At 41.4% G+C, this 120,739-nt stretch overlaps 2 protein-coding genes and 1 long non-coding RNA gene across 6 annotated transcripts; all 3 read right to left on the reverse strand.

Annotated features, from left to right (window-relative positions):
* Window positions 1–15,812: 15,812 nt before the first annotated feature.
* On the reverse strand, window positions 15,813–18,054 carry LOC105356423. The gene is made up of 2 exons (XR_910581.3): window positions 17,820–18,054; window positions 15,813–17,583 (listed from the first exon to the last, which is right to left on the reverse strand). It is a non-coding gene; the product is annotated as an uncharacterized LOC105356423 (long non-coding RNA).
* Window positions 18,055–19,400: 1,346 nt separating this feature from the next.
* stim2 (stromal interaction molecule 2) lies at window positions 19,401–85,560 on the reverse strand. Its single transcript, XM_023966199.1, has 13 exons — window positions 85,176–85,560; window positions 84,487–84,652; window positions 49,597–49,727; window positions 32,803–32,914; window positions 31,485–31,596; window positions 30,686–30,801; window positions 30,419–30,596; window positions 28,316–28,493; window positions 28,064–28,225; window positions 27,152–27,252; window positions 25,455–25,693; window positions 24,633–24,816; window positions 19,401–20,044 (listed from the first exon to the last, which is right to left on the reverse strand). Exons 2-13 carry the CDS (start codon window positions 84,608–84,610, stop codon window positions 19,420–19,422), a joined length of 2,262 nt encoding a protein of 753 aa, XP_023821967.1. The 5' UTR covers window positions 84,611–84,652; window positions 85,176–85,560; the 3' UTR covers window positions 19,401–19,419.
* A 2,414-nt stretch (window positions 85,561–87,974) lies between these two features.
* tbc1d19 (TBC1 domain family member 19) lies at window positions 87,975–113,719 on the reverse strand. 4 transcript variants are annotated; one of them, XM_023966179.1, is made up of 21 exons: window positions 113,497–113,717; window positions 113,303–113,375; window positions 113,137–113,182; window positions 111,889–111,964; window positions 111,661–111,735; window positions 109,352–109,415; window positions 105,781–105,827; window positions 105,586–105,696; window positions 105,157–105,229; window positions 102,941–102,979; window positions 100,075–100,187; window positions 98,959–99,033; window positions 98,010–98,072; window positions 94,465–94,549; window positions 94,338–94,382; window positions 94,238–94,270; window positions 94,045–94,154; window positions 93,874–93,965; window positions 90,506–90,621; window positions 89,418–89,488; window positions 87,975–88,930 (listed from the first exon to the last, which is right to left on the reverse strand). In XM_023966179.1, exons 1-21 carry the CDS (start codon window positions 113,590–113,592, stop codon window positions 88,856–88,858), a joined length of 1,578 nt encoding a protein of 525 aa, XP_023821947.1. In that variant the 5' UTR covers window positions 113,593–113,717; the 3' UTR covers window positions 87,975–88,855. The 4 variants fall into 4 exon arrangements, with proteins under 4 accessions (XP_023821947.1, XP_023821949.1, XP_023821948.1 ...); XM_023966181.1 differs by lacking the exons at window positions 109,352–109,415; window positions 113,303–113,375 and having other exon boundaries at window positions 88,718–88,930; window positions 113,497–113,719; XM_023966180.1 differs by lacking the exons at window positions 113,137–113,182; window positions 113,303–113,375 and having other exon boundaries at window positions 88,718–88,930; window positions 113,497–113,718.
* Between the last annotated feature and the right edge of the window lie 7,020 nt (window positions 113,720–120,739).

Below are 120,739 nucleotides of genomic sequence, written 5' to 3' on the forward strand. Positions count from 1 at the left end.
ATATTCAAAGGTGATGCTCTGTCCCCACTGCTGTTCTGCATAGGTCTGAACCCCCTCAGCCAAATAATCAACAAGACTGGCTATGGATACCGACTCAGAAATGGGGATAACATCAGTCACCTCCTCTACATGGATGACATCAAGCTATATGCTAAGAGCGAGCATGACATTGACTCCCTGATCCACACCACCAGTATCTACTGTACTGACATTGGGATGCCATCCTGGTTCGAGAAATGTAGCCGGATGGTGACAAAGAGAGGCAAGGTAGTCCACACAGGAGGGGTCTCGCTCCCAGAAAGAACAATAGCAGACATGAGGACAGTTACAAGTACCTTGGAATTCCGCAGGCAAATAGCAACCTGGAGCAGGCAACAAGGAAAGCAATGAGACATTGTCGTCTCAAAAGTAGCTCACATGCCAAAAAAGTGTGGGCACCCCTGCCATACAGTATTACATGATTTCTCAAACGGAGAAGCTCCAACAAAAATGTGCAGATCATTAACATTGTAAAGGCTCTAAACTATCTCATTTTACAAAAATAAATATTCTGCTACTAGGTGGAGTTTGCGCCATAGTGTTACACTTTATTCCAGAAGATCTCAACAAAAACAGCACTTTAGACAACAAACGGTTACTTAAAAAAAAAAGTTTCCTTAAAATAGTTTGGAAAATACCTGCCTGTGAGTATATCAAGCTGTTCATTTAGTCTAGCTAGCAGACTTTGACTTCACTGCTGTTATTGTTACAATTACAGTGTAGATGTATTAGAGTATATTGGTAATGTTCCATGAATTTCAAATTGTATTTTGTAAACTGTCAAGCAGTTTGACAGTTGTACACCATGACTGTTTCAAAGCCTGATCTCGTCTAATCTCAGACACTTTAACATTGGGAGTTGGGTCATCTAGACCCACTAGACAGTGCTCTGAACCTTTTTTCTTCAATGATTTGTGATCTTCACTGGTGTCCATGGATTACATGAAATCTTTCAACCTTTATCCACCTTTGTCATGGTAGGGAGAACACGTCAATGTAAGGGTGAGATCATCTAAGATAGCACAAGGGTTAAGCCCTCTGAAACGTGAGCTCGAGCACCCACTTCCAATGAAAAGTCAGTGTAAATGCGCGTTCCTGGCTTTTACGTTCGAAGCTCTAACTTTCACGCATAGCTACGCTAGTTTTTACAACCTTTCTTGGGGCTCTACGCACAAAATACATGGCCAATTGAACATGTGTTGCAGCTACACCAGGTCGAACTTTGACCAATCAGGGGCAAATATTCAGCAGTGAAACTCACCAAACTCAGAGCGCAACTGGTCTATCTGGTGGACCCAGGTACGGCGACGAGTCTGACGATGTTTGTGTTTGTTTTTCAAATAAAGATACACCAGGGCCGCTCTCCTGACCTGTTGGTGATCCATATCCGCCATTGCAACGACGCTAGCAATGAATTGAACCATTCGGCCTGCTTCAACAGCCTATTTCAACAGTAGGTGGCAGACATGCACTAGTAAATTGTAGAAGAAGAAGAAGCCCCTCTCTGCTTATCCAGTGTGAACACCATCGCCTTGAACGCCCGTCAAATGCCTGGTGTGTACGTAGCTTTACACTTCCTGATAATCCCACATCCCACCAATGTTCTCAATCAATTCACTTTCTTTTGCTTTTCATGTCTTTTTTTTCCTAACATGCACTCTGGTATATTTCAATGTCAAAAATGCTCTGTATTAGGAGTTATAGCAATCAAACAAATGTAGCAGATTTAGTTTCCAAAAAATGATGGTCACAGCTGGTGCCAAAGATCGCAATATTTGGCAGAAAAATCTTGTATTTACTTTAACTTTGTTACCCTGAAGATTGTCTGAGGGATTTATGGTGGGCTTTTGTCTTTTGCCCCATCCTGCCATATTTAATGCTTGTGTTGGCACAGTTTGGTATTTCATATAAGTCCAATTCCTGGGTCTCTGGGTGCAGGGGTAAAAAAAAGTGAGTTCACCTTAAGGGCAGACACTGCTGCCCCCATCCCCCGTTCTTACAAGCCTTTATGAATCAGGCAGGTTGACGCTAATATATCCGTCCGGAGTGCACGTTTGAACTGAGAAGTGAAACGGGTGAAGGAGCACTGCTGCTGCCTGCTTGCATCAGCCGATGCGATCGCCGCCATCAGCTCCGCAGATCTGATTAAGCTCTTCTGGATCACATGAAATCAGACGGAGTGGAGTCGTTCGTGTCGAACGACGAGTCTCTGCTCTCTGTGAGGATTTTTGACTGTTCGTTTTCATTCATATATTCTATGATCTTCCCTTTTGCTTTGGGCCCAACTACTTAAACTCTCATGAAAGAAGGCACACAGCATTCAAATGTTATCACATTACTTTTAGCATAATCAAATAAACGAATCAGATCCGTGCTGAGGGCTCGTCAAGCTATTGTTCTGATATCCTCATTTATTTTGTTCTGAGACCAAAGAGATTCTTTCAGGATGTGTTAGGAAGTCACTAATGGATTTTTAGAGACTTTTGTGAAATGCTGCTGGACTGGGAAACTTTGAATAAGTTTCTTCAGCTTTAATCCTGGTTCCAGCCCTGTGACGGTTTGATTCAGATCATTTAGCCTCGGATAAGTACATATGTCATTCTGACAGAACTCAAATGACTAACACTCAAAGGGAAGCAGTACTTTAGAGGCAAAGCTTGACCAAATTCAATAGATTTCTTTTTCCAATAAGTTTAGTTTAGGATTGTGCTAACAACAAGTTACAGTTCAGAAATCTATTTATTTAGTTAAAACCACAGTTCAAACTGCCTTTATGGGTTGAGACTGCGGCAGAAAAATCACCAAATCTTCGGGCTACAAAGATGGCCTGCAGGAAATATTGAACAGACTGTTCAGCGTACATGCATAACTAAAATGTTCATGCACGTTCGTATTTTGTTGTTTATTTTAATTACAGGCAAGCTGCGGGTGAAAGGTCGTGGGGAACTATTAAACAACACGTAAGGGTGAAGTAGATGAGACACAGGCTTGTCAGACGGACATTGTATTCTTTTCAACCTCCCAAAATCCTGCGCAGCGACCCCGTTAGTGCTGTTCAAGAGATAAGTGCTTGCTCCTTGCTTGCGGCCTGGCTGTTATGCTATATGCTTACACTGGCCGGGTGTGGTGCGTTGAAAGGCCGATTTCCACTGGTTCGTCTGCGGTCCGTCTGTTACTCAGAATGTTTACATCACCTCCGTCATGTCTGCGTTCTGTGTCCGGCCCCCAACGCAAGTTTACACAGGAGTTAGTTCCTTTTACGCGTCAATCTCATCGCAAAAAGTCAGGAAACTGGAAACATGTCCATTTTTCAAAATAAAAAAATTCCTTTGTACTTTCAAAATAAAACGTAATTTCATATTTACGGTGACATTCTCTCGCGATGTCACACATTCACACCACGAATTCCCCAGGCATTCTCATTCTTATTGTTGTACTTGTCCTGCATACTTGTATATGTTCTGGACAATAAAGTGTTAAAAAAATGTGGATAACACCACTGTGAACAATAAAAGTTTAATTGTGGAGGTTCAAAAGTGTGTCATGACATAAAGCATGTGTTTTACAAGGACTCATAAAGGAGAGAGCACGGGGTTTGATCGATTAGGTCTTGGACGAGCAAAGAGAGTGGGACAAACAAACAACACAACACCACGGTAACAGGAAAAACCACTCCTCTGACTTCCAAAGAGGAGGGGACCGGAGACGCAACGGAGTCAATATAAATTAACCAACAGTTGTGAGACGGACTCCTCACAGAAAGCAATGGAGATGCACCGCAGACAGACCAGTGTAAATTCAGGGTGAGAACGCGCTTTGCACAGTTTCATGAATCCAGCAGGTGATGTTCTCACCACACAAGCAGGGAGCAGCAGGGAGGAGCCTCCTCTTCTTAAGTTTTTCTACGAGCGCATGTCCACCACCCACAGTGGGATGAGGCTGGACGTCAAAGTGGTGAAAATCCTGCAACTCTCGCTCCAGGCTTTTTCCTCCACAGCTCTGTTCTTGGCATCATATTAATCCAGCCGGGCACAAAACTCAATCATGCATTTCTCCTTCATGGTCATGTTTAGTTCAGCGTTGTTGCATTTTAGCAGCCAAGAGGTTCAACGGGTTGAACTTTCAGGGCGCGATCAAAACCTTGTGTACGTGGAACTCAGTTCAGTTTTCACAAGCTAAGGAGGAGTTTGTTTATCTGGGTGAGCACTGCTGATCTTGTCAATACACACTGCTGCTGTGTTTTTTTTTATTAGCCTTTTTTTTTTGTTATTTATGAAGGTTTTTTTTTTCGTATTTCCCCCTCTGCCTTCTCTGCTTGAATAAGAATGGCATGGTTAGGAAAAACATGAAAATACATCTTATGTCATTAAAGTCCTGCTCCGATCATCTTTTATCTACTGTTAAAGCATTCCCAGTAGTCTTTTACTTATGTTGTTTTTAGCCAAAATCCAAAAACCTGTATTGTTATCAAGGACATAGATTCTGCAGAGCGCCAATAGATCATCAGAAATTCTCCTACGAGTTGTGTGCGGAACTGTTGGTGCAGAGCAACCCAGCTCCCCTTCCCATCATCCATCTGTTAACACTCTCTCCTACTAGCTTACAGCCCCTCACACCCTCCAACCTAATATTAAAATGGTAACAAAACTGGCGAGCAATCCTGAAGCTATCCAACTGTACAGTTTGAGACAGACTCCAGCCGAGACGAGAAAACACAAAGACGTTCATGGATCTATTTGTCTACAAGTGGATTCATCCGAACGGAGTGAAGCAGGGAGTTTGTGACCCGTCACAAATGCGATCTTTTTCACAACAATTTGAATAAAAACATTCACAGAAATGGGATTTTGAAACGTGTTAAAAACCCCAAAGACACAACTTTCATCAGAGTGAGTCTTTTACGTTGTGGGAAAGGCTAAGACAAATCTTCTGTTTTTACCACTAAAGGTTCTTCATGACCTGTACCTGTACTCATACCAGTGGCAGAATTATTTTATATGCAGCCATTTTTGATGAAAAAAATTCAGTAACAGTTGTTTATATTCAAATTAGTTTCGCTATTTTACTGATTTCTATTTTTTTGCTTTATCTTTATTGTGATTTATTTTTTTGCATCAGGGTTTCAGAGGACAGACATTTTATCAGTGCTGTATGTTACAATGTATTGCACATTTGACAAGTAATAGATCTAGAATCTTGAATACTAAAGGCCCAAATGTGAGGTCTGCATGCTGCAAGACAACAGCTAAACAGATGTAGGGGTGAAGATCTGAAGGAAAGTCAGTTTTCTGGGTGAACCCCAGGCCTCCGGGGCCGGTGTGTCTGCATGTTTTTCCAGATATCTTTGCCTTTCTCGTGGCTGATTACCTGGATGTTTCCAGCCAATTAGCACATGCCAGAGCGGAGGGGGGGTTGGAAAACAAGCAGGAATGCAGCTCGGTGCCCGTAAGGTCCTTTGCTGATACCGTCTGAATTTGAAAGGCGCCCTTTTTTCTGCTGCCTTTTTTTGCTAAAATCCAGTTTTCCTGCGTTCATACCAATGTGCTCCAAGCAGAAATGATGCTGATCTGTGAATCTTTTCCTTCCCTCTTTTTGCTGTATAATATTAATTTAGCTCCTCAAACAATCCTCGTTTTGCCTGCCACCTTTCCTCCTTTCCCCTGTTTCCATCTTTTCTCTTTTCTTTCTTTCTTTCTTTCTTTTTTTGCAGATGAAAAAGGTAGCCCCTGTAGGTCACGGCACATTAACCACACTAACAAATCCATTACGCTGCACTGGGATGGGATTCAAACAAGAGAGGAAGGAGGGCTGAGTGATGGGATAAAGGAAGAGGCTGGATTTGGCAGCCTGAAGAAGGAGAGATGAAGCACCGAGGCAGGTTGGGTAAAAAAAAAAAGTCTCAGCGTTCCACATTCACTTTAACATATGTGTGCCTTTAAGCACTCTGTCTGTTCATTACTTTCTTCCAGCAGCACTCATTAAGGGAGATTCTGCCATTCTGTGGCATTGCATCACTTTCTGCTCCGGTATACAGCTCCTCTCTCTGAGCATTAGCGTCATTGTGGGTCCAATTACCTCACTGCAGTGCCGTTCAGGGGCCATAAATATCTGCAACGCGTCCCCAACCTGTTCATCTCCTGAGAGGAACCAGAGGAGGCAGAGCTGAGGGAAGGAGGAGGACAATGTGGGACACAATTGCTTAAAGAATGCACTTTTGAGTCTACTTTTCATGGAATGAGACCCCTCCCTGAGTATTCGCTGCAGGGGTTTAGTGTTGCTGCAACATTTATTATGTAATCCTGAGAAGAGGCACTTATGATTTATCCTGAAGGGAGCTTTGAACGATGGAAAGTTCGTCCTTCCACCCTTTTTCAGATACTAATGAATCCCTTTTGGGGGTCACAGGGGGTTGCTGGAGCCTATCCCACCTACTGTTGGGCAAAGGGGGGGTCGTCCGGAGCAGGTGACCAGTCTGTTGTAGGGCCACACACTCACATGCACACCTAGGGAACAATTCATAGATACCAATGAACCAATGAAGCATGTTTTTGGACTGTGGGAGGGGCCAAGAGAAAACCTGCACATGCATGAGGACAACAAAGAACCCAGCCGCGATTTAAACCAGGACCTTCTGAGGCGAGAGTGCTAACCACTACACTATCATGCAGCCCATCATCAAGAAGGTTCATTCATTTTACCCAAGAAGCTGATTAGAGCTCAGACTGCTCTACTGCTTGGAGTTCATCTCCACAGATGACCTTCTGAAGTCTGATCCACCTGAAAACAAGGCTCTCAGTTCACTTGGGAAAGAAGTCATCTAAAAAGCAGTCAAAAGCACAGAAGAACTTCAGTCTACCTGGTAAATGTGGAGCAGTGAGCGTGAAGAAAATTTTCCTCAGTATGTGTGTCATGGTCTGCCATGAGGTAATCTTCTGTTGATGTCTGCCGCCTATGATTAAAAAAACACTGTTTTTGATTTGAAATTTGATTTGAAATGGTTTATTTCAAGCAGTCAAAGAAGAAGAATACACAAAAACAGTACAATCATCAGTAATACATTCATACAATGACGGATCAAACTTAGGATAATTAGACATATTAATAAATATTGCTTGAAAGGGAGTGGAAGGAAGCGAATTTATATAGCCCCACCCCGTTATACTGTAACCATTTTATTACATGAATTACCCATTATCCAGTTCCAAGCTGTTATCAGACAGACTTAAGATTCCTAAAATATCAATAAAACACATGACAAATATGAATTACTTAAATTATTATGGATTAAATAACTTTTAGAAATCAACATGGCAAATGCAGATCATTTATCCAAAATATATGCAGATTATGTTACTTATAAAAACAGTCCGTACATCCCCACACCACATGTTGTTGATAAACACACACACACCGCCCCCCCCTTCGCTTTACCGGAGGCTGCTGTCCGGTCTCCCCGATGAATGGAGTGCGTCTGTAGCTGAAGAGCGGAATGTGGGATGTTTGTCTCTCAGAATTAGCTCCATGAGAGGAGTTAGCTTAGCGGCCACTTGCTCCATTACAGAATGCAGCTTGTAAATCATCAAGACTCTTTTTGACCCTTGTGCTATCCTAGGCACTTTAACATTGGGAGTTGGGTCATCTAGACCCACTAGACAGTGCACTGAACCTTTTTTCTTCAATGATTTGTGATCTTCACTGGTGTCCATGGATTACATGAAATCTTTCCACCTTTATCCACCTTTGTCATGGTAGGGAGAACACGTCAATGTAAGGGTGGGGTTAAGAAAGATGGAAGGGTTAAGGTCTTCGTAGTCATGGTTTTTCTTAGGGGCCATGGTCAGCTCTCTTTTTTGGGAGAAAATCAACTTTTAAGTCACTTGAAGATAGTTGCCTAGTCGCCGTGAGCCACACGCGTCCGTACTGTCTATGCTAAAATGTCACAACTTACCTGCACCGGCCCATTTGTGATCGACACTGACCTTTTCCTGCTCCACTGCTGATTGGATCTTGTATATCGAAGTCTTTTCAACACTTGACCCTGGTTTTTGGATCACTTCCACACTGAAAGTCCTGCACCTCCAAGTGGCCATAGAGGGTAACTGCACCTGTTCCACCGAAGGCCGTCTCTCTCTCAAGCAAGATCTTGATCATTCCTGTCTGGATCTGCTCCCGTTTGGTTTGTCCTCAAACCATCAAACCTGACAATGATAGAGCTCGAGGATTAGCACAATTAGCACAACTAGCTGGTTGTTCTGTAATAGTTTCTTTTGTTGATGCTAAAAAATAAGCATCGATCAGGCTCCTCCCACAAAAAAGACCAACCGTGTGGCATCTTCAGGTCATCCGATCTGCTGAGAGAAAAAAGGACATTCCTGCACATTCCCTTCCAGTGCAACCAAACTCTGCAGAGACTTCAGAATATTGTTTTTAACCCTTTACCACCTGAGATGTCACCAGTGGCACCTACTTAACACACACTCTTGGATGTAACGCAAGTCTATGATCACTACTGTTGAGTGTCTCATATCAGAGCTAAGCTGCTTTTCTCTGCCTCAGAATCCGATGGCATTACGTTAATTGTGTAAACGGTTGAGGATCTACAGTTGACGAAAGAACGGCAGCATTGCAGCTAATGCGCTGGTGTTATGGCGTTAAAAACCATCTTATTGGACAGCAATTTTCAACCGTCTTCTCTCTTGCAAAAAGAACTCAATTTCCTTCAGTAGCCACACGCCGCCTCTGCATTAGAGGCTAGATTTCAAATGGACACTCTTAAAGCTTCTAGTTATGGATGGCTTGGGTGACCTGGAGCCATGCCTTCACTTCTGCTTTGATAAACCTAAACTGCTGGGAGTTGCAGTCTGTTCACCTTTTCATCACTCTGCTTTCATGGGGTTAGGACCACATCAGATGGTTTCTCTCCAAACACATGCTCAGTCCTGAATGTGGTGCTTCTTGGAGCTCGTCATCCACCTCATTCCACTCTTTCTGGGCGTCTGCAGGTTCTTGAATCTTGTCCTTTTAATAATCAACTGAAGCTCACGGTCATATTTTTTGTTGCTGCATCTTCTCCCGACACATGTCGCCCAAACTTCCTGTTGATCCGCTCTGTGAACAGCCAACCTCCTTATCTATGAACCTTTGTTTCTCATCCATCACTATGGAGGGGATCATTGATAGTCTTCTGCCTTGTTTTCAAGTCTGAAGTCTTATCCAAATAGAACCAGACTGAACACATCTAATGACATCTGGGGAATCTATGTAGCTGCTTTCAGTTTCAAATTTTTAGAAATCCTTTTTCAATTCATGTAAAAATAAACAAATAGTTAAAAATCAATTAGTGTGCCCCGAATCTATATTTTCAATGAAAGTTACATTTTGAATAATATTATGGAAATGAATACACTTCCCTTTGATGTTTTAATTTTTTTTTTTTTTTAGAAAGGGTCTGTAGATATGAACAAAGTCTCTGCTGGTCTAGAATATTCTTCAAACATAAATAGCCTGAATTGCAAGGTTCAGAAGGTAAGATATGCAGGAGAACTGCAGACGTCATGACCAAAACTTAAGCAAACTAAGACTAAAAAATAAAAGGAATGAGCTGAAGTTCTCAAACAGAATCCTGTCATGTTGATACAATAAAAAACAAAGGATCTGAGATGAAGAAGATCAAGGATTATTATCAGAAACAGAAAAAGCTGAGAGATTAACCAAAAGACACAGAGCTTCACAGTTGTGACAAAACACATAAATAAATAGACCCGATTTCTGACTCTGAAAAAAAATGCTGCTGTCTACTGAGCGCGGAGAAGTTTCCACACCATTTTCTAAAGTCAACAGTATTCAGATTTCTCAAATGTGGAAAAAAGAAAGCCTGATGTAAACTGACAAAGATTAGTCAAAGAAGGAATGATGACAGCGAGCACATTTGAAAGTAAAAAGGATCGGGAGCAGTGTACTCACACCCCACAGATTCACTTCTGAACCAGCAAATTCTGGATGATGACATCCCACGCTTTGAAAAGTTAAGAAAGTTAAAAAAAAAAAAAGAGATTTTTTTTGACAAACCTAGAAAAATACAAATTAAAGTGCAGCAGCTGTGACGGTTAAAATCAGAACATCTAGAACAAGCTTCTGCAGGAGAATAACAAACAAGAACAGTATTGGGTTGTTAAGCATGCCGTGTGACATCATAAAACTCACCTGACAGAGGAAAAGGGTCAATGCTGTAAAAATAAAACATTTGTGTGCTTCGATTCATGTAAAATATTTAAAACAAAAGAAAAAAAAGGTGAGAAAATTGGGGGGAAAAGTACATTTGAATCATTTTCTAATAAAAATAGGCAGCAGATGGTTGTTTTTAACAGTTTTATGAAGGATATTATTTGAAAAAAGGTGTCATAAGTGAACTCTATGTAAGCAGTAGCATCTTATCTGAAAACGGTCAGAGTGAAAGTTGTGTTTTCCAGAGGATTTTCGGATTCCGTGTAGATTTTTCCCAACAAGGAGTGGCAGAGGCCACTTTTCCCCCTGATACTCTGCTGACACCATGTGGCGATCGCCGGCACTGCACCTTCACCGTTTGGGAGTTGCACTTGTTTGCCTGTTGCCGTCGCCCAAACAACATTCATCACCCGCAGACGTCTCGGCTCCTCTCCTGGTGCGGCAAATTGATGAACCATCACCGCAGGTTCCATCATGTTCACTTTATATTGATAAAACAGTCATGCGTCCTTTTCTTCTCTGCTTGACCATTTCTCTGCTCCTGAGACAAATGCGGGTGTCAGGAGGATAATCCTTCCCCACACCCACCCACACATGTGCAGGAAAGAAGATGAGAAAACAAGGAACGCCTCAAACTTGAAGTGGAAAATCTTTGACAAAAACAGGAAGTACCCGCTGGTTCCAAGATGTCAACATCCCAAACATCTGTTAAGAAATAAACAGCTGTATACTTGTCAGAAAAACCATACTTGTTCTGTTATGTTCTTTTATACCATGGTCCGGTTGAATACTCGATTCTGATTGGCTGCTGGGTATGCGTTAAAACCTGATAACCGCACGGTGAAAAAAGAAGTTCCAGTCGGCTAGCTTAAATGATTTGTATCACTGCGCCGGCTTCTGTAAAACAACCTTTTGCTTCATCATCTGGGCAAAAACAAGCGGTAAGCGATTAACTTTCCCTCTAAATTGATGCTTTATTCAACCCATCGGGACGATCAGCATATATATATCGCCGAATCTTGACTGCAGCGGTGGTGCTGCGCGACGCGGACTATATGTTACGTGATGCGGCGCATATAGTACGCTGTTTATGAGAAAAGTGATCCAAATCGAAAGAAAAACAAGAATTAAGGACTAAAACCTGGTTAATATGTATTGCTTTTGTAAGTGGCCATGGTATAAGCGGGTTAATGGCCTTCGAAGTGTGCAGTTACTACTTTTTAACGCACTTCGCGGAAGCAACCGTCCTCCGCTTCGCGTCGGACGGCGTGCGTTAAAAAGTAGTAACTGCACACTTCGTCGGCCATTAACCCTTACTTAACATATTCTTGATACTTCTTCGTTTTTGTCATGATTCCCTTTCTTTATGGCAAGTTATTCAGTTCTAAACTGACCAATCGGATGCCTCAAAAAAAGCATTTGGTCGAACGTTGATTGACAGATTTCGTGTAGCCCACTTTCAAATGGTAAAGGTGTGGTCTTCCAATAAGCTCATTCCTGATTGGCTGCCATAGAAATTATGACTTCAACCATCTCAGACTAATCTCTGCTTTCCGACTTTGTCTGGCTCCAACATGGCGACATTCACATGGCAAAAGAATGGCGACTGAATTGACTTCACTTAAGCAGTTTTCTACTGATGACATCACACTCCATGAAGGTTTTTCTGTTCCATCAGATTCTGAATTTTTTAAACCTTTAAATTTTCTTTCTAACTTCTTTTTTAAACCTTGGTTTTTAAACAGCACATTTTTATCCCCCACAATACTATTTTCTATCTTAAAGCTTTCTGTTTTTTATTTTCGAGACTCAACATTTCAATGGTACGACGGAGTATTAGGGCCACCAAAAAAAAAAAAAAAAAAGTAAAATTACGAGATTTTATCTCGTAAATTTAGGAGATAAAAACTCGTAAATTTAGGAGATAAAAACTCGTAAATTTAGGAGAAAAAAACTCGTAATTTTAGGAGATTACAGTGGAAGTGAGCATGCAGAGCAGCAGGTGAACGCCGTGCACCGACTAAACTTTGTTGAACAGGTGAGCTGAATATTTATTGATAACGTTCCAAATGTCTGGAAGGTCATTTGTTTGATTTACGATTCATTAAAGTTTTATTTATTGATGGTTGGTTTGCAGGATCTCTGCAGCCCGATGAAGCCGTCGTCGGTGTCCCTGCAGCTGTTTGCTTGAATCCTTTCTTCCTCCACCAAAGACAAGACTCTACGTCTGTGTGACGCTTCCGTCACACAAATGGAGGAGCACTTTTTTTTGGCATTTTCAACGTTCCAAAGCTAATATAAAACACTATTTTCATTCCTCTTTATTGTTTTATGCTGAAACGGGACATTTCATCTGCAGGAGGGGGCATTAGTAACACTGTTTACTACCGCATTGGTGTTGGGATGACAGGTTCATGACGTAATGAGACAAATGAACTTCAGGATATGTGAGTGAAAAGGAGAATAAAGGCTGCAGCGATTGTCTACACCCAAACGTGTCTCTGAGATCCTTATTTTACATATTAAACTCCGCTTTACTGACACTGAACCCCGGAAAGACTACTTCACGGAAAATAATCTGATTTTGAGTCGCCAAAAGGTTCAGAATCTCTTTGTTTTAAACCTATAATAATCCGGAAATGAAGCTTCACAAAAGGCTCCACATACTTCATCTTCAAGCTAGGTTCCGATAAACGGACAACTTCGGTGTTTTTTCCTTAATCTACGACTTTTTTCTCGTAAATTTATGAGATTTTAAGTCGTAAATTTATGAGATAAAAAGTCGTAAATTTACGAGTTTTTATCTCCTAAATTTATGAGATAAAATCTCGTAATTTTACTTTTTTTTTTTTTTGGTGGCTCTAATTTTTTTTTTTTTATTGGTGGCCCTAATACTCCGTCGTACAATGGCCCAGAAATCTGATGTAAAAAATTGAATGGAAAAACTTCTGCAGAAAAATAAAAAAAACACACCTGCAGCTGCAACAAACTACTTTCAGGTAAAACTTGTTTCAGACAAAAATTTAAAACAGTAATTTAAATGTTCATTATCCATTTGCTTCATTTTCAGTTTAATTCATAAATGGAAAAAAACACATTTGTTTTTCGTTTTTTGATATTTAAATTAAAAGACGAATAATACACAGATTTATACCACGGTCAGGGTGAATTCTGGATTCTGATTGGCTGCTGGGTGTGCATTAAAAAGTGATATGCCACAGGATAACCGCACGGTGAAAAAGAAGTTCCGGTCACCTAGCTTAAATGTTTTCATCACTGCGCCGGCTTCTGTAAAAAGAACTTTAGCTTCATCATTTTGACAAAGAGGTGAACTTTCTCTCTGAACTGATGCTTTATTCAACCCATCAGAAAGATCAGGATTTATATATCGCTTTATATCGCCGAATCTTGACAGCGGCGCGATGCAGACTATTTGTTACGTGGTGTGGCACAACAAATAGTCCGCTTTTTTTGAGAAAAGCGATCCAAATTGGAAAAAGAGCAAGAATTAAGGACTAAAAACTGGTTACTATTTATTTATTTTGTAAGTGACCATGGTATAAGTGGGTTAATGGCCTTCGAAGTTTGAAGATGAAGTGATTTTGTTTTATAAGCTTTGAATCGAAACAAAAAAGTTGGGTTGAACGCAGTCTCAATACAGACCAAACGCAAGGTTCTGGACTTGATCGGGACCGACAGACTTTTCCACTGTGAATACACCCATAACTAACAGACCACTGGGAATACTTTCACAGTACATCAAGACATGATTAAAATAGGTCTTTTAGGGGTTGGATTGGGGGGGAGGGGGGAAACCATCAAATGGTTCCAGAATGCAGCTGTGTCTGCAGCTCAGCGCTCTCTAAGGGGATTGGTCAAATGCTAAGAACAAGTTTCACACACCCAGGTTTGAGACACCTAATGGAACTTACCTGTATCCAAACCAAATGACAGCAGTGAAGCCATTGTTTCTTTTGAACGTGCCAATCTAATGAGAATATACGTATGGCTGCCATGAAGTGAAAGGGCGTAAAGACAACTGAGCAGGCGTATTCAGGAACTGAGTGAGTGAACCTTACAACTGTGCAGGCGCAATTCTAACCGAGCGACCCGCATTTTACAACCGCACGTCTGCAATCCTAACTGAGCCGTGATCCTGCGCGGTCACTTCCTCTTTGTGCCCTCACCAGGATTTACGTTCGGTGTGTTTGTCAATTGGGGGCGGAAACCTTTCTGGTTGATCTGATTGGCCGAAATTTACATGTCTTATCCGGCGAGGCAGTGGGGCGGGACTTTCATTTTTCAGAGCAGGGGGGCTGACAGGTGGCTCCAGAGCTGCATGCGGCTCTCTGCCTTCTATCATATTTTCTATATACAGTACTTTCACAACCATAAGGTGAAAGTCTTACATTTTCTCCCACATGTACGGATCGGCCCTAATGTGTTGTGTGACTTCGGTGAAGAGGACCTAGAAGAGAACAGCTTGAGGACGATACGGAGAGAGGTGAGGACGTGAAAGAAGACACCCCCCCATAGTACAAAGGTGCAGATATGTGCATAATGCTGAACAAAATCGCTTTAGAAACCCTGGAAACGCAAAGAGACGCGATTATGAAGCACAGTTTAAACTGCAAGCTATCAGCTACGCGGAGGAACACGGGAATCAAGCAGCTGCACTTCGGTTAAATTACATCTTCACAGATTCGGACTTCCTGCTTCAATAACTCTTCTGATAAAAAAATCAAATGTGTCAGCAAGTATCTCAATCCTTATGTATTAACACAGAGAGTGAACTACAAATGCATTTCTAAAGAAAAACATCATTTTTTTGCCTTTGGGGCTGCAAATCCTAATCTGTGAAGATTTTTCTAACTTTAACCTCAGCAGCCAGAGAATTTAAAATAAAGAATCCATGGTTTGCAAGTGAGGATGCTGGAAAACCAACTCCAACAAGAAAATAAGACGAAGCAGCAGCTGAGTTTCCGCGGAAACAAGGCGAGGTTGCCTGTGTTGGAAGATGGACTCGAGCGCAGCAACTTCCAGCAGATGACAATGAAAAGCTGTCCATCCTCTGCTCCTTTTGCTGAGAGGCAGCGCCGGCGCGTTACGCCACACTTTTGGACTGTAGGACTTAGGTTTGGACTGACGCGTCTGCCTGCACTGTTCTTTGGAGCCGCACGCCAACGAGATGGAATACGCCTGCTAAGTTGTCTTCACGCCCTTTCACTATATGGCAGCGATGAAACGCCATATACATGGCTGTACATGTTTCTGTACATGGGGGATGCATCAGGTACCAGTATATTGAGAAGCTGCTACTGTTTATTTAGGTTAACTAATCAGTAGTCCTGACCCCTGATGTCAATTTACAGATGGCCTCCTAAGGCATTTAGATCATAGATGTAATTACAAGAAGAATATCTGATTTTAAGCACCAGTTTGAAATAGTATTTAGAAAGTAAAGGCTTCTCAGTTCATAGCCAAACCTGATATAATAAAATAATATGAATCACATCATAAAGCAGCATAAAAGCCTCAGAAGACTGAAATATCTCAGATGTTTCTTTTTTATTAATTCATCTACTGTGTACAAATATTCACACACAAAATATTCTAAAAAAAAGAAAAAGAAAAAAAGTCCTAGTGTCTCGTAAACATTCGATTCTTCCTGGCTTACATTTCCTTCGTAGTGTGCTGCAACCTTCCTTCTATATGAACTTTAAGGGGAAAAAACATCAACAGACCACTAGTTGCTCAGTTCATCTCTTAAGCAGCAGTAGCTCCCCCTGCTGGCCAGCTATCACTCTGTCACATTCACTGAGCTGCAGCAGGGCTAGCCAGAGCAGCGACATGGGTGGGGGGGGGGGGGTTGCCCTGAAATCACAGTGTGAAGCTTTTGACATCAGAACGCTCAGTGCCAGGCCAAAGGCGAATGGCAAGATTGTATTGCGTGGGGTTGGCTTTGAGCTTAACGTGTGGTTTTAGCGGGGGGCGGGGTTGAGTTCCCAAGTAACTTTGGAACACGAGAACTTCTTGGCAAACAAAACCAGAAGCTTAAAAAAAAAATCCTGCAAATATCCGGCAATGACACATCTTTGCATTTGAACGTACAGAAACACCACACATGGAAGCGGCGCGGCAAAAGATAGCGCCTCTCCTGACATCACGTTTTGACAAGGGGGGGCGATTTTCAAAATAAAATCTGGTACCTGTAAATAGGTAAAAAGGCCAAACACGTTCTGCTTTTTTCTTACTGCCTATAGGAGCAGATCTTTAGTCAGCCAGCGACACAGCAGCTTGATAACATCCATAATGTGTGTGTGAGTTTGAAAATGTTTTCACTCGGAATTCTGTCCCCACTGTGTGAATGCAGCACCGATTCAGATTCATCAGATCAGGTCATGTGACCTTGGTTGTAACACTACTGTGTTCTAGAGCTGGTTAAGAATGAGTCTTTGTCAGATTTAAAAAGCATTTAGCAGATTTAAATCTGCCAGGTGATCCGGATCAAAGGTCCTAAAGGAGGAGGAGGAGGGGGTCAAACTGTTAAGACAAGGTAAGATCAAAGGGTTTGACGAAAGGCCATCCTTCCCTCTTTTTTAGGAAAACATCCTTTGATATCTGGGATGTAACAGATGGGCTTTTGATTCCAACACATCTGGCGTTCTCCAACACCTGGCATCAGGAAAAAATAATATATATCAAGTCGTGGTTTAGCTGAAGTTTGACATGTTGCTCAGTGTAGAATATTCCTCATGTCTTGAGCTGCTTCTGCGCGACTGACTGATTAGAAATTTGCGTTTTCGCAAGAGAGTTTCAACAGTTTCGCCAACTGACGATCCGTTTCATCAAATTTATCCCTAAAAATAAAAAATCCTCAACCAATTGGCTTCAGGATGTCCAGGTGGCCCTAGAATGAGCCCAGATCATTAAACCTCCGCCAATGTGCTCCACCGCTGGAGGGCTGTTTTTGGTCTAGATGTCACTTCGGCAATTTGCACTTTCAATTAAAAAGTCTGTTGCAGATTGACGGAAAGGTTTCCCCACAAGTCTTTCTCAGACTTCCATGCCGCAAAAGTTTTTACAAGAAAAAAGCTCAAATTGAATTTATTGAAGCACTTTAAAACTTTCGTTTTGAGGTCAAAACTTCAGCTTCATAGGTTGAAGTCGAGTGATAGTAAGGACCAAATGATTTTTTTGTTTTCAGAGAATATATATTTCTGGATGGATGTAGAGAACAAGAAGATGATTGTTTTCACTGCAGCTGCTCATCTTTACACCTTTTATTCCTTCGTGCATCGTGTGGTTCTTCACTACCCCCTATCCAAAAACACAAAACAAAAAAAAAGTAAGTAAGTAGTGCAACAAGCTTTCAGACATTTTTTTTCTCTCTGAAAAAAAAAAAGTCAAGTAACTGAGTTTAGAACTCTTCACAACAGGAGGATCCGAGGTTGTCCTCTTTTCTGGATATTTCCTTTAGCTAAATCTGGCAAAAGTAAAATGCTACACATTGTGTGCTTCCAGCCTGCCCCTCCCCCCTTTAATCACCCCTTCACCTTTTTTTGGTTCAAACTCAAAAATTAGGAGAAGATGGTGAACAGGTGTGAGCCTCCAGTCCTCCTTCCACCTGTGCAGAATCCTGTGGGGTCAAATCAGGGTCACCTTCAAGTGAATGAAAGATTGGACAGTTGAATAATAGACAATGTCAATTTAAAAAAAAAACAATAGAAAAATTGTACATTAAATATACAGTTTTTTCAATAAAAAACTGTATATTCGAAAAATATTTGTTTTTTTTTTTTTTTTTTGTTTTTTTAAATTAAAGAATAAAATTCTACGTTTGAAAAAATATATATTTCAAACTTATAGAAAATATTACAATTAAAAAAATAAAGGTGAAAATTTAGGAAAGATGTATATTTTAAACTTAAAAGAAATTTTTAACATTAAAAAATAAAATTGTATATTTGAAAAAAAATTGAATTTGAAAGAAATACTGAAAATTTTGAGAAATAAAATTGTAAATTTGAAAAAAATACATTTTAAACTTAAAAAACTTAAATTGTATATGTGAATAAGATGCAGTTTAAAATTGACAGAAATATACTAATTTTAATAATAAATATTTGTAATTTAAAAGTATTTTAAATAAAATAATTTGAAATACTATTTTAAGTATTTTAAGCTTTAAGTAGGTGTTAAAGATTTGAATAAAAATTTCTAAAAAAGAAATATTTTAAGTATTAAACAAATATTAAAAATCATAAAGAACATAAAAATAAAATTAAAAATAAAAATATTTTAAAATTAAAAAGAAATAATAATATTAAAAATAAATTGGTTAATTTGAAAAAATGTACATTTTAAACCTAAAAAAAACATTGCAAATTTGAATAAAAGAATCGTACGTTCAAAACCAAATTTGAAAAATAATGATAATTCGTAACAGCTGATGTTTTGTGTTTCTACTTTTGTAAAAGGTTTGCTGCTAAAATGACGTCACCGTAAACTTTTATCACCCGATGTCAATCATGTTCCAATGGCTAATGGGCTCCAAACTCCGCCCCCACGAAACAGTGATGACTGAAAACAAAAATCTGAAATGAAACTGTGAACTAAGGACTGAAAGCAAAGAATGAAATAAACTAAAAAGATTTTACAAAACCTTTTCTTTACTTGGTAACAATTTTAGATTTATAGCTTTTTTAAATGAAACTTTTAGCAATTTTTTAAATTTAAAATATATATTTTTTGAAATTTACATTTTAATTTGTTAACATTTCTTTTCAGTTTACAGTGTGCACCTTTTCATTTAAAACTGCTGTCAATTTTTCTTTTTTTCTTCTTCAAATTTACAGTCTGGTTTTTCATTCGCCTTGAGCTGATCTGGGTTTGACCCCCCAGGTTCCTCTTCGAGGCTGTGAGTGAACCGAGGAAAAAGGCATTTCTGAAAAAATAAGGCTACCAGCCTGAGAGCCGCTTAAAGGCCCCCAGACTGAGCTACATTCCATCACTGATGGCAAAGACGGAGACGTTTCATCTCCCGGGTTGGCGTCCACTTTTTCCTCATATCAGTGATAAAACTAACTCTTGCTGTCACTGACACACACGCACAGACACACGCGCGCACACGCATACTATCCCGCTCTACAACTTTTATTTTTTCTTCTTAAATAAGCTTTTGATTTTAGAGGAGGAGCGCTTGCTCTTCTCTCCATTGTCACTGGAGTCCTGGGAGGAGGTGCTCTGCAGCTTGTAATCTCTCCCGGCGCTCCGGCCCTCCGAGTCCAGCGAGGTCAGAGACGGGTAATGCCCCACGCTGGGCAGCATGCTCGCCGGCAGCTGGCTGTAGCTGTAGGATTTCTCCAGGATGCCGTTGTACATGCCCTTTCCTGTCTGATGGGCCGCGCCCCCCTGTGGCGGAGGCACTCTTTGGGACTCGGGCAGGACGCTGGTGAGGTCGGGCGAGCCCCTCCGTGCGAACGGATGGTGCTCCAGAGCCGGGGAGGGCGAGGTGGAGGGCGGGCTGGAAGGGGTGGTGGCCAGCGAGGTGGGCAAGGGCGGAGGGGTGGAGTCCCTGAGACTGCTGCTGCTGCTGCTGCTGGTGGTGTGGGCGGAAGCAGGGGGGTCGGCGCTCTGGCCGAACAGCAGCAGCTCCTCCAGGGAGATCTTGCGGTAGGGGGTTTCTGAGCTAGGGGTGCAGGGGGAGTGCAGCGGCTTACGGCCGCCCATCGACGAGTTCAGAGAGTCTGTATCGAAGCTGCTCTCCTTAACCAGCTCCCTGAGGAGGGGGGGAGAAAGGATTGATTACTTATTTTGTTGTAATTGAAGCATTCCATTTAGCATAAAATATCAGAGAGTTGACAGAAAAACATTAAAAAAAATGACTATTCTTAATCTTGTTTTTTATAATTCTTTGTGCATATATTGGTAGTTTTCTGATTATTTTTGGTTTTCTCACTCAAAGGGCAACTGGTCTAAACATACCCAAATCTTACGATTAGATATGCCAGATAAACTCCTAAAAATCAACCCTCCACCTTTCACTTCCACATTTAGCCCAAACCTGGAAAAATTTTATGCTGCAGTTCCCTAAATTACCACTGGGGGCTGGTTTCAAATAAGAGCAATTTTCTCCACAATGAGAAATAAACTTGATTTGCTTTCAAAATCTCAAGAATTTTTTTAGGGGTTTTTTTGTTTCCAAGATTAGTGTGTGTTAATTTTTTTAATTCACTGTTTAGATTTTATCTTAGCTTAAATTTGCAGATTATGAAACTATGTTCACATCCAGCCCACTTTGTGTGGTGAACCTGTCTAGTTTCAATTATAGAACAGACAGGTCCTTCTGTGCGTTTTGGGCATCATACGCAGCGTGACGCATCTGTTTGCATGTTCTCCCCATGCGTGTGTGGTTTTCCTTTCTACCACAGTTCAAAAACATGCTTCTTAGATTTATCGGTTAGTCCAAAGTCTCCCTTTGACGCACATCGGAAGAGAGATGGAAGTTGCGAATTAGATGCGTTTAGTATGAAAGCATTTCTGGAGCATAATTAAAAATTAAAGTCAATACCAGAAATGCTTTATCAGTTTCAAAATAAAGCTGCATCTGTTGAATCAAAATTAAAATGAAAACGAAATATACCAAAATGCTTTTTCTTTTTCTCCTTCAATACCACTCATTCTGTCACAAAATTAAAATAATATAGAAAATGATATTTGACATTTCATTTTCAAAAAGTTCTCTACGAAATGTTCTGCAAAATTCAGTTAGAAATATCTAATTTGACAATTGAAATGAATTAACCGAAATATTTTTTCTTTCCTCAATGTAACTTACGATGGAATATTAGGGCCACCAAAAAAAAAAAGTAAAATTACGAGTTTTTATCTCGTAAATTTAGGAGATAAAAACTCGTAAATTTATGAGAAACAAACTCGTAAATTTACGATATTAAGTGGAAGTGAGCATGCAGAGCAGCAAGTGAACGCCGCGCAACAACAGAGCAGACCGACTAAACTTAGTTGAACAGGTGAGCTGAATGAGCTTGAACGTTCCAAATATCTGGAAGCTCGTTTGTTTGATTAACAATTTATTAAAGTTTTATTTATTGATGGTTGGTTTGCAGGATCCCTGCAGCCCAATGAAGCCATCGGTGTCCCTGCAGCTTTCCACTTTAATCCTTTCTTCCTCCACCAAAAACAAGATCTCTGCGTTTGTGTGACGCTTCCGTCTTTTTTTTTTTTGGCATTTTGAACGTTCTAATGCTAATATAATAGACTATTTTCCTTCTCTTTGTTGTTTGATGATATAACGGGACGTTTACTTCCGCATTGGTGTTCGGATCTGATGACAGGTTCATGACGTAATGAGACAGATGAACTTCAGGGTTTGTGAATGAAAAGGAGAATAAAAGCTGCAGCGATCCTCTGCACCAAAACATGTCTCTGAACTCCTTATTTTACATATGAAAGTCCGCTTTACTGACACTGAACCTCGGAAAACCGCTACACTGACAATAGTCTGATTTTGAGTCGCCAAAGGTTCAGAATCTCTTTGTTTGAAACCTATAATAATCCGGAAATAAAGCTTCACAAAAGGCTACACATCTTTCATCTTCAAGCGATGCTCCGATGAACGGACAACTTCTGTGTTTTCTCTTTGTTAATCTATGACTTTTTTCTGTAAAAAATCGTAAATTTACGAGAAAAAAACTCGTAAATTTAATACGATAAAATGTCGTAATTTTGCTTTTTTTTTTTTTTTTGGTGGCCCTAAAACTCCGTCGTAGTAACTGCATCAATTGACTCAAAAATAAAATTACAAATCAATCCTCCAAAATGCCTTTTCATTTCTACTTAAAAACCGCTTCTTCTATGACATAGAAACAAGCAAAAATGCAAAGAGTGGATTGCATTTTCGTTTTTTTTTTACATCCAAGAGTGTCGCATTATTCAATTCCAGTTAGCATTTCCAGGTGGGAGGCGGGGCGATGACGTCAGTGTTCATTTGGTGTGGCAAATATGGCTAAGACACTGATATGTCTGTTATATTTCTTGTTTGGCTGTTGTAACAACTGAATTTCCCTCTGGAGATCAATAAAGTTCTATGGTATCTTATGCCTAGTAGGCAGGCTCGTAGCTTCCTGTTTGCGGCAGGGGCGGGTGCTTTGTTATGCAGCGCACTCCTGATTGTTTACACAGGACTGCGTAGCAGCATTTCCGCCTTCTGCAGTCCAGACCGCAGCTGGATGCACCGCCCGCTAACACAAAGCTAGTCCGAAGCCGCAACAGGACAGAAATGCTGCTACGCAGACCTGAGAAACCGTGTAAACAATCATGCGAATTTGTGTTTCCAGTGGTGTCCAGAAATAAAATAAAGGCTGATGTCATTCTCACATGTTTACATCCAAGATGCTCATTGCGGCATTGCCCGCACGGAATTTAAGAAGTTCATCCACAGCTAAATTTTGCTAGCACGTATTAGCCTAATGCTAACCCTTCTTGCGGATCTTTGCAGCCAGGAAAAACGCACTGGCTGCACGGACTTAAACATTATGAGTGAACCCTAACCCCCAACAATAATTATAACAATAATAAAAGCACATTAAGAAGATCGTCTCCTGCTGCGTCCCTCTGATTTTGCTGTTGGAGGACAGCTGCAGCCCCATCAACAGCTATAGCACAGAGTTCGCCATGCTAACCTTTTGCGGTTTGCTGGTAGGACCAACAAAGCACTGACATCATCGCCCCAGCCTCCCCTCTGAATGCAGTTACATTTTAATTGTCAAATTAGACATTTCTAATTGAATTTTGCTGCACATTTATCAGAGAACTTTTTGAAAATGAAATGTCAAATCACATTTGCTTTATCATTTTAATTAAGTGACAGAATGAGCAGTGTTGAAGAAGAAAAAGAAAAAGCAGTTTGCCAGATTACTTTTTTATTTGAATTATGAGTCAACAGATGCATTTTAACCCTTGTGCTATCTTAGATGACCCCACCCTTACTTTGACGTGTTCTCCCTACCATGACAAAGGTGGATAAAGGTGGAAAGATTTCATGGAATCCATGGACACCAGTGAAGATCACAAATCATTGAAGAAAAAAGGTTCAGAGCACTGTCTAGTGGGTCTAGATGACCCAACTCCCAATGTGTCAAGGGTTAAAATTGAAAAAGCATTTCTGGAATTGGCTTTTATTTTAAATTATGCTACAGAAATGCTTCCATAGTTTGGTGTGAACACAGCACACTAGTGTGTCATGAGAGACTGTCTAGTGTGCCATGGGAAATTATGAATTTTAATTGATCTAAAAACATTTACAATCACCAGAATATCAGCTCTACTTTCCTTAAAAAAGGCTCAGGTTTCATACAAAGTAGTTTACCCCAACAGCTTTGTGGAGCTATTCAGAAAAAAAGGCACCGGATCTCTCAGCGTCTTGTGTTTCTCATAAGGAAGGTGAGAAATACTTGACGGTAGCTCCTCCCACACGCAGCGGGAGCGTCAGGTTTCGAGCTGTGACATTGACGCGAGTTTGATGCATAAATCGCGTTCGATGAGAACGAACAAATGAAGCGTGTGGAGGGATCCGCGGCACGCTTCATATGTGCAGAACCGGGGCTAGATCCATGATCCAGATCCATTGTGTAGCTACAATATGAATATAATGTTGTTGCTTTTGTCTAAAAATGATCAAACATGCTGTGTTTATGTGTATAAATATATATAAATATATAGATATTTTTTTGGTTTAATAATTACAGTTGCTAAAAACTAAATTACCGTTTAGAAAAAAATTAATTTCACTTGGTTTTTGGGAGGTTATGAATTTGCATCTTAATAACGACTTTAATGATGTAAAAGCAACTACCTGGACAAATCTTTTAACAAAATTATTTTAAAAAATGTTTGTGCCTCAGCTATTCCAAAAATGCATGCGAGTTCGTGGAGAGACTGCAGATTAAAACAGACTATAGAGTTTCACATTTTCTTTATTTTTGGTTGTGCCATAGGAAGAGGAAAAAGTGTACCTATGCTCAAAAAAGGTTAAAAAACCCTGATTTAGACTATGCAATACAAAAAATGTAAAAGATTTGGAGGAAAATAAAGAACTTCAAAAAGGTCTGAAGAGACTCATTTGAACATTTTCTTAGGGAGTTTAGGAAAGTTAAACTACCAGTTTTACTGTACATTTGTTTCCATTCAAAATAGTTTTTTTCTAAATACCAGAATAAATGATTGTCTGATGTTTGTGTTTTTTTTTAAACCTAGGGTAAAATAGGTTAGAGTTCGACGAGAGCCTCCGGTGGCCTCGTTTGATTGGGACACGTGGGGTTCCGGTTAACCAACCGTCAGACACGTACCCCTTCCTATCCAGGCTGAACACGATGTGGTCGTCCTCTACTTCAGAGCGATAAGACAAAGAGGATCCGGCCATGGACAGCAGGTCTGGGTCTGGAGACATCAGGGAGGTCTGCGGGGAGCTCAGCAGGCTCCGGCGAGAGCGACAGAGGCTGCTGCTGCGCGCCAGCGGGGCCCGGATAGAGGCTGGGAAAACATTTTAATAAAAGGTTATGAACTAAACGTACCCTGCAGGTGGCAGTAGAGGGTCAAAACATGCCATCTTGAAAATGACTGTTTTTAAAAAAGCAACCAGCAGAGGGCGGAAGAGATCCCAGCTTTGAAATGAAGTAGAGGTTTCATCTCTTCAAAAAATAAAAAGAGGCTAGATATTTTATGCACCAATTTTGTTAAAGTTGAGTGGATTTTGCTTCGATGAAGGGCCTTTTCAGAAAAAGAAACATCTTTATTGAAAAAGTACGGGTTTAATAAAACTGGTCTTAAGTATGAAGACTCAAGAGTCAAATGTTGATTTTATATAAAAATAATGGAAAACCTAGTCAGACACACTGACTGTATATGAAACCTGGACTGAGTGTTCCAAACAGGAAGTACCCGCTGGCTCCAAGAAGACAAAATTCCAGAAATAATTTCTGCTTACTGATGATGTTCCAACATGAATAGCGACTGAATTGACCCCATTTCATTGGAGCAGGAAGTTCATTGTTTTTTCGTGAGTGACATCACACTCACTCGGTCCAGTTCTCATATACAGTTTGCGAGCCAAACAGAAGTTGAAGGTTTCAGCTGCAGATGCTTTTAAAAACTTCCCCTTCCGTACTCACAAGTGAACTGTGAGATAATCGGGGGCGTGTCTTCATCCAGGTCATCCACGCCCCCTGCGATGGGGTACGGGGGGACGGAAACCCGAGGCATGACCACCCAGCTGTGGTCGGAGTAGAGGCTGGCCGTCAGGCTGGGCAGGCCCGAGTTGTTGACGATGGGGAAGCCGCAGAGCTTCTCGATCTGCTGCCAGCGGTGGAGCCGCTCCCTCAAGCACGCCGTCACTTCTGACAGGGATTTTCTGCAAACGAAAGCAGGTGCACACCATCATGGCACTGATTCAGAACTGAACTCCAGCTGCGGATTTCAGGTTCTTCTCATTTTCATTGGATCACCAGGATTTTGGAACCCTTTCCCCAAAAGCCAAAGGGAACTCCTTTTTTTTTTTTTTTTTTTTTTTTTTTTTTAACTTGTCCTGTCCAACAGCTAGGCAGACAGATGAGAGCTGAGGGCCTCTTGTGTTGGACATATTTTACTTTAACAAGAGGGGTTATTAATCTTCAGACAAACCAAAGGTATGTCTGAATAAACCCCTTTTGTAATTGAGGCCAAACTTTATTAATTTCAAACATGTCTGAAAATCTTTGGTGTTGGACCGGACGGAAAAGGAAAGAGGGGAAGAAGAGAGAGGGACGTTAGAGAGAGGGGGGGTAGGGGGTGATAATAGGAGGGGAAGGGGGATAAGACCATGAAGCAGCATAAAGCAACAAGTTTACTGGTTGTTAATCATTATGGTAAGGTTCAAATGTAAAAAAAAACAACAAAAAAAAAAGGGCGGAGCCTGTCCACACACACACTCAAATGTTATAAACACACCTGTTAGTTGCAAAAATGTCCACCTGTCGACATGTACACAAAACAGATAGTGTTCACACGCATACTTATGCCTTAAAACCAACTAGTGTAAAATATTTCAGTCATTCAGTCTGTTGAGCTAACACCTGTGCTCAGGTGAGTGTTTATGTTCTTCTAAAATGGATGGTGGAACGTGAAAAGAAGGAGGGAGAGTGCCCAGCCATCCCCACCCCAAGACCCCCACCGCACCAGCAGCGGCAGCCGGATTCCCCCCAACGCCACACGGGAACCGGCAGGGAACAACCGCCGCCCGGGCGACCAAGCCCGCCACCCAGGCCAGGGCCAGCAGGGCCGCCGCAAGGCCCCCAGAGCCAGAGAGCAGGGAGGCACGGAGGGAAAGAGGGCGCCGCCCCAGCCCAACCAGGAGAGCAGCCCCCCCGCCGCGCCGGGAGAACCCAACGCAGGGCCCCACCGGAGAAGGACGCCCACAGCCCCAGACGAGCACCCCACCACCACCCAGGAGTTCCGGGCATCCCCCCGCCCCAACCCCAGGTACGGGCCAGGACCCCCCAAGGGAGACCCACTCCGCACTCCAGGCAGCCATCCGCCCGGCCCACAGTTGGTCCAGGGAGGAGCGAGGCAGGGGCCCGCCGCCCCCGCCCAGAAGGGGGGAACCCCGGGGAAAAAAGAGGGCCCACAAGGGGTGTTGTAAATATGGCCCGACCAGGCTCGGCCACAGTTGGAAATTTGGCGGGGCCCAGCACTCAGGAGCAAGGACCAGAACCCACCCCCCAGGGACACGAACACCCCCGGCTCAGATGTAATGTGAACCCCCCCACCGCGCGGAGAGAGCACCGCCGGGCCCAGGAAGCCAGCACCCCGGGGACACAAAGGGAACTCCTACTTTGCTTCAAGGATCTTGTGGTCCACCTCATCCAGCGATGAACTGTGGGCTACATGAAGAGTTCCGAACACGGATCCTCGCTTCTTTTTTATTTTCTCTGCCTGGAATAAAAAGAGAAATATGAGTAAAGTAAAAATCAACCCCATCTCTCTCTCTCTCTACTGTTTTCTCTTGTTTAAACTCTCAAAGTATGAACTTTTATAGAAAAATATTATAGAATGAAAACAAAATATAATCATGATAGATGCTTGTAGATTTGGAAAGCTGCATGCATTCTGTAGAGAAGACAAGGCACAGAGAAGATTGATTGACAAGTTCCACAGCCAATCACGACGCAGAACGCAGTGTTGAAAAGAAGCGTGAAAAACTGCACATAATGCAAAAAAACACAATACTGCAATAGGTAAGAAAAGAATGTCAGAGTGGCACTTCAGTTCTGTGTTGGATAATAGTTTATAGTCACCTTCTTTTACTATTTACTCCATATTCAGTCTGTTCGTTTCAATTTTTAAGCTTTTTTTTTTTAATCTACACTTTTTTCTACGCGTTTTCTGCAAGCTTCTACACTTTGAACTAGCACATCATCATATTTTAGAGGTAAAAATTTGTATTTTTTAAAGTGAAATTGGCTAAATCTTAGGTCATTTATATTTGCAGTCTTCAGATAGGAAACAAACATAACATTATTTTTATGCAAATTAATTTATTGGGAGTTCCTGCATTAAATAACACTTTTGAATGTTTTTTTTAAAACCTATTTAAAAAGAATGAACATAATTCTGTTTATAACTGAAAGCATACAAGAAACTAGAAGGCTAATTTAAGAAATAGATCCTTTCATGGCAGGTGTCTGAAAGGACCTGCAGCTTCCTGCCAGGCCTTCCGCTGAAGCTCCTGCGCGCAGAGCGTTACCTCGTCTTTAGCCACGCACAGCTGGAACTCGGCGCTCTGCTTTTTGATGTTGTAGTACTGAACCTCCACCTCGTGCGTGAGCTGCAGCCACTTCTGCAGAGCTTCCGGCACGGAGCGCTCCGACTGCATTTCCTTCTCGGCTTGCTTCAGAGCCTTTCGCACCTGCAGGCAAGAGACCAAACGTTACACCTGTCCCAAAGGAGGACGGACGATTTGCATGAAGACACAGCAGCGGGGTCAGAAGGTTGGTACCTGCACCAGCTCCTCCTCTGCGTACTTGAGCCGACTCAGCTCACACTCGGCGCCTTCTCTGAGGTCTCGGAGTCGGTGAGCCTCCTTTTTGGCTTCGTCGATCTCGTCCCTCATTTTCTGCTCCAGGTTCTCTTTCTCCACGGCAACCGTCCGATTCTCCTCCTGAGCTTTTTCCAGCCTGGGAGAGCACCGGAAGAGACATTTCAGGAGTTAAAATACAAACAAACTTCAACCTGAATTTGTTTAGCATCAAGTTTAACACGTCCTCAAACTCTCAGTGATCCAAACATTACACATTCAACATTTTTCATAATTTTATTTGACAAAAACCATCTTTTTGAACTTTAGTTATTATCATCGTTGTATCATGGGGCGGCCGTGGTTCCGCGGAAGGGCGGTCGACCTCTGATCGGAACGTTGCAGGTTTGGTGCCCACCTTGCCCAAGGACACTGAACCCATGGTGGACACTGGTGGAAGGTCGGCGCCAGAGTCACCATCAGTGGGTGAATGGGATTGTGACCGTAAAGCACTTTGGGCCTTCGAGGAAGGCAGAAAAGCGTTATACAAGTATACGCCATTTACCATTGTTGTAAAATATTCCTTCATTTAAACCCTAAACATAAAATCAAATATATGGATCATCTTTTGCTGTGCTGTTTGTACATTTTCCTTTACATTGGTATGACTTGGCTGTGCAAATTCATTTGTCTTTTTTGAGAGTTTTTAATGTAAAAATGTGTTCATTCTAAATCAAAAGTTAAGCTCAAAACAGTTGGATGGATGGAAATTTGACAAAAATCATGATTTGGAAATCTACAATGAAACCAAAAAAAATTAAAATGAAATCCAAAATTCAATTTAAAGATTTAATTTTCTTTTAAACTCAACTTTCCAATTTGTTGTGTACTTGTCAAAAATGTCGGAAATTTTCGAACAACATTTTTTCTTTAGAAATACAAGCTTAGTCTGATATTTGTGGCTGATTTACCAAAATAAAAGCTCCATGTGGGCATTCTGTTGCCCACTAAAATGAATATTCATTAAAATGCATCAACTTGTTTTGAATTTACATCCCTGTCGTCATGGATACTCCTTCATGTTCTGAATTTTCTTCCTTTGAAGGTCTGATAAATCACACAATAAGTAGGATTTATATTATTAGAAGAACAAATATGATGTTTTTGCCCAAATGGGACACGGTTTGTTTCTTCTGTCATTATTGGATCCTTATATCACTATTAAACAGTATAAAACTTTATTTTATTCATCACAATCATTCTGTGAAGAGACAAACACAGGCATAAACGTGCTTTTTTTTGGATCAAGAACAAAACAACAGCATTAAAAATTCTTCAAGACCCCCTCTGATGATGATTATGTTTTTGGTGTTTTTAACAAGTTCTTTAAAGTTATTTTCTGATCATGGGGAACATTTATGAGGAAAATTAAGCTTTGAATTAAATTTCTGAGAATTTTTTTTTATTCAAATCGTTGTTAATCAGCAGCAGATGAGAAATAATGCTGTTTGGGGAAAAAAATCATATTTAAACTGTCAAAGTGATCATGAGAGTCTTTGTTTTCCTCGCCTGAGCTGGAATCTGGCTCAAAACGGTACAGCTGGATATCTACAACATTGCTTTTTGTTGGATCGCTAATGCATGCAGGGGTGATTTGGGGGGTGTGGGGGCTGTAAGGGAGCAGGAGAGTTCTAAGTTACGGGTGACGGGAAAGGGGGGTTGGAGTTGCTCTACACCAACCGCCCCAACTACAACTCAGCGGTGAATTTCTAATGAACTCCTGCTGCTCTGCAGAAACTATGTCCTAGAAAACCACAGTTTTTATTTTTTAATTTAGGCTAAAAATGGCATCTTCATAATTAAAAGACCACTGGGTTTTAAAAATCAATGTCATCCTCATCATAAAGAGCAGAATTTCAGTCAAATTTAGAATTCTGACATAAAAATGCATCAATTTAGTCTTAAACATCATTAAAAATTAACAACCAACGGCTTCCCATCAGGTACGTTTGTAGTAGCTGATCAGTTCAAGGTTCAGACGGAACAAACTGATCCAAAGGGGAAGAACTTTAGTTCTTCTCTCACCGTCCCTGCAGCTCCATGAGGCTCTGCTCGGCGTTCTGCAGGCTCTCCAGATCCTTCATCATCCGGGAAATGTGCACTCGGCTGGATTTGTTCTGCATGTAGGCGAACCAGCAGCCCCCGACCCCGATCACTATGGAAACCATCAGGACAAAGTCCTTCATCCAGTTGTGCTGCGGTCCTACAGGAGGAACAAGAAGGGTTGGTAGTTTCAGTTTTGTTGATGGGAAAAAAAAAAGAAGGAAAAATGTAAGATGGATGTTGACTCACGTAGAGGAGGCCCAAAGAGAACGGCGTCCAGCGCTTTTAGATTTAACTTCTGCTTATGCCGTTGGTCTAATATCTTTAGCTGCATTGACATGAACGACGGTTCATTTGCCGCCATTCTGAAATGTAACCAACAAAGACAAGAAAGGAAGAAGCCTGAGCTCTCGCTTCTGCAAGTCATAAGCATGTTTGAGGCAAACAGAGGCTGAAATCAGAAGACCAGGTGGACATCAGGTGGTCCACAAAACCACACAAGTCTGGGAAAACTGCTCCCCCAGCCATGACATCACTTCATGAGTCAGCGCCCCTGAGCTCTGTGGCGCAATTTGAGCTCCCCCTGAAAAATGTGCCACCTCCCCCTGTTACAGTCTACTCATTCAGTACATGCAGTCTGCAGCAGCTCGGATTGCACATGTACCAGAGTTTTTTCAGTCACAACACGCCTTTAAATAACTGCTTCATCGTCACCGAGCTGCACTCTGGAATTCCAAACACAAAACTTAACGTGTAAAACATGAAAAATTAAATCCCATTTCGGCAGCTTCTAGAAGATCTTAGACACAAAAAAAACTTCCAGTTTTATTTGAGTTTTCTTGTGTTACCGCTTATAACCAGCAGAGGGCAGCAGTACACAGAAAGAAAATGTCGATTTTTTTTTTTTCATTTTTTTTTTTTTAACTGGATGTGACAGCAAAAGTCTATGGAGCCCTTAAATCCACATTGAAGGAAAAAAAAGTTTAACTGTTAATTAGCTGAAAATGCCCGGGACCCCAGGGTGGCTTTTCAAGCTCGAATCACCAACCGAGGCAACGTGTTTCCAGTGACCCGAAAGTCCCGGAAGTTCTTCTCGTACTGCGGTAGCTCCACCGACTCCCTCAGCCACTGTATGGCGTCGTCTGTGGTCCAGTTATGGACTAAAGAGAAAACGGAAAAAAAAGAGTAAAAAAAACAACAAGATGATACGCTTAAAAAAGATTCTTTACTATCACCATAAATATGGAACTTATTAAAAAAAACTGTCTAAAGTGGCGGAACAATCAACATTGTTTGGTGCAGTTTATTATTGAAAATATAAAAAATAAGGTAAAATCAGATTGAGAGAAGGCTACTCATACAAATCTCATTATTGCTACATTATTTGTGTTAGAAATGCTGCTTTTTTTAAGGGAAATATCATTGAATTTTACATCTTAATTTTATTGGGGAGTAAATCATTTCTCAATTGTTCCATGGTTGAAGAGTCTCAGCTCAGTATGTCCCTGCTTTCAGATTGTCTCAAATGACAACAAGCCCCATTTTTTTCAATAAATCAGATACATTCCCAAACCATCATACTGCTTCTGGCTGAGGATGTTCCTCTATTGCTGCAGTGCACAGCAGAGGGTTCTAAACATCTTCTCTAACCTTTAAAAATTAACACCTGCAAGCAGGAAGCAAGGGGACGACATTGAATTTCTGAGTCAGCGGCCACATTGGTCAGAAAGATCTACCAGCTAAACATATTTTTTACCTTCCATATTTAAAACAATCATGTTTAATACCTTCTAAATTTTTCTGAAGAAAAATGAAATGCATTAAAGTTATTTATAAATAGTATGAATACGGCCTCAACTAACTGTAAACTCAAATTCAAACATACTGAGAAAACAAGAACAGAGACTTCCCAATTCTGAATCCAGGTGATGGCATTTTATATGAAATCAGAACAAAAACACGGTATCATGCTTTGAATTATTGTTATCATAGATCAGGGATTAAAGCTGCAGCTCTCTCATGAGGGAAAGGGGCGGGAGCCTTCAGCACGTTTTTGGTGTAATGCTACAAAGACGCTGCTAAAACACAGTGGATTCAATTCTGTTATATTTATGAAATACTGTTTTTTAGGTGTTGGTTTTTAGAGGATTGAGAAGATGTGGAGAACCTTATACTGATTACTGCACAGATACAGCAACATCTGCAGGTGGAGGTAGTATGATGGTGTGGGACAGAAGCTACGTATTTGAAAGCAACTTTCAGCCCTTGAACTATCTTCAGATTCTGTACTTTTCAGAGTTTAATTCAGGAAGCCTCTAGCTGCAGCTACAAAGTTAGCGTAGCCACACGTAGCTTGGGTCTTTTACCTTCAGATGTCTTCCAGCCCTTCCAGAGCTCCTCCACCGTTATGTGCTGGTCTTCACGGTGCAGGTTGCTGTGCTTGTTCGTTTGCTGCTGCTTCATGTCTTCTATTATGAACTAAAATCAAAACGAACACACATGAGTTTGTTTTTTAATCTTATTCCCCTTTGACAAAAGCATTTCTGGGACTTTTCAGAGTTTTCCACCAACAATACGTTACTGTACTAGCTTAGTGTCTAATGGATGCATTCCTGTGAAACATCAGAAACCACCTAAAACATTTCAATTTTTTAGAACATGTGCATTAATAAACTTGAAATGTGGTTGATTCAGCAGGTCCTGGTATTTATCGTCTGTATTTTACTGAGTGCGTGTGTTGTATTGATTTTAACGATGATTGTTTGTGCTCCGTGTTCCGGCGACGAACGAAGTACCTAACAGAAAAAAAAGTTGATTTAATTTGATTTGATTTGATTTGATTCTATTTGATACAATATGATACAATATGATTCTGGCACAAACGTGTTGACAAACTGCTGCAGCTTTGTGTTTTAGTAAGCTTGTGTTTGTGTTGTTTTTGTGAGTCAGCCTTGCCTAAAAGTCTGGCTTCTGGTCCCATTTGCACACACACTGCTTTTTCTTCCTCTCTTTTCCTTTTAGGGTCTCTGGAAAGAGACTTATGGCAGAAGCACTACTTTCACATTTATTTGTGCGTTTGTGTGCGTGTATATGTGTGTGTGGGTGGGTGTGTGTGTGTGTGTGTGTGTGCACTGTCAGCTTTCAACCTGCCTGCCCTCCTTTGGTAGCTCAGAACTAAGTGCCCCTGCAGAGAAAGCCGAGGCAAAAAATAAATAAGACCCAGGGCAAGAACGTTCAGAACACCAGCAGCAAAACCAGCGATGATGGCGGACTACCAAACATCCTGATCCCGGAGCATCTTGGGTTCATGTGTTGGTCGGATTCAAGCCTAATTGCAGAGATTCATTTAAAATTTTTAGTATTGCTTTTTTTATTTTATTTTTTTATTACCAAAAGTCTTTGCTGAAAAGAGCTTTGGACAGCTGGCAAGAATACTTTGCTGCATTTTAAAGCATGTTTTTTTCAGAGCAAAGCTCCTTTGGACTAGCCACTAGTTTAGTTTCTTGGGTTAATGTGATCAAATTAAGACACACTGAGATTCATTCTGTTTTCTAATCACACAAAACACAGAAAAAAACATCAACAGCTTTAACACAGTGGTCCCCCAACCTTTTTTAGGCAGAGGACCGGTTTAATGTCAGACAAAAAAAAAAGAAAATCTGAAAATATTCGTCAATTTCTTTTGCAGATGACGAGGAGTCGGTGTAGGAACATTGTTGATTTGTAGAAGTCATTTCTGATTTGTAGAAATGCAATAAAAGAGACGTTACAGTGTTTTCTCCATAGAACACCATCATGACATTGAGAACCCAGTCAAAAAGATTTTTCATATTTTGTTTTTACTCAAATCCTGATTCATTGTGTATTTCATTTGAACACGGGAACATTGTCTGTTTGTGTCTTTTTTAGGTGTGACAACTATAACGTTCTCAAAGTCGCCATCAGTCTCTCTGTTTCCGGTCTTCCTCTTCTTCACTTGGTCAAAACTCAGCTGATCGTCTGTCAACTGGACTTAAAGAGGACTCGCAAAGCCTCCCTTCTTCACTGGCTGCCAGTCTCCTCAAAGTCAATTTAAAGACAAAGAATTCTGCTTTCAAACGTTGGAACCACTAACCATCTCGCATTGGCACAGTCAACTATCAAACAAGCTCCTTCTACAGGCACAGAGATCCCAGTACAAACATCTGGGGGATTTTTGCCCCTGCGGCAGTCACATGCAAGCACGGCGCCATCTTTATATAAAAAGCATTTTGCAGGGAAACTTTGATCAGGAAACACTTGATCGAATGCAGAGGCAGCACGATACACGGTGTTTTGGAAATTCTATATTACAGTTTATATTTGTACACTTGTGCTTGTTGTACACACTGATTTATTTAATTTTTTATTTCGTTAATTTTGCACTGAAATGGTGATTTTTCAATTTCATTGTACAATGAACAATGACAATAAAAAACAAATCTAATCTACTAACTAACCAGGAAGACGCCAGCTTAAGGGAAAAAAAGGTTTGGACTAGAATCAGCTATTGGCTAAACAGACATTTCTTTAAAGATTTCCAAAGTTTTCATCAGACCCTTTTCAACCAAGATCCAAGGACATAAGGACTTCCTTTCCTCGTGTCCGTGAGCTCCAGAAGAGCCGTAAATGCACGAAGGCAGTCTGTTGTTGAGAGGCTGTCTGAAACACATGTTTCCTGCATTATTGCTGCCCCAGGAGGGACAAGAAAAGTCAGGAGGCAATCCCTAAATATGTGTTTGGGTTAGGCAAAAATGGGAAAACCCTTTTGACATTGGAGATTTAGCTCCAGTGTTGATATTCTTTTGCAGCAAAGGAAATTAACGTGATTCCAAAAGCCGTCTTTGTCCGTGTCAGAATCAACAGATTCATGATGAATGCGTGAACGGTCAAAGAGTTATGTTGGGTCAAAGAGTGTGTCACTAGGTGTCGCCAGCAACATCTCCAGTGTTTGGAGTTAGGTAAACAACAGAAATTAGCCTTTAAATTCTGCTTAAATAAGGAAATTGACCAGATTTTGACTGGATTTGACGCGTCTTTCAGAGTCTCTCTTAGAAATCTTTGAGCCATCTCCAATTGCACTTTAATTTTAATTTCAAAAACTGACATATGGATGTAGTTCTGAAAGATGAATCATTGTGTATGCTGAATCAAAAGTTTTCCTTAGTCATCCAAAGTTCCTCTCTGTCCGTTTTCCTGCAGGAGGTGGGTCTGGCCCTCATGCGGGCCAGTCCATCGCTGGCGTCGCTGTGAAGCCTCGGCGCGGGAAGTCGCACAGAATGCGGTCTGACATTTTCCTCATGGAGTAACTGTGGAGCTCCCAGGAGAGCGTTTCACTTTGATGGATGGAGGCGTCTCCAAAATGTCTCTGCTGGAGTCCATTGGTGGTGCCTTCAAACACGTCCCATCATCAAGATCACTCATTATGACAGACGCTGAGCTTTTGCTCTTTCAGAAGACTAAAACAATCCTCCGTGTTCTTTAAATGTGGAGAAATCAGAATCAGAATTACTTTGCTGATCCCACACAAATTTGTTAAAAAAAAAAAACACACACACACATTCCATCAATATAAAACTAACTTTTATTTTGGAGGATCGGTACATTAGCCATTAATAATAATAAAAATTAAAAAAAAATCAGTGAAATAATTTGGTTTGTTCAGTGTTGGAAGCATGAGACAGAACCTGAGCTTTCCCTGCAGATCACCTATTATTCCCGAGAGAACAGGACTGCATCTGTGTGTTGAGTACGTCTACACAAAGCAGGATGTGGCACAGTCAGACACAAACTAAGACAGATACACACTTATGCGGCTGCAAACAATGGCACGTCTGTTCACAGCGGACTGAAAATGTAGACTCCAACCTTCATACTTTGGCCTTCAGGTCATCCCTGATCTCTGCAGCATCACTCAGTCTGTTCGCTCAGGAGGCATTTAATGACTTGGCAGATATTTCACCCCCCCTCCACCAAAAACACACAACTGTTTCAAGTTTCTCCATTTAGTTTTCAGGGATGTTCAGAACCTTTTCAAACTTTCGTTAGCTTTTAAGGAAATATATTTCTATGTGTCCCATCTTGAACTAAATCAATCAAATCTGGAGCAAAAACTGAACCATAAAGGCTGCAGATACTTTTTTTTTTTATTACTTCACATCACCATTACTGCAGATATGCTTCTGTGGGAGTCAAACTGTCCTCCCCGTCTCGCCTTGTTGGTACCAAGGAGTGATCACTTCTCTTCCTGAGCTTCCCGCCCACGTACCATATTCACTACAGGCTCTGCTTGATGCTCCCCGCTCCCACTCAAAAACCTAAAATTGACACAGGAGCATCTGCAACTGCTTCCTCCACCACCGTCAGCTTCGACCTCTGTGAACAAGCTTTGTTACGGGACGGCTTGATTGCATTCTGGTTATGCATCGATACCACACAGAAGTGTGACGAGAACACAAAGTTTTCAAAGATGAAGCAGCTCAGGTCCTCTGTGAACATTGAAATCATGAAGTGGATTGTTTTGCTCCATTCTCTGACAGCAGACCTGAGCAGAAAAGGACATTTGTACGTACATGTGATGACATTATTTCAATGGGATGGGGTTTTCAAGGGTACATGATGCTTCAGTCATAATTGAAGTGAAAATGTTCATGCAGGTTTTTTGTTTTTTATCTACTGGCATGCGGCAAAACACACAAAACTCACAAAGGTAAGGGTGAAGTAAGTGTGACGTTTTTACGGACTTTTCAGGTTTTTCACCTGAGCATTGCGCCAGGAACTGTAAGCTGCTAACGTCTGCACATTACTTGTGTGCTCCTTGCGATGCCGCCTGACTTTCAGAAATCAGGAAATTAGACAGAGTGTATGTGTTGACATCCTGTGCGGGCATTGCGTATCACACCCTGTGCAGTGCGCAAGGGGCCAGTACCTTCTAGTACCCTCTAGTACCTAGAGAGTGTGGCGTTAGCGCCATGAACGGGGCCATCACCTGTATGTTATATATGAGTGCAACTTACATTGGTGTTACAAATACTTCACGATAGACTTCGTACACACACGACAATCTTACGCTCCAGTTGATGACGTTCCGTAAGGTGGCTACACGCACCTCAAGATAAGTGCAAGACACACCTGCGCTCCTCTGACCCTGAATTACTTTACATTATCTCTACCCCCTTCCCCACATGGTTCCCAGATGAGTGGTTGGTCCGGCCACCCCCATGTCAGATAGTTCATCCCACTCTTTCCGCACAATCGAACTTTAGCAATCCTCCCCCATGTCCTCTCCTTCCACATTCAAAAATGCATGTATCATGTTAAGAACGATGTTATGTTTTTGTACGTCCAAAGTCTATTTTTTATCATCTATAGCAAAAATGGACACTGGTGATAACTGTGGTGTTAACGAGCGTTTTCCCATGGACACCCCACCTTAAATATAAACTAACATGTTGTGTAGGTTTATTTTAAAGGTGCAATCAAAGTTTTTAATTTGACACCTGGACCTGTTTCCCATTTCTCCACGAAATGAAAAAGTCAACGGACTAGAAATGGAGCTCCTGCGTAGAGCCGGCGTTGGGTTGCAGAAGGGCGGATGTGACACGTGCACATGACGGAGGCGAAACATTCAGATTGATTAATGAACAACGCAATAGAGAAACACTACAGACGACCAGTAGAAATCAGGCTTCAAGATGCGGTCGCATCTGTCTACGACCCTCCATGGGCAACCCAAAAACCCCACAGCACCCATACAGGTCAACGCCCCCCCCCCGATACACGTGCATGTGACTAAGGCTTTAGAAATCAACCTTCTTGAATCAGCCGTTGGACAAACTAGCATTGATTTAGTATGCAGTGTGCATAACCCACCCTTTGTCCTGATCCAGGGCAGTCTTTGTGGACTGGAAGACGCTTTTGTTGCTGTCGAGTTCTGTTACCATGGCTGGAGGTTTCAGTCTTCTTGTAATGACTTAAAGGGGCTGAACACTTCCCCTTTCATTTATTTTCCTTTTCTTGAACCCGTTCAAACCTTTAGTGTTTTTATATCACAGTGTTTATGTTTTTTGGACTCAGAAAACATGTTGCTGTAGAGATAACCTTCTGGTTGCTATTAGGTTTTTATAGTCAGCAAATTAAAAAATGGACTTTGTGAAATAGTCTTCATGGAAATATTGGTGCAACCATAAAACCTATTTTTTCCAAGCAGTTTAGCAAAGTAATCTATATTTAGTTCATTGTGTTAAATTAGAACCTGAACTGGATTGCGAATTTTCAAAATAAAACCAAATCAATTAGGCATTTTTGCAATAATGTCCAGCTATATGTAAATTATTGGAATGTCTTTTTTTTACATGTCCATTTTTGTTTATGCTTTTATTTACCATTTGTTCATAGTTCTTTTTTTCTCATCTAAATTGTCAAAAAGAGTGTATCTGTGTGTGTCTTCTCCTTCTTAACAGTCTCTCAGTGATTTTTTTTTCGCCAATTCTTTTTCCTGTCCCCTGTGGTACAACAAGACTCCATTTTCAAGAGCCACAAAACGTACAGGGGGGTCAAGAAAGTCTTTAGTCAGCAAACAAATGTACAAGTTCTTCCACTGAAAAAGATGAGAGGCCTGTAACTTTCATCATAGGTATACCTTAACTATGAGAGACAAAACGAGAAAAAAAACAGAAAATCTTCCTTCATCAAAGCCGGAAAGAAACCTCAGACAATTAACAACAGGCCTCCTCCACAAAACCTCGGACTGGCAGCTGCAGGTCAACCTAGAAAAACAGCTAAGGTTCCCTCAGCACATTGTAAGTACAAACCTCCACCCAGACATGATAGTAATCTCTGAGGTTTCAAAACATCTGATCATGCTGGAGCTTACGGTGCCCTGGGAAGAGCATATGGAGAAAGCAAATGAGGGGGAAACGCGCTACGTACCAGGAACTGGTTGAGGGGTGCAGGGAGAGAGGCTGGAAAACCTTCTGTGAGCCTGTAGAAGTTGGTTGTAGAGGCTTTGCGAGACGTTCGCTTGCAAAGTCCTCTGCTGATTAGGCATTGCAGAAAAGGGCCATTCAATCGGGGAGCGAAGCTGCAGAGAAGGCTACGAGGTGGCTGTGGATTAAGAGGGCTGATCCGTGGACTGCTACTGGGACGCAAGTCGGGGTCTGATCAACCCGGGGTGGGTCGCCTGGGTGAGGGTGTATTATGAAGTTGTGAGACCCGAAACACCCCATGATCTCAGGATACATCACTGAGGATGCCTCCCAGTGCATCCATGAGTATTTATTTTTCAATTATGGTGGAAAATAAGTATCTGGTCATCTACAATAAGCAAGATTTCTGTCTCCCACAGACCTGTAACTTTTTCTTTAAGATGATCCTCTGTCATCCACTCATTACCTGTATTAATTGCATCTGTTTGAAGTTGTTATCTATAGAAAAGACACCTGTCCACAACCTCAAACAGTCACACTCCAAACTCCACTATGGAAAAGACCAAAGAGCTGTCTAAGGACACCAGAAACCAAATTGTTGACCTGCACCAGGCTGGGAAGACTGAATCTGCAATAAGTAAGCAGCTTGATGTGAACAAAACAACTGTGGGAGCAAATATTAGGAAATGGAAAACATATAAGATCACTGATAATCTCCCTCCATCTGGTCTCACCCCGTGGGGTCAAAATGATCACAAGAACAGTGAGCAAAAACCCCAGAACCACATGGAGGGCCTAGTAAAAGACCTGCAGAGAGCTGGGACCAAAGTAACAAACCGTCAGTAACACATTACTACACCTATCAGGGACTCAAATCCTGCAGTAGCAGACGTGTCCCCCTGCTAAAGCCAGTACATGTGCAGGCCCTTCTAAAGTTTGATGGAGAGCATTTGGATGATCCAGAAGAGGATTGGGAGAATGTCCTATGGTCAGATGAAACCCAAATAGAACTTTTTGGTAAGAACTCTACTTATCTCTACTTATCGTGTTTGGAGGAGAAAGAATGCTGAGTTGCATTCAAAGAACACCATACCTACTGTAAAGCATGGGGGTGGAAACATCATGCTCTGGGGTTGTTTTTCAGCAAAGGGACCAGGACGACTGATTTTTTTATAGGAAAGAATGAGTAGAGCCAAGTATCATCAGATTTGGAGTGAAAACCTCCTTCCATCAGCGACGGCACTGAAGATGAAAGATGCCTGGGTCTTTGAGCGTGACAGCGATCCCAAACAAACTGCCTGGGTAATGAAGGAGTGGCTTCTTAAGAAGCATTTCAAGGACCAGGAGTGGCCTAGCCAGTCTCCAGATCTCAACCCTGTAGAAAATTTTTGGTGAGAGTCTGTGTTTCAGAGCGACAGCACCAAAACTTCACTGCTCTAGAGGAGATCTGCATGGAGGAATGGGCCAAAATACCAGCAACAGTTTGAGAAAACCTTGTGAAGACTTACAGAAAATGTTTGACTGCTGTCATTGCAAATAAAGGGTATATAACAAAATATTGAGTTGAACTTTTTTTATTGACCAAATATTTAATTTCCACCATTATTTACAAATATCTTGTTTAAAAATTAGACAATGTGATTTTCTAATTTTATTTTTCTCATTTTGTCTCATGTTTGAGGTATACCTATGATGAAAATTACAGGCTTCTCTGTCTTTTTTTTTATATGGGGAGCTTGCACAATCAGTGGCTGACTAAATACTTTTTTGCACCCCTGTAAGCTCAGGTTGATCAAAATTGTAAATGAAAACTTTCTTTATATAGTTCTCTCCAGAACATTCCCAGACACCTCCAAGAACCTTCTTTTTATAGATACACCATACCATAGATGCTCCGTGAGCCTCCTCCTGTTTCTTCTGTTCACCGGATTCTATATATCCTGTATATACAGTACACTCTTGCACAGATGCAGCTTCATTCTTCTCAGATAATACTCACGGCCTGTCAAAAACGAATAAAGCAGGGCAGTGCAGCAGCACAACCTCTGACACCGTTTGAGTTCCTACATTTAGGTGATGCAACTCGATCCCGTCGAACTTCGTCTTGGCGACCCTGCACCCCAAAGGCGAGTGGGTGCACCTGCCGTCCCCGTCGAGTGCACTCGGCAACCGATCCCCAAATCGTCATTCAAAACCCTTGAGAGTTATAAGGTGCCGTGTTAGGTTTAACTGGGTGAAATTCTTAATGAAGTTCTCAACAGTGGTCCAACTTCAGATGCTTTGGGAGTAAAAATAGCAATTACTTTGAAATAAGGGTAACTCAAAGAGGATCCAGTTTCAGATGTATATATTTAGGGTAAAGTGTCACGAACAACGACGAAGAGCGCATTTGAAGACTAAATATACTGTTTTTAAGCACCCCAAAGCAGAAATTCACACATTTAAATTTTTTAATTAATTTAAATCCACCAATTCTGAAAAATGGCATCTGGTTTACATTCCCAGAGTGTATTTGTGTTCATCTGTGTTACTCCAAACGTAAAAATCAAAACACTTATTTGGTGATGCATTCCGAGAACTCTACAAGTTACACTCTTTCTCCAATGCGACTGTCAGATGTTATTGTGTGAATTCAACCACCCTGACAGCGGCAATATGAGGAAAAGAAAACAAAACTCATGGTTAAAGATTTAGAAAACAAAACCCCCCAAAAAGTGGCTTAATAATTCAGAAGAATTGTTACTGTCAGATAGGGGTCAATTAGGCTTTAGGTCTTGGATAAAATAAAATAAAAAAGAGAAAAAGTTACAAGCATTTAACGTCTTCCTCTCTTCATGAGATGATGTTTACGGGTTTTCTGTTGCACAAGTGAAATGCTTTATGCACCACCTCTGGATAGAACCCCAGTTTCCAGTCTGAGTATCTTTGTAGAACACGGTAAGCTGTAAAGTTCTGCATTTAAACTGAGCTGAGTTGAAGCCTTTTAATGTAGAAACTTCCTAACATAAGAAAAAGATGGATTTTGGTGTTTTTAAGTTGGTCTTGAGAAGTGGCGGATGGGGGGGGGGGGGGGGACAGAAGACTTAAGTGGAAGGCCATTAAAAATAAAAGAATCAGAAAAACATATTTGATCATTATCATTATCATTGTTTATATTTCGTGTAAAAATCTTCGTGTAAAAATAATGCTTTTGTTATTTTTGCAATGCTTAAAGAAGCCTCGCGGTCCGCCGAAAGGCGAGCTACCGCCTGTCCCAGCCCCTGGCTCTCGGCGCCCCCTCGATGCTCTTAGCTGAGTGTCCCGCGGGGTCCGAAGCGTTTACTTTGAAAAAATTAGAGTGTTCAAAGCAGGCCCGGTCGCTTGAATACCGCAGCTAGGGGCTCTCGCCGCCCGCCGAGGCGGCTCGCGCTGGTCGCCGCGGAGGGGGCGCGGAGCGGCTGACACCGCCCCTGGCTCGCTGCCAGCGGCACGCGCGGGTCCCGCGCTCTGTGGTATGCCAGCTCTATTTTGCAGTAGAGACACTGCACCTTGTTCTCTTCTTTATTAAGTGTGTAATGATCCCACACCTTAGACAATTTCTGCCGTTTATTTATAGATCTATTCTCTGCCATCGCGCCAACTAAATTCAAAAGGTCCGTGTGACACAATCAAATCCCTGCGCCGCGCGTATAGTGCGCGTCATAGGAATTTAACGAGGCTTCGAGGCAGAGTTTTTGCCTCGAGGAATTTTTGTAATCGAGTAACTCGAGTAACTCGAGGAATCGTTTCAGCCCTAGAGTTATTATAGGTATGCTACAGGCGACAGGTCGTGGAGAACACTCTTACAGCGCAAGAGGGTAAGTAAAGGTGAAGTTGGTTGGAAGCAGAAGTGTTGTATGGACTTTTCATTGTTTTGACCTGACACCCACCCCACCTCAAATAATGTAGAAACCCATTAGTGCTGTTCATGTGATAAGTGCATGCTTTGTTTCGCCTGCAGACATCTGTATCTAGCCGTAAGGGCAGTTGTGACAAATGCTTTACTAACTAGCATGTGGTAGGGGGCACAATACAACAGCGTCATCCATAAATCATTAGAGCGTGCAACTTACATTAGCCTTACAAATGTATTTGTTCATACATTTTCGGCAACAGGTCGAAGCCCATTATTTGGGGAATTCAGTACTGTGTTGTACTTCACGGTACACCTATTGCACGCACAACATTCGTACGTCCCATTTTCAACAAACGTCAAGGGAAAGACACACCTGAGCTCCCCATAAGATAAGTCCTGAGGTTGACGACCCCCTACGGGATTGGACAACGCAAAAAACTCACACTCGCCCCGTTTAACCCCCGTACACAACATTTGAAAACCAACGTCTTGAGTGTATTTATAACACTGTTTTTATGAAATATTAGTTATTTTCACAGCTCATTTTCCTAGCCTTAAGCAAGACGACTCGATCTGAGGCACCCCGTCTCTCTCCTTGTGAGTGCCGCCCATTTCATGACGTCAACCTAGAACAGGCTTCTGCAGCGTGTCTGCATTTCGCCCACGAAAACAGAAAACATTCAGACTTTTGCATTTAAAAGGAATGGCGTATACTTGTATGGCGCTTTTCTTCCAACAAGGAACAAGCGCTTTTACAGTCACAGACCCATTCACCCAGTCACACACACATTCACACAAATTCACACACTGGTGGCGGCTCCGCTGCCAAACACAGGCGCCCGCCTACCACCAGAGGCAAGGTGGGGTTCAGTGTCTTGCCCAAGGACACTTCGACTCATGGGCGTGCAAGGCGGGAATCGAACCTGCAACCTTACGATCATGGTTCGATCGCCCTACCGCTGCACCATGGCCGCCCCTAAAGAGTTTTTGCCCAACAACGCTAGCTCCACTGAGAAAGTGGGTGTGTGTGTTAGCATGGGAGTTGTGCTGGCACCGCAGACTCTTCTTGGAAGGGGCTGGTCCTCACTTATCTACGTCACAATGTGAGAACCTGCTTGTTTCAGGGCTGGTGTTCAGAGCGCAGGTTTTTAGAGGAATGCTCAGAAATGGGTGAACGGAGCTAATTACCCCTTTGGGGTTTCTTTTTGTGAGGAATGAACATTATAATACGCTTAAAAGCTCAAAAAATAGATTTTGCATGATATAGGCCCTTCAAATGCAGGAGTGATAAATGCAGGAAGACGTTAACGGTCTATGGTTTGGGGATAGTGACAAATGGACAGCTGAAGGGATGAGATCCTGTCATTCAATGAAAGCTGACAAGACCTGACCTCACACTCGCTGCCCTAACTGCAAACTGTGTTCTTCCCTTTTGGGAAACTGAGACACATCCGGATAAAATTACAAGATAAAATCACAAAACTAAGATTGATTTGTATTTGCTGGTGTTTTGTCAAACTGTAATATTGTCCTTCTAACTAAATCAATATAACCATCCCAATAGAGAAATGAATGTAACCATAGTATTATTATTTTTTCAGGGTTCTTTGAATTTAGTTTTAGATGTGAAGTAGATTTGGATTTGGGACTGTGATCCAATAAATAGTGTTGACGATGGAGAAAACAGGGTCCAGTACATCTTCTGTGTTGCGCTGTTCTGTAGAGGTTGCAGGTTCCCATACAGGCGTCTTCATTCAACTGAGTCTAGCAAATTAAACACATAAAACTAAGGAGGGCCCTGCGGTCGACATACAAAATGTCTGAGGTTTGCCCCGCTTATGCCCTTGAGTTGCTCCACAAACCCAGTGATCCCGAATGGTAGTTTAGAATGTTTGAAAGACGGATGGATGAAACTGTAGAGGACAGAATGGGAAATATGTTTCTAGATTTTGTAATTCACCAGTACATTTTCTGGAAATGATTCTAAACTAAAATTCATTAACATTTTGAATCAGATCACTGCAAATTAATTTTAATTTAGAAAAACCAATTTGTCTCTGCTTTGGCAGGCAAAACAAACACAAATTGGATTTCAGGGTTAATTCTTACCATCTTTAAATAAACAGCCCTACAGTCTCATGTCCATAGATGGGAATCGTAATATTTTCCTATGGTAATCTCAGAGTAGCTAGGAACAACAGGAATGGACTTGAACTAAAGGTACATTAAAAAAAATAAAAATTAAAATTAAAAAAAATAGTGTAAATATATTATTTTAGAATTAGAATCAAAATAATTTAGTGGACAAAAATAGAAACATTATCAATAAAAAGGAAGCTCTTTGGTTGTTGCAAAGCTTTTCAAGAAAAATGAGTAAATGCTTCTGTTGACAGAAATTCCATTGCGCTCTTTAACTGAACCCCAGTTTAAAGACCGTCTTCATACAATGAGAAAGCAAAAACACAGCGATGAAGAAGAGGATGGTGGACTTCACTTAGAACCTTGTTAGAAGCTTGTTTGTGCTATAACCAAATGTTTTTGTTTTTTGTATTTCCATCCTTAGTATCATCTTCACATCCGGCTATATGATCTGTTACTCTATTTATTTCTCATGACTTTAACATAACATTAAAAACATTCATTAACTCATGAAAATGCTCTTTAGCTTATGAACTCAAACTTTTTTATTTTCTTTAATCTTTTTCTATTTTTGTTTTATTCATTCATCTTCTTTACCGTTTATTCCCTTTCGGGGTCACGGGGTTGCCGGAGCCTATCCCGGCCACTAGGGCGTAGGCAAGGGATGCCCTGGACTGGTCGCCAGTCTGTCGCAGGGTAGAATATCCTCAATCACACATCCATTCACTCTCACACTCACACCTATGGACAATTTAGAGTTGCCAATCAACCTATGAAGCATGTTTTTGGACGGTGGGAGGAAGCCGGAGATCCCGGAGAGAACCCACGCATACACGGGGAGAACATGCAAAGTCCACACAGAAAGGTCCCCCATTGATGTTGTGTTTTTCATGTCCCCCAGCCGGAACTTGAACCAGGGGCCTTCTTGCTGTGAGGCAAGAGCGCTAACCACTGCGCCACCGTGCAGCCCATTTTTGTTTTAGTTTTACCATTTACGTATAGTTTGAATTCAGAGTAGAGCAGTTGACCTCTGATCAAAATATTGCAGGTTCAGTTCCTGCAGTGTACCGCTAATGTGTTGAAATGTTTTTGGGCAACACAATGAATCCCGCATTGCTTCCGGTGGTTATAGGCTATAGGTTCAGCAGCGGATTGGTCATCAGTGTGTGAATGTGTGTGTGAATGGGACTGTGACTGTAAAGCACTTTGGGCCTTTAACCCTTGTGCCATCTTAGGTGACCCCACCCTTACATTGATGTGTTCTCCCTACCATGACAAAGGTGGATAAAGGTGGAAAGATTTCATGTAATCCATGGACACCAGTGAAGATCACAAATCATTGAAGAAAAAAGGTTCAGAGCACTGTCTAGTGGGTCTAGATGACCCAACTCCCAATGGTAAAGTGCCTAGGATCGCACAAGGGTTAAGGAAGGTAGTAAAGCTCTATATAAGTATACATCATTCACCATTTATGAAAGCCGAACTGAGTGTTTGTGATGTCATCCACAGAAAATGACTTCGAGCTCCAACCAAATTAAGTTAATTCAGTTACCAGTTTTTCATGATACGGACATCGCCATGTTGGAACCAGACAACAATAAGAGTGTACATTTCTAAAGCAACCACTCTCACCAATCAGGGTTGAGATTGTTGGAAGTCCACACCCCTACCCCTGAAAGCAGGCTCAGGAGAATCTGTCAAACGTTTAAAACATTTGACTTGAGACAATATACTTTACTGATTGGCCAGTTTCTAACTTGAATGACGTGCACTACAAAAAAAATATTTTCAATGGACTCTATGGGATTTTGTGCAAAAAGAAACGATACCGGAGGTCCTTCGTCCCAACAGGAGTCAGGCTATACAACAACACGGTCTAGGACTGCTGAAACCGCTGCTGTTATTTTTACTAACTTGTTATTTTTGACATGTACTTTCACTTCCACTTTCTATTTTTACAATTTTATTCTTACTCAATGCTATTTTGTTTTTCTAACTTCTATATTTCTTGTGACAACTGAATTTCCCTCCGGGGATCAATAAAGTCTAATCTTATCTCATCTTTTAGTTGATATTTGTTCATTTTAAACAATCCAATTCGATCCAATACACTGACCTGAAATTGATCCAGGACATCTGTAACCAAAATTTAAAAGAAATACCCAGTGTTTTTGTTACTTCCTCTCTAAACTTTAATTCTGGCCTTAGGTCTCCACGTCCATCTGCATTCACACTGTAGTGAACCGCACGAGGATTCACTTGCAAAGTTAACAGAGACTCTCTTTCTTCAGCCAACATTTTGAAGTTCATTTGCAGTTGAGACAGTTTTTTACGTTTGCCCAAAGAAAACGGACTATTTGTGGAAACATGTTGTTGTAGACCAAACAGACCAGTGTGAAAATGCCTTCTGTCAATAAAAGACGTATAAAAAGAATGAAACATGCTGTTAATGGCGAAGATTTTATAATTTCATCCAAGCTGGTTTTGTTTTCAAATGCTTCATCTTGATCTTAGCTGTGATCGCAGCTGTGGTGAGGAGAAATGCAGTATTCACTCCAGAGTAGTCGCTACCACAGGGCTACGTTGAGAGATTCAATTTTGCTCATGACTAGAATTTTGTAACGTGTACTTAAGAGCCATCTGAACAGGACTGTAGAGTCCAGGGGGAAAGGTAGAGGTCCTCAATCATGAATTCCAGACAAAAAAGAAAAAAAAAACTTCAAAATGTCAGGTTCCAGCTGAAAAGACAAAGAGCGAACACAGCTCACTGCCCTTATAAAGGCAAAGAGTGAAACCAGGCAAGTCTGCCGCACGCTCCACAAATTCAGGATTTAGTGATCCACGCAGACACACACATGGCCCTCAAGGGGGCAGAGGACCAGCTCCGACCCCGCAGCCCTCAAGGTTCTTCACACAGGATTAATGCAGCTCTCAATTTAGGCGCCACAGCAATGCAAGCGGGCTTTAACTGTCTCTAACACCGTGCGCTGCCCTGCACTTAAAAATGACACCTGCCAACACACACTGAGAATAAAATGCAATGGAAGGACTGAGCCATTTATTAATGAGAGTCAATACCGCATACCTGTCCAACCCTTCAAGTTCCTCACAGAAACAGGCTCTTCTCTCCAAACATGCTGGCCCACAAGTGTTTAAAGGTCTAATTATGCTCATCCACCTCTGCACTAGAGCCGTGGTAGAGCGGTCGACCTCTGATTCAAAGTAGAAGTTTAAATTTGTAGCAGGTACTCAAGATGTTTCGTAATTCCGTAAAGATCGCTTGAGCAAAAATGTTCTCGCATCATACTGTATAGGAAAATGTGAAAATCGCTATTTTGTACACTTTACTGAGTGCTCACCAAGCCGTAGGTCTGCTGGCCATCCCATAATAACTTAAAAACGTCTATAGGAAATAACACATCATGTTTTTGGTTTCACTAGTGGATTTGAAAGTATATGCATTTATTTTTTACGCTATAGGAGATTTGGGGCCTATTCTTTTTTTGACACTTTCACATGCTATGATGTCATCAATTTTTCATGGGGGGGGGGGGGGGTGAAACTTGTTTTCAACCATTATTTACCAAGTTTTTCTTGTATTTTTTCTTTGAAAGGCTTTTTACTTTTATGTTTTGTGATTATATCTTTCAGTTTTTTTCTCCAGTCACTGTGACAAAGACATGGATGTGACGTTCAACCATACGTCCAAACTCCACTGTCAGCAGCACTAACTCACACAGGTTGTTATGTAAAACTGTGGAGCCCTTACCTAACAAAATAAATACTCTCATAAGACACTAAAACGTCTTTCAAGAGGGTGTGTTGGGACGACTGGTTGTGGTGTTTAAATATACCCAATCTGTGAACCACACCTTTAAAAGCAAACACTTTCTTGCTTTAACATCTATCAAAGTCAATATTTATAATTGACCGTCAACGGTAAAAGTCATTAATCTAAAGATTCTATCTTTTTCTTTTTCCTAATGTTTTTTTTTTCATCCCCGTATAACCATTTTTAAAGCTAGACGATTATATTAAGCTACTTGGGCTATTTTGGTATTTCCTGGCCACAGATTGGAAATGACTACTTTTTTAACGTAAACAAGACAATGTTGGCCTCTGGTGTTGTTTTATCTTTGTTTTTTTGTCGCGTTTCCTCCACTAAAATGTAGAAAACGTAAACACAGAAAAACACGGCTGACCTCCACACTCTCGTTGACCTCTATCCCCCCGTCATTGTCGTCGTCCAGCTGTTTGTGGATGTGCCGTAGGGCCTCCAGGCTGAAGCGGTCGTCCTCGTTGATGCACGGCGGCATCACCGTGAGACACGGGTCTGGAGGGAGAAGAATCCAAAACAGGATGCGTTGACTAAACAGGTAGATCACAGGGATCTTCCATTTACATTTCAGACAAGACAAAATAATAAAACACTTTAAGCACAGCAAACCTGAACTCAAGTTTCCCAGTCCTGATAGTCTTGTTGTTCAAAAGACCAAGAGGCTTATTATAAAGGGCAAATCTGGTTTTTAATCTGCAACTTTTACAGACAAGTAGTACAGTAGTTTTGTATTCAGGGAACTTAAAAGAGTAGGTATGTAGAGATAAGTAACAAATGCAGAAAGGAGAAGCCTATGGTTAACCTCCATATAGCAATCAGCACTTCTGAAAAGATATTTGTCAGTCGTCCTGACCGTTGACTGTATATGAGAAGTGGACTAAGTGAGTATGTGACGTAACCCAGAAAGTGAGTTACTTCTGGCTCCAACCAAATAAAGTAGATTAAGTTGCCATTTTTGAGCTGTGATTGGTCTAAATCGATCTGAGTCAACATCTCTAAGGCAACCAGTCTTGCCAATCGGGAGTGAGCTAGTTGAAAGTCCTTACTCCTTTTACTTGCAGGCTAGACGAAATTGTCAAACGTTTTGAGCTCGTAGAACTTCAATAATTTGCAATACAGAAAAAAATCCTGAAAATATAGTTAGGGTTAGCAAGAACATGTTAAAATGTGTGTTCTGACAAATAGAATGAGTAAAAGCTTTTTATTTCTCTACAGAAGTCTAAGGGATTTTGGCTCCTTGGAGCCAACAGGTACTTCCTGTTTGGAACGTGAGGGGGAGGGGTCACTCCGTCCACTTCTCACATAAAGTCAATGCTCCAAAAATCCCAAATCTAGCTTTCCATCTGAATATAAACATGGCCACACCAACTTAAATGGACACCACTAATGACAGGATTGATCCAACATCACCTTGTTGTTGGCTTCTCCATTGCTAAATGATGTTCTTTTTATGTCTGGATTGCAAAACAGAGCGGAAAAGAAGCATTTTTAGGACTGTCTAGCAGCCCCCACCACTTAAAAAGCAAGATACTAACTTTAATAATCAGGTATGTTCTTAGTGGACTGGAAAGGAACCACCTATTGGGGGTGATCCTAAAGTGTGTGTGCACATTTGCATAACCTGTGACTTCCAGATTGAAGCACGTATGAAAATGAAATGAAGTAAATCCAAGTTGTTGTTTTTTTTTTATGAAACCACAGAAATAAAAATAACTTCAACCTACTACAAGAAATGTTCACCTGCAAAAGTTAAATTGAACATCCACAATAATTGCAATGTCCATTAACTTTGACGTTTAAATTCAGGACAACCAGACAGCTGACTGTCTGCTGAATAGAAGCCTTACTGAGTGTGTTCCAATTTTTGTGCTCACTTGTTTGCATGCGCTTTCTTAAAAAATTATTTTCAGAAAGCATGTGTATCGACGTGCCATTTAGCAACAACATTGGGGTTCAAATACTGTCTCTAAATTAGCCTAATACAATCCAGTGGATCATATTACCTACAGTCAACTCTTCTGAATTCATTGGCTTGATTTTTGAGAAGAGCTACTGTATGTTCAATACAAGTTACAATAGCTGCGCTTCCACTGACTATGACCTTGCACAAATTGGATTTGCGATAACACATGGTCCAATTGGAAATATGACAATTAAAAAAAAAATGGATTGAAAAAAGTTGTTGCGTTTGGAGGAGGTGGTTTTTGAGGCGTATCGAAATTGACATTTTTTGCAAAATTGCAATCAAAACCCTTTTTTTAAACCAAATGAGTCAGATAGATAGTGATGGCAGTGCGCTTCCTAGAAGGGAACTGGCTGCCTTGGGTTTTGTGCATATGTGTAGTGAAAAAGTAGCTAATGATTGATGGCTGATGCATATCTGCAATTTATGTCCATTTTTTTTCTCAAAGCCTGACTTGTTTTTTAAAACAACAAATTCTTTAACCAATCATAACTAACCATTAACGTGATAAACATGACTCAGCTGATCTTGAAGAGGAGAAAAGCAGTTTTTTTTTTAATATCGGCTTCGCACTAATACTCAACACTTTAAGTAAATAAAGTTTATGTCGCATGACAGCGCAAAGTAGCTTTTCTCGGCCACAGAATCCACTGGAATTATGTTAGCCTCGTAAACGGTTGAAGAGTTGTGGTAGTCAAAAGAATGTAAACACTGGGTGTTAACCACTCCGCCGTTAAAGGGTTAATCCGTTCCAACTAACTTCAAATGAATATTAATAAAAATGAGGATATACATTGAAACAGAAGCATTAAAGGCCTAAAATTAAATTTCCTTCAGTCTCTTGTGAATTGAAACATTATAAATCTGTTTTTAACTTGCACATGTTTTGATATGAAAAGACACCCTAAACTCTAAATGCATCAACCCTTTCTTTTTAGTGGACATCCATTCCATTTCCGGTTAAAGAAGCAACGTTTTTAGAACAGGAACTCCGAGAGGCTTCAGGGCTCCGGCTGGACTTCGCTGTGTCCTCCTGTCAGTCCCTTGGCTCCCACTTCTTGTTTGTATTCAATCCTCCCCCCTCCCGGCCCCCATGGAGGAAATAGGTCCATCACTTCCAGCCCTTCAGGCGACGGACAGTTTGAGCTGGACGAGCGCCAAACTGTCTCAGTTGATTTCTAGGCCACGCACCTACATCTGCAAACAAAGCCGGACCCAAACAAGCAGGAAGGCAAGAGCTCGAGTCCAAAAGTGATCGTGAGAGACATCTTGTCAAGCAAACTGACGTATCGTCAGAGTTATGTTCTTGTTTTTTTAGGCATAAGAAATGAATTGAGTTCTAGTTTAGATAAGCCCTTTGTCTAACAAGACACGGGACCGTTTGTGTCCACAATCATTCGTCAGCCAGAACCAACGCTGAGGATGTAGCTGCATCATGTGAGCTGAAACTTCTGGAAGCGTGACATCATCACGTCATTGCATGACTGGTGTGTACATAGATTGAGACGTAAAACAAGGCCTAATATGTAAGCTTGACAGCAGTAACAAGCCGAGGTTGAGAAGCTCTTACAAGACAATTTATGAGGACAAGTAAACATTTGCTACCTCCAGGATATCAGTCACTCAGAATAGTACAAAATACTAGTAAAACAGCAGCCAATTGCTAGCAGGTTTAAACAAAAATACATTGTATTGATTCCAACCAACATTTCTTCATGAAATCCACAGCAGTCACTTGAAATCAATGAAGCTAAATTCAATAATCTGAATCCACTAAAATCTCTACAGAAAATCTTTCTGTCCATTTGAAAAGCACTCCTGGGCCTGAAGAAAGATTCTGCGTACAATTCTTAAAAGGTGTAAAGTGATGCAAACAAGTTAAGAACATTTTTGGGTTTTTCTTACCCACATAAAATACGAGATGTGCTTCACAGTCTGTGCTAATGGCAAGAAGTAGTTGCTTTAATGCCTAAACAAGGTCTTTTGAAAGGGGAAAAAGTGGTTTATTGGCATGATTTTCGTTTGATTTTTTTGTCTAAAAGATAAACTTAGTGTAAATGGATGCTCAAACAAAACTTATTGCAGTTAGCAAGATTTCATAGTCTATGACAGAAATTAACTTTAAAATACAGGGAGGAGTTTTTTCAGATAAACTTAAGTCTGTTTAAAAGTCTTGAATAAAGGAAATGTGAAAAGGCTGCAGTAACAGACTTAGACAACTCTGCTTATGTGGAAGTACATAATGCAGGAGGATTTGTGTCGACCACAGTGTTGGAAGCCTAACAAATCCAGTTATAAGGCACCAACATCACAGGCTGAACGGTTCTAATCAGACAACCGCAATTTACTTCCTGATCTGGGAACAGCAGGATTTGACCTCCAGCACAGCCAATGTGCGACACCACAGACTAAAGGCCTGTTCACACCGGGACGAATTTCGCCGGCGATTTTCGCCGACGTTTAACGCCTCGTGACTAAACAAAGGGCACCAACGAGAGTGTGCACACCGACGCGAAAAAACGCCAGGCGTTAAAGCGTCAAAAAAAAAAAACGCCTCGGGTTCGTTTTTTTTTTTCGACGCGTCGCGTCGAAATCTATTCGACCAATGAGAATGGCGCTTTTGCTCACGTGTCTGGAGCTTCTGAAGTTACAGTAAAACACAACTTGGGGGCGCTCAAACACAAAACTGCCTTGCTGAGAACACATACCAGCGAAGAAGATAGACGCCAAGTAGCGTCTACACACAGCCGCGAAGCAATAATGACGGACATTCTAAAATATCCCCGGACCAAGCACCAGTTGGAGCTACTGGTGCTTGAAATATTCATGTTTTCTTTGTTTGATTCTGACAAGCGTGTAAATACTTGCTCTCTTCTTCTGAGTGAAAAGCGACTTTCAGAAGCGTAAAGTTGCGCAGCGCCACCTTGTGTACAGGAGTATTTCTGTTTTACATTAAGCGCCATCTAATGTCAGGGAATGAAATTGCATGTTCACTCCACTCATCGTCAGCGAAAATCGCCTGGGTGTGAACACAAAAAACGTGGCGAAAAACGCTGGCGAATAACGCCTGGCGAATATTCGTCCCGGTGTGTACGGGCCTTAAAGGCCCGTTCACACCGGGACGAATTTCGCCGGCGATTTTCGCCGACGTTTAACGCCTCGTGACTAAACAAAGGGCACCAATGTGAGTGTGCACACCGACGCGAAAAAACGCCACGCGTCAAAACAAAAAAAACGCCTCGGGTTCGTTCTTTTTTTCGACGCGTTGCGTCGAAATCTATTCGACCAATGAGAATGCCGCTTTTGCACACGTGTCTGGAGCTTCTGAAGTTACAGTAAAACACAACTTGGGGGCGCTCAAACACAAAACTGCCTTGCTGAGCACACATACCAGCGAAGAAGATAGACGTCAAGTAGCGTCTACACTGCCGTGACGAAATAATGACGGACATTCTAAAATATCCCCGAACCAAGTACCAGTTGGAGCTACTGATGCTTGAAATATTCATGTTTTCTTTTTATTATTCTGACTAGCGCGTAAATACTTGCTCTCTTCTTCTGAGGGAAAAGCGACTTTAAGAAGCCTAAAGTTGCGCCGCGCCACCTTGTGTACAGGAGTATTTCTGTTTACATTAAGCGCCATCTAATGTCAGGGAATGAAATTGCATGTTCGCTCGGCTCATCGTCAGCGAAAATCGCCTGGGTGTGAACACAAAAAACGTGGCGAAAAACGCTGGCGAATAACGCCTGGCGAATATTCGTCCCGGTGTGTACGGGCCTTAAAGTGAAAACGTATGAGGCTCTCACACCTTCATACATAGAGCAACTGATGTTTTAGCATGTTACATCATGTATTTGCTTAGGTTACCAGCAAACTTTACATAGGCTGCTGTTTGAATAGGAGCAGGCATCTCTCTTTGGCACTTTAAAAAGAGACGCACTGCTTTAGTCTTAAAAAGCACACAAAGACTTCGTCAATATCCCTGTGCAGGGTTTTTTCAGGTCTTAAAGTTGTCAAAAGTGACAATTGCGTACTTCCTCGGTTGTTCCATCTCGTCGTGGCCTAATTCTGTTCTTAGAAGCTTTCATCAGGCAGGTTGCTTTCAAAAGTGCACTGAAGGAAAATTAATAATTGGGAATTTGGAAAAAAACAAAAGCCGTCATTGATGGATGGTGTCGCCATGGAAATCACAAGTCTTTCCTCCCCAGGTGTCCTGGTTTTTTTTGTCCCTCCAGAATCCTCTAAGGTATTTTTGGGAGCATGTTGGGACTACAAAGGCAAAACGCGACCAACAGTGACACCCCCCCCCCCCCACGCGCTCCGAGGGGACATGCGCGATAAAAAAAAAATGACAGGTTTGTGAAGCTCTGGGCTATTTTTAAACAATCAGACAAAAGTCTTACTTCATGGATAGGTTGAACACACAAACCCAGCGGGACAGCAACCAAACTGTTGTGAAGTAACCTCACGAGCGAGCTGTCACACCTTCAAAGCATCTCGCCGTCAACTGCTTCTTTGAAAGTAAATCTTTACACCTGGAAATTATTTTTTTAAAAACATGATTCGCATGTGATCAAGAAGCTTCTGTCTGTGCTATTCCCAGAAAGCTGTTGAGAAGTGACAGGTAGGAGAAAAACAACGGAGAGTGTAAAATGCCTGAAGGCTTCTTGGAGCCCTTGATGAATCCCATATCTGCTAAATTCAGAAAATGGTTTTCAGAATAGCAGAGCGCGGCATTAGATCTCATTCTGCTGACCGGTGGGTGGTAGGTCCATCAAAGTCCAAGGTATAACCCTAAAGGTGATTGGTTTGTACCATGAAAGCACACCAGTCTGTGTCATTTGGCTTATTTTTGACTATTCAAAGGCAATAATTGAGCAAAAATAAAAACTTGTAACTTTCCAGTAGTCCCTCAAAAACGTGGGGATTACATTCCATTTATAACCCGTGCTTGGTGAAATCCATAAATAGATGTTATAAGGCTGTGAACCCCCCTCACTACACACTTTCTACACTTTTCTCAGACACGAGCATTTTCACACTTTACTCTCTCGTTTAAATTGTCAAAGTTCAAACCTTTACAACAAATAAGTCCAGTTTAAAGAATAAAAACAAAGATCCGATCGGGATTGAATATTTATCCAGATTTGGCAAACTGAATCCATTCTGTACACAAGACGATGAGATTGATTGACAAGGTCAACAGCCAATCAGGACACAGTGAATTTAACCCTTGTGCTATCTTAGATGACCCCACCCTTACATTGACATATTCTCCCTACCATGACAAAGGTGGAAAGATTTCATGTAATCCATGGACACCAGTGAGGTTCACAAACCATTGAAGAAAAAAGGTTCAGAGCACTGTCTAGTGGGTCTAGATCAGTGTTTTTCAACCAGTGTGCCGCGGCACACTAGTGTGCCGCGGGAGATGGTCAAGTGTGCCGTGGAAAATTGCCCTCATTAACTGATCTAAAAGCATTTCCCATCTCCAGGAAATCAGCTCTTTGTTCATCCAAACAGGTCCTGATAAAACACTGAGTAGTTAGGAATATAAACGATCATAAAAATACTTTTTTCTTTGTGTTTATTTGATTCTATTAAAGACATTATGATAAGAATGACGGTAACGCGAAATAGCTGCAGCTATAACTGTGTAAGGAAAAGTCCCGCAGCTTTTACTGTCTCCACGATTCCACCAATCATTCTTGAAGGCTTAATCACATGTCATCAGTCTGACCAATCAGAAGTGGTTAAAGTCTCCACTTCCTTGTTCCAATTTAGCTCATAACTCAGTCAGTTCCGACAAAAACACCAGCTAAAGCTCGTCTTTAGCAGTGTAGCTTTCCACAGAATCCGGTATCAGACCGTGGAACAAGTGAACAAAACCATGAAGCTCAGAGACGCGAGTCTTTCTGCCGTTTTCTCGCAGTTTTCACACTACATCTCCCATGATGCATTGGCTTAATGAGTCGTCCTTCTTACACGTCTTGAAAACACAACGAACATACAGTTTGTATGTAACTTAACTTTTATTACATCTTTTAGAAAAACATCTGCAACTTCCTGCTTTTTCTGCCACAATTATCACAAAAATGCACGTCAGATTGCCGGGGGGGGGGGCTGTAGATCAAAACAGACTATGAGTTTCTGCTTCTTTTTTTTTGGGATGCTGGTGTGCCGCGGGATTTTTGTCAAGGTTAAAGTGTGCCGTGGCTCAAAAAAGGTTGAAAAACACTGGTCTAGATGACCCAACTACCAATGTTCAAGTGCCTAGGATAGCACTAGGGTTAAAAAAAAAGGCATGCAGAACTGCTATAACTGATATAGCGAGTGACTTTCTATTGAAAAGTCTTCAATATTGGAGAAGTAACTCAATTCTATACTCTGAAAATGTTTAAAAAACGTTTAATTTTTTGTTAAATTCTGAATTATACGGAAAAATATCTTTGGTTCATTGCCTTTTGTATTACTATGCCCTTATTTCTGTAAGCCATCTCCATCTTACAGGGTAAAAATGCAAATATAATCAATATATTATACTGCATCAAACATAGAACCTATCAGGTTTTATTACACCAAATGAGCCAACAACCAAGCTCAAATTACCATGCCTTTGCGTCAGCCTAGTCCTCAAAGACAGACCTCCACCTGCGAGACGAAGCCAGAATTGCCACCCTTCCTCCCCTTCACCTAACCCTGTCCCACGTCATTCTGGACAAGAATTTGATAGGTTGGGGGCATGAGGGGCTGTCATCTAGCAGGAGAGCGTGTAAACAGAGAGCTCTCGGCAATGGTGGGGGGAAAGTGGGGGCGGGGTTCCTCCTCATTAAAGGTCCTGCCCAGAACTCAGAGGTGAATTTCTAAATAAACGAATGCCCTAGAAAACGGCAGAGGTTTTTGATTTAATCTAAAACAGCATAATCATAATTAAAAAAAACCTGGGAAAAAAAATAGATCAAAAGACGATCGGAGTTTCAGTTGCTGTGAATAACTTCCCTCGTGTTCTTCGTGCATTCAGGAGACCCTGATCATGTTCTTTACGAAACAACCACAACCATTTCTACAGAGTGTAAAACCTTAAAAAAGTAACACAAAGTCAACTAAAGTAAAATATGATCTGAGAAGAGCACTGCACGGAGGCTGCAACCCGTTCATATTAATGTACCAAAAAAATGCAAGATAAGAAAGCGCATATCCTGCAGAAAAGAACAGTTTCTGTGGAAGGAAAAGCATTTGGAATATCGGCCAGGCAATGCAAACAATCTTTGGGTGGTTATATTGATTGTAAATATTGGGTTTGTTGTCTTCTCCATGGTGCACCTTAAGGTCACAGGAAAAGAAAATCTAAAAGGCATTTACTGCAGCTTCTGTAGCGCGGTCCAGATAAGGTCTAGGTCAACATTAGCAGCTCTGATGAATTGTTGGGGCTGTTTCTGTTGCTGTGACAATGAGTACACAAAGACCGGAGGACAATGAAAGAAGCCAGACCTTCAGCTTGTCCACACAAGTCAACAGGAAAACCATTGTTTTTTTCCCCCTTGTCAGTGCTTAAAGGTGGACATTCTCCAGTCTGTTCCATTCACTTGTTATAATGTTATGTATAAAGGTTATATATAAATACATTAATGTGTATCAATAGGCATTAAAACACTACTTTTTTCACAATAAAAAAATGGACAGAAAAGAACTGAGCAAAAATGTAATCAACCGCAGGCATGTCCACCTTAAAAAGACATTCGAACCAAAACTTTGTTCTCTATTATTCTCTTATCTTTATAGAGAAGGATCGGCTATTTCCTGTTCATAACATTAATTAAATTCATCAAGCTGTTCTTTTTTTCTTCTTAATGGACTTGAGCATGTCCATTTTAGGCTGGATCTAAATTGAATTAAGGTTAGTAGGAAACAATGGGTGGTATTTCAAATTCCCTTCTGAAGTTTTCAACATTTTTACGTCCTCCTCAAGTGTAGATTCAAAATGGAACCAGGCGAGTCAACCAAGCAGGTTTGACACAAGCAAGTCAAAAATACCAATACATTAACACAAATCAACACAATATCGCTCCAACACCTCTAGATTGACTAGTTTTGTTTGATTGTTTCTAAAGCATAGGCAAATCTTGATGTAAATGTGGTTATTGCCTATGATTTTTGGTAGATCAGCAGCCTTTTGGAGTGCAACACTTTTAGATAACCCCTTTTTCTGAGCAACCACAATCACCAAATGATTACAACTATTTTATTACCTTCTATTTCCGAGTGTCGGGCAAGTTTGTTTTTTCTTTCATAGTTTGGCTGGGGGGGGGGGGGCAATATGTACTAAGGTACAACATATTTATATACATTTTTTCCTTTTTTTAAATTTAGCACTCATTTGGCTGCTTCAACTTTTGCTCCAGAGCGACTCAGTCCGAAAAATACAGTAATTGTTTTGTTAAGAACACCAAGCAAACATAGTTGGACAAAAGTTCCTATATAGCAGATTTTTAGCCACTACTGTCTGAAACTCAAAGAGGTGAAGTTATAAATATTCAACCCTAAACATTAAGATTCATTTTAATAATGGGGTGTTAAATTACTTACATACCATCCAGGGTGCATCTGACCTTTGCCCAATGGTGGCTGGGATAGGCTCCAGCAACTAACTCAGTGACCCCAACAGGGATTATATTTGTCAAGAAAATGGAGGAAGCTTTATACTATGTATTAAATTATTGTACAAATCGTCCAATTCTCATTTAAGAAAAATGTACAAAAAAAGATTGAAAGTGAAAAAAACACATTTCTGCAAATCAATCACAGTGAGCCATTGTTTTTGATGCAGAGTGTTCATATCTTTACAAATGAAAAGCACTTTCCACTTCTTGTTCTTTGGGTGTTCTGTAAAAAGAAAAACTAATAGAGGCCGTTTCTCTTCGAAAGAAAGTTTAAAAACTATTAAAAAGTGTCAAATGGTTCATGTGCAACTGAATGGGCGGCAGTGGCTCAGGCGGCTGAGCAAGTCGTCCAATGATCTGCGGTTTGATCCCCACTCCCCCCAGTCAACCATCGTTGTGTCCTTGGGCAAGACACTTCAGCTTCCTTGCCTCCAGAGCAGCTCCACTGGTGTGTGAATGTGTGTGAATGATCCCGGTGATGGTCAGAGGGGCCGTAGGCGCGAACTGGCAGCCACGCCTCTGTCAGTCTGCCCCATGGCAGCTGTGGGTGTGTCAGTCGCTTACCATCACCAAATATGAATGAAGAGTGAATTTATAATGGACACACAGAGCACTTTGAGCGTCTGGAAAAGCACAAATAAACCCAATCCGTTATTATTGGGTTGTGGATAAACCTTAAATTATTTTGTTTTGCTTTTATGAAAGGCAATGCAAGAAGCAAAAGAAAACTTGAAGTGGACCAAACCCACTGATGAAAACACATTGTCCACAACCAGATCTGGCCAAGAAGGAAAGAAGAAGCAAAAGAAGGAAAGCAAGTTCTGCTAACCCTCTGATTCCACATGTTAAAAGGCATGTGGACCACCCTACTACATCCCAGTTACTTGGACATGTTTAAACTTTTGGTAATTTACAGTATTGCTAAGGGCAGAGATTGTCTTTTTGGACAGGTGTCTCAGTCTCACTGAGATGCACTGAACCCAAAGGGAAATGAGCCCAGACTAAGATTCCAAAACTGAGCAAGGTAAAGTTTCCTTGATGTGCAGAGTTCAAGTTCACCATCTCCAAATAAAGGGGATTTTTTGTAAAAAACAAACTCCAGTATAAATGGCAAAAATGGTAAATGGCGTGTACTTCTATAGCAATACTACCTTCTTAGAAGGCTCAAAGCACTTTACAGTCTTATTCACACACTGATGGCGGCTCTGCTGCTGAACACTGGCGCCAGCCTATAACCACCAGGAGTAAGGTTCAGTGTTTCTCCCAAAGACACTTCGACATATGGGTGGGCAAGGCGGGAAACAAAGCTGCAATCTTCAAATCAGAGGTCGACCACTCTACTGTACCCCTGCACCACAGCTGTGCCTACATCACAAACCTGTCTGTGTAAATACATACTAAGACTCTGATTAGAGGGACCTGCTTTAGTTTCATTGCAGTTTAAAATGGACCAAAATAAAAGCGGTTGGATGGCTCAGTTGGTTAAGTACATGGGAAACCAAGGTTCTTTTCCCAGGGGAGGGGTTGTCTTAAACCAGTGAGAGTCCTTGGGCAAGACCCTTCACACTACTACCAAGTATGTAGCCACAAGGAGACCCTTGTCTGGGTTCCCCTATGCTGTTCCCAGCCTGAATAAAATACAGGGTTGTGTCAGGAAGGGCATCCGGTATAAAATTGAGACACTAACAGTTTTCAGAAACCTGGATCCTGACAGCCGTAGTTACTGTTAACTTAACTTGTAAACTTTTAGGGTACTATATTGATAAAATGTTTCATCTGACTCGGGGCTGTTTGATCCGAGTGACTGATGTTTGGAAATTGTATTTTTTTTTTAAATGAAAATTGCCATCGACATGTTTTCACAAAAAATACTATGACTGTTTTGTAATGCCCAATAAATAAAATATGATAAAGTTGTTACAACTAAAGTAAAAGATCAATCAAAGTAATTGACTTAATATGGATGTTAGCCTGTTCGGGGAACGAGTTAACCCAATAGAAATGGTCTCCATAGTAACCTAATTCCACTTCATAGAATTCACTTTTGTGTAATTGAGTCTGGGCTAAATTTATCTGACACAATTTAATAATCGCAATCCAGAACAAATCACTGTTATAATTAGACTGGGCTTAAATGGTGCTGCTTTATGAACCAAGCAAAGAAGTAATTTAGCCCGGATATCTGGGAAAAAAGTGATGGTCCATATCCCAGAGTTCTATGAGCCGATTCAGAGCACCGTTTGAACCAAACAGGCAGCATGCAGTGTCTTGCTCCTCGGCATTGGTGCCTAGACAAAAATCACAGCAAAGTAGGTTGTAGATTTGACCTCTTCCGTCAGCAGTAAACAAACATGCAGCTATTTACGTTTGCAATCAATATACGTAAAGCAAATAAGCAACTCCAGCTCAGGACCACATAGATCCCTTTGCCTTACGTCCATTAAGCAAACCAAATGGTCTCAGCAGCACATTGGACCAGCGGGTTGAGAGTCTTTTGATATGACATAATGTACTCGCCAACATTCCACGCTCACATCACAACCGCACAGTTCTCAAGTCCAGGGAACAGTGATAGGGCACACTTAAGAAGACAAAGTGTTCCCCCCGAAAAAGTCCTGAGATAGACTGCACAGGGAAATCTTTGAATTGTTTTAAGTGTTTTAAGAAGTTTTATTTTTTTTTTGGCTGCACGGTGGTGGAGTGGTTAGCGCTCTTGCCTAACAGCAAGAAGGCCCGGCTGGGGGACCTCAAACCTGAACCAGAACATCAATGGGAGACTTTTCTGTGTGGAGTTTGCATGTTCTCCCCAAGCATGTGTGAGTTTTCTCCGGGGACTCCGGCTTCCTCCCACCATCCAAAAACACACTTCTTAGGTTAATTGGTTACTCCAAATTGTCCTTAGGTGTGAATGTGAGTGTGCATGGGTGTGTGATTTGTGGACCTGCGACAGACTGGCGACCTGTCCAGGATGTCCCCTGCCTTCACCCGCAAGTGGCCGGGATCTCCGGCAGCCCCGTGACCCCGACAGGGATACAACGGATTAGAAGATGAATGAATATTTAAGATTCTATAATCCCGTTTTATTGATAACCCCTTGGCCCCATCCCCTTTATACTTTAGCCTCAGTGTTCTTCGTTTGACTACCGTAACCCTTCAACCCTTTATGCAATTCACAAAATTCCAGCGGATTCTGAAGCAGAGAAAAGCAACCTTGCGCTAATATGCAATGCTTTACAGCAGTAAAGTGTTAACTGATCATCATAAATCAGATGATTCTGTTGCAAAGTTGTCTTTCTAGGTGGCTTTACTTTACTGCACTTAGTGCCGATTCACATTTTTCGCGCGAACGATCGAAGAGTTCTGGTTACTTGGGCGACACCAGCAACATCTCCGATGGAAAACAGGGTAAATTTAAATTGGTGAATTTCTAAAATGACCAGAAATTTTAGGACCATAAACCTTTTCTATTTAACTTTTGTGTTGTGCTCTCAAGTCTAACGCTTTTAAAAAATAAAGCCTAATTTGAGTCATGTTTTTATTTAAAAAATGGGCATATCTCATTCCAGTTACAATTACAGTACAGGTGGGGGGTTTTTAAGAGGAGTTTATGTTTCATGTCCTTCGTCTATATCCAAAAGGTCAAATAAGATAGTTACCAAACACGTTGGACAAGAAAAAAAACCCCACTCAGGGGGGTTTGTGTAATGCTTGATCCTTCCCTCTGAATTCAGTATTATTTGTGAGTCTTTTAAATACTACAAATTAGCTCCCTCAATACCAAGTGGGGGCACCTGATTGAGATGGCTCACTTGGTAGAAAGAAATGTTATGTCAGTATGTACCAGATCTGCCAGTGGACGAGGTGCCCCTGTGGCAGCGTCGTAAGTCAGGCTGACGGCTCAGCATTAAAAGGCAAGTAAGTAAAGCCCGTGTAGAGTCTACCATTTCAGCTCATCAGCAGCCATAAGTATGACACAAGTATCATTAGCCAGCAGCTCTCGTAGTGCAAGAAGCGGGGAGGAAGAGACTTGGCCCAAGAAACCAGATATGGAAGGTGTCAGTTGTCTCAAGTTGTCTCAAAAGAACGCATTCACGAGCATACGTTTAAGGGAAAAAAAAAAAAAAAAAAAAAAGAGCTCGTTTAAAAATAGAGGGTTTTCAAACTGGTGAGTCAAAAAGGATCCAAATCTGTTTCCCCTTTTGATGCTTCCTAAAAAAAAACCCATCAACATTCATTTGTGTTGCCAGATGAAACGTCAAACTCCTTTGAAAGAAGTTGGGCGTGGTCCATTATTGAGTTGCGTCAATAAGCAACACGCTCTGCAGGCCAAACAGTGCCACATGTACTAACTGGTTTTTACAGACTGTGTCTCAGCTACATCCCCCTACGAGGGCGATTATGGTTTCTAAAGAGGCAATTACTCAAACACGACCAGCCCAATGGGAAAAGCCCACAACGCTAAGCTATATGCTGGACATGTCTGCACCAGGCTTGCCCTGAATCGAATCGCAATTTGCTGAATTTAGGAAGTGATGGAAATAGGTGAAGGATGTAACATAAGTGGATCAACTCCAGCAGCTGTGGTCCACGGGCTCTTGAAAGCATTCTGACTATTTAGTTCCCACAAAAGAATATTCTGCACCCAGTCGAGGACTGAACAGTTTGACTCAAAGTAGTTCTTTTCACTGAAACGATTTTTCCAAACCACTCTAATGGGTGATGGTAACCTGTTGCAAACTCATTTTCACTGAGGGCCACATCAGCATTGTGTCTGTCCTCAAAGGGTCAGATGTAACTTATACATGTAACTAAATGAAATGAAAAATAAATGCAACGACTCCTTAATGTTAAATAACTCATTATTTATCTATTATAACATTTTAAAGTGACAATTACAGCTGAATAAAAAAACATATTTTCTTGTTACTTTAGCATAAATCCTTTTAAATTAGATTCTGTCAGGTTAGGTTATATGGAAAGTGTTTAAGTCCTAATGTATAGTTGCCCAATCCAATATTTCAAGTCAGATTCCCCCTAGATATGAATAAATGCACACCAGTTTTTAGTTTTTATTTTAAGAAATTAAAACCTTTTATGCTCTTGCGGGCCACAAAAAATGACATGGAGGGCCACATTTGGGGCCCAGGCCTTGAGTTTGACACATATGCTTTAGATGAAGCCTAAAACACAAAAAGCACATGGTGAGGGGCTTCCAAAGGGTTTCTGTCCGAAAAAAACTTCCAGAAAAGGAGACATTCCCTGCAGCTTTTCCTGGAATGTGTCAATAACAGCCCAGAGCACAAGTGTGAACGAGGAGGATAAAGGCGATCAACTGTTTAATTAGTGGCTCTGACACACTCCCTGCATGGGGCGAACGCCTGCAAGAAGTGAGGAGTACAGAGACCACGAGACAGAGGTTTGCTGCACGAGACAGAGGAGCTCGCTATGAATAAGATGGTGAGAACTTTGGACCAAAATGAAGGAACCTGTGACATGAAAAGGGACTTGTGCAAAGTCAAAGTCGTCCACATGAGAACACAAAGCAAAGATGTGGAACTATTAACTGTCCCTTGTCTCTCACATGGTCTAAGGGATGGAAGAGTTAACCTTTTAACCAATTAATATAAGAAAAATAAAGTCAATGAAAAACTTGAGAAGTCACAGAAATAAAATAGAAGCCAATGTACCAATGTACAAAAAACCTCAAATATTGACCTAATAAATAGTTCACTCTCTGTTTTTTGGAGATTTTAAGTTATTGCCAAAGGATAGCACAGAGCTCTTAAATCTCAAAAGGTAGATAAACTGTCAAATATTAAGGAAAACTGTAATGAATTCAGTTTTTTGTGTAGATATAAAGTCAAATAATTCCTTTTGGCCTACCTAATGGCTTCTCTTATGGGTGATACAGGCTGTCTGCAGGCGTAAAATGGGGAAAAGGGGGAAGCAAGTGGCCTATACAAAATATTGAGGTCGTAGACCGCTTGGTGAGCCTGTAGAGCGCACATTTTTATGTACATTTTTCTACGATCATAGCACACTAATACAACACACAATGGTCAGCAAGAGTGAAATAGGTGAGTGAGGCAAGTGTGTCATATGGATTTTATTTATTTTTCAAGATTCAAGATCAACTTTATTAATCCCAGAAGGGAAATTTAGTTCTAGTAGCAGCAGACACAAAATATACAGGGAAGAAAAGAGGAAGAAATTGAATAAAATAATTAAAAAAAATAACTATACAGTCGAAAAAACTCTAGAACTTTCAATAATATCTTATGTACATTCAAGTCTGCCAGATGAATTGTAAAGTCTAATGGCTGATGGCAGGAATGACTTCCTGTATCATTCTTTTTGACTCCCCCCTCAAACCCTTTGGACTCTGCAAGGATCTGTTCAAATAAGTGCGTGCTCTTTGCGTCCCGTGTAAAGATTTGCCAATTTTATGCGGCAGGCAACCAGTATCTAGGCACATGGGCAGATGTGATGCTGTACTTTGCTTTATCAGCGACTAGAATGTGGTGCAAAGGGCACCGTATGACAGCATCACCCGTAGGTCAGAAGTGCGTCCAATTTACGTCTGCCTTACGAATACCTCACAATGCAATTACAACATGCACGGCATTTGTACGTTCCATTTCGATGGCCCTCAAGGGAATTGCAAGACACACCTGTGCTCCTCTTAAAATGCGGCCACGTCTCATCGAGCCCAGACAACGGGTCAGTGGCTGTACGGGTGCAAGTCACTAAGCATCAAGATGTGTTGCATATTATACTGGAGCACTCCAAAATGCAACAATTCCACCTCAAACCTACTGCTGGCTTAAAGACAAAAAGCTGGATGAATTCAGCAGATAACCAAAAGGGGGCTCGTTATACAAGGAAGTCTATCCTAGTAGACATCAACATAAGACAGCCCCACGTCTGAACAGAAATAAAACATACACTGTGGTTCCAAAGTGGTTAAAAAAGACCTTTTCCTGTATTAAACGTAGCTATGTTGGTTTGATCAAATAATTTGATCTGCTTTGATAGCAGGTAGAATTTCAGGAAAAACTGTTGTAGGGGTCTCTGGGGGGTGGGGGGGTGGTAGAAAGGCATTGTACGAGATCCTCAAGCTTTATGATGTCAAGATATTAAAATAAAAGTTAAAGCAAAAATAACTGTCAGCCTTTGTAACAGGGGGGTCCTGATCCAATCATGTGACCAGAAATGAGACTCACCCAATAGATGACTGAGTAAATGTTCAATCGTTCTGAAGATACTAAAGTTACAGTAACCAGATTTTCTCACGACTAAGTATCACCTTAATGTCCAGCTGCACCAAAGAACTTTTTTCATGTAAACATGGATCATATTCAAAAAGAACTATGATTCTTAATGAACCATAAGTCGTTGTTTTAGGCTAGGGCTGGGGGACCTGAAACTGAACACCAAAGCGGGACCTCTCTATGTGGAGTTTGCATGTTCTCCCTGTGCATGCGAGGGTTTTCTCAGAGTACTCCGGCTTCCTCCCACTTCATAGGTTAATTGCTTACTCTAAATTGTGAATGTGAGAGTGCATGGGTGTGTAATTGTGGCCCTGCGACAGACTGGCGACCAGTCCAGGATGTCTCCTGCCTTCGCCCACAAGTGGCCGGGATAGGCTCCAGCAGCCCCCAACAAACGGCTTAGAAGATGGATGAATGAACCAATGTTTTAGACTATTTATTTTTTAGAAAATTGAGATTTTATTTTCCCGGTACTCTGCTCTCTTGCGCTTCAGTTGTTCGGAAGTCAGTCCCCCGGTCGCTCGCAAAGCAGCAAGCAAATAGGAGCTACGTCCACGAGAGTAAGGGGTAAAAATTATTATGTTGTATACCTTTACGAGTTTTATGTGTTGACCGGTTACACTTGATGACCGGTTATTTTGCGTTTTGACTGTTGAATTTACTTATTTAGACTCTAGATAGCATAAACCACATTTATTTGTCCTACCATAAATACAGTGGTGGACAAAATTGTTGGTTCCCCTCAGTTAAAAAAAGAAAGTCTGCAATGCTCACTGAAATGACTTGAAACGTTCAAAAGTAACAAATAAAAATGCATTTAAATTATATCATCAAAATATGCCATTACCTTTGAGTTGTTGATTAACAGAATTATTTAAAAAAAAAAAAAAACTAATGAAATAGGGCTGGACAATAATGATGGTACCCATAACTTAATATTTTGCTGCACAACCTTTTGAGGCAATCACTGCAATGAAACGGTTTCTGTATTTGTCAATGAGCCGTTTAATTGCAGTGATTGCCTCAAAAGGTTGTGCAACAAAATATTAAGTTATGGGTACCATCATTATTGTCCAGCCCTATTTCATTAGTTTTTTTTTTTTTTTTATAATTCTGTTAATCAACAATTCAAAAGTAATGGCTGATTTTGATGATTTAATTGTCAATACATTTTTATTTATTGTTACTTTTGAACGTTTCAAGTCATTTCAGTGAGCATTGTGGACTTTCTTTCTTTAACTGAGGAGTACCAACTATTTTGTCCACCACTGTACCACAATCAAAGCATTGAAAGCGTGACAGCAGATAAAGAACAATAACATTAAAAAAAGAACAACACATAGCATTTTCTCAAGTAATACAAAAATATTTGGTAAGCCATCCATTATAAGAAATGCTACCGCCCTTGTAAAGTAGACAGCATCTGTTCCGCATGGGCTAGAGCCTCTGATAGGAAAATAAAGCAGGAAGTAATAAAACTGTGAGACATTAACTGCAAAAAGGAAGCTGTATTGCCCTCAGACACTCTGGGGTGGAAAACAAACACAGCCATATCAGACCAGATTAAGGCAAACCCTAATGGGCCTCTGAGACACCTCCAGATAAGAGTAAAAAAAAAAACCTGAAGGAGAAGAGCTGAACTTATTACCTGAATCCCTGAATCTCCTAAAAACCTTTAATGAAACCACTATCATCAAGACCCAAAAGATCTAGGTCAAAAACATTCAGCAGCACAACCTTCTACCATTGAGGACCTTTTCCACATGTGGCAGTGGATGGATGTTCTTTGACAACACCTAAGGAGGATATAAATATAAAGTTAGATTTGTTGTATCGTCCATGTATAAAAAAGGTGCACTTGTAATAAGAGATTTGTGTCTGTAAAAAGGTTTTGCGTTTGTAGAAAAAAAGATGGTCATTCCTCAAAAGTGATTTAAGTAAGTAAGTACAGTAAGTTAATTTTATTTGTATAGCAGCTTTCACAGACAGAGTCACAAGTTGCTTGACAGGTTAAAATATTGATATATACAAATAAAAAAATAAAAACAAGAAAGACAAAAAGCATATACCACATAAACAATCACCTCAAGCCCAAATAACAACAGTTTCAGTTTAAATGCTTTGCAAAAATAAAAAGTTTTCAGTTGACATTTAAAAGAATCCACAGAGTCCAGATCTGTCTCCTCTGGTTCGGAACCGTGTGCGAGGGACCATCAACAGATTCTGACCCACAGACCTCAGTGCACGAGATGGACTGTAGGGGGCGATCAGATCACAGACATATATGGAGGAGCTTGAGAACGGAGGGCCCTAAAAGTCAAAACTAAGATTTTGAATTGATAACGGTTAGCAACCGGGAGCCAATGAAGAGCTTTGAGGATAGGGGAGATGTGATCTCTTTTCTTAGTGCGGGTCAAGATCCTCGCAGCAGAGTTCTGGATCAAGTGCAGGCGTGACAGCTTCTTCTTGTTCAGACAAGAAAACAGACTGTTACTGTGGTCTAGCCGTGTAGACACAATGGCACGAATAAGGAGTTCAAGATTTGTCCGTGTGTGAAACATCACACACACATACGAGCACAATCATTGATAAAACCCAAGTTCCAAGTATGATTCCTATGCTTCTCAATGAATCAACCAATCTGCTGGCTTTCACCTAATCAGTGTGTTGCTTAGACCAGCCAATCAGATCCACGGTACCTATAGCAGGAAAAGGCGAAATGGTAGAAGATACCATCAGAATTTTCTGTAATTAATAACGATACGTAGTAGATGGCGTATACTTATAAAACGCTTTATACCATGGTCCGGTTGAATACTCGATTCCGATTGGCTGCTGGGTATGCGTTAAAACCTGATAACTGCACGGTGAAAAAAGAAGTTCCGGTCGACTAGCTTAAATGATTTGTATCACTGCGCCGGCTTCTGTCAAACAACCTTTTGCTTCATCATCTGGGCAAAAACAAGCGGTAAGCGATTAACTTTCCCTCTGAATTGATGCTTTATTCAACCCATCGGGACGATCAGCATATATATATCGCCGAATCTTGACTGCAGCGGTGGTGCTGCGCGACGCGGACTACATGTTACATATAGTACGCTGTTTATGAGAAAAGTGATCCAAATCGAAAAAAAAACAAGAATTAAGGACTAAAACCTGGTTAATATGTATTGCTTTTGTAAGTGACCATGGTATAAGCGGGTTAATGGCCTTCGAAGTGTGCGGTTACTACTTTTTAACGCACTTCGCGGAAGCAACCGTCCTCCGCTTCGCGTCGGACGGTTCAGGCTTCCACGGCGTGCGTTAAAAAGTAGTAACCGCACACTTCGTCGGCCATTAACCCTTACTTAACTATTGTATTAGACGGCCTTAAGTGCTTTACAGTCACAGTCCCATTCACACACACTGATGGCGACTCCGAACACTGGCGCCAATCTAGAACCACCAGAAAGCAAGGCGTCTTGCTCAAGGACACTTTGACACATGGATACACAGAGCAGGAACCCAACCTGCAACCTTCCGATCAGAGGTTGACCGCCCTGCCTCAGCAGCACAGCCCCCGTCAACACTTTTTTTTTTGTTGCAATGCTGCATATTTTGGGTATGTTCCTCCATTTTCGTCCGGTCTCTTTCATGTAGAGTGAAGAAACGTCTTTATACAAAACCTTTTTACAGACACATACATTTCTCATTACAAATACAAAACATTTTTACGCACTGACATTACTTAAGCAACCAATCTGACTTCACACACGAAAGGTTGTTTTAGCCCTTTTCAGTTCACTGTTCAGATTGGCATCCAGGTCTTGCTTTTAACCTGTAAATGTCTTTGCACAGAGCCATGCACGCATGTCGGCGGAGACAGTTGAAAAGGAACGGCATACTGGAGAAATCCACACCACTTCTTGGCCTTCTTGCCCTGGCCACAAAGTCACGTGCCCCCCAACGGAGGGAAAGTCCCTGAAATCAGAGGCGACTGCATCTTCAGTGTCCAAACTCAGTTTCCACCACCAGCAGAAAATAAAAATATGCGTTTCTGTATAAACCTGAGAGGTGCTTCCGCAAGTGCAGTACATATATTTAACCTGGAAGTGACATGAACTAATGTGAAGCTTCAGTGATAAATATAGAGTGGAGTAAATGCCGCTGCAGCACCGGCCTCTTTTAGAGTTAAAGTGGCGATTGTTATCACAGCAGGTTGTCACTGTCGTAACACAACACGGCGCATTTGAATTTCACACAGCAGAAGGAGCGGAAAAGAGCAATTGTAGCAATTTAATGTTATAGAAATACCAATTCAAGTCCAAATGTGTCGAAGAAAATGGGCCGACAAGGATCAAATAATAAGCAAATCAATTCCCAACTTTTTAAAGAAAAAGGAAATATGTTGTTAGTTTAAAAAGAAACAAAAAAATATTTGTATGTGAAAAAGGTTGGGTTTTGTTTTGCACCAGTGATCCTTTTCCGTCTCTGTTGGGTTAACAGACATGAAGGGCGCCCCAAGCAGACAGCCTGTGTTCTTCCTGTTGGGGGATCAACACCTCAAAATGAGCTTTACATGGACAACAATAGCCCCGAGGGAGGGGCGAGGGCAGCCGTACCGACGTCTACAAGCCCTTCATAGCGGCACATGTCTGAGTACAGTGACCTACACCTGCCTTTAAAGCCCTTTCTACACAGGTGAATATATTATCCAGACCAGTGGTCTCCAACTTTTTCGAGCCGGTTTAATGTCAGACAATATTTTCATGGACTGGTCCCAACATGGCCGAAGTTGACGTTTCATTTTATGGCTTCTGGTTTCTGAAAAACCTAATTTTTACGTAATAATGTTACTACAAGAAATTTAGTTCAAAAAAAAAAAAAATCTGAAAACATTTGTTGATTTCTTTTTGCAGATGACGAAGATGCAGGGAAGGAAAATTGATGATTTTTTAAAAGTTGTTTCTGATTTGTAAATATTCAATAAAAAATAAAAAACATTACGTTTCTTAGCTGCTTGCCTAATTCACCCTTAATCTCCCGTTTTCCAAGTTTCCTTAGATCCAAAAACTCTTTAGTAGGTCGGCAACTTTATTCGATTGAATCTTTATTCTCCATCAAATGTTTGCGGTTGCTTTACTTTGTGATGAAGATGAAGACGTCAAAGTGAAAGCTAACAACTGGATGCTACTTTTAGCTGGGACCAACTTTCTAGGTGGGATGGATAAATAAAGCAAAGTAAAATGACACAACCGTTGGAAAACTGGTGTTTTTAATTTTAACAGTAAATATGAATCCATTGTGTCGGGATCTTTATTAACTGTATGTGAAATGGTCTAGTATCAGTCGCCGCGTATCCAGCAGGGTACCTTCTGGTCCAGATGTCGAGGGAAATTCCTGGTTTCGTCTGTAGATAGCGGATTTATTTTTCTTTGAAGCCAAAGACCTTCATTTGTTTTTTTCCCTTACTCTTTTCTCCTCAAAGAAAAATTTCCAAATACCGATACATTTTTTTGTTTGTTTTCCATTGGCTTTGTAGCTTTGAGCTACTAACTTAGAAATCTGAGCAGCTGCTGAAATCACGTGATACGCCAAGACAGACAGATGTGATGAACCAAATCTGGTAGTTTTCCAAAATTAAATTTCCTTCAGTATCAGAAAATAAACTAAACGGAAATAATTGAAGTTGGCATATGCATTTATTTTTTTTCTGTCTACGGCCTGGTGCCAAGTGGCCCACAACCGGGGGGGGTTGGGGACCACAGATCTAGAACACCTGAATTAAAAATTGGATGCATTTGTGCTCAAATTCTGTCATTCAGGTCTTTGATTGCTCGATCACGCAAACAAGGACACACCGTAGAAAATCCATGATAAAAGCCTTAATAGTAGTTTTGTCTGTGCAACCAGCAGCATGATGGGTAATAAACGCGCCTTCATAACTACACCATAGCAAAGGTTTGTTGTCCTTGTTTTGCCCAAGGCACAGACTTTCCCCTAGAATACCGGCTAGCTTACAGTTCCTCGCAACCGAAACCTACTACTGGTGCAATAAAAATGTCGAGCAATGTCGGCGCTATCCAGCCGTGCAATGTTGAACCAGATGCCAATTTGGATGAGGAAAACAAAGGCGTACATGGATCTAGTCGTCTAGTTGTGGATGCATCAGAACGTCACAAATAAGATATTTCTTAAATCGGCATTTTAAGCCTAATTTTCTTTATATACGTTTTCCTAGATTGATAAAATGCCACAAGAACATGTTAAAAACACCAAAAACACAAGTTCCATTGAAATGGGTCTTTAAAAGTTAACACAAGAGCAAAAAACTTCTCAGTAAAAATTGAATACTTGATAAAACTATCACATCCAGTCACATCCACCCATTCGGGGGGTTGACCGGTACGGGTGCTGCGGGCTTTTGGGTTGTCCAGGCCCGTGGACAATGGTAAACAGTAGTGGCCACATCTTAAAAGGGAGCGTAGGTGGGTCTTGTAGTTTCCTTGAGGCTTGTACTACCACCTCATGAAAATGGAACGTAGGATTGTTTAGCAATGTGAAGTATTTGTAAGGATAATGTAAGTTGCGCACACTTATGGAGTACTGGTGATGCTGTCACCCTGTGTGCCCTTTCTCCACACCCTAGTTATTAGTAAAGTACGCGCATTGGCTCCTTACCGACCATGCCTGTAGAAAAAATGAGTACGAACATTTACTCTACAGGCTCAATGAACAGCCTATAACTTTGATTTGATGTGCTCCATCTACATGTCTTGTACAGGTTTACCCAATTTTAATCCGCAGACAGCCCATATCCACCCGTCAGGGCAGTTGTGACTAAGGTCAATGGTTGAAAGTTGGGAGTCTTGTGGCTGTCAAAGCTGGGATTTAGACACATCATTACATGCTGCTCAACCAACTCCATATATAAGATGGAATAAAGTCAATAAAAAAATATGTTTAAATGAAGTATTTAGCAAACAACCAGAAATATCACATTAGCTCATTTTTGAAGGTCTCTTGACGCATCAACAGTGAATTTAACACCAAGTTGATAAAGCTTCCATGAGACATATTTTACCTATTTATAAACCTAATATTTAGCTCTTTTTGGTTAGTTTGTGTCTTACAAAAACTCCTCTAACTGCAATCACATGATCACTTGACAGGTATCCAGTCAGCTAACTGGCCGTAAAGTGCCAGTTGCAGAACCCAGTACAACTTTATTTACCACCCGTAGCACCGTGAGAAACCCGTCAGAACAATCTGGTCCTGTCAGAAACAAACATGACACAGCCTGCTGAGATGCTCTTCACCAAACCGGGACATTGTGACACGATTGACACCTTCACAATACCGTGCCCAGAAAAGACAACATCCTAATTCCCGACTCGAGTGTTTCTGTCTTTATGCGTCTGCTTGATAGCGAGGAAAGAAGCCAGCAGCAAGAGAAGGATCAGAAAAAGAAAATGCTAATTGTCTTATCCCTGTGGGATTTAAGCAAGACAGAGGCAAATACTTAAAAAACTTCCCTACTAATGCAGCCATGAGCTTAGAGATACCAAGTGTCACCTCCAAACTTGCCCATAGATACAGATCATGCAGGAATGCTGGGGGGGGGGGGACCTGAAAGACCCAACAGGATCCAGCCCATCTCTGCATATAGAAGTTACATAAAGCATCTGTATCCCAGACAACTATCATCCCACAGACACATTACATCACCACTGAATGTTCTTGCAGCCAAAAGGAAAGAGCTTTTGTTTGTCGATGCGCCAAATGGCGTCATTTAAATGAGCAAAAGACGCGTTTCGGCTTTTTATTTAAAACCCACCAGAACAACAGCATCCATCACTTTTTTCATTTGTTAGGTGGCCAGACAAATAAAATTTTCTCCACTTCCTGAAGATTTCAAGCATCTATATTATTTAAGGCTAGAACTGGAATGAAAACACAAGAGACAGAGAAAAAAAAAAGATGATTCTCTAATATTAACCTTTTAAAAATCTGAAATACTTATTTTTCTGAAACGCACAAAGATGCTAACAATAACAATGAAGCTGAAAATGACAGGTGGAGGACTGCTGCCTCACAAATATGATTATCCTCCATCAGTCCAACGTTATGATAAACTATACAAGGATGTAAACCTACTTCCTGTGGCTGTGGTGGCGTTGAAAAAGATGGGTGTTTAGGGTGTTTAGGCTGCTTAGGAAAATTTGCACTTAACCATTAGTATTAACAGAAGTCAATATAAAGGCTCACTCAGGAAACAAGCCACTGATGGGTGAAAAAAGGTGGTAATGCAATGTTCTGACATTGCTTTACCACCTTTTTCTGTCAGTGACAGAAATCCATCTATCTTTACCACCTTTTTCTATCATCTATACATTTTCTTAACATGTTCAATCCCTTTTGGGGTCACTGGGTTGCTGGAGCCTATCCCAGTCACTGTAGGCCAAAAGTAGGGTACACCCTGGATGGGTCGCCAGGCCTACACAGGGTGACAAAAATCATTTGGCAACAAATTTACCCAGATTTAAAATGGAATCACCAGTCAACTGGAAAAACCTGAATGAATAATGTCATGGCATTGTGATTCTCAGAAGCATGTGCTGACATCTAAAGTAGAGCTGTGATGGTGTGGGATTTTTGATCACCGCGGTGATGAACCAGCAGAGGGCGCGGTGTCGCAGTTAACAGCAGGCCCCCAAACTTAATTTTAGTTCACCTAAAAATAAAATTTTCATTTAAATTGGAAGAGAATCAAATGAGGTTCAACCAAAGTGAGAATACAAATGATCCAGCGGATAAAACAGAAGACCAAAAAAAACATTTGTTATGCAAAAAACCATCTACAACTCCAGGTAAGTGCAAAAATCCTGAAAACCTTTATCATCCAACCTAATAGTGTGAGGAAAGGAAAGGAACTTATTGATATATAAGAACCTGAGAAACGTAACCATCTGCTTTTTTTCTTCTTTGTGCCTTTTTTCTTGTCCTTTCTTTAAAAGTCCATGTATTGACCAACACCACCACAAACCTGTTGGTGTTAATTTACCAGACTGACATTTCGGTTGAGTCTCAAAAGTGCAGAATGAAGGAAAAACTCAAATTAACAGGTATAACATTTTCTGGAAATGGAAGTGAGTCTGTCTGAGTTGAGAAAGGTCTCAAGTTTAGGGTCAAAGCTTTTATTTTTATTTTGCACGGTTGACTCCAAAAGCAATACAGGAACTCCAAGACCCAAAAAAAAACTTTCCCCGCACCTGCCAATCTTACCATTCATATTTAGTTTGATATGCAAGCTAAACACATAAAAGTGTTTAGAAATGAATGAATTTGATGCCAAGTTAAGAAGTGTACAAATGCACAGACAGAGACTTGTTTTCATTGCCTGACGCCGGCAGCACTGAAGTGCCGGCTGACCTTTCCGGGGAGCAGCGTGGGAAACACTGCAGCGATGTTTATTGAAATCATATGAGGTCCCTGCCGTCTCTGCATTCAGCGCACTGCGCTGACCCTGGACGCTTGGCGGCTTGGTGTAAAAACAACAGAAGTAAAAATCTGATTTCGTCCAAGTGGATAATCGTCCCCTCTGATTTCTGAAGCTTATGGTTACCCATTCGTCTCAGATAAGATTTATTACTTCCCCTTAATTCGGACATGTGGAGACTTGTTTGATTACTTCATTTATGTTGCTTTGAGCCATGTTTTATCAATGAGAATGGAACCACAGATGACTAAAGTGATCTATGGTTCTACTGAAAAGCCAACATTTACATTTGTGACACACTGTGTGAAACTACGTCGACTTGTAAGGGCATGCGATGAAGGTGAGTCGGGGATTAAAGCCTGCGTCACAGAACTAGGATGAGGGTTGATCGTGTGTATAGGACAGGTATTACGACCTTACCCTCGGATCATTTGTGGTTTAACGTCTCCATAACAACCAAACAGTTCCGCAATAAGGTGGAAAGGTCGACAAAGTCCTCACAAGTTTGAGTACTTAGCGATCTGGTTTAGTCTTAAACAAGTACAGTAGTCCCTCCCTATAGCGCAGTTCACCGTTCAAAGTGTCATTACACAGATTTTTGAAAAACAAATTCCATAATCTTTTATTTTTTTTAAGAAAACATTGCGTTCTGCGTCGTGTTCGGCTGTTGACCTTGTCAATCAATTTCCTTGGTGCCTTGTCTCCTGTACAGAAAGCTTCCAGCTTGACAAATCTACACATTTCTTCAATCGCCATCAGATCTTTGGTTTAATTCGATAACAATCGACTTCTTTCTCTACAAAGTTTCGAACTTTGAAACTTTCAACGACTGAGAAAAGTGTAAAACTATTAATGTCCGTCTTTGAAAGTGTACAGACAATAGGGCTAGGTGTCACCAATACTGTCCAGATACTCACGTGACACCCCCCCCCCCCCCCCCCCCCCATGTTTACCTTCATTACTGTACATCAAAGTTAAAGACCAGCATTCCAGAAGGAACAACATGAGCTCAAACAGCAGACATTCACTCGACTGGTCTCTGCTGGGTTGAACTGATACACAATAATAGGCTCTTCGTCTCTGATACGCCAAAGCATCCGTCCTCTTGATTCAAGTCACACTAAAGTCTGACTGAAGGACCACCACCTTTTATTTTTCCATGACAGTAAACTTACACAACAGCAATATGTATCCCGTTAACATGTCAACCATTATTAATTGATTGGGAGTAATCAACTAAGCATCTTGGCTATTGGAATGCAATCACAGTAAAATCTTGCTCTGTGTGGCAATTTTCTGATTTATTCTGTAGAGCACATGTGTCAAAGTCGAGGCCTGAGGGCCGCATGCGTCCCGCGAGAGCATTTTATATGTAGCACTGTTAACGAATTCACTACGGATCCCATAATGCAACGCTTCAGTGGCCCTGGTGAACACTAGCCTTGAAAAAGGGGATTCTGAAAACAGAGCCTTTAAAAACCGATTGGAGGCAGAAGAAATGTTTACTGACATTACTGGATGTTTCATTTGTGGAGCGAATGTGGCTGGAATTAAAGAATCTAATCTAAGACGGCGCTATGAGACAAGCGACAAACACGCACTGTGCTGAGCAGCTGAAGGTGAGTTTGAACGGCGCTTTGGTAACTCTGAAGAATTTTAAAAAAAAAGAAAGGAAGTTTGAGTTGTTGTAATGGAGCTGCAGTGTTTGGCACACTGAAGGTAAAGTACATCACTGCAGGACCCGCACAGTTTATTCCCTCCATTCCTGCAGAAAAGCCCCAGCTCCGTCTGTTTGGTGGAACATTCCTGGGTGAGAAGCTCTTCTCAGTGATGAAGACGAACCAAACAGCAGACAGGTGTCGTCTCACTGATGAGCTCCTAAAGTCCATCCTGAGAATCTCCACGACACACAACCTCACAGCAAACACAAACCAACTCCTGACAAAAAATGATGCCAGGCGTCCAGCTCTGATAAAATGACACAAGAGTAAAGAAAATGGAACGTATCACCTTAAAGCACTAATTTTATTGATATTTCCAGGTTTTGTTGTTTTGTTTTGCAGCATATTCCCATTTTGAATTTGTGTAATTTTGATGGGATACATTTTTAAAGAGAGCAAAATCTTTTGGTATATTTAAATTTTAAGTTTATTTTTGTTACAAAATGACATAAGAGTAAAGAAATGTATTTTTTTTTCTTTTAACCTTTATTTTATTTCTAGCTTGTATAATTCTGACAGGAAATATTCTTTTGGAGAGACAAGTATACGTTCTTATTTAAGGTTTAAGTTGATTTATTCCAGAATAATATTTTCAGTCTATTTATTTCCCCCATCTTCAGGTTTTAAAAAAAACTTACATTTTACAAAAGTTGATCCTGTTCGGCCTACAGCCTGTTTTGGTTTTGATTTTGGCCCCCCAAGCAATCGAGTTGAACGCTCCAGCGGTAGACTTACGTATGAATGTAATGACATCATTTCCTGTTACTTGAAAACGCCCACCGTCTGTTCTTCGTAAATATGGGAACTCTAGCTGTGCTAATGTAGGAACCAATACGTCTAGAAAAATAAAAAAACTAAAAAACAATATCTTTTGGTTTTCCATTTGTATTCTACTAGGAAGAAACAGCAGTTTCAATGAATACGCAACGCTCTGTGGTCTCATGCAACTACGTTGCATCAACTTTTCCTGGACTATACCAAAATAGCTCCCATTATCAACCATCTTATGGCGTGAAAAATGGGATAGTTAAAGACATCCGAACATTGGATAGAAGACGTGCATGTAAACAAATTCATAGTTTGGCCCAAAGCGTAGCTACCGCTGTTCGTGAAAAACATGAGTAGACACTTTTCTAGCAAAACTGGCATCCTTTTAGGATACTGGAAACCTTCAACCGGTCTATGCTTGCTGGTGCCCCGGGCCTCGCTTTGGACATCTAACCCATAAAGGTTGTAGAGGTCATCGAGGTGTTTGAGCCAGCAAGAGAGCTCGCTTCCAACAAAGTCACCTCACTGCAGGACGAAACCCACATCAGTCAACCACCATCACCAGTACCCCAACCTGGTTTTATGTAGGGTGTACACATTAACTACAATACATATTCTCTGTGGCTTTTGGCAAAAAGGCATCATACAGGGATTGCCTGGTTGTGTAGCGGTTAGCACCATCACCTCACACCAAGAGGTTCAAATCCTGGCTGGGGCTTTTCTATGTAGTTTGCATTTTCTCCTAATTGATTCTGGATACAAGTGTGTTGCTCATCAACAGCAGGGATAGGCTCCAGCAACCACGTGACTCCTAAATGGATTCAGCAGGTTTACAACAGGCGGACAGTTTATAATCCCACCTTAAGATATAATGCAAGCATACATGAATATACAGGAATTTGGTTATGTATATTTTTATAGGTTTTTGCTAGTTTTGATACCTCTTGTGTTCTTTGTTTTTCTTCTAGTTTACTTCATGTTTATCATTTAGGTGACCGTCTGTCATACTGTGACCAAACTGTTTCCCTCTGAATCGAATCAAACTTTATTTATAAAAAACACTTCATAATAAGAAAACACTCAGTACTACACACCAGTGGTGTCCAACCTGTTTCAGGTTTAATGTCAGACAAAATTTTCACGGCCCGTTGGAGGCTGAACTACGATTTTTTTTTTTTTTTACTTCCAGTTTCTAGTAACTTTCGAGGCTAACCTTTTTTTCATGCTCTGCAGAGATTCTGCATCTGCTTTAAACTTTATTTGAACACTAGATTTTATGGAGGCCCTTTTAAAATGTAATATAGATCTCCCATTGACCCAGGACTGACGAAGCTAAAAAGTCAGACGGCACCTTAAGCATCATCCGACTTTTAAGGTGCGAGGAATAAAAAGTAAATAAAAAACTCTTAAACTGGTCAAATCAAATTAAAGGCCATGTCCGAATAGTGTTTGTAGTGTTTTCCAAATGTACAATTCCAACATCAAGTGCACTAGAAATTTCCCAGAAGTCTCTACAAAAAACCAGTAAAGATAGATCCTCACTAGATTGGCAATTATAGACCACAATGCAATGCGTTTGAACAATTTTTGCCAAAAACGAGTATTAATGTGTATGTAATGTGTTTTTTAATAAACCGTCAACCTTTTCATTATTAGAACACAGTGTATTCATAAATCGTTGTCATAAAATGCTGCTATTTAGATTTTCACTTCCTGAATCTAGTGACATATTTGCCGCTTGAAAACAAAGTAGTGAGCATGATACACGAATTGCTTTTAGAATCCCAATAAAATCCGATGTAGTTTGTTAGACGGTTGCTGCTTATTTTACTCAAATTATTTGTGGAAACAAATGTCGCAATAAATCCATATTTCGAGTAGATTCCTGGTTGTTGTCTGTTAAATGCAGATCACTTTTATTTTGAAGTCAAAGCCTCTTCTGTTTCCTTATTGGCTCCTTTCTACTCAAACAAACGTCCCAAATATGTTTGTTTTTCTTAACTTTGCTAGCTTGGGGTCGGCGTAGCCCCTTTAAAGAAGATGGATTTTGACACGTGACCGAAAGACTTGCATAAAGAATAGACCGGGTTGGTATTCGAGAAGGCATGTTTAAACTAGCCTGACTTTAAGCCTGAACTCTGGCTGAAGTCCGCCTGAACTTGTTTACTCTGGGTATGTCGGTTCCAAAAGACTGGATAAGAGTTAGCGTAATCATGCTCAGCTTGGTAACCCTGGGTTACAAGGCAAGTACACAAAGGCAAGTACATAAAGTACATTTTCAATGGATCGCTGATTTCCGGAGTCACCATTGAAACGCGTGGAGAAAAAGAAAGCGCTATACTTCAGTGAGACAGAGTCTGAGGTTTTAATGACGGCGTATGAAGATTATACGACCATCAAAAAAGTAACACGGCTGCATCATCAGCAAAAGAAAGAGTTTCTGCTTGGAGAAAAAGAACAGACAAAGTAATCGCACGAGTTTCTGATCTTATTTCCATTTTCATTGTGATGCATATAATGATAAATAATAATAATAATAAATAATAAAATGAATGAAACAAAATGGATTCATAATAAAAACATTAAGACACTTAATAACTGGGCAAAACACAGTAAAACAGCTAAACACATTTAAACCCAAATCCATCCAGACAGGCAAAGGGAATGGTATCCCACAATCCCTTGCGGTGCCGATCTAACTGCAACACCAAAGTTACACCTACTTAATTGAATTAATTTGAATGAAAGTAAAATAAATGTCTGATAACTACGTGTTATTTTTAGGTTGACTTAACAAAAAAAATTATTTATCTTAACTGAAGCAAATAATTAAGTTAGATCAAAGTAAAAAAGTTTATTTTTCCAATATCCATACATGGTCTTATCACTCTCTCACGGTGGAAAAAGTATTATCTGAGCTTCTTCATCCACTAAATCATCTTCAAATGGACACGCCATGCTGCTTCACCTCTCTGAAAACAAACTAACCTTCAACTAAACCTGCTGCAGACCAGGTTATATTCAGAGCATGAGTTGCTATGGCAACTTGACATACCCTGAAACATACCTCTATTTCTGGAACCGAAAGCTGAGGTTATCAACTTCCTTAGCCTCAAACTTATGGAAGCGATTGTGTAGCATAATTAAATATAAAAGTCAAAACCAGAAATGCTTTTTCATTTTCAAAATGAAGCTGCATTTTTTGACTCAAAATTAAAATGAAAAAGCAATCCACCAAACAATAACAACAACAAAAGCACATTTAGAAGATAGATGGTGATGGTGATAGATGGAAGATGGATGGACCAACACGCACTCAGCTTTGCGCTGAGTGCGTGTTGGTCCATCCAGCAAATGTTTAGCATGGCGAAATCTGCTATAACTGTTGATGTGACTCCAGCTGTACTCGAACAGCAAAATCAGTGTGAAGCTGCAGGAGACTATCTTCTAAATGTGCTTTATTACAGTTGTGATTAATATTAAGGGCCTGCTCGCTCATAATTTTTTTAAATCCGCGCGGTCAGTGCTTTTTTCTTCGCTGCAAGGTCCTGAAAGAAGACGGGTTAGCATTAGGCTAATATGTGCTTCAAACATTAGCCGTGGAGGTACTTAAAACTCCGAACGGGCAATTAGAATCTTGGATGTAAATATGTGGGAATTACATCATCCTTTATTTTATTCTGGATCGTAGCAGCATTTCTGCCATCGGCGATTGGGAGCTCCGGGTTGCGGGGATTCGCGCTCCGCTATGCGAAAGCGGCTCCCGGTCCAGAGAAAAAAAAGCTTGGGGGGGGGGGGGGGGTCATCGAACCGCGGTGCGTCCACAGAAGGCGGAAATACTGCTACGCAGTCCCGAGAAGCTGTGTAAAATCATGAGAAGTTCACAACCATCACAAAGCCGTCTTCTCTGCCGCTAACACAAAGCTCCACTGCTCGACACACGGAGATAGCACTGACGTCATCGCCCCGCCTCCCCTCTGGAAACGCTAAGTCGAATTGAATAATGCGACAATGTTCGCAGGGTGGATGTGAAAATGCAAATGCAATCCCCTCTTTGCATTTTCGTTTTAATTATGACACATAAATAAGCGGTTTTAAGTATAAAATGAAAAAGCATTTTGAAGGATTGCTTTTTCATTTTAATTTTGACTCATTTGGTGCAGTTATATTTTGAAAATGAAAAAGCATTTCTGTAAATCCATTTTAAATGACAAATTTTGCTACACATTTACCAAAGAACTTTTTGAAAATGAAATGTCAAATACCATTTTCATTATCATTTTAATTAAGTGACAGAAAAATCAGTGTTGAAGTAGAAAAGGAAAAGGATTTTGAAGGAAGGATTTTTCATTTTCATTTTGAGTCAAAAAATGCAGCTTCATTTTGAAAATGAAAAAGCATTTTTGATTGACTTTTATTTTTAATTATGCCACATAATTGCTTCCATACAAACTTACCGTAGTAACTAGCATAACCTGCTTTCTGGAACCCCCCCCCCCGGATGTGGTGGAGAGAATCTAGTAATTTTCCAAAATAAAACGTTCTTCAGATTCAGGTTATTTAAAAAAAAAAAACGGGGTGGCGTTTTTGTTCTTTTTTACTTTGCCAACTTTACCAAAAACTTGTACCGGTTCACGAGAAAAAATAAAAAGCAACGTATACATAACATAAACAAGCAGCTCAAGCAACATGTTTATAGACAACCAATGAACAAATGCAAGCAAGTGTGACAAAACACACAAACATGAATGGCATATTGAGAGGTCTGACACGAATGTAGCGTCTGGTTGCATATCTATCTTAAAATAAAATGGGGGGAAAAAAACTACTCATAAAAATTAAATGCATCAAATCAGGCTTAATTATGCAATAATTTTTTGATGACTCATTTGAATTCATAAAACAATGGGGATCGCAAATCAGCTGCAGCAGCTGCTGCTGCTTCAGATGTGTTGCAAAACAGAAAAGCAAAACAAAAGTAAAGTAGTTGACATTGTCTGAGCATGCAAATAGATGGAAAACAGGTTTAGTCAATCCAGGATTGGGGGGGGGGGGCACCTGAGGATTTTGTAATCATGACAGATTTGACTCATGAAGACGCAGATAAACAAACATGGAAGGCTGTGTTGAAGCTCTATCTAACCAAACATCCACCTATGCATTCCTGGTGGAGGAAGCTGCATTCCTGTCACATCAGGCATTCCACGCTTATGAACAGACGCGGAGGGGCGGGGGCATCATTCCCCGACACTGCGCAGGGCATTCCTCGGCTTTCCCCGCGAAAATCACCAGGGAGTCGCGCGCGGTGTGGAGGCGGGGGTGAGAGAATGGTGGTGGTGGGGGGGTAATTTAAATTACCTGCAGACACGTTTCAGTCATGGTTATGGCTTACCTGAGATCGCTACGTTTGAGGCATCAGACGAGGGGCTGCTGGGTAAATGATCTGACTGAGTGCTCTCCAAGCCCAGTACCGCATAGATGACGAGTCCGCGAAGCAGAATTACCACGAAACTCATGGTGGAAAAAATAAAAAAGGTGGAAATGTGGGAATTCGTGTCCTGCGTGTGGGGATACGAGGAGGGGGGGGGGGGGGGGGGGTCACGGGGGAAAAATTATAAAGAAAGAAAAGAGATGGTATTATTTAAATTAAAATATATTTTTTGGAATTCATTTTAAAACAATCAAATGTGTATATATTTAAATAGTGGTTTTGCCGACTAAAAATAATGTGTTTAGCAAAAAACTAATAATAATAAATCGACTAGCAGTTTTCAGAACCACTGCTAAAATAAAAACAACAACTACGTCCAACCCGGTGTCTCCTAGCAGGTCCGAGGCTAGTCAAAAACTAATTTCAGACTATTTCAAATAAGACGCCACTGATTTTTGAACACATATTAGCTTAAAACAACTAGCGGCTAGGAGAGGGGGCACACATGTAGCTTATCTGGGAATTCAGAACTAACAAAAAGGGGGGGCTGAATTTAAAAAAAGGGGGGGGGCGGTGGATATCCAGGAGCAACAACTAGCTTATCAGGTGTCAAATCCTGTGAGAAAAATGTGCAGTGTCCTTCCACGTACAGTGTCCAAACGTCGGGGGCAGCTTCGGCATGATATTCCGCCTCTTCACGGCAAGGTAGCAAATCCAATTGCATCAAAAAGGACACATTCCCGGCGGGTTAGTCCGTCTCCGGCCGGCGGCAGCGTCCGCGCACATCCGCCTGCTTCCCAGATGAAGTTTTTTAAGTCAGCCTTTCATGGCTCTGCGTGATACTGTATCCTCCTGTCATATCAGCTGCTCACCGACCGGCTGATGCGGAGCCGGCGAAGGGAAAGCCGAGCGGGGCGGAAGTCGGTATGCAAAGCGACTTTGACGTGAAGAGGCTCGGAGTGGGAGGGGGGAGTCATTTGGCTCCAGCTGGCAAGACACCACCTGATCGGGATTTGGAGTTGTTTGGGTCTTTTTTTTATCAAGTCATAGAAAAACAGCCGGGTATCTATACCTGATACCGCGGAGCTCCCACCCCACGCAGCAAGTTTTTTTGTTTGTTTATTTCTTTGTTTTTATTTTATTTTATTAAATAAAACCCTCTGGTGAAACTTCAGAGGCTTTCCTGCCACGGTGGCGCGAGCGCCGAACATAATAACCCCCCCCCCCTCATTGTTCTTCGCCTCTACACTCCTCCTCTTGCCCATCCAAGTTTTGCTCCCGCGTGAGCTCCCTGATTGGCTGGACGGTCCCAACATGGCAGAGTGTGATTGGCTGACTTTGAACACCGTTCCCTTTGTTGTTGTCTCTTTTGAAGATGCCAGGCGCGGGAAATTTAAGGCAGATTAAAGGACAATGCCGACGTTTTTCATTCATACGGGTTCTTAGAAATGTTAGAACTAATTATATTTAAATATCGTTGATTATGATTTATTTAAATACGAATGACAATTTTTTTTATTTGCTAATAAAGTGCTAATTTGTGGCCACAAAATCCAAATAAAATGCTAGCTAGGAACCATAAATGATAAATTTTTAGGGAACATTTTTTGTGTGACGGTCATGTGCAGACCTCTGTACTCATAACATTCATCATAACTAACGAATATGTGTACATCTTTCCAAATCATTCTGTTGCGAATCCCAAAGTTTCACATTAATAAAACTACATTTGTTTTAAAGTAGTGTGAGCGCCTGGGTACATGAAATTAGATCTCCCTTGAGCAATCACAGTAGGAATTTAAAGCGAGTCTCTTAACTGTTAACTTTAGTCTCAATTTTTAGTTTTAATGAAGAAACTTGGTCTACATAAATCTAATTCTTTTTCTTTTCAGTAATGCTAATGGTAAACTTTTCATAGTATCTGGGATGCTTACTGTGACATGACAAACTGCTCTAAACTTGAACCAGCCCATCAAAAATGATGTTCTTATTTTGAATTAAAAATGAAAACATTTATATGAAAATCTACAACTCCTGGATAAATGAAGCGGTCTGGTTTGAAATCTTAACCTCGTTAATGTTGAGAGATTTTACATCACTATCAACAAGTGCATGAAAGTCGGACATCAGAATCAGGCTGCTGCCCAAACACTTTTGGAGCTCGCTGTACCTGATGTGCTTTTTAAAAAGACATCTTTCTCGGTGTTGATGGACTGAGGGCACGCGGCCCTGTAATCCAGCACATTGGCCACCAGGAGGGGCCGCGAGTCAAACCCCACAGCAGGTCTTCAAGGGGAGCAGACATGTGGGGGCCAAGAGGAGACGCATGAGCGATAAAAGAGTCAGCCGTGGGAGTCCTCACAAACAGGTGGCAGATGTAGAGGAGACCAGGAGAGGGAGGTGGCGGCGAAAGAGAAGAGCAGCAGAATTCGATACGAGGAAGAGGAGGTGGAAAGGGGGGGTGGTGGGGGTGGCAACGAAGGAGAAGTAGAGCAGATGCTACATGTGAGAGGAGGGCCAGGGGCCTCCTGTCACCTTGCGCTCTGCTTTCTCTAGAAGCGCCAACGGCGAGCTTCTGAGGCCTGTCCAAATATTTACGTGACCACATGACCTCCGAGAAATATTCAGTGAAGCAGAAGGAAAGACAACGCAGCGGCACGACCTCATCCACCTTCTTTTATTTTAAAAGAACATCCTTTCCAAACACAGAACGACAACAACAAATAAACAAATATATAAAAAGACAAGGGACTTAATATTAATATTGCAAATATGGCACTGAAGGTGCTTCTGCAGAACTGAACTTTGCTTTGCAAGCGTCAAATTCAGCAGTTTAAAAGTGAAGCTGTTTTTTCATAAACAGCTTTTTTAAAGACCCACTCTAAAGAAAACAGTGTTTTTAACATTTTTCATGTGGCATTTTTCTTGTGATGAAAAAGATTATTTTTAAAATTCAATTTCTGATTAAGTCTTGATTCAAATTGCTGTGAATCAGGAGCCAAAAAATGCTGTTGGAGAGTTTCCTGCTCCGCTCCATTCTGATGCATCCACTTGCAGTCGAATAGATCCGTGCACGTCTTCAGTTTCCTCGTCTGAGCTGGAATCTGGATCAAAACTGTACGGCTGGATAGCTCCAATATTATAATGTTAGGTTGGAGGTGTAAACTAGCGGGAGACAGTGTAAAGAGATGGATGATGGGAAGTGGAAGCAGATAAACCAATGAGCTCCTGCTGCTCTGCAGAAACTATGTTCTAGAAAACCACACAGGTTTGTTGATTTTGGCTAAATACGGCATCATCATAACAAAAAGACCACTGGGAACGCTTCTACAATAGGTCTGAAATGATCAGAGTGGGACTTTAAATGCAGGTCTTGCAGAAATGCAACAAACTGGATATGCAGAAGCAGCTAATCAGATTAAAAGAAAACATGGCTTATTATTATTATATTTTTTTTTTTCCAGTTTCTGACAGATTATCTGTATCTGCAACCGTGTGGTCCGACTCTGGTACAGCGAGCAGGAGTCGCAGAGCCGATCGTTCTGCAGGAGCGAATTATCGCTTCGGTAAGCGAGCTTGGAGCTACTGTCACAACATAAAAGCTGCTTTATGCAATTCATGGACTGCTGAGCTCGGCTGATCTCACTGACTGTATACGAGGACTGAACTGAGTGACTCCTCCCCCTTCGCACTCCAAACAGGAAGTACCAGCCGGCTCCAAGAAGCCAAAATCCCATTGACTTCTAGAGAGAAATAAACAGGATTTATATTTGTCAGTATAACCCTTTTTAACATATTTTTATTAATCCAACTTTATTTTCACGCCATAAACTGACCAATCAGATGCCTCAATAAAAGTATGTGATCTCATGTCAAGCGTTTCAAACCTTTGACAGATTGCTTCTAGCTTGCTTTCAAGTGGTAGGGGTGTGGCTTTCCTACAAGCTCACTCCTGATTGGCGGGAGTGGTCGCCATAGAGAGGTCGACTCAGACTGACTCGGACCAATCACTAGTTTCTGATTACAACATGGCGTGAAAAAAAATGGTGAGCGAATCTTGGAGCAAGGCATTTTCTGTGGGTAAGGTCAAAGTCCCCTCGGTCCGGTTCTCATTTACAGTCCATGGCTGATCCGAGCCGTGTTCAAATCAAGCAGAGTCAGGTTATGCACACATATCTAATGACATGGTATATTTTTATCAACCGTTGATGGTGCTTACGGTGTGCTTGGCCTTTTGCCTCCAGCCAAAGTGTGCAGCTCGTATTTAGGTCATTTTTACTCAATAAGCCATGCGCAGCTCCGTTTGGGGGGGGGGTTTGGTCGTCCAATGTCAGATGGCCGTGGCGAACAGAAAGATCTGGATGAGCGGCATAACCTTCAGTGTGGAGAGGTCGGCGAGGACGGCCTGGAGTTTGTTGGTCAGAAGAAAACACAAAAACCTGATGACACACTTCCTCCACTTCCTCTTTTATTTCTTGAGAAGGGATTTCGTGAAAATGCTAACAATGTGATGACGGTGCAAAACGTTTGGGAAGTAAAACATTATTATTAAAAAAAAAAAAAGGTGTCCTTTTGAGATCACTGGAAGATTAAATTTAGGAACCCTATCATGTTTAAGGTGCAGGTTTAATGTTTCTGCGCTGGGCTGGAGCTTCTAAATATAAGATAAGGAGCGGTGTGTTATGATAGCTTCTCTCAGCTGGGGCAGGTGGAAAATGAGCCAGCAGAATAGTGTCGACGGGCATCTCTGCACTATGTTGTAGTTTAAGCCCCTCTCTGGAAGCCTTGGGGGGGGGGGGGGGGGGGGGGGGGCAATCGTCGGAGCTGCATTGTTATTTACTGTAACGCAAATCCTGCTTTCTTTAATCAACGTTGCATTGGCAGAAACGTACCTCGGCTGAAGCTAGCGAGGCCACTTCCATCAGGTTTTCTGCTCGGAAGGCAAACACAGCAGCTGCAAGCACTAAAACAGGAGGAGAGCTGTTATTCAATCCAATTACTAGTACAAATTATCATTATTATTATTATTTACCGCATAGAAATATAATAGAATCGTAAAAACATCCCGAAAAAAAGGTACGGATAGATTTTAGTACTTTAGTAGAACCATTTAGGCAACATTCTACAGAAAATATTGTGAAAATAAGATTAAATAATTAAAAAAATTCAACAAATCAACAACAACTAATGCTTAAACTCTGTATTTAAGCATCTATATATCATATATGACACTCCTCTATCTTCTTCCACTTTCGGCTTCTCCCATCAGGGGTCGCCACAGCGAACGAGTCGCATGGTAGATTTGGCAATGTTTTACGCCGGATGCCCTTCCTGACGCAACCTTCTCAAGCCGGGCTTGGAACCGGCAGAGGTGGAGAAGGGAACAGGGAGCAGCCCGGAGTCGAACCCTGGTTTCACGGACGGAAGGCGCCGCAAACCAGCACGAGCTAAACCGGCTCCTTATATGACACTCCTCTATGATATTAATAAAGTCAAATCTTGACACGGAAAACTTCATTAATTTAAAAAACCCACTCTGATCATCTTTTGATCTATTTTCAAAGTTTTTTCAAAGTGGTCTTTTCATTAGGATGATGCCGTTTTTAGCCAAAATGAAAACAAACGAGTGGTTTTCTAGGACATACTTTCTGCAGAACGGCAGCAGTTCATTCGAAAGTCACCTCTGAGTTGTGGGCTGGACTGTTGGCGCGAAGCAAGCCCGCCCCCTCTTTCTGTCAGTCACAACTGAGAGCTGTATGTTTACATCTTTACAATCGGCTCCCGATTCACAAAAATTTGAATAAATAAATACTCAAAAAAGCCATGTGTAACTTCATTTTGTTCATAAATGTCCTCAATTATCAAAAAATGCTACAAGAACATGTTAATAACTCAAAGTGGGTCTTTAAACTAAAAAAAAAAAAAAAGGAGCTGGCGCTGCATCATGTGAACTGTGTTAGGACGTACGCCGTCCGCTCACCTGCAACCACCTCCAGGGAATCATATCCGAGGATTCGATCCCAAAGCAGAAGCAGCTGATCTGTTGAAAGGTAACCAGAGAAGGCCCGCACCATCCACTTAAAGGCGATCCGCAGCCTGAGGACACACAACACAACACAGCTGGCAGTGTAAACATCTGCAGCACAACACAGCTGGCTGTGAAAACATCTGCAACACAACACAGCTGGCTGTGAAAACATCTGCAACACAGTCCAAAACAAGAGGACTGACATATGAAAAAGTTGCTCCCAATCTCAGGCATTAAGATTTATTTGTTGAAATGAACACGTACTTCTACTGTTGCAACACTAGATGGCAGTAGCACGTCATTTCTGATGAGTGGTAGGAACCTTTATAGTAATTACAACACAACACACATAAAAAAACACAAATGGAAAAAAATAGAATTTTTTTGGTGCTGTTTATGATATGGAGGAGACATATTTATATGTATATTGGACATCGTCAGGACTAACAGGCTTAGGCAACCAGTCTCAGTCTTTAGGTCAAAGGTCGATGTGAGGGAAAAAGCCATTTTATGTGTTAGATTAGGCCTGTGGATCCTTACTTGGGTTGCAGTCCGATTTGATTCACAAATCAAGATCAACGATTCCCAGGCGGTTCTTACTATTTCGTCTAAATATGTCAGAATGGTTATTATAATTACCATTATTCATACCTTTTATTTAAAACAGGACATCAGAACCAATAATACTTAACAGATAAAAAAACAAAGATTTTGAAAGAAATCAGATTTGTCACATGAAATACTTTGAAAATGAGAACTGACACTTTACTGAAAATATTTCTTTACCTCCGGTGACAGAGGCCCATTTGGTGTTTATTTTTCTTTTTTTCTCCTTTATTTCCCATTTGGTTTGTTTAGATTATCTACTTAATAATACATTTAATTTCAAATGTATTATCTTCTTAATTCCTCATGAAAACCAACCCAAAAGCAGTATTTTGATCCGTTCACACAGAGTATTCTTTTAAAAATGTGCACTCTCTGAGCACCAGCCCCCCAAATCCATGAAAACAAGCGGGTTCTCACATTGTGACATCACAAAGTGAGGAACAGCCCCTTCCAGGAAGAGTCTGCGCTGCTAGCACCGCCCACAGGCCGACAGACACACCCACTTTGTCAGAGGAGCTAGCGGTGATCGGCAAAACACTTTCCTTTTTTTCCACAATATGCCCATCCATCTTTGTAAAAGTTGGGATGTTGTTTGTTTTCGTGGGAAAAACGCAGACGCACTGCAAAGGCCGACTCGAGGTTGACCTCATGAAATGGGCGGCACTCACAAAGAGTGAAAGGCGGAGCCTCAGAGAGCGAGTCGTCTTACTTCCACATAGGAAAATGAGCTGCGAAAATAACGCATAGTTTATAAAAAAAGTTTAGTGATCAATATTGCTATGAACACTTCACTACAACAGTTTAAACAAAAGTAACGACTTAATGACTCCCCAAATGACCCTTATCTACATAGGATAGGGCTCCATCTGATTGGTTAAATGTATAAATAGATTTATTTGATACGTTAAACACTTCAAGCTGCCATAAGATTGCTTTCGCTGTCTTTTGCGACATGCGCATTGCACAGCTTGATATCGCAATAATGATAAATTTACAATTTATAGTGCAGGCCTATTGTTTAGTGTGCCAAAGATAATATATATCATCAGATATATGGATTTAGTTTACTCCAAATGGCTTAAGAAAAGCATGATATAGGCCCTTTAAATCCCACAATATTATTATTTTACTGCACTCCATTAGATTTGTAAAGTTCGCAAATCAGTAGGGATGGGTATCGTTAAGGTTTTAATAGTACTACTACTCTCATTGATACTGCTTATCGATCCGGTATTTTAACGATACTCTTATCGATACTTTACGAGGACGAAAAATAAATAAATAATAAATTAAGAACATAAAGTGTTTTATTTCCTCATTTTGCAACAACATTGTTTTTTTAACAAAATATTTTACTTTATACACGAGAATGTTCCAGAAAGGATATTTATTTAATTATTTAAACTAATTATTTTTATTTTCTTAATAAGCGTGATGTTTCCTTTGATCTTTTGTCCATTTTCCACAACCTTGAGAAGACAAACACCCAGAGTTAAGTTAAGTGAGATGATGGAAACAAATTCACTTTGATACAGACTCCTTTCTGTTTCTTTATTTTTCTTTAAAACCAGTAAACCCAATAAACTATATTAATTTAATGGATGACGAATATCATAAGTTATTAATTATTATTAATATTATTAAGTTTTAGGAAGCAGCTAGGTCGCGGGTCTGGAACCATGAGCGGTGAGTCTAAGCCCCGCCTTTCCACCTGTTCGTTGTTTGCTCCGCGTGCAGCCCCCCCCGCGCGCAGTGTGTTCACAGACAGCGCAACATACGGTCATTGTAGCAGCAAGGTGACAGGATGGTGGGGATTCATTGACACGAACTTCATTAATTTACACTGAAATGGGTGTTCTTAGTATAAAGGGGGATGAAAGGATTTTTTTGGGGGGGCGCTCACGTGTTCCCTACGAGATCACTACTGAACGTGTGTGCGCTGCCTTGCCTTGTGTGTGTGCGCGCTGCGCGTACTGTCTGAACAGCCCCACCCCCGTGCACACAAATAGCCAGACAAACCTCTCCTGTTCAGCGAAAACAGCGAAATTAACATCATCATTAATTAAAGGAAAATTGACTGACTTGGTGAGTTAAATATGGCAGATAACGTTTATATTTTGTGGGACACACAAAAAGCGACTTCTCCAGTACCGATAGCAGAACCGTTCAGGTCAGTTCTTAACGATCCTGCGGTCTTGAAGAATGTGGCCCCGGGGCTCGTACAAAAACGGGGCTCGGTACCCTACAAATCAGCGATCTCAGACGTTGCAAATAATTGTTCTCAAATTTTCGTTAACAGGTCGCAAACATCTGAGAATTCAGCTCTATGTTAGAAATTAGCAGTATTTCTCAAGAAAACTATGATCAGGCTTAAGTCGTCAAGTAAAATGATGAAACTTTCCAGGAAAATCTCAGTTGCCCAAATGGAGATTAGACGTCGATAACAAACTTGTCGTATCTCAGAGGGACCCAATAAGTTTTCTGTCCAGAAAAAAAACAGCAAGACCCTTCTGACTATTACTTTAGGCTGTAGCTCAGTGGAAGACAAAAAATTGGTTGAGGGTTTAAATGCGTAGTTAGGGAAAAATTGCACTACTTCAATTTTACGAAGCGCCCAATTTTTGTTTCCTATAACTTTTGATAAAAGCATCGGCTAAACCCTCTGGGAAAGCATCCTCGTGACAGCAGATGTAGAAGAAAAGCTAACTCACGGCTGTGCCCCGATCTGTCGGAGGTGGTAGAAGAGCTGCGGCAGGTGAGCCTGCAGCAGCCGCTCGAACTGCAGACACAAAGCCACAATGCCCTGCAGGGGACACATCGGCGCCACCGAATTTAGAGAGCTCGGCCGGCGTCTTCTCTGAGTTTAGCGTGCTGGAACTTACCGAGGGAGAGGAGGAGATGGAGTGCAATCGGAAGAAGTAGCGGATGTACATCATCCTGAAGACGCTGTATAGTTTGGATGGCTCGTTGTACAGGAAGCATAGAGGGGCCACTGAGGGACAAACATCAATTCCAACTAAATCTGGTACCTTCTGTTCAACTGTACAGATTCTTCTAGACATATAGCATACTCACCATACATGGAGAAGCCATGAAAAGGTATTACCCCTGTTCAAATCAAGATTTCCAATGAACGCAGTGGTCTCATCGATATTGTAACAGTTTTACAACTTACCATTAGGAGGATAAAGAACGGCAAACTCTTCATTTCCCACTTTTCCTGAGTGGCCAACACACAAAAGTGAAGCTAGCTAGGTTAAAGTTTTATGACTTGTTAATGACAGACGGGTACATCTTCTCACCGTGGATGTAGGACTTGGGAGGTGTGGCGCTGTTGTATTTGAAGTGCTCCAAGACGGCAGTATCTCGGGAGAAACACAACATCACCTGGAGACACAAAGGCGCACACGGTGACGTGCGAAGGGCGATGTATAAACCACACGGAGGGTCGAAACTATGAGGATCCAGGATTGGAAGAGATTTTAAGGTTTTAGAGAATGGAGGGTTCCTGTATGTCCTGAAGGTTTTGGTTGAGCTTTACCAGGTTGGGATCTATGAGGTTTGAGAGGCTGACTGTATGCTGGGCTCACAAGCTGCTGAGGTTGAATGATCTTCTACGCAGCATTGATACTTGGCACCAAGGTTGGGGGAATGGAGTTTTTGTCTGACAAAAAGGAAGGACTTCAACTCTAATAGCCGATACCGATACTCTACCAATATTTTTTGAATACATAACCCTTGTGCTATCTTGTGACCCCACCCTTACATTGAGGTGTTCTCCCTACCATGACAAAGGTGGATAAAGGTGGAAAGATTTCATGTAATCCATGGACACCAGTGAAGATCACAAATCATTGAAGAAAAAAGGTTCAGCGCACTGTCTAGTGGGTCTAGATGACCCAACTCCCAATGTTAACGTGCCTAGGATAGCACAAGGGTGAAGAAGAAAAAATGTGTAAGTACAAACTTTTATTATTTAGTAATTACTGAATGTGTGTCACAAGTAACAGCAGCTGGGTATTTCATAACGTGGCTCCAAATAGTTTATCAGCTGCCGAAAACATAAGTTCTCCACGAAAGAGAACGGCTGGTCAGTACATGCGACTAGTTCCATAATTTTGTCCGTCTTCTCCTTAGCTCCTATTTTTCTCTCAGCTTTCCTTTTTTACACTAAAATGTTTTGTATTGATTGGACTGCTAGTTTAGCAGTGATTTTTGGCACGATTTTCTATCCATAGCTGTGTTTCTTCAAATTAGGCGAAATACCAAGATCAATCCCTTGAGCCAGAAAGTGAGCCAAAATGCATACTTACTGAGGTGCACTACTACTGGCAGGAACTGTGACTGAAAGTAGCTCCACTTTACTTCTCAGAAAATGTTTTTCGTAAAAGAAATCTTCCTAGCATCGATGTTTTTGCCTGTTAAACCATTTTTATACAAGAATTGCTAGTAAAAAAAATTTAAGAGATAAAATAAGAACTACCAGCATTGACTACAGATCTTTGCTTTTTCTCTAACCCTTGTGCTATCTTAGATGACCCCACCCTTACATTGACGTGTTCTCCCTACCATGACAAAGGTGGATAAAGGTGGAAAGATTTCATGTAATCCATGGACACCAGTGAAGATCACAAATCATTGAAGAAAAAAGGTTCAGCACACTGTCTAGTGGGTCTAGATGACCCAACTCCCAATGGTAAAGTGCCTAGGAAAGCAGAAGGGTTACAAACTTGCACGTCTACTGGCACCTGATCTACGTAATCATCAATAGATAGCTGAACCTGATCAGTTGGAGCTTTGGAACTTCCTTTTTTTTAACTCAATAAAGAGGTCTTCCCTCGTGTTTGTGAGAAATCACAGGAAATCTTGTGTGATTGGGCAGAAAAACCTTGTCCTTGACCATGCATACACGACCTTTTACATTTGGAGACAAATCACGAGCGTATCATGGATACCTGAGACATTTTAGCACATTAGAACAACATTCTTCTGCTGAATGATGAGTTCACCATTTGTCAATATTGACACGGATGCTGGGGCTTTGTCTTTCAGACACTCATGTGCCGCTTAGTTAGGTACAGAGTTGTATAAGAGGCATACAGCAGCTAAAAAGCCAACTATAGAGGAATAAAGTTGATGAGCCACACAATGAAGCTGTGGGAAAGAGTAGTGGAAGCCAGGCTTAGGAAGAAGGTGGAGATTTGTGAGCAGCAGTATGGTTTCATGCCCCGTAAGAGCACCACTGATGCCATTTTTGCTTTGAGAATGTTGATGGAAAAGTACAGAGAAGGTCAGAAGGAGCTGCATTGTGTGTTCGTAGATTTAGAAAAGGCGTATGACAGGGTGCCGAGGGAGGAGCTGTGGTACTGTATGAGGTCGTCTGGAGTGGCAGAAAAGTATGTCAGAGTAGTTCAGGACATGTATGAGAGAAGTATGACGGTGGTGAGATGTGCTGTAGGTCAGACAGAGGAGTTCAAGGTGGAGGTGGGACTACACCAAGGATCAGCTTTGAGTCCTTTTTTGTTTGCTATGCTGATGGACAGGCTGACAGACGAGGTAAGACAGGAATCTCCCTGGACAATGATGTTTGCGGATGACATTGTAATTTGCAGTGAGAGTAGAGAGCAGGTGGAGGAACAGCTAGAGAGGTGGAGGTTTGCTCTGGAAAGAAGAGGTATGAAGGTCAGTCGTAGTAAGACAGAATACATGTGTCTGAACGAGAGGGATCAAGGTAGAAGCATTAGGTTACAGGGGACTGAGGTGAAGAAGGTGCAGGAGTTTAAGTACTTGGGGTCAACAGTTCAGTGTGATGGGGATTGTGGAAAAGAGGTGAAGAGGCGAGTGCAGGCAGGTTGGAGCGGTTGGAGGAAAGTGTCAGGAGTGTTGTGTGACAGAAGAGTGCCAGCAAGACTCAAAGGAAAGGTGTACAAGACAGTGGTGAGACCAGCTCTGCTCTATGGGTTAGAGACGGTAGCAGTGAGACAGAGACAAGAGGCTGATTTGGAGGTAGCAGAGATGAAGATGTTGAGGTTCTCCTTAGGAGTGACCAGGTTAGACAGGATAAGGAACGAGTACATCAGAGGGACGGCTCATGTTGCCTGTGTCAGCGACAAAGTCAGAGAAGCCAGACTGAGATGGTTTGGACATGTTCAGAGGAGGGATAGTGGATATATTGGTAGAAGGATGTTGGAGATGGAGCTGCCTGGCCGGAGGGCAAGAGGACGGCCAAAGAGGAGATACATGGATGTCTTAACAGAGGACATGAAGTTGGCTAATGTTAGGGTAGAAGATGTCCATGATAGAGTGAGGTGGAAAAGGATGATTCGCTGTGGCGACCCCTGATGGGAAAAGCCGAAAGAGAAAGAAGAAGACAGCAGCTAAAAAGCCCTTCGGCTGAGTACAAAGATAAATATACTCGTGTATCAGCTGAATGTCAAAGGCAAACAGAGCAGTGACTACCAGGGAAGCTAATAACACCAGGCCATTTCCTTGTTTGGGCTGAGTGTTAAACAGCAGATAAAGATGAATGCTATCGTGCAGCCAGTGTCATTAAGTCTAAACCTTTCAGCCGGCCAAATCTTGGAGAACGGCCGGGCGCTTATCTGGTAAAACATGGGAGGAAGGAGCGGCGGCGGCTTGGTCGTGAACGACTGCTATGTGCACATTAAACAGCTCACGGAGGCGGTCGGTCGTTGTGAGCCCATCTAGATAACCGGTCCCCAAGTTTGCCCAAAACTATGAAACTTATCAGGATGGTTTGTGAATGTGAGACATTCAGATATAAAACAGATGAAAGACAAACCATTCGACGTTTATTCAAACAATACTAATGACATAAACGAAGTACCTGATAGAGAAAATCCTCAAACACAAAGTAGTAGTCATCGTTGCTGGCGGTGAGCTTCACATCCTGCCGAGCAGAGCAGTTTGGAAGAATTAGAAAGTTTGTGAAAGACTTAGGAACTTGTTTTTTTACTTGGTTTCATCAAGAACCCCTTAGCCTCACTGGTTCTAAAGGTCAAAAGTCACTTCACTACTCCCTAACCCACTAAAAACTAGTTCTGGATCATCTACGGCCCTGGATTTCAATGCAATTTCGACACATGCCCACTACCTTTTTAGTTTTTTAGTTTTTTTTTAATAATTAAAAAATATGACGTCACCCATTTACCAAAGTAAAAACCTAGTAAATATGAACATTTTAAAAAGAATATTTATAATTCAATGTGTTCTGATTATGAAAACTTGGATGCTCTATAAAAAATGAATTCCCATACATTTTTCTTAAAAGTTCAAACGCAATGCATTGTGGGCTATTTTTGCCAAATCTTGCAAGCATCGATGCACACTGTTTTTTCACAGACTTTGGGGAAATTTCCCTGGGATTTTGGAATTGCAGATTCGGACACACCGACAAAATGACGAACGCACTGTATAGTGCTCTAACCAGGTAGTAGTGAGAGGATTTGAACGTAGCTCAGGGTCAGATTACAGGCTAGCTTTGATGCTAGTCTTTCTCCAGGTTGAGTAAATCGCTGTTTTTTTGGAACGTTTAAACCTTAAACAGGAAAACAGGTTGTAGGCACTTGAAATGTTGATTCGGACGAATCACTGCTTATTGGCGAGTCAGGCTCCAATATGGCGGCATCCGTAATGCAAGAAAAATGGCAACTTAATTGACTTTATTTGATTGGAGCCGGAGGTAAGTCAATGGTTCAACCCCCTTAGCTCCTCAATTCCTAGTTTAAAGCATAGGGTTAAAGGCCATGGCTAATCAATTAATCGGATGAGCTTACCTTGTATATAAGGTAATCTACCAGCAGGTCATGTTGTATTACTCCGGCCTTTAGCTGCTCGTAATGCATCACATCCTGAAATGTCAGATAAATCACAAAGTGTGATTCAACAAAAGTCATACGGTTGTTTTTCTCGCTAAGAATATGGGGCATAACTGTTTTTATCTACACATAAAAAATCCCAAAATCTTCATCACACTCATGCCATCTCTGACTGTGACAAAGTCGAGGAGGTTTATCGCGTTTCCGAGCGAATGTTTAAACTCAAAAGTACCTCCGGTTTCAGGCAGGTTCTCACAAAAGAACCAAATGGAGCAATAAAAGTGTCCTCTGTCAGCGTGAGCAGAAACAGAAAGGGTCATTTGGACCGCTGAGGGAGGACTGTGGTAACATCAGCCGCATCCGTGAAGGAGGGTATAAATACAGCCCGCCAAAATTGTTGAAACAGGCTGTACATCTTGTACCTATTAAGTAAGTCCAGGTTATATTCCTTAAAGTTACCTGTGTAAACTCTGATGATTTTAAACAAAGTGAAACCTTTGCAGAGAGCGATGGTGCTTCCAGACCAAAGCACACATAGGGTGCGGCAGCTCTGAGAATCAAACAGAGGTTGTTCTGCACCAGTTGATCAGTCAGACAGTGTTTGTTCTCCAGCTTTCCAGAGTCGTACCAACATTCCGCGGAGCTGCACGAAGCAGCTTTACAAAAAAATAAAATCAATCTGCATTGTTTTCTTCAATCCACTTCAGCAGAAGGCCTTGGACCGCAGCAGCGTTTACACAGGCCTTTGCCAAGCGGCCAGGCGGCAGCACTGTTTTGGCTAACGGAAATAAACCGTTTGTTTATCTTAACATACAGGACAGGCCAAGGAAGCAAAGATAAACAGCAGAATAGAAGCAGATTGTCCAGAACTTCGACGTTTCTGCTATATGCAATGTGTTGCCCCTCCCCCAAAGGGTAGATAAGCTGTTAAAAAGAAAGAAAAAAAAGAAAACACAAAAGTTTAGCTTATGTGTGCAGTCTGGGAATGGACGCAGCTGCCACTTTACAATAAACAGTCACATCCAGAGTGCAACTCCACCACCTGTGTGGCGGCGTTTGCCTCCGCCTGTGTACCTGTGGCTGGTTGGTGGAATTCAGGGTGAGGGCCCACAGGTCCGAGCGAAGTCCAGTGGGGCAGCCCCGCCTGCTGTACTGCTGTGCCGCGGCGCTGTCCTGCTCCACGACCACTGAGGCGTGCAGACACATGCATGTATGTAGTGCAACGCAGCTGCATCCACCACTGAGCTTAACATCTTCAAATGTCTGTACCACCACACCATAAATGTTAAAAAAGGGAAAAATAAAAGACGTGCTGAACTGTAAAGTATCTTTACCTAATACGTTAAGTAATTGAATCAATCGGTGTGACCAAAACCGTTTTTTACATATTTTCATACTATAGTGAAAACCTCACAAATTCAAAATAATAATAAACAGTTAGAAGCATTAAAAGAAAGATAAAAGCTCTGTCACCCCCATGTCATGCACATCCAAAACTTTAACAAACACCAGGCTCCATTATCTCTCCCTCTTCACTGAATTCTTGTAAAACACAGTGTAGCGACCTAGGGATTAGCCCGGCCTACAGTCCCTAAGACTCATGGGAAGAGGGGAATTTCGATTTGAAAACCATGAGTGAGAGGGCTGGGAACACAAGTGACATCTATGCTGTTCGCGGTGTGAGACTTAGCTTTTCTGTCTAGTTCTTCCTCTCTGAGACTGTCCGGGGTTGTGCGGTATATGGGGCACGGACAGCTCTCCAATGAAGCCAGTTATTTAGCAGCTTGGATATAATGACGGACCAGCTGGGTTGATACAATATGTTTCTTGTCATAGACGAGGCTTAGCTTTTATGTTGAAACAATGGAACTCCTGTCGTCCATGGCAAATAACGGACGGCAGTGTTATCCGCGGTGTTAATGTGGGTTATTGCCTGGACACGTCACTGTGAATGTAAAATGTTATAAAGATTTCTTTTGAAAATACATCTGAAGTTTTTATTTTGAGACTGGAACCCGTTTCCCGGTTCTCCGGCTTTTTGCTGCATTGACGCCTCAACGGACTGGAAATAGAACTCCTGCATAAAGCTAGCGTTGTGAAGGGACGGATGTCAGACGCAGACATAATGGAGGCGGAGCCCCCAGGTGCCAGTGGTTACAAATATTTTAAAAAATATTTTCTTTTATTAACAAGCAAAACGATTTTTCTTTTTACCACTGCCACCTGGAGGGCTCAGTACATTCCAACTGATGAATGAACGTTCAGCTTTTTTTGTGTCAACGCAGACGGACCAGTGGAAATCAGCCATTACTCGTTAACATCTGAGATGTTGCTGGTGAACCCTAATTAACACACGCTCTTTGATATACCGTAACTTTTTGACCGTTAACACGATCAACGTGAATCAGACGATTCTGACACAAATAATCATCGGATTTATGCAACATTTAAGCTGCTTTTCTCCGCGACAGAATCTACTGGGATTCCATTTACTGAATGAACGGTTGAAGAATTTCAATAGTGGAAAGACTGTCAGCACTGGAACTAAAGCTCTGGTGTTAAAGAGTTAAAAAATTAATTGGAGCCAGTTCACTTCACCGGGTAGCCACTAGATGGTTTATATTTACATAAATTAGCCCAAAATACTAGAAATCTACGTATTGGGTGGTTCTGACATGATCTTGTTTTTTTAACCTCTTATTAGATTTGACAGTTGTTGTTGTGATGATGAAGTCACTTGAAATTTGATGTATTTAATATTTAAGATCAAACTTGCCACTCAAAAGGGGGCGTGGCCTTTTGATTGACATGCGTTTTTTTTAAATTATAAACTTATAAAGACCAAAAACAAACTGAAATTTCGAAGGAAAAAAAGGCTATGATGGTCCGTGATGCAAAAAAGTCTAATTCAGTTCCATGGGTCACATGACTTACTGGACGCGTTTGTCATTGGCTGAGATTACTGGCTGTGAAAATGACCTTTCAAATTGATGCTGATTTTAAACAGAAACTAATATTTTTATTTATTCCTCAAAGTTAGTTGAACTTCTCTGACTGTGGAACCAGCCTCTAGTGGCGACTAAGGGAACTGCAGCTCAGTTACATTCCTTTCATTTTTAAAGCAGGACTCAATCCAGGAGTCAAAGTGTTTGGACCTAAAGGACTGGTTCACACCCAGGCGATTTTCGCTGACGATGAGCCGAGCGAACATGCAATTTCATTCCCTGACATTAGATGGCGCTTAATGTAAACAGAAATACTCCTGTACACAAGGTGGCGCTGCGCAACTTTACGCTTCTTAAAGTCGCTTTTCACTCAGAAGAAGAGAGCAAGTATTTACGCGCTTGTCAGAATCATACAAAGAAAACATGAATATTTCAAGCACCAGTAGCTCCAACTGGTGCTTGGTTCGGGGATATTTTAGAATGTCCGTCATTATTTCTTCGCGGCAGTGTAGACGCTACTCGGCGTCTATCTTCTTCGCTGGTATGTGTGCTCAGCAAGGCAGTTTTGTGTTTGAGCGCCCCCAAGTGGTGTTTTACTGTAACTTCAGAAGCTCCAGACACGTGTGCAAAAGCGCCATTCTCATTGGTCGAATAGATTTCGACGCGACGCGTCGGAAAAAAAAACGAACCCGAGGCGTTTTTTTTTTCTGACGCTTTGACGCGTGGCGTTTTTTCGCGTCGGTGTGCACACTCTCATTGGTGCCCTTTGTTTAGTCACGAGGCGTTAAACGTCGGCGAAAATCGCCGGCGAAATTCGTCCCGGTGTGAACAGGCCTTGAGTGTTAAGATTTACATCCTTACAAGGAGCTGAATGGAGATATCTGGCATCCACATTTTTTTTTAGATTTTTAAATGAAAAAAAAAGGCCAACTTGTACAAAAGATTAATAGGGTCTTTCAGCAATGATTTACAGATTGAAAAATAGAAATACCAACCTTTTTTTCCAATTTGAACATAGCTGTTTTCAAAGAGGTCTGCACATGGAGAAAAAAGGGAAAAGAATCCCATCAGCAAACTTATCAGATGATTTCCAAACACAGAAACAATGGAGTCCATTTTATTTACGACATTTAATAACGTCAATATCTGGACTTTACAGAGATATCGTTGGAGAAATCCCAGACACCCACGGGGCACAACAGAGGAACACCGGCTCGTGTACAAGCAAGTCTGCTTTACGGATAGCTGTGTTTAAAAAAGCACATACTCCTAAAATGATGGGGTTTTGTTGGGTAGAGTTGGAAGAATTAGATCATTAGAAGGTTTCAAAGGTGAGAAAACACTAATAGAAATAACCAGCTTACGGCATTATTATTATTATTCATTTGACTAAATCCAAATGCAAGAGCATCACTTATGTCTGGAACTAACACAGGACAATATTCATGCTGCTCAAATGCCCTTAGTTATACTATCTTTTGATTGTAACTGATGTTTTTTATGGTCTGTATTTTTTTTAATATGTGCTAAGACTTTTATTTAGAAGGAAACGTCAGTCAAGTTGGTGTTTATCCATCTACAAAGCAAAATGCTTCCTACTAGAACTGTTTCCATAAGTTCAGGGAGCTTAATGCTGCATTAAGTTAGCTTCTTTGTGACAAAACCCAATTTTAAATTCTTCTTTAGCAGTTTTTTCTTTAGCAACAACTGGCATTTGTTAAGATGAGAGGAATTTGATTCATTTTTACAGCCACATGCTTTTCCAAACGGCGGAAATATGCCACTGTGAGGCATGGCGGTGGAGGGGTGATGGTTTGGGCTCAAACTGCAGCCACATGATCTGAGCACTTTGTTATTGTTTGAGTCTTTTGATCCAACAGTCCTTCAAGGCCAGCAGTCACTGTTCATACTTCTAACAGAAGGCATTTTATTTACCGTTTCCTATGGTTACCATAGTAACATGCATCCTCTGGAAGCTTATGGTAACCATTCTGCAATATTTAAGAACTGAACAATGCTTTTCAACTTTAAAAACAAGCAATGGGTTAAAGTTGGACTTTTTTTTTTAAATGGAAACTTAAAAACACAAAAGAAGACTTTGAAAGAGGCTTCCATGCTCTTATTGTGGCGTCCATGGATTGTTGTTATTTTATGTGTCTGTGTGTAAAGATGGAACACCAGATCCAGGTTTTTGTGCTAAATAATGCTGGCCTGATCACAAGATTTTAGAACCCTTCATGTAGTCAAGAGTCAAGATTCAAAGTTTTTAACCTTGGAGAACCTCACAGTGTCAAATTTGACCCGTTTATTGTTTTATTTATTTATTATTGGCTACTACCTAAAATGAACAGAGACAACTTTTACATTTTACAGTATTTTATAAACTCATTTATTACAATTTCGTTCTCTTCTATGGTAATTCATGGTATTTCATTGTCTTAGCTGTTTGATCCTTTGTTCATTTCATGCTTTTATGTTTTTATTGCATTAACTTTTTCAGTTAAGCCTCTGAGCTCTGAATTTGTTTTTGAAGTTTTATTAAAATAGAACATTTTTTTCTTGAAACAACGGTATTTTCACTTTATTCAGATTCAGTTTTTATTTTCTGTCTTGCAAGAAAAATGAACAAAAAAAGGTTTTTCAACAGAAAAATAAAATCAGTCTGAGAAGAACATGTCTTAGTGACTAGACCTTTTTTTTAATAATAAGAATCTCTTTTTAAAAAAAAGCATTTGAAAGCCGTTTCTGCAGGATTCAGGCTCTGCTTCCTCCTGCAGGGCTGCAGCTCTGATCTGACGGGGGTCATCAGATCCAGGCACTCAGGAAAAGCGATGACTCCGAGTCGTGGCTGCCAAAAGCGGCTTCAGAAGGTTCTGAACTCTGGAGTGGAACTGGTTTCTGCCAAAGTCTGCCTCTGTGTTTGGCTTTCGTCAAACTAACGATTGAACCTCGTGCTGTGTCATGAGTTTCTCTCCGTTTGAGGCTGTGTTTTGATAAATGACCAGAAGTCTTGCTTTGTTTTCCTTCTAAAGTGAACATTTCTCTGTGAGGATGAGGGACTTTTGCTTTGTGTTTGTTTTGTTTTTTCAGATTTCTGGAGAACAAAAATGGATAAATGTTTGATAAAGGGCTAATAAATCCGAGACATTTAGCTGCACGGTTTTGTAGAAGTTTGTCTACATCCTCCAGACAAAGTGCGTTGCGTGAATACCTGGATGGACGTGCGCGTGGTCGTCGATCCCCAGCTGCCCGTTGTTCAGGTTCAGTTCTGAATACGCCTGACGCTGCAAACCAAACAAACATCCCAAACGCTTCAGTCCACTGAGCCACTTCAAAGGCCAGACAAAACATTAACTTCAAAAAATCATATTATATTTAATCTACCATTGTTTACATAAGTGTGATACTGAAAAGATTGTTTACAACGCTGCGTCTGGACTCAAAAGAGAGATTAAGAGGATTTCTCTTCAGCCTGAAAGGTGATTAGAGCATTTTAAAGCCCATTTAGCTCTATAAATCAGATTTTCTTTCGGTTAATTCAATATGGATTATGTTCTGAAGTCTCCTCGGGGTAAAAGTCCATCAAACACAGACGTGTCCGCGCAGCAGCGTGGAGATAAACAAGCGCGCGGGTCCGCACCAGCTGGGGGATGTCTCTGACGTTGAGCGGAACCTGGATAAGACCCCAGTGGCTCTTGACGGTCATGTCCTCACTGCTGTCGTGGTTGGGGTTCCTCAGACTGATTAAAACCTGTTTACACAGCAAACAGCCTTTTTTTCACTGACAGAGAATAACAAAAAAATAATCGACTGCAGCAGGAAGGAGTACACTCACCTCCAGGAAGTCTTTAGGGGCATAAACAGGCCTGAAGCGACTCAAATCTAAACACACAAGAAAAAAAGACATTTAGCAGAAACACTGAGCGATCTCACAGATTCTCTAAACTAGTATATGAATTCACTATTTCAGTATTTCAGATTTTCTAAGACATCAGAACATCAAGCTCCAAAGACTGTAAAAGCATCTTGGCCTTAAATGTTCTGAAACTGCTGTCAGTCCTGGAGAAGCCTGTGACCTTTAACATCAGGGATGGAATAACATATGCTCTTTGATGTACCTAACTCCTGCACCGTGCGGGCGATCAACGGGAATCCGCTGATTCAGATGGCGAGGGAAGCGGCTTTTCATATTGTCTTTGCACCGCGCTGCGTGACAGTGCAAAGCCGCTTTTCTGGGTGTCAGTATCTGCCCGAGAACCGTTGATTGCGTAAACGCTTGACGAGTCAAAATAACACTGGAGCTAAAGCTTCGCTGTTAAAATGGCTTAACTAAAAAACTACGGCTGCGTTCACAATCGCCCTCAGCAACGAGCGTTCGTGCCACCAATTCCAATGAAAAGTTGATGTAAATCAAGACTCACTATGTCAGTTTCCACAAGCGTTTTTAGCCGCCATTGAACGCATGTTGAAAGTCGAACTTTGACCAATCAGGACTCTGATTCGGTGGCGACGTTTGAATGGCGTCTCTTTTAGATCATGGAAGAGCCAACTATTTGAAAATTGATTAATAATTGCGGTTTTTGCCCGACTGGAATTCTACGACACCAAATCTTTCGTACATCGGAATAGAGACAGAAAAATGCACAAGATTTGCACCAATTGGACATTCACACCTCTTCCAAGTGTAGGTGGTGGACTTGCGCTAGTGAACAGTAGAAAAACATCAAGAAGAAGATGAATCAGCTCCCTGCTTGTCCAGTGTGAACACCATGGGCTAAATGCACGGGCAAGAACCCATGTTCAGCGCGCCGAATGCCCGGAGTGTCCATGGCTTAAGAGTCAGACAAAAGAGGCCAATCCTCAAGAAACTGGTTGTTCACAGCGGGTTCCATTTGGGGAAGATGGACCAAATGTTTAGCAAAACTTTGGTAGAAAAAGAAAAACAAGGGAAAGGCCTCCTGACACTAGGAGATCACAGGTTTACTGCTAAGTTCACGCACGCCTTGGCAACTCGCGTTCAAGCGACCACTTCCAATGAAAAGTCAACGTCAATGCTTGCGTCGCTACGCAAGTTTTCTGGTTGTGTCCTTATCAAGGAGGAAAAAATAATAATTGGGGTTTGTGTCCGGCCGGAACTACATGACACCAAGTCTTCCGTATGTCAGGATAGATTACATCATGTAACGTGTGGCCTACGTGAAGCATTGGATATCAGCGCAAAGCTGCTTTTCTCCGTAACAGAATCAACAGGGATTCCATTCACTGAACGGCGTGTTTACATGACGCATTTTCCTTCCGATCAGGCGTTCATTATGATTACTTTTGTCCATGTAAACGCAGCTATAGACGATCCTATGCTTTTCTATTGAGAAAATGGAACTTCTATCGTCTGGTTATTGCCTGGACACGTAAAATGTTATTAAGATTTATTTTGAAAGTACATCTGTAGTTTTTATTTTGAGACTGGAACCCGTTTCCCGGTTCTCCGGCTTTTTGCTGCATTGACGCCTCAACGGACTGGAAATAGAACGCGTTGTGAAAGGACGGATGTCAGACGCAGACATAATGGAGGCGGAGCCCCCCAGGGGACAGTGGTTACAAATATATATTTTTTTTAATTTATTAACAAGCTAAACGATTTTTTTTACCACTGCCACCTGGAGGGCTCAGTACATTCCAACTGATGAATGAACGTTCAGCTTTTTTTGTGTCAACGCAGACGGACCAGTGGAAATCAGCCATTACTCGTTAACATCTGAGATGTTGCTGGTGAACCCTAATTAACACACGCTCTTTGACATACCGTAACTCTTCGACCGTTAACACGATCAACGTGAATCCGCCGATTCTGACACAAAGAATCATCGGATTTATGCAACATTTAAGCTGCTTTTCTCCGCGACAGAATCTACTGGGATTCCATTTACTGAATAAACGGTTGAAGAATTCCAGTAGTGGAAAGACTGTCAGCACTGGAACTAAAGCTCTGGTGTTAAAGAGTTAAAAAATTAATTGGAGCCAGTTCCCTTCACCGGGTAGCCACTAGATGGTTTATAATTACATAAATTAGCCCAAAATACTAGAAATCTACGTACTCTGTGGTTCCGTCATCTTTTTTTTTTTTACCTCTTATTAGATTTTACTAGTTAAGGTGATGATGAAGTCACTTGAAATTTGATGTATTTATTATTTAATATCAACTTGCCCCTCAATTGGGACATAGTGTGAAAGCTGTGAAACGGTTGGGATTTTCCGTGAACTAAAGCTGTGAGCGGCGTTGCTACCCGCCCTCAACCCGCGCCACCCTCCCTCGCTGTCCGCCTGGGTCTAGGCACCACCGCCGCTCTCACCACCCACCTTTGACCCGACCCCACTTACTGAGCAGCCACTACGCGCATCTAACTCCTCCTTCTCTTTCTGTAAGGCTAACTGAGCTGCAAGCGGCTAAATCTGCTAGCATTACGATCAGCATCATCAACCGACGCAGACAATACAATGCTTAAGATGCTAATGATGCGAACTCTGCCTCTACCAAGGATTACTAAAAGAGACGCCATCAAGTCCCAGATTGGTCAGTTGAAAGTGATCAACTGAATGCGCGCTGCAGAGGGTGGTGTGAACGCAGCTTAACGCGTTCATACTTTTATTAGAAACACGATATTTATGTAAAATTTAAAAAAAAGAAGTTTTCAATCTGTTCTTTATGACATTCATGATATTTCAGCCTAATTTATTGCTATATTTACCACACATACTTTCTTCTGATGCTTCTGTAAACTTTTATCAGCTTTATTCGCACGGGTCAAAAGAAAAAGTGCACGCCAAGTGGGACTTCCTCCCGCCAGCCCGGCTGTAAATCCAGGAGGCGCATGGGCGGAACGAAGGCGACGCTACCATTTAAGACGGAAGGACTGGGCGCTGCATGTGATCGCAGCGTGGAGAGAGAGAGGTCTGGAAAGCTTCTCTATTCAGTCTAAACTATTTACAGCCCCAGAACAATACATCCTAAATGTTATTACATGCCCCCCTCAAACTATGAATGCACTCCAGGGACACTAGATTAGTGCCTTCTCCAGAAAACGGGGGTCGGGGGGGGGGGGGGGGTCGCTTTTTCTTTGTTTGTGTGAAGAATTGGTGATCACTTTTGCATATTTCTGCAGGATGTTGCGGAGCGTGATGTAAGCGCAGAACTACATGCAATAGAGTCAACAAGAAGAGATGGAACAGAGTTAGAAACTATACACCTGTACAGAACAAACACAGAGGTGGCAGATTTGCTTTAGAGATACGCCATGTTACAGCCCACACACACACACACATACACACACACACACACACACATCAACACTAATCTTTCAGATGAGGCAGATTGCCCAGAGCCAAAGCCCTGGTTAACGTCTGCAGACCTGGTTCGTCTGTGCCCATCTCGTTCCACTTGTTGGTGAGATCCTTCTGCTCGCCTGCAGGCCTCTGTAAGGCGGAGACGGCCAGAGCGTCAGGACAGGAGAGGACTTTCTGCACATGCGAATGATTAAAGACCCACCTCGATAAAAGTTGGGTTTTTAACATCAGCGTTTTTCTGATGACGGAGGACACATACAGTGAAGTCAATAAGTATTTGATCACCCTGTGATTTAGCAAGTTCTCCCACTTAGAAAACATGGAGGGGTCTAAAATTGTCATCATAGGTGCATTTCCACAGTGAGAGACAGAATCTGAAGAAACATTCAGAAATCACGTTGTACGATTTTTTAAAACAATTTCTTTGTATATTAGTGTGACAAATAAGTATTTGATGACCTGGGTAAAACAACTTTGATATTTGGTACAGAAGCCTTTGTTAACAGTTACAGAGGTCAAACGGTTCCTGTAGTTCTTCACTAGGTTTCTACACACTGCAGCAGGGATTTTGGCCCACTCCTCCATACAGATCTTCTCTAGATCGGTCAGGGTTCGGGGCTGTCGCTGAGCAACACAGAGTTTCAGCTCCCTCCAAAGATTCTCTATTAGATTTAGGTCTGGAGACTGGCTAGGCCACTCCAGAACCTTGATATGCTTCTTACGGAGCCACTCCTTGGTTTTCTTGGCTGTGTGCTTCGGGTCATTGTCATGCTGAAAGACCCAGCCACGACCCATCTTCAACGCTCTGACTGAGGTAAGGCGGTTTTTGCCCAATATCTCACAATACAGAGCCCCCGTTCATCCTCTCCTTAATACAGTGCAGTCGTCCTGTCCCCTGTGCAGAAAAACACCCCCGGAGCATGATGCTTCCACCCCCTTGCTTCACTGTAGGTATGGTGTTCTTGGGATGATGCTCCTCCTTCTTCCTCCTCCAAACACGCCGAATGGAGTTAAGACCAAAAAGTTCTATTGTGGTCTCATCTGACCACAAGACTTTCTCCCATGACTCCTCTGGATCATCAAGATGGTCATTGGCAAACTTCAGACGGGCCTTGACATGGGCTGACTTCAGCAGGGGAACCTTCCATGCAATACATGATTTTAAAGCATGACGTTTTAATGTATTACTTATAGTAGCCTTGGAAACAGTGGTCCCAGCTCTCTTCAGGTCAGTGACCAGCTCCTCCCGTGTAGTCCTGGGCTGATTCTTCACCTTCCTTAACATCATCGATACCCCACGAGGTGAGGGGGCCCCTGTCCGAGGGACACTGACAGTCATCATTAACCTCTTCCATTTTCTGACAATTGCTCCAACAGTTGTTTTTTTTCTCACCAAGCTGCTTGGCAATTGCCCCGTAGCCACTGGTTTTGCCCATGTTGGTAGTTAGACTTCTGACTGGTTGTGGGGTGCACAGGTGCCTTTATGCAAGCTAACGACCTCAAACAGGTGCCACTAATTTAGAATCAGGAGCAGAGTGGAGTTGGACTATTTAAAAGCAGAACAGCAGGTCTTTGCTGATCAGAAATCTATCTGATAATCAAGTCATCAAATACTTAGTTGTCACAGTAATATACAAAGAAATTGTTTTTAACAAATCGTACAACGTGATTTCTGAATGTTTCTTCAGATTCTGTCTCTCACTGTGGAAATGCACCTATGATGACAATTTTAGACCCCTCCATGTTTTCTAAGTGGGAGAACTTGCTAAATCACAGGGTGATCAAATACTTATTGACTTCACTGTATATATAGAGAAAATTAAGCTCAAAATTGCATTTCTGAGTATTTCTTTATTTAAATCGCTGTGAATCAGGAGCAGATGAAAAAGATGCCGTTTGAAAAAGAGCTTATTTATGACATGAAATTATTACACTAGATGGGCCAGAATCTCCCTGCTCCGCTCCATTCCGATGCATCCAGTTGTAGACTAATAGATCCGTGTACATCTTAGTTTTCCTCGGCTGAACTGGGATCTGGATCAAAACCGTACGGCTGCCTAGTTTTTTGTTGCAACGGTCATGTTAGGTTTGGGGGTGTGAGGAGCTGTAAGCTAGAGGGAGAGAGTGTAAACAGAGAGTGACGGGAGGAAAAAGCAAGGTAACTTCGCGCCACATCTCAGATCTCTTGTTGCTCTGCAGAAACTGTCCTAGAAAACGACACGGAATGAACATAACTGAAAAGAGCGCTCGGAACGCTTTGAAAAATAGATTTAAAAGATGATCAGATTGGGACTTTAAGCACAAGGATTGATTTTTTTATTTTTTTCCACATTTCAGACACAGAAACTGCATTTGGGGACCCAAAAGGACCTACCATGCGAGCCAGAGGCACTCCAAGTTCCGTACTCATGCTGTTGAGGCTTTTGAGAACCCGCTTCTCCCAACTGGCCTGTCAGAGGAGAACACACACATTTCCGTCCTCTGATATCAAAGTACATTTTTGTGTAAATTGGGTCATGCTCGTCGGGTGAAGACCGCACAAATCAGGAACGCAGAGGAAGTGTGAGTGAGAGGTGACAGAGATTCGAGGAGACAGACTGACCTGCGCTTTGCGCATGTAGGCCAGCGGCTCTTTGAGATGCTCGGCGGGAGTGGTGGGATGGCACTGAGGCAGCTGGCTGCAGAGGCAAGGGGAAACGTGAGAACCGAGGAATTCATAGTGCAGACATATAGGACAAAAATGTACAACTACTGGCTCCATTAGGCACAAAAAAATCCCAAAGTAATGATAGAAATCCTTTCTTAAGTAGGAGTTTTCTTGAAAAGCAGCTCGTCAGCGCCCTGCGAGCAACGCCGCTCCGATGAGTCAGGGCCAACCAGACATGCAACATGTGTCTCATCAAGCCTGCTTACGGCATGTTGAATGACTCAAGGTCTCGCTGCGTTAAACAGCGTCCGGACTAATCTAAACATCCATGACGGCGAGCAGGACTAACCAGCGGCGAAGAGGAAGCATCAGTCATCAACAGCAGTTCAGCAAGAAAAGCTTGAAGACGATGAAAAAGTAGGATTTGAACATGTTCTCGTGGTATTCCTCTGATAAAACTACCACTGAAATGGCATTTCTGAGTGTTTCTTTATTCAAGTCGCGGTAAATCAGGAGCAGACGAAAAAATGCTGACAACTCAGAGGTAAAGTTCTGATGAACTCCTGCCGCTCTGCAGAAACTATGTCCTAAAAAATGACACAGGTTGTTAGATTTTGGTTAAAAACAGGATAATCATAATTAAAGACCAATGGGAACGCTTTAAAAATGATCGGAGTGGGACTTTACATCCAGCTGTTGGGATCTTTTTCAGGAGGATTTACCAGTATTTTATTTGAATTTGATAGATCTTTTGTTTCAGAAAATCTTCAGTTGGAGATTGAAATTGTTATGGTTAAAGAGTTTTTTGTGGAGGCAAAAAATAAATATATATGAAATTCTGTACATTTTGTCATCTTAACCATCTTTCGTCTTTGTTAATTTGTCTTTATTTTTGAATTATTTAATATCTGAAATGGGTTTGATGTATCAATCTTTGGTCATTTTTGATTGCATTATTTTGAATGTTTGAAATAAACGAATGAATCAAATCAAATCAAATCAAACGATTGCCTTGTCAACTTGTTAGATTCTCCCAGCGTTTATAAGCGATTCATGGAGGACAAATAGAAGAAAAATGCTTCTCAAACATGTCTTTGGGCTGCTGAGGTCACAAACACAACAAGGATCAATGAAGTGTTTCCAAACTCCCTCCTCCTGTCTCTGAGGAGTCCAGAAACCTCCCTGAATGTGACTGTCACTCACACGTGCAGCTCTCTGTAAACAGCATTCTGCAGCCTTTTTTCCCAGCCTGGAACAGAGAGGAAATCATCACCAACACACAGTGAAAACCCCCAAAAGCTGTTGACATTGATGACGAGCTGCTAAAGCTAAACTGAAAATGAGTGGGGAAAAAACATTAAAAACAAACCGGAGGCTTTGAGAAAAGCGCGCACATCTTCTTTTAAAGACTCCAATTTGATCTCGGGTCGATGTAAACAGTCCTAGAAAAGCGCCATCGTTAAACAGGTCGGGCGTTTCTGAAGTTGAAAGGTGGATGTTTGTCGGTACCGGAAGCTAGCTCAGCTGTCCGCATCCTCGTTAGCCGGATGCTAGCCTACTCACTTTCGCTTGTCTCTCCAGCTGGGAGTGTAGATGGCTTCCTCTGAGGCGCTGCACGATCTGCGCGATGCTCGGGGATAAGTCCGTGCCGTCCTCCATGCTCCTGGTTCCGTTCGGGGCTCCGGCTTCACCTGTTCTGTTGTTGTTGTTGTTGTCGTTAGCATCCTAGGAAGCAGCTGCAGCTGGCTGCCTCCAGCAGAGGTTACTTAGCAACCAAGGTCGGGTCCGTGCCGGAAACAGAAACCGCCCCGCTTTAGTTCCGACACAGAAAGAAACCCTCTTTTTTCTTTATTTAAATATATTTGTTTGTTTGTTTGTTTAATTATTTGTTTGTTTGCTTAGTCAGTCAGTCATTTATCTAACTTGCTAGTTAGTTTTAATCATTAAATTGGTCAGTCAGTTGGTTAGATAGCTGACTAGTTAATTTTAGTCATTTAGTTAGTCAGTTTGTTAGTTAGGCAGCTAGTTAGTTTTAAATATATGTATCTAAATATATGTAATTTGTAAACATACATAATTAAAGAGAAATACACAAATAATCATTTTTGCATTTAAAGATGTGGTTTTAAGCTTGTATGAGGCTTAAAAACATGATTATACTTAGGTGGATATGATAATAACAAAATACTTCAATACAAATTTACTGAATTACAATAAAAGCAGGGTAAACATTGTTAAAAATTCATTTCTGAAATAAAAGAAGTCATATGATCAAATGAACATTTAATACTAGTTTATAGTTATTATATACATATTTTTTACTTTCTCAAAAGAGGATAGGTACTTGTACCCAGTTACATTTACTATAATAACAAACAAACGAAAGGAGTATTTTTACTAAACCATTTTTGGAAACTCTACAAACCCACACATTTACTGCAGTAACACTATATTTTACAACCTGTAGGGAAAATATAAAACGTATCCATAAAACTAGCTAAAGCTAATATGTAATGCCTGAGAGCTTCAGCTTGTAGACGTTTTTTTTCTTTTTGAGAGATTGTATACAGTAGCTGTTATGTCTCAGCCGCAAATACAACGTGCCCTCCAACTGTATGGCGTTTCATGGCTGCCATAAAGTGAAAGGGCGTAAAGACAACTGAGCGGGCGTATTCAGGAACTGAGTGAGGAACCTAACAACCGTGCAGGCGCAATTCTAACCGAGAGACGCCACATTTTACAACTTGTACGACTGCAATCCTAACTGAGCGGTGATCCAGCGCGGTCACTTCCCCTTTGCGCCCCCATCAGTATTTACGCTCAGTGTTAAGGGGGCGTTTTTGTCACTTAGGGGGCGGTGTTCAGGGGTGTGTTTGTCAATTGGGGGCGGAAACCTTTCTGGTTGATCTGATTGGCCGAAATTTGCATGTCAAGTCCAGCGGGGCGGGACTTTCTTTTTGGGGCTTTAATAGAAAAGAAATGGCAGCTGTAAAACGTGGATTAAAACGGTAACAAATGCAGTGATTTTCACATGGGAAAAACTTACAGCACAAAGAACCCACTGCACTTTCTTTCCTTGGTCTTGGGTCGTTGGTTAAGGTTTTAATCCACATCACATCCACCGTTTTTTCCTATGAAAGCCTCTAACACAAACAGGGGTGGCGAACAAGTTTGACACAAAGAGCCGAAATTTTTAACTGATAGTCAAAGAGCCACACCACACACTGACCTGCCAGACACACACACACAAATACACAAGTTAGGATTGCAGGCCTGCAGTTTTAAAATGCGGTGTTGTCTGGTTAGAATTGCGCCTGCTAGGTTGTAAGGTTCCTCACTCAGTTCCTGAATACGCCCGCTCAGTTGTCTTTACGCCCTTTCACTTTATGGCAGCCATGAAACGCCATACAACCAGGATACATATGATTCAACTCCTCCAAGATTAAAAGTTGGATCAAATAAACCAGGAAAATGTCGAGCTCCATGCCTGGTTCACTACTCCTCTCTGACTCACGTGACACGTTGCTACGAGACAGGAGTTTCGCTGATGTAACGGCCGTTAACATCCGACCTACCCACGTTTGAAATTTCGTAATAAATGCGTGGTATATGTGATTCACAAGTGTTTTTTGTGTTCTTTATTCGTCGATGAGCGCAGATGTCCATTGAGGGTTTCGATCGACGCGTCTTTACGTGAATTTGGTCTTTAGGTCGGATGAGATTTAGTCAGTTCATGCGTATTGTATGTAGTTTATACGCAATTATTACGTAAATCTTACGCAAGTGCGCATGAATTTAGCTTGATGCATTTGCAAATTTGTGGCTTTCAACGACCGTTCCACGTATGTTTATGTAATTCTAACAGGCTTTTCACGCATGTACCACCGATGTGAAACTTTCGCGTTTATGGCGAACTATCACGTCAAAATGATGTAATTGATGCCCGATCACTATAAACAGTGCAACATCACGCACGCTTCATGTGCCACGTTGATTTACGTGTTCCTTGCAGAATTTTCTTCATACTTCTTCCGTGGTTTTAATGTGGTTCATTCGTGATACATCTGTGAAAATTTCACCTAAAGACCACATTTCTCACTTTTTTTCTATTTTGTTCCTGTATGACCATTTCTCATCCATGCAATAGTTAGTTATTGTTGTAGTTATTGACACTCCATAAAAAAAGGTTATCCAGCCAACGAGCCAGTGAGCGAGTTCAGTTCCAGAGCTAGCCTGTTTGTGAGGAAAACTCCAAGAAACCCGATATTTGCAATCATCCTGGCACAATGAACACTGATTTAGAGGAGATTACGACATCAGCCTAGTTAGCTAGCAAGAATAATGAGAGTAGGTCAAAAATAAAAATAATAATATAAGAATGAGAAATATTAGCCCGGTATCAACATGTTGAAAAATTTAACTACTTAGCAAAAATAAATGAATAGTTATTCATTATTTATCAATAAGAAAATATTTAGTAAAAAGTTTAATTTGGTTCCAAGAAAAAAATGGCACAAAAACAGTTAACAGTGACCTCAGTTGAAACAAAAAGGTAAAAAATATATATATTTAAAAAAGTGAATTGGTGTATACATAGAGTACTTTTCTGCTTTCATTAAGGCCCAAAATATTTTACAGTCTCAATCACACAGAGCCCGTGACCTGACATGGGTAAAAAAAATAATTACTTTGTTTCCACGAAATAATTAATTCACGAGATAAGTCATTCATAAAATCGGATGTGAGCAGTACTTGGATTTACAGCAGAGACCTTCACATTTCTGTCTGTATATATCTCAATACAATGCATGGAAGACACGGAGAGTGATTAGAGATCAGATTTATTCATCTTAAAAAGCTTCACAAAAGCATCGGTAATCACGTCTCCATGTCTGGGTTCTTTCACATCCTGGTACGCTCTCCGTCCTGCCGCAAAGCCACTTTCCGCAGTTCCATCCGTGTCTCTGTGACCCACATTAAAGGAGAAAAATAAAAACAAGACTCAAACTAGGGGATCTATTTATTATTGTCTCAATGAAAATAAATTTAGGAGGTCCGACCTAGCTGCTTCCCCATACCGCTGCTGCTGTCTGCCGGCCAGCCACCTGCCCGGATTCCGGTGTAGGTACCAAAGCTGTTCGGCCTGCAATAACTGTTCGGGGGCCTGACGCTAATGATGATGTCATACTACGGTAACCACACTTGGACAAACTACGCAGCGTCGAGATTTGCTCGGGCTGCACATGTTTTCATTTCACGCTTCCTTTGGAAACCTAAAGTTCTTTTCCTTCATAATATTTGTCTGACATTACGGCTGTTCTGCGTGAGCGACCATGGAAACAATCAAGAATTATGGGTTTCCACTCGGGTCAATACAAAAGAAAGCCTGATGTTAATCCAGTGTAAATTCATCCACGGCTAAATCATGTTGTTAGCACGTATCAACCTAATGCTAACCCGTCTTTTGGGTCCATTCTGCCAATAATAAAGCACTGGGTGCTCGGATTAAAAAAACTATAAGCGAACATGCACTTAATAATAATAATAACAAAAATGAAAGCTCATTTAGAAGATCATCTCACTCCAAGTCGGAGTTTTGTTTGTTTACAACGGAACTCATAACTTCTTCTTCTATGGTTGTATTGTAATTTTGCCGGACCAATCACTATCGTACACGTCATCGGACTAACGTACAGCCAATCAAATAGTGTGACATCATCATTAGTCGCAGACCCCGAACGCTTATTGTAGGCCGAACAGTTTTGATACCTACATCGGCATGACAACCAAACTTGCTCCACTGCTCTGGCGGCAGACAGCGGCTCTCTGTCTGTCTGTCGTCCCGCCAGCCGCCCGGCGTAGCGATCACCTCGCTATAGTCAATGGAAACATCCAAATATATTTGATTATTGCTTCAAACCAATTATCTTATTTACAATAAAGATGTAACCAGAAGCACTTAAGTCTATTTCTGGTTGAAAATACGGGCTGTGTAAGACGTCACAATTATTTCGTGGGGACTAATTAGCCCCCCCCCCAAGTCAGGTCAAGGGCTCCGTAAAGTCACCCCCCCCCCTCCCCCCCACACACACAAACAGACACTTACACACAATGACGGTGGATCCAGCGTAGCACATGGTGCCAACTTGTAACCACCAGGAGCAATGATGGGTTTGCCTTTGGACACGTCAACACATGGACAAGCAGACCTCCGATCAGAGGTTGACCGCTCTACCTCTGGACCAGAGCTGCCCCCTTTTTTGGGTGTTTTAGAGTTAAAAAAATCTGCTGGTTGTCTGGTCTGCTGTCATATTTTCTGAACAAACAGGGCAAGCCTCGACACGTCTTTTCAGCTCGTCTGCGCTGATTTTCTTTGAAAGGATTGTCTGTGAGTGACATCCAACCAGGCCTCTTTTTCTATCTCAACTGAATTCATTCCAACGTATTCTATTGTGTTGTTCTACTCAGATAGGAATGTCTGACACACAATCAAAGAAAAAAACAAAGAAAAACACAATCCCGTTTTTCTCTCGCAGATCTTTGATGCAAAGGCAAGAATACAGTGACGCCTTTTCTATTTTTTTCTTGAAACAGTCCATCTTCATGCCATAATTCCCTGTTAGGACACGGAGTAACAGTTTGAAAGTGCCTCTTTCATTTGGAAGCGCAACACAGCAGGAAAAAGAGTGACCTTTAAGCCGAGAGATTCGACACATGTAGAGAGAAAGTCCCCTTCTTTTAGTTTGGTTTGGATTTGTCCATCATGGAATTCTCTCCCAAGTTAATCTGTTTCTCCTCATGCATGAAGAAGAAACCCCCCCCCCCCCCCCCCCCAATCACTTCTTGGCTCGTCCCTCTGTGACAAGGCTTTCTGTTCTTGTCCCACTGGGACGCCAACAGTGCGATTACAATCATCGCTTTGATAGATAAGGGGGGAAAAAATCATTACGGATATTTTTTGGTGCGTGTGCACGTGGGAATTTGTTTTTCTGTTGTAAAAACGAAATGCCTTTAGGGCTGAAGTTCAGCTTGTCACGTTTTTCCAGAAGGTAATACCAGTTCCTCTGAATTGGAGTCATACATTTGCCCAATAAATCTCTGCAAAAGTGACAGTGTGGAGCCTTTCCAAAGTCAGTGGTAGGTCAGGACAAAACACTAGAAAAGAGGCCCCGCCCACACCTGTCAGCATCCACTGTAATTATTTTTTTATTGCCCTGTCTGTCCACATAGTATAGCTGACGTGCCTCGTCTCATCCGACGTCTGTGGCTGAGCATTAAGGTGGGAGGCTGCCTTAAGCCAGCAGGTGCTGGAAGATCATTTCTAACCACGTGGGGGCACCAACCGGTATTTTCCAATGCAGAGGGTTGGGTCAGGAGGGGCTGAATCACATCAGTGTATTGTGGTGTGGTGGGGCAATCCCTGAAGAGAGGAGCTGGAAAGTTGGGATTCAATAAAAAAAATGGAATGTTCCAAGGGTCATGGGGCGGCTGCCTGTTCCAGATAGAGTTGGGCAAAGGCGGGGGGGATACACCCTGGACAGGTCACCAGTCCATCACAGGCCCACACAACTACATACTCATTCACACCTGAAGACGAATTAGAATCTTGGTCCCATCACCCGTACAGGCACCGCAGGTTTTTGGGTTGTAGACAAGAGTGGCTGCATCTTAAAGGGAGCTCAGGTATGTCTTGCAGTTCTTTTGAGTCTCGTACAGCAACCATAAGGGACATCAGGAAAACGGAACGTACCATTGTTGTGCATGTGGTAAGTGTATTGTGAAGATAATGTAAATGCGATGCTGTCATACGGCACATTACAAGGTGGACAAACTATCCCCTTAACGCACAAATGCTACACGGACGGGGTGTGTAGATGATACGCAACCCAGCCAGCAAGGCCAAGTGGGCCCTAGATGGGTTTGTCTGCAATTTCCATGGTGGCCCCAGTGCTGTCCAGCAGAATGCCAGCTAGCGCCACGGGAATGCAAGGCTACCTGGTGGACAGCTCAGTTGTCCAACGGGCGGCTGGCTAGCGTAGTGAGCCGGCCCACTGAGTGTCCACTCAAACCAATGTGAGCAAACACAGTTGGGGCCCCCATGGAAACCCATCTGGGGCCCACTTGGCCTTGCTGGCTGGGAGGTCCCCATAGGAAACCCACACAAACTATGATCTGATTGTATAATTTCCTCATTTCTAACACCCGGTGTACACTTCTTGATTGAACAACCCTAACGGGCCCCTTGCATAGTGCCCAGGATTTTGGGGAGTTAAAAAAATGAAAATTGCGTACCACGTGCCTGCACCTCACGTCCTTCATCCTCACATGTTGTATAAACATTCAATACGACCCGTCGCTACAAAATACCAGCAGAAAAAAACTCTACATAAACATTTGTGCTCTACGTGTTCTCAGAGCGGTCAGCAACTTTTTTATTTCATGCGTACCGCACACAGGTCCTTTTTCTTCTTCTTTTTTTTAGTAAAGCACAATTTTCTGCTGTCATCTTTGGTCACTTCGATTTCTGGTTTCAACATTTATTGCTTTTATTTTCATCAGAATTTCTTCATTGCAAATAACAGAAAATATACTAAAATATGCAGGGGGTGGGGTTTAAAAAAACTTGAATGTCCCATTTTTGTGTGACAGTGTAGAATGTTAAAGAGGCCCCTTTTTAGATTTTAGCCCAAGCCCCCTAAAAAGCTCAACAGCGCCCCTGGTTATAGAAGTTTGCGAATTTTTCTATGAATGCAAACAAAATCATGAAAACCAGCAACATCCACTGGGTTTGTATTATGGGATGTTA

Source organism: Oryzias latipes, chromosome 18 (genome assembly GCF_002234675.1).
Source record: "Oryzias latipes chromosome 18, ASM223467v1".
NCBI classification, from domain to species: domain Eukaryota; kingdom Metazoa; phylum Chordata; class Actinopteri; order Beloniformes; family Adrianichthyidae; genus Oryzias; species Oryzias latipes.

Bases quoted from the DNA above. Each gene is read 5' to 3' on its own strand.
- stim2 (XM_023966199.1), bottom strand. From the start codon at position 84,610: ATGAGTTTCGTGGTAATTCTGCTTCGCGGACTCGTCATCTATGCGGTA. The intron at 30,802-31,484 runs GTTGGTGATTCG...GTTACATTTCAG, and splicing joins ACTGGAAACACGTTGCCTCG to AATGGCGGCAAATGAACCGT. The intron at 20,045-24,632 runs GTACGTGTCTGA...CCCCCTCCTCAG, and splicing joins TTCAGCCTGGATAGGAAGGG to GGAGCTGGTTAAGGAGAGCA.
- tbc1d19 (XM_023966179.1), bottom strand. From the start codon at position 113,592: ATGGAGGACGGCACGGACTTATCCCCGAGCATCGCGCAGATCGTGCAG. The intron at 111,965-113,136 runs GTGAGTGACAGT...TTGCCTCTGCAG, and splicing joins GTTTACAGAGAGCTGCACGT to CCAGCTGCCTCAGTGCCATC. The intron at 94,271-94,337 runs GTAAGTTGTAAA...TGATTTGAACAG, and splicing joins CGTTCTTTATCCTCCTAATG to GGGTAATACCTTTTCATGGC.